Consider the following 142,262-nt stretch of genomic DNA (forward strand, 5'->3'; position numbering starts at 1 on the left):
AGGGTAGGGAACAGGTTGAGAGGGCAAATGCTTTGAAATCAATGGCACTTATTTCCCCCAAGTGCTTTCAAAACAGTGATCTCATCTCAGTCTCACAACCCCTCTGTTACTGATATGAAAACTGAGGTTCAGAAAGTTTACCTCACACAGCAGACCAGAGACAGTGCTGGGTGCTAGAACCCAAGTCTCCTGAGTCCCAGCCCTGAACTCTTGCTATCGGGGGTTCAGGATTCAGGCTGCTCTTCAGGGGCCCTAAGACAAACTCTGGCCTAACTGGCAAGTCCAGGCTCTGTGGAGGATATCCTGAAAGACCTAGGGGCTCCTCCCCTTGTGGCTCACGTAAATCCACAGCGTGGCCTGTTGTTCCCTGATCTTCCCCCCCCCCGGGCCGTAGCGCCCCTTCTACAGGTCCCGGTCTCCTGTCCAGCCCAGCTGGGACCCCACCAGACTGAGGGCTGAGGGCCTGCCTCCGCTTCAGCCCCCTCCACCCTTCAACCGAAACAAAGCAAGTCAGCTAGCGCCCGGGCTTACCCAGAGGGCCGGGAAAGCCTCCGGACCCATTTGCGACAGCCCAGTGGGCTCGACTGCCAAGCAGGTGATGGATTTCCTCTGCCCCGCCCCTCCGTGGTCCCCGTTCTGAGCCATTCACAGTTCACATCTCACCCCTGGCCGGTGGGGTTCAGTTTGGCATTTTTTTCACTTGGGAACACCGTCTGCCGCTGGTGGCAAGGAGGGGGACTCCGGGCCACAGGGAAGTGGGGAATAGGACTGAAGATGGGACTGACCCCAGCAGGGCCACCTTCCTTCCTGCCCCGCCTGGACAAACACTCCCACGGTCCTCAGTTGGCTCCTAGAGCGCTCCCAGAAGAGGATGGATGGAGGGAGGGGTTGGGGGAGGAAGGGAGGGAGGGAGGCTGGCCCCCACCCCCCCACTCTCCCCGCAGGAAGTTACTGAGGAGCCGGCTGGGGTGTTAGACACACTAAGCTGCACCACGCGCAGCAGTGTTTCTTCTTTATTGCCGCCATGGATAATTCGTCTGCCGAGAGACAGATGGGTTTGTTTGTTCCTCTTGAAGCCCGTTAGAGGGTTGGGGAGATCCGGGGTTCTTCCTCTAGGGAGAAGCAATGCCAGCCACAAGTGCTTCCCGTTGGCCCAGCGAAGAGGGTGGGGGGAAAACACGGGAGCAAGGCCCCTGAGAAGAATGGGGGGGGGGTGGCGCTAAGGCCGGGGATCAGGATGCCTGGCTTCCATCCCCAGTTCCCCCATGATTCCCAGTTGGGTGCCCCAGAATTGAAAGGTTGAGCTGTAAAATCCCAAGGGAAATCTTAGGGGTAAAACGGACAAAGGATGGTGATTCTCAGGGGGGCGAACACTAGGGAGAGGTAACCTGTTCTTTCCCTGTCTGGGGTGCCTCCTCTCCTGCAAGCAAACCTGGGCAAAATGGGGATTCAATTCCTGTTCTCCTTCCTACTTAGATTATGACCCTGATTATTTCATATTTACCCCAGTGCTTAGTTCGGTGCTTGGCATATAGTAAGCATTTAATGAACACCACAAGCCTCTAACAAGGGGGCTTGCTTCCCGAGGAATCACCCTGAGTCACGGCGGTGCAGGGTGTGTGTCGGGGGGAGAGTGGGGGTTAGAAAAAGATAGCATCCTCATGTGATTTTATTTTGTAAACAAATAAGTTGTTAAGGTAGGATCTCCCATGTTCATTTGCCTCCTCCTCTCCCTCCCTCCATCCCCCAAGTCTGTCCTTGTTCTGGGACCCGAACAGACAAGGGGACGCCGGGGCAACTTAAGGCTTCTTCTGGTCCCTTTCTTGGCCTCCCCACTGGGAGGCTCAGGGGAACTTGGGGAACACTCCTTGGGGGAGGGAGGTCAGAGAAAGGATGGGGTTGGGGAGAAGCTCCCTCAGGAGGAAATGGGGCGGAACCACCAGCACTGGCAGGAGGCCCAGCCATCTGATCTATGGGAACTGAACCACCTCCAGGCAGAGTCCTTAACCCATCAGTCACTGATTGATTGATCCGTCACGGTCCCACCCCCAAGCCAAAGCCCCAGCCTAGACTCTCTGCCTGGCTTCACTGGACAGTGCCATCTCTCCACTGGGATGCAGGGGGCTCTGGGACCTTACTACCTGGCCCAAACAAGGTCCTGGGTGGAGATGGGGCTCCTTTCCCACCACCCCCTTCACTTCCTCTTCTTGTCTTCTCCCTCCTGGCGGTGGGGCCCAGGATTTAGGAAGAAGTTGGGTCTCTGGAGACAGCGGAAGGCAAGAATTTGGGGGCCCAGGAGGTAGAGGAGGTTCGAGAAGAAGAAGCTGGTCCGGGCGTCTTCTGGGGTGCGGTACGTATAGGAGGTGCGGTGGTGGAGCGATGAACCGATGTGGGAGAACTGGGCCTGAGGTGTGGCATAGGGGAGGGAGAGTCAGGGAACGGGAGGGAGAGGGGAAGGGGGGCAAGGACTATCAGGAGGGGATCAGCCGGGCTAAAATCTCCTAGATGTGTCAAGGGTCACCCCCAACTCCGAACGTGCAGATGATAATAATGGTGGTATTTATTAAGTACTTCCTCTGTGCTAAGCGCTGGGGAAGATACAAGATAATCAGGTCAGACAGTCTCTGCCCCCACAGTCTAAAGGGAGGGAGAAAAAGTATTGAATCCCTATTTGATCGATGAGGAAACTGTGGCACAGGGAAGTGCAGTGACTTGCCCAGGGTCATGCAGCAGGCAAATGGCAGAGCTGGGATTAGAACCCAGGTCCCCTGACTCCCAGGCCCAAGCTCTTCCCACCAGGCCACACTGCTTCTCTAGATTACAGTGAGCCTCGTGTGGGACAGAGGCTGTGTCCAGCCTGATTATCTTGTGTCTCCTCCAGAGCTTAGTAATAATAATAATAATTCTGGTATTTGTTAAGCGCTTACAGTGGACCAGGTACTGTACTAAGCACTGGAGTGAGTACAAGCAAATCGGGTTGGGCACAGTCCTTGTCCCACATGGGGTTCACAGTCTTAATCCCCATTTTACAGATGAGGGAACAAAGAAGTGAAGTGACTTCCCCAAGGTCACACAGCAGGCAAGTGGCGGAGCAGGGATTAGAACCTACGACCTTCTGACTCCCCGACCTGTGCTCTATCCACAATGCCATGCTGCTTCAGTACAGTGCTGGGTACGTAGTAAGCGCTTAACAAGTACCATTATTTTAAAAAAAAAGAAAGAAAAAGGAGGGCAAAGAAACTCCTCTCCCACCCTCCTCCCTGGTTCCCTTCTGCCACTCCCTCACTTCCCCTTTACCTGGCCAATGGCTCCAGCGAACACCAAGGCCCAGTCAGGCAGCCAGCTACAACCCGGTCGGAGGAGGCCGTAGACAGCCAGGCAGAAGAAGGGCAGGGCATAGTACATGTATACCAACATCTGGAGGCAGGCCAACAGGAACCAGTGTGAGGCCCACGGGGATCCAGACCCCGCCCTCCCCCAAGGCAGCCTTCCCTCCCCAGGGTCAAGCTGGGATGACTTTAAGAACCAAAGTTCTCCCACCACCATGCAGGTGTGGGGCCAAGACACCAAGGCACCTGGACTTTGGGATAAGCAACTGGATCTCGCAGATACGGCTCATACTGGTAGATGTAGAAGAAACAGGAGTCTGTTGGACAGTCCAGGGCCACCTAGGAATACAGAGACCATGCAATCAATCAATGATATTTACTGAGTGCTAACTGTGCGCAGAGCACTGGACTAAGCACTTGGGAGAGGGCAATACAACAGAGTCGGTGGACACGTTCCCTGCTCACAAGGAGCTGACAGTCTAGAGAGAGAGACAGACATTAAAATCAGTGACAGATGGGGGAAGCAGTAGAAGGGATCTGGACCTAAGAGCTGTGTGTGGGGGGGGTAACAGAGTGCTTAGGGGGTACAGCCCCAAGTACATCGGTGATGAAGACGGGAGGGCGAAAAGTGGAAGCGGGGGCTTGGTAAGAGAAGGTGGGCATTCTCCCTGGCATATACGTAGCGTGGCACAGTGGATAGAGCCCGGGCCTGGGAGTCAGAAGTTCGTGGGTTCTAATCCTGGCTCTGCCACTTGTCTGCTGCATGACTTTGGGCAAATCACTTCACTTCTCTGAGCCTCAGCTACCTCATCTGTAAAACGGGGATTAAGACTGTGAGCCCCACAGCGGGTATGGACTGTTTCCAACCTGATGATCTTGTATCTACCCCAGGGCTTAGTACATTGCCTGGCACATAGTAAGCACTTAACAAGTTCCACAGTTATTATTATTCTCTGTCCCTGACCTGGCCCAGGGCCCGCCTCGGTGCCCTTTTCCTCTCCGGGTCTTGGTGCCAGGCTGCTCTGAGAAAGGAGCCAAGGTGAAGCAGGAGCCCAAAGGCTGGAGAACAGGAGCAGTGGGAAATGGTAAAGGAGTCATGACTCCTTCACCTGGACAGGAGATGAGCATTCCCACTTTCCCAGACAATAATGGGCTATTAAATGGACTGTGAGGGAGGGGGTGGGGGAGCTCACGGTCAGTCTCACTGAGCCCCGATCCCAGACTGCCTGACCCCTGGCTACTCACCAGGCCCCGGAAGAGGGTGAAGGCCACGGCCAGGAGCAGATACAGAACCAAGGCCAGGTCGAGGGGCCGCTGGTGCAATCCCTTCTTCTGCTCCTCCACAACCTGCACACAGAAGGCAGAGGTGGGTTATGCATTGGGTCCCAGGGCTAGGAGTCTTGAGCTCCAGTCCCAGTTCTGCCCCTGACACCCTGAGAGTCTCTGGAACGATCATGTCCCAACCCTGATCCTCCTCCAGAAGCCATCAGGAGGAATGATGACCCGCAGATCTGCAAATTTAGGGTGGCCGGTCCCTCTGTCCTGCGAAACAGGGCATTAAGTGGGTCGCCCTGGTCACCATGGCCGGGGATGGTAGAGGCGAGGGGAAAGGTAGACCCAGAAGGGCGGGTGGCCTCTTCTTCAGGGGGCTGAGGTGGAGTGGGGTGGTGACAGAGTGGGTCAGACTGTGTCAGGCTCACTCACCCCTCCATGTCACCTGGAACCACAAGCCACACACATGGAGGGCGGGAGAAACGGGCAGGGGCTGGGCGTGTGGGCTGCAGTTCTGTCACTAACCTCCCAAGGCCTGGGCCACTTACCCTCTCTGGGGAACAGCAGGGCAGAGCCCGGGGCTGGCTGAAGATCCTCATTCCAGCCCAGCAAGGGATGAGGATGTAGGGGATGTTGAGCAGGAAGGTGGGGTGGATTTCAGAGCCATACTTGCCTGGTGGGGAGGGGGGAGAGACGGAGAGGGCACCAAGTGGGAGCCTCACAGGGTCAGGCCCCAGGGAGGCTGTGGCCTGGAAGAATCCGACAGCCCAGGAGGCAGACGGGAGATCCCACCGTGCTCCGCTCGTGGGGGAGATTTCTTGCCCAGCCTGGCTTCTGCCGAGCCCTCGGCAACTCTGTCCCGGAAAACAGGTCAAAGAAAGGAAGGCGTACGCCGGGGGAGCGTATCTCCCCCCCGACCCGCCAAAATGTGGGATCGGTTCCCACCGGGGGCAGAGTTGTCGCGGTGGTGGCCTTGGGACTGGGCTGAGTGGCCCAGCTCAAGCTCTCTACCACAGCACCCCGGGGGAACCAGCTGGCATCGCCCCTCTGCCTCCCCAACCCCGAGGGTCTTGTGGGTTGCCCCAGAGCGGGGTACAGAAGCTCCAACGGCTCAGACCAGGAGATGTGAGGGAGAGGGCAACTGGCAAGAAAAGATCCCCTCCCTCCCTCCCGGGGTCTGAAACTGTCGCTGGGGTGACGGTGAAGTCAGGCCGGGACAGCACAGCGGAGCCGGCTGCTGCTCCCGGCCTGAGGGACCCACCGAAGGCTCTTACCTAGTAAGTTTCCCGGTAAAAAGACCAAGATGCTCATGGCCAGGGAGCCCAGCCAATAGAGTCCCAAGTTCCTATAACTCTTCCTGGAGAGGGAGGAGATGGTTGAGAGAGTTCATTTATTGGACTGTAGGGCCCAGGATCCATCCTGCCCCTCCACCAACACCACCGTCACCGGGACAAAAATAATAATATTAACGGAAATAATGATGGTACTTGTTAAGCACTTACTATGTGCCAAGCACTGTTCTAAGTGCTGGAGTAGATACAAGTTAATCAGGTTGGACACAGTCCCTGTCCCTAATTGAGAAGCAGCATGGCTCAGTGGAAAGAGCCCGGGCTGGGGAGTCAGAGGTCATGGGTTCGAATCCCGGGTCAGCCGCTTGTCAGCTGGGTGACTGTGGGCAAGTCACTTCACTTCTCTGTGCCTCAGTTACCTCATCTGGAAAATGGGGATTAAGACCGTGAGCCCCACATGGGACAACCTGATCACCTTGTATGCCCCCAGAGCCAGGAACAGTGCTTTGCACACAGTAAGCGCTTAACAAATACCACCATTATTATTATTATTAATGATCAGTCCATCGGTGGTATTTCTCCCGGCCTAATTGCCAGGAGAAATACCTGGGCTCTTTAACTTGCTCCCCTCACCGCCCGCCCCGACCCCCCTCCCACACACACAGACCTGTGCATGATGGCTCCAGTCATGAGGAGGTAAAGCAGGTAGTGAACTATGCCATCCCAGTAACAGGTGAAGAGGCCATGGGCTGTGCGCAGGAACGGCTCCCCCTGAAAGCAGAGAGGATAAGGGGATGGAATCAGGCCTGGAGGCCATTCATTCAATTGTATTTATTGAGCGCTTACTATGTGCAGAGCACTGTACTAAGCACTTGGAATGTACAATTGGGCAACAGACGGAGACAGTCCCCGCCCAACAACGGGCTCTAGGATGGGGTGGCGGTTTGGGGACGGAGGGGAACGATCTGGTTACCTCCTTCATGTAGAACTCCACGAAGCCGCCGATGTAGCCATCCTCCTCCAGCGAGATGAGCAGGTTGATGGCAGAGGTGAAGGCAAAGACTGTGAACACTAGGTAAGGGAACGTGCAAACGGTTTATTCGTTCATTCATTCAATCGTATTTATTGAGCGCTTACTGTGTGTAAAACCCTGTACTAAGTGCTTGGGTGGGTACAGTATAACAATAAATGGACACGTTCCCTGCCCCAGGGCTGATCAACTCTGAGCCAATCGAATCTCCCCAGACCCAACCTCCAAGCTTTGCCCTGCCATGCATAATAATAATAATGATAATTACGGTATTTGTTAAGTGCTCACTATATGCCTTGCACTGTTTTAAATGCTGGGGTTAGATACACGATAATTGGGTTGGACACACTCTCTATCCCACGTGGGGCTCACAGTCTTAATCCCCATTTTATAGATGAGGGAACTGAGGCACAGAGGAGTTAAGAGATTTGTCCAAAGTCACGCAGCAGACAAATGGCGGAGCCGGGATTAGAACCCATGACCTTCTGACTCCCAGTCCCGTGCTCTATCCACTAGGCGGTGCCACCTCACATGCATGGGGATTCATGTTTGAAAAGTTCCCACCTGACCCAGATCCTCTCTTCCATTCCCTCCCCACCCCATGGCCTGGGCTTCCAGGCCAGCACATCGGCTTCTCCCACCTCCCCTCTGGTATGGTTCTGCCTCCGGAGAGGACTTGGAGAGAACGCGGAAGAGCTGCAATCTATGCCCCCTCCCTGCCTCCACTAAGAAAACTACCCTCTGGCTCTGTTCTTGAGCACGCTGCCCCTCTGCTGGATGCAGAGGCTCCAAAGGTGCCTGTCCATTAAGAGCTTGTTCTGCTCTTACAGGACCAAGCCCATCTCCCCACCCTCCAAGAGGACTTACCTCCAAAAAGAGGGTCTTGGGAGAGCTCTCCTCTGGCCACTTGATAGGCAGCCAAAAACAGGACCAGCAGGACAAGGCTGTTCACTAGGGCGATAATCAAGGGACTGGGGAACACAGAGTACAGGGCTCAGAAGGGGGTTATAGTTAGCCGGGGCTGGTCCAGGATGGGACCCTCACTGGAGGGAGCAGTAAGTCTAGGGTTGCCGGTAGAAGTTATTTCTGGACCATTCCCTGCTGTGATTGGCACTGGCAATAAAGCTCCAGTCTGACTGGATGGTTGACTGTCAGTCAGCACCTTTAGGGGGACAGAAGCAAGACTATACCCATTTGTCAGGTGGAGAAATTGAGAGTAAGGATTTACTGGCGAGAGGAGGCACTTCTGTAATTCATCATGGCATTTATTAAGCGCAGAAGCCCTTACTATGTGCTAAGTGCTGGGGTAGAGCCAAGGTTATGAGATCAGACACAGTCCCTGTCCCACCCAAGGCTCACAGTCGACTTTATCTCCATTTTCCGGAGGAGAAAACTGAGGCAAAGAGGGGTTTAGTGACCTGTCCGACATCATACGTTAGGCCAGTGACAGAGTAGGGGCCCGAACCCCAGTCTCCTGACTCCCAGCCCCGTGGTCTTTCCACTAGGCCAAATCTCCCAGAAAAGGCTCTCGGACTTCTGAGACTGAGACCCTCCCCCCAATTCTGCCTCTGAAATGGGGACCCCAGAGCTGAGACTTCCTGTCTCTAGGGGGCCCAAGTGACCAGAGGTTTAGGTCATTTAACTCTAAAGATCCCCTAATCCCTGGGATCAGGAATCTGATGTTGTTCAGATATGAGAACGATTCCTGATGACTCACTCAGGGGGTGGGGGTGGAGACCCTAATCCCTCTCCAAAGCCATCATCATCATCCTTTCTCCCCCCCCCCCCCCCCCCCCGCCCCACCTCTGGAGGCCCTTTTCAATCAGGGGAAGAGAGAGAGAGATCCACTGAACTAGGGCTACTCAGCCAAAGGGTTAGGCTGCTCAGCAAATTAAGCTAAGGCTATGCATGGGTCCAGAGTCCAAAGAAAGGGGACAGGAAGCGGGGCAGAGCATGACTCCTCCAGCAGTCAATTAATGTCATCAGGCCAGAGCCTTCCATAGCTACTCTACATAGGGAGGGGCTGATTTCTTGGAGATATCTCTAGCCCTGCCTGGCTCTGTGGCCTGGAAAGATGGCTCAGGATCCCAGCAGCTTCCTGAAAATAGAGCTTGGGAGGGTGGGATGGGGCGGGGAGAGAAGATTCCCCAGAAGGAAGGAAGACCCGGCAGCCCCAGCCCCCAGCTCAGTGGGATGGAGGCTGTAGGAGGGCAAACCACCATCACAATTTACACCAGGCTGCTGCGTAGAGGCCAAGGGCTGGTGGAAAAAAGCCCAGCCCCGAGGGCTTGCTCTAGGCCTCCCAAACCAGGGTGAACAGTTCCTGACCTGAAATCAAACAGGATCAAAGAAAAACACTTGGTGAAAGATACTCAATCTACCGACTCTGTTACCCTGTATTTTCCCAAGCGTCTAGTACAGTGCCGTGCACACACTATGCACTCAATAAATACCATTGGCTGATTTTCCTCCCAGCTGAGCCGAGGGGGCAGAAAGCGGAGGGGACTGGGGGAAACCGCTGGGTGTTCTCCCTGTTTCTACCGGCCTTGAGGCTCCTGCCTGGCACCTTGGGCCTGCTCAGACATAATGATTATGGTATTCGTTAAACCCTAGCTATGTGTCAGGCACTATACTAAGCGCTGGGGTGAATACAAGCCAATCGGGTTGGACGTGACCTAAAACCTCCCGGCGTGACCTGGAGGAACCCAGCCCAGAGCCCCTGGGTACTCACTGTGAGGAGGTAGAGACGAGGGTCAGGCCATAAGAGACCGGCAAGGCCAGGAGAGAGAAGATGGTGACTTTCTCTGAGATTGGAGGGATTTCCATGGTGGGAGTGTGGGCGCAGCCCGGACTCTGAAGCAGTCTTTGCAGATGCCTTCTCGTCGGGCGGAAACTTTCCTAGATAGTTGTCTTCTCGCCTGCTCCGGTTTTCCTGGTCTGGAGGGTTCAGTACCTCCTGGAAGCTGATGACCTATTCACATCCCCCAAACCACCCACCTGCCCCCCTGCACCTCTGCCTTCCTCCCTATGTCCCTCCCAGTTCTATGCAAAGGTCGCAGACTTTAGCACCCCCCGCCCAGCAATTTCAACACTCAGCAGGCGAAAGATAACATTGAGAGACTGTTAAAGAGACAGAGGCTCCTTTTCCTAACTCCTCTCTTCCGTCCTGTGCCTCAACCCTTCTTCCACTCTAATCAATTCCTCCAATGGGGTAGATTTTTTTTTTGTTTCCTCAAGCCCTTTCACTTCACTTTTCTCATTTCCCCTATTTCAGTCGACCAGCTGAGAATGGGTGCTGTTGTTGCATCCTTATTAAGGAGGGAGGTGCAGGTAATATTATCCCCATTTTTAAATTTATTATAGCATTTGTTAAGCGCTATGTGCCAGGCTCTGGACTAAGTGCTGGGGTAGATGCTAGCTGGTCAGGTTGGACACAGTCCCTGTCCCACGTGGGGCTCACAGCCTGGGAGTCACAGGACGTGGGTTCTAATCCCAGCTCCACCACTTGTCAGCTGTGTGACCTTGGGCAAGTCACTTCACTTCTTGGTGCCTCAGTTACCTCATCTGTAAAATGGAGATTAAGACTGTGAGCCTCACGTGGGACAATCTGATAACCTGGTATCTATTCCAGAGTTTAGAACAGTGCTTGGCATATAGTAAGTGCTTAACAAATACCATCATTATTATTAATCCCCATTGGCAACAGGGAGGACTAAGTGCAAGATTGGCAATCAAGGAGCAAAGTATGCAGATTTGGCTGTAGTGGGAGAGGCCTTAGGATAAGCACTTGGTACAGTGCTCTGCAGCCAATAAGCATTCAACAGATATCATTGATGATGATAAGGAGAAGAGAGCTGATTAAGCACTTTGCTCTCTCGCTCACCCCACACATCCAATCCTTCACCAACACCTGCCGGTCTCACCTTCACAATATCGCCAAGATCCCCCCCCCTTCCTCTCCATCCAAACTGCTACCTTGCTGGTACAAGCTCTCATAATATCCCGACTGGATTATTGTGTCAGCGTCCTCTCTGATCTCCCTTCCTCCTGTCTCTCCCCGCTCCAGTCTATTCTTCATTCCTCTGCCCGGATCATCTTCCTTCAGAAACGCTCTGGGCACGTCATTTCCCTCCTCAAAAACCTCCAGTGGTCGCCTATCAACCTTCGCAAAAACTCCTCACTCTTGGCTTCAAAGCTCTCCATCAACTTGCCTCCTCGTACCTCAGCTCCCTTCTCTCCTTCTACTGCCCACCCCGTACACTCCACTCCTCTGCCGCTCACCTCCTCATGGTCCCTCGTTCGCGCCTGTCCTGCCGTCGACCCCTGGCCCACATCCTACCACTGTCCTGGAATGCCCTCCCTCTTCACATCCGCCAAACCAACTCTCTTCCCCTCTTCAAAGCCCTACTGAGAGCTCACCTCTTCCAGGAGGCCTTCCCAGACTGAGCCCCTCTTTCCCTCTCTTCCTCCTCCCTTCCCCATTCCCTCTTCTCCTGCCCTCTGCTCGTCCCCCTTCCCCTCCCCACAGCACTGTGCATATTTGTATATATTATTTCTCTATTTATTTTGTTGATGATGTGTATATGATTCTATTTATCTTGATATTTATGCCAGACTACTCATTTTGTTTTGTTCTGTTTCGTTTTGCTGTCTTTCTCCCCCATTTAGACTGTGAGCCCATTGTTGGGCAGGGCTTGTCTCTATCTGTTGCCGAATTGTACATTCCAAGCACTTAGTACAGTGCTCTGCACGTATTAAGTGCTCAATAAATACGATTGAATGGATGAATGAATGAATCAGGAGTTTTGAAGTGCTTAATCAGGGTGAGGCATTTCGGCTTGGGTATCCATCAGAGGTACTTGAGGAGTGGAGAGACTGTACAGAGCCGAGGGGCGGTTAGAGATCGGCTTGGGAGGAACAAAGAGAATGGGCTGGGGGTAACTGGTGAAGAGACCAGATTTAGTACAATGCTCTGCACAAAGTAAGTGCTCAATAAACACGATTGAGTGAATGAATGAATATTTAAAATGGCGGAGGGTGGGACGGAGAGCCTTGAAGTCAATTGTGGGAAGTTTTTGCTTGATGCAGAGGAGTGGGGAGATGTGTGCCCAATGTCACTACAGGAAGGGGACCCATACAGCAGAGGGTGGAATATAGATTGGAAGGAGGAGAAGCTAGAGGCCAGGGAGACCAGTGAGGAGACCAGTGAAATAGTCTATCTAGGATTTGATTAGAGCTTGAACCAAGATGGCAGCTAAGTGGGGAAGGAGGGGCAGATCTGGGATATATTATGTGGGAAGAACCAGCAAGATTGGCCGTAATTTGAATGTGAGAATTGAAAGATGGCAAGGGGTCTAGTATAATACAGAGTTTTCAGGCTTCTGGGACAGGGAGGATGCTGGTGATATTGACAGAGATGGGAAAGTTTGGAGAAGTGTAGTTAGGAGGGGGAAATGAGTAGTTCAGTTTCAGACGCATTGAGGTGTCAGCAGGACTCCCTAGTGGAGTTTTAGAGTGCACCTAGGGTTGTACATTAGAGGAACGATCAGGGGCAAAGAGGCAGATTTGGAAGTCATCTGCATAAAGGTAGTAGTGGAAGCCTTGGGAGTGGATGAACTCCACAGGAAGTGAATGCAAAGTGAGAAGATCAGAAGTGAGCCTTGAGGGACCCCTGCAGTTAGTGGGTGGGAGGCAGAGGAAGAGCCAGAGAAAGAGACCAAGAAGCCAGAGAGGTGAGAGGAGAACCAGGAGAGGACAGTGTCAGTGAAGCCAAGGTTGGATAATGTTTCCAGGAGAAGGGGGTGGTCCACAGTATCAAAGGCAGCTATGAGGTCAAGGAAAGTTTAGAGTAGAACAGTAGTAATACTGACAGTAATAGCATTTACTGAGTTCTTACTTGGTGCAGTGCACTGTCCTAAACGCTGGAGAAGTTCAGAATAAAGAAGTGACACTATGCCTGCCCATAAAGAGCTTATAACCGGTTTAACTGGGGAAATAAACATAAAAATATTTACACTAGAGCAGTCAAAATAAAATAATGTACCTACATAAGTGTTAAGGATGGGTATAAATAGATCCATAAGTGCTAAAACTGGCTGAGGAAATTATCTGACTCAGGGTCCTCAGAGATTTATCGGGGCAGGTCAGTTGGAGGAGGCTGGATCAATCAATCAGTGGTATTTGTTGAGCACTTAGTGGGTGCAGAACGCTAAACGAAGTGCTTGGGAGAATACAGCAGAGACGGTAGATATGAGCGCTGCTGTGGTCTGTTTGATGTGGCGCGGGAGGGTGTTCCATGCCAGGGGAACATCTTGAGTGAGGGGATGGTGATGAGAGAATCAAATGCAAGATTCACTAGAAACTTGGCCTGGAGGGAGTGAAGACAGTGTGTTGGGGAAAAGCAAGTGAAGGGTGTGCCTAGGTGAGGCCTGCTGTAACTCTGCCCGCTCTTCTGCTGTTTCAAACTTTTAACTCCCTCCTCAAACCCCATGTCCCTTCACCCCCACACTCCCGACCCCAATCTCTTGCCCTAATGACCTGGACATATACTTTATTGAGAAAATTGAAACCATCAGACATGATCTCCCTAAAATCTCTCCTGCTCTTCTCCAGTCCCTTCCTCCTCCTACCCCTTCTTTGACTCTCCCATCTTTCTCAGCAGTATCTTAAGAGATCTCCTTCCTCCTCTAAAAATTTACCCCTTCACCAACCCGATCCTTTGCACCTTATCAAAACGCTTGCCCCATCCCTTCTTCCCTCCCTGACTGCCACCTTCAATTGTCACTTTCCAATGGCTTCTTCTTCACTGTTTTTAAACATGCTCATATATTCCCTAGCCTAAAAAAAGCTTCCTTGAAACTCGCAACTCTGTCTAGTTATCACCGCATCTCTCTCTAACCATTCCTCTCCAAATTCCTTGAGCGTGTTTGTCTGCACCTTTTGCCTACACTTCCTATCCCTCAATTCTCCCTTTGACTCCTTTCAATCTGGCTTCCGCCTCCTTCACTCCACCAAAACTACTCCCTCAAAGGTCACCAATGATCTCCTTCTTGCGATACCTGACAGCTTCTATTCCATCCTAATCTTCCTCGACCTCTCAGCTGCCTTCGACACTGTGGACGACCCCCGTTTCCTGGAAACATTATTCAACCTTGGCTTCACCGACACTGTCCTCTCCTGGTTCTCCTCCTATCTCTCTGGTCGCTCATTTTCAGCCTCTTTCACGGGTTCCTCCTCTGCCTCCCACCCCCACCTCTCAGCTGTCTTTGACACTGTCGACCATCTCCTTCTCCTCAACACATTATCCAACCTTGGCTTCATGGATTCCGTCCTCTCCTGGTTCTCCTCTGATCTCTCTGGATGTTCATTCTCGGTCTCCTTCGCGGGCTCCTCCTCCCCCTCCCATCCCCTAACTGTAGGGGTTCCTCAAGGGTCTGTTCTTAGTCCCCTTCTGTTCTCCATCTTCTCTTCCCCTCTTCAAAACCCTACTTAAAACTCACCTCCTCCAAGAGGCCTTCCCAGACTGAGCTCCTCTTCTCCCTCTACTCCCTCTACCACCCCCCTTCACCTCTCCGCAGCTTAACCCTCTTTTCCCCCCATTTCCCTCTGCTCCTCCTCCTCTCCCTTCCCATCCCCTCAGCACTGTACTCATCTGCTCAACTGTATATATTTATTACCCTATTTATTTTGTTAATGAAATGTACATCGCCTTGATTCTATTTAGTTGCCATTGTTTTTACGAGATGTTCTTCCCCTTGACTCTATTTATTGCCATTGTTCTTGTCTGTCCGTCTCCCCCGATTAGACTGTAAGCCCGTCAAACAGCAGGGACTGTCTCTATCTGTTGCCGACTTGTTCATTCCAAGCGCTTAGTACAGTGCTCTGCACATAGTAAGCGCTCAATAAATACTATTGAATGAATGAATACTCACTCCCTTGGTGAACTCATTTGCTCCCATGGCTTCAACTATCATCTCTATGCAGATCACACCCAAATCTACATCTCCTCCTCTGTTCTCTCTCCCTCCCTCCAGGCTTGTATCTCCTCTTGCCTTCAGGACATCTCTACCTGGATGTCCACCTGCCACCTAAAACTCAACATGTACAAGACTGAGCTCCTTATCTTCCCTCCCAAACCCTGTCCTCTCCCTGACTTTCCTGTCACGGTGCACGGCACTACCATCCTTCCCATTTCACAGGCTCGCAACTTTGGTGTCATCCTTGACTCTGCTCTCTCATTCACCCCACACATCCAATCTGTCACCAACACCTGCCGGTCTCACCTTCCGGTCTCATTGCCGAGATCCACCCTTTCCTCTCCATCCAAACTGCTACCTTGCTGGTACAAGCTCTCATAATATCCCGACTGGATTATTGCATCAGCCTCCTCTCAGCTCTCCCCTCCTCCCGTCTCTCCCCGTTTCAGTCTATACTTCACTCCACTGCCCAGATTATCTTTCTACAGAAATGCTCTGGGCATGTCACTCCCCTCCTCAAAAACCTCCAGTGGTTGCCTATCAACCTTGGCATGAAGCAAAAACTCCTCATTATTGGCTTCAAAGCTCTTCATCACCTTGCCCCTTCCTACCTCACCTCCCTTCTCTCCTACTACAGCCCACCCCGTACACTCCGCTTCTCTGCCGCTAACCGCCTCACTGTGCCTTGCTCTCGCCTGTCCCGCCATCGACCCCTGGTCCTATCACCGACCTGGAATGCTCTCCCTCCTTACATCCGCCAAACTAACTCTCTTCCCCTCTTCAAAACCCTATTGAGAGCTCACCTCCTCCAGGAGGCCTTCCCAGACTGAGCCCTCCCTTTCCCTCCTCCCCTCCCCATCGCCCCTATTCCCTCCCTCTGCTCTACGCCCTTCCCCTCCCCACAGCACTTGTGTATATTTGTATATATTATGTATTACTCTATTTAATTAATGATGTGTATACTTCTATGAATCTATTTATCTATTTTGATGGTATTGATGCCCATCTACTTGTTTTGTTTTGCTGTCTGTCTCCCTCTTTTAGACTGTGAGCCCGTTGTTGGGCAGGGATCGTCTCTATCTGTTGCCGAACTGTACATTCCAAGCGCTTAGTACAGTGCTCTGCACACAGTAAGCGCTCAATAAATACAAACGAATGAATGAGTACCTCAGGGCTCAGTTCTGGGTCCCCCCCACTTCTATTCTTCATCTACACCCATTCCCTTGGAGAACACATTCACTTCCATGGTTTCAACTACCACCTCTATGTGGATGCTTCCCAAATCAACATTTCCAGTCCCGATCTCTCGCCTTCTCTTCAGTCTCATATTTCCTCCTGCCTTCAGGACATCTCTATTTGGATGTTCTGTCCTCACCTCATACTTAACATGCCCAAAACAGAACTCTTTATCTTTCCACCTAAACTCTGTCCTCCCCCTAGCTTTCCCATAACAGTACACAGCACCACCAATCAATCAATCCATCGTATTTACTGAGCAATTACTGTGTGTGGAACACTGTACTAAGGGCTTGGGAAGGAAGCAGAGTGGCCTAGTGGATAGAGCACGGGCCTGAGAATCAGGAGGACTCGGGTTCTAATCCCGGCTCTGCCACTTGTCTGCTGTGTGACCTTGGGCAAGTCACTTCACTTCTCTGTGCCTCGGTTACCTCATCTGGAAAATGGGGATTAAGACCGTAAACCCAGTGTGGGACAGAGACTGTGTTCAACCCGATATGCTTGTATCTACCCCAGCACTTAATACAGTGCCTGGCATATTGTAAGTGCTTAACAAATACCACAGTTATTATTATTAGTACAATACAATACATCAGAGTTGGTAGATATATTCTCTGCCCACAACGATCTTACAGTCTCGAGGGGGGGGGCACTTTCATTCTGCTCACCACAGGTCCATAGCTGAGCCCGTGAGTCATTCCTTGAGGAAGTTTCATAGTTCAGCAGGGCAATGGAGCTGCAGAGTGCTCTTTGTTCTGCACCATTTTGTCCTTTCTCTGTACACTCGCTGACCTGGGAGACACTTTCATTTAGAGTTTCTAGAACTGGGAGTGTATGTGTGATCTGAAGAACAGAGCAGAGAGGTCCTAATCTCCCCCTATCAGGCTGAGAATTGATCTTATTTCATGTTAATAAAGGGGTGGCTGCCAGATCATACACTCCTGGTTCTATAAACGGTAAATGAATACTGTCTCCCCAAACAGCACAGATCAAAATGACCATAATCGCCAATCGGGGAGCTGAAAGATCATGCCTGAAGCTGGCAGTCTGAGGGTATGGGGTGGGAGGGAGACGGGCAGTAGCAGCTCTTGAATTAGAAGGGAGAGCGCAAGAGAACAGATGGGTGAGGTTTCCTGAATCAATCAGTGGTATTTACTGACCACTGACTGTTGTGTAGAGCAGTGTACTAAGCGGTTGGGAGAGGACAATACAGTAGTGTTGGCAGACACCCCCGCCCCATCTCAACCACAAGGAGCTAACAGCCCTGTGGGGGAAACAGATGTTAAAATAAACGACAGATAGGGGAAGCCACGGAGTATAAGGAACTAGACATAAGTGCTATTGGAGTGGGGTAACCCCAGCACCTAGCCCAGAGCTTGGCCCAAAGAAGCATTTAATTATTATTATTAGTAGTAACATCAAAGCAGTATCCAAGGACTAGCTGGTGTTGGTGAGTACTCCCTTCTGGAATTTTCTTAAGGCAGAAATCAGAAGTTTCCTGTGGAAGACTGTGTGTGTGTGTGTGTGTGTGTGTGTGTGTGGATGTCACACCTGCCCCAAACAGCTGGATTTGGCTGAAATCCTAGCCCTTCACTGAAACAGAGAGCAGTATAGACTAGTATAACAGAGACATTGCAAAGAGGAGGGATGATGTAGGTTTGGGCTGGACTCAGCATAACAGTAACCAATAATAATTATAATAATACTTGGAATTTGCACAGAGCTATCACATCTGCAAGGCCTAGTGGAAAAGGCACAGGATTGGGAGTCAGGTGACCTGGGTTCTAATTTCGCCTCTGCCACTTGCCTACTGTGTGGGTCAAGTCACTTAACTTCTCTGTGCCTCAGTTGCCTCATCTGTAAAATGGGGATTCATAATCTGAGCCCCATATGGGACATGGGCTGTGTCCGATCTGATTAACTTGTACCTACCCCAGTGCTCAGTACAGTCCCTGTTCATAGTAAGCGCTTAATAAATCCCATTAACCATTAACAACAAGTTGGATAAGTCACTTAGCCTCTCTGTTCCTCAGTTTTGTCATCTATATAAAAAAAGGTTTAAATACCTGCTCTCCTCCCTCTTAGACCACGAGCCCTCATATCTCCTTAATAAGGAACCTAGAGTGGTTACCAATCCTCCTCCATATCAAAAAGAAACTCCTTATTGGCTTTAAAAAGCACTCTGTCAGCTCACCTCTTCTACCTTTACCTCCCTGATTTTCTACAACCCAGTCCGCACCTCTCACACTCCTCCCCCAGCGCTTAATATAGTGCTTGGCACACAGTTAAGTACTTAAATACAATTATCACCATTATAATATTATTTTATCCTCACAACATCCCCTGAAGTAGGGAGAGAGAGCTATCATTAGCCCCATCTGAAAGGTGACAAAACTGAGGCCCAGAAAGGTTAAGTTACTTATTCAAGAGGAGAGCAGGCCAGGGGCAGAGCTGGGACTAGAACTCAGGGTTTCTGACTTCCAAACTTGTGATCTTTCCCCTAAAAGACACCAAGCAAATCCCTGCCCCCAGAGACGCTTCCAAAGTCAAGTCATCCATTACTATCAGCCTGAAAACCAGGTCCAGAGAAATACATCAGGCTCTCCCCTCCCCCCCGCAAAATGGTGCCAGACTGCAAATTTAGCCCTTTCCACACCTTCAAGTGTCATAGCAACTACGTATCCTGTGGCAACGAGCCCAAGGGAGGACAGTATCAGAGCCAGGAGTCATGCTTTACGAAAATCCCTCTGATGTCTGGGCGGGCAGGCCTAATTTCTTCCAGTCTCTGGGCTAATTGGCATTTCAGTTACCATGAAGAACAGGGAGACAAATTGGCACAGTGCCCAAAGCAGGACCCCCAAGCCAACCCAAAGAAATGGCTGCTTCTCCCAAGGCCCCATTTTTCCAAGGGCCCAGCCCGCCGGCCCGCAGCAGGATACGTAAATAACACCGAATGAAGCCCAGGGCCTTGGTGAAGTGGGAGCGGCAAGGAGCATCCCAGTATTCCATGCTGGGGGGACAGGTTGGAGGGTAATAATAATAATAATAATGTTGGTATTTAAGTGTTTACTATGTGCAGAGCACTGTTCTAAGTGCTGGGGTAGATACAGGGTCATCAGGTTGTCCCACGTGAGGCTCACAGTCTTCATCCCCATTTTACAGAGGGAACTGAGGCACAGAGAAGTTAAGTGACTTGCCCACAGTCACACAGTTGACAAGTGGCAGAGCCAGGATTCGAATCGTGACCTCTGACTCCCAAGCCCGTGCTCTTTCCACTGAGCCCGCGTAGTGACACAACAGTGAGGTACATGCTCCGTGTGAGCTCGTTGTGGGCAGGAATGTGTCTGTTTGTGCTCTCCCAGACGCTTAGGTCAGTGCTTTGCACACAGTTGAGCGCGCAATAAGTAGGACTGAATGAACGAATTGTTAGCAGCCCATGTCACCCAGACCTGAGATCCGCATCATGGGGACCCTCTAGTGGCTAGAGTCTGGGGAGAGGCAGCGTGGGCTACTGGCTAGACCACAGGCCACAGGCCGGGGAGTCAGGAGGGCCTCCATTCTAATCCCGGCTCTGCCGCTGGTCTGCCGTGTGATCTTGGACAAGTCACTTTCACTTCTATGGGCCTCGGCTACCTCCTCCGTCAAACGGGGATTAAGACTCAGAGCCCCACGTGGGACAGGGACTGTGTCCAACCGGATGAGCTCCATCTATCCCAGTGCGTAGAACAGTGCCCGGCCCAGAGTAAGTGCTTATGGATGTTAGGGGCCCTAATCACCCCATCTGAGATGGGGACCCCAAATATGGAGGCTCAGGGATGGGGCTGGAATCCCTCAGAGTAGGAGGGGGCGCTTGGAGAAACTGCATGGCTTAGTGGAAAGAGCATGGGCTTGGGAGGTTGTGGGTTCTAATCCCCCCTCCACCGCTTGTCAGCTGTGTGACCCTAGGCAAGTCACTTCACTTCTGTTACCTCATCTGTAAAATGGGGGTAAAGACTGTGAGCCCTCCATGGGACAACCTGATTACCTTGTATCTACCCCAGTGCTTAAAACAGTGCTTGGCACATAGTAAGCGCTTAACAAATACCAACATTATTATTATTATCATTCTAATCCCGGCTCGGCCACTTATCAGCTGTGTGACTTTGGGCCAGTCACTTAACTTCTCCGTGCCTGTTACCTCATCTGTAAAATGGGGATTAAGACCGTGAGTCCCACGCGGGACAACCTGATTACCTTCTATCTTCCCCAGCGCTTAGAACAGTGTGTGGCACATAGTAAGCGCTTAACAAATACCGTCATTATTATTATAACTGGTTCCAGGATCAGTGTGTTCACGAAACCCTGGCCCTATTTCCTCTGAGGAGGCTCTGGCCCACTCCCTGGATCTCTGCCCTTTCTATCTACCCCAGTTGCATTTCACCAAGAAAGGAGGAAGCAGCGTAGCCAAGCGGGAAGAGCACGGCACCGGGTTCCTAGCCTGGCTTGGCCACATACCTGCTGCGTGACTTCAGGCGTATCACTTGACTTTGCTGTCTCTCCTGGGGACTCTTAAATACCTGCTCTCTCTGCTCAGACTGAGAGCTGTGCGGGACAGGGATTGGATCTGATCTGATTGTATTCTACCTACCCCTTTACTTAGTGCATAGCAAGTATTTAAATACAATAATTACTTGCAAGAAGAGGTAAGTAGCTTGGAGAACTGTTATATTCAAGTCCCCTACTGGATACAACACAGGGGCTCTCTGGACAGTGTTTTTGCCTTTCAGGCTGAATAATAATAATTATGGTGCTTGTTAAGCACTTACTGAGTGTCAAGCAAGGACTCTTCTAAGCACTGGGATAGATATGAGATAACCAGTTCCTGTTAATCATATTTATTGAGTGCTTACTTTGTGCAGAGCACTATATTAAGCACTTGGGAGAGTACAATATAACAGACACATTTGCTGCCCAAATGAGCTTACGGTCTCCTATACTGAACTCAGACTCTGGGGAAGAAAGAACAGGTCTTCAATGCCTATCTTACAGATGAGGATACTGAGGCACAGAGAAGTTAAGTGACTCACCCAAAGCCACACAACAGGGAAGTGGCAGAGCGGCGAAATCAAGTTCCCTCTCGATCCAGGGTTCCTTCCACTTGACCAGGCTGGACATTTTCTTGTCTGCAAACCTTAAGAAATGAGAAATCTGAGGCTCACTCCCTCCTGTTGAGATGTCTATGTCACTTTGCCAGGCACACAGTATGACATATGCAAGGAAGCAGAATGGCCTAGTGGACAGAGAACGGGCTTGGGAGTCAGAAGGACCCAGGAGTCAGTAGGACTTGGATTCTAATTCCGACTCTGCCACTTGTCTGCCGTGTGACCTTGAGCACCTCACTTAACTTCTCTGGGCCTCGGTTACCTCATCTATAAAATGGGGGTTAAGACTCTGAGCCCCATGTGGGGTAGGGACTCTACAAATCAATTATCTTGTATCTACGCCAGTGCCCGGCACAAAGTAAGCACTGGGCAGAGTTGCATTTCTTCCTTGGACATGGTGCACCATCAAGAGCGTGTGATATTGCTTTATGGGTATTCACTCTCTTCTCCTCAACATGGATTAAAGAGCCCAGAAGAAGCAAATTGGGGGTGAAGAGGAGACTGGGGAGAGAAGTGGCAGCATAAACTTAAGCAATCTGCCATTTGAAGACTTTAGTTGGAAAAGGGGGCAGTTTGCTCAATAGACTCTAACCTTACCAAACTCTGATGGTTATATTTGTTATGCACTTAGTAAGCATCAAACACTGTTCTAAGAGCTGAAGTAGATACAAGTTAATCAGGTTGGACACAATCCCTGACCCACACGGGACTCGCAGTCTAAGTAGGAGGGAGAACAGGTATTGAATCCCCATTTTGCAAATGAGTGGAGTGACTTGCCCAAGGTCACACAGCAGACAAGTGCTGCCTCTGGCCTGGAATGCCCTCCCTCCTCAAATTCGACAGATTACTCTCCCCCACTTTAAAGCCCTATTGAAGGCACATCTCCAGAAGGCCTTTCCAGACTAAACCCCACTTTTCCTCATCTCCCACTTCCTTCTCTGTCACCCTGACTTGCTCCCTTTGCTCTTCCTCCCCCCAGCCCCACAGCACTTATGTTCATATCTGTAATTGTATTTATTTGTACTGATGTCTGTCTCCCCACCTTAGACTGTAAGCTCGTTGTGAGCAGGGAATGTCACCGTTTCTGCTTGTGTTGTACTTTCCCAAGCGCTTAGTACAGTGCTCTGCACAGTAAGCACTCAATACGATTGGATGAAGTGGCAGAGTAGGAATTAGAACCCAGGTCCTCTGACTCCCAGGTCCGTGTCTCCACTAGGCCACTCCACTTTTCCATGGGAAGTGTGTCAGATGGGAGAGTCAGATTCATGCCTAGAATTTATATAGAGCTCATTTTTTCCAAAGCACATCATCCACATCGATGATTTCACTTGTTCTCCCGAAGAGGGGAAAGGCTTCTTCTCCCCCATCTTAGAGATGTGGGCACTGACACAGAGGTCGACTGACTTGCCCAACCAGCCAGCGGCAGCACCAAGCCTCGAATCCGGGTCTTGTCACCGGGCATGTTACTTTTCCCACAGAATACCTGGCTACCTACTTTGATGATAAACCCAATTCAACACTAAAGCACTCAGATCAGCTCGCCCCATCCTAATTCACCTCACTAAATCTCCTACTACAGCCCAGTCGGCACTCTGTTCCTTTGGCACCAGCCTACTCACTATGCTCCGATCTTGTCTAGCTCACTGCCGACCCCTTCCCTCCCCCTAGCCTGGAACTCCCTTCCCATCCATATGTACCAGACACCCCACTCTCTCTCCCTTCAAAGGACAATCAAGGTCACATCTTCTCCCCGATTAAGCCCTCTTTTCCCTGGCTCCCTCTCCCTTCTGCATTGTCTATGCACTTAGATCTGTGACCTTTGGACGTTTGGTAGTCACTCCAACTCCACATCACTTATGTACGTATCTTTATCGATTTTTCATCATCTGGTCATCTGTCCCTGCCCTTAGACTGTAGGCTTATTATGGGCAGGGAATGTGTTTGCTAATTTCTCTTGTACCGTACTCCCCCAAGTGCTTGAACAGTGCCCTGCACATAGTAAGTGCTCAATAAATACCAGTGATTGACTGAACAAACAACTGTTCTGGCCAGGTTCCTGTTTGTGCCTTTACCACTTCCCAACAGCATACTCTACTGGGGTTTTTTTCCCCTCGAATTTTCTCCAGCCCGCCCCACCCAACGGACAGATAGGAAACCCTGGAAAATCATATTCTTCCCAGCAACTGGGACTCTTAGTTGGCCCAGCAGCATCCACAAGCATCTGCTCCTTCCTCTCCAAAGGGATGAGGGGAATAGAATTCGCTTCTCTCTTCCTGGATGGTGGGGGTGAAAAATCCTTCTGAGGCCAACAAGCAATTTTCCAACACCTTGAGCTGTTTTCTCGAACCTGGACCCCCTATCAGGCTGGCAAAGCTGTTCCATTCTCCCGCGACCTCTTCTCCACTTCCCCTTCCCACATGGAGAGACTGGAGTCAGGTATGGCCCAGGCGGGCCCTCTGTCTTCCATTTCCAGGAGGTGGAACCTTTGTCCCTTAGATAAGCTAAGCCCCGGGAGGCTCGGCTTGGAACGGATCCCGGGGGGTCCCAGGTTCGAACTCCTCTGGCGAGTTCTCCACGGCCAACTCCAGAAATTTCCTCTCAGGCACACGGCTTCCTCTGCTTCCTGGCAGGTGCTGACCTTCCCTAGCTGCGGCGATGAGCCACTCTATCTGCCCCGGGGCCACTCTCTGAGGATAATAATAATAATAATGTTGGTATTTGTTAAGCGCTTACTATGTGCAGAGCACTGTTCTAAGCGCTGGGGTAAACACAGGGGAATCAGGTTGTCCCACGTGGGGCTCACAGTCTTAATCCCCATTTTACAGATGAGGGAACTGAGGCACAGAGAAGTTAAATGACTTGCCCACAGTCACACAGCTGACAAGTGGCAGAGCTGGGATTCGAACTCATGAGCCCTGACTCCAAAGCCCGTGCTCTTTCCACTGCGCCACAAAGAACCAATCCACGTGGGACGGTGGTGGCTCCTGGGAGGGAAGCTTGCAGCACCCAGCAGTTGGAGGCTTTGGAGAGTCTTCTGCTCTGGAGCCCAACCAATGACATAAGGTCCTTAACAAGCGTGGCTTAATGGAAAGAGCGCGGGCTCGGGAGTCAGAGGTCATGGGTTCTAGTCCTGGCTCTGCCATTTGTCAGCTGTGCGACTTTGGGAAAGTCACCTAACTTCTCTGTGCCTCAGTTACCTCATCTGTAAAATGGGGATTAAGACCGAGCCCCACGTGGGACAACCTGATCACCTGGTATCTACCCCAGGGCTTAGAACAGTGCTTGGCGCATAGTTAGCGCTTCACAAACACCATCATCATTACCATTAGTTTGGCACTTCCTGCTCACCAACAAGACATCGTGCAAGGAACTCCGACCACCCTAAAATCCCCCTTAGACTTAGGCCCCTACAAGTCGGCGGCACAGGAGTCAATCCTTTTAAAGCCTCCTTTCTAACCGACGACAGTCAAATTTTGCTGGAGCCTTTTCTTCGGGGCCAGGCCCGAGCTGGGAAGGCAGCCCTCCGTTGTCCTAGCCAAAGTCCAGGCTCCCAGCATGGACTCGGGCGGGGAAAACGTGCTCGGAAGAGTGGCTTTTGCCCCGCATGGTTTCGGGTGCAGGAAGGGCTGTGGGATTGAACAGATCGGCTCCTCGTGGAGCCCGAGTGGCACCAAGATCTTAATAGTTCAGGCAGGTGCCTAGCCCCGTCTCTGCTCCCTGCCAAATTTCCTCCTTTATTGCCCAATGCTTCACGATTATAGTCCAGGCGCTGATTAGCTGCACTGCCTAGTGTTCTCTGGAGCATGGGTGGTAATTGGTGCACCTGTCACCCGTGTGTGCGTTTGTGGAGGGGACACGGTGGGCAGGGAACGTGTCTACTCACTCTGCTATATTGTACTCTCCCATGTGCTTAGGACAGTGCTCTGCACACAGCAAGCACTCAATAAATGCCACTGATTGATGAATGCACGCTACTGGCTCTCATCTCCATCTTTCTCCCCTCCTCTCAGCTCCGCTCCAGTCATGGATGTTTTCGTCTTAATGTAAATGGAAAGCCAAAGTCACTGACCCTCCTCAATTGTTAGAAAAGGCTAATGAAAGTAAATCGCTCACTAAGGGACAAGATTCCGTTGTGGGAGGAGAAGGGGAGGGAAGGAAACAGACAAGGGACTCTTACTAGGTACTCTAGCTATTCTATTGACGACATCTCCCGGGGAGCATCAGTGTCCCGATCAAACCAGAGAAAAGGCAAAGAGGCACATGGGCTTTGAGATTTATAGATTTACAGAGGATTTAAAGCTCAAGGAGGCGTTTGCTTGGCCATTATCAGTATGGCCTAAATGGAAAGAGCCTGGGCCTCAGAGTCGGCCTGGGCTGGGTTTTTTTCCCAGCTCCGCCATCTGCCTGCTATGTAACCTTGGACAAATCACTTCACTTCTTGGTGTCCCGGTTTCCATCTGTAAAATGGGGATCAAACCCTATCCTCCCACATACTCGGACTATTAGTGGGCAGGGAATGCGTGTTATACTGTACTCTTCCAAACGCTTAGCATAGTGATCTGCACACAGTGAGCGCTCAATAAATACAACTCACTATTAGCCCCCTGTGGAATAGGAACCGGGTCTGCTCTGTCTTGTACCTACCGCCAAGTTTAGTAGAGTGCTTGGCACTTAAATACCAGAGTTTAATGTGGCATTTTTTTTTAATGGTACTTGTTAAGCACTTACTATGCACCAGACACTGTCCCAAGCGCTGGGATAGATAAGATAATCAGGTTGGATACAGGCCCTGTGCCACAAGAGGCTCACAGTCTAAGTAGGAGGGCGCAGGATGTAGTCCCCATTTTAGAAATGAGGTAACTGAGGCCCAGAAGTGAAGTGACCTGCCCAAGATCACACAGCAGACAAGCGGCAGAGCCGGGCTTTGACCCCCAGGTCCTCTGACTCCCAAGTCCGTGCTCTTCCCGCTAGGCCCCAGTGTTTCACTGGGGATCTACTCCCAATTGGGAAGCAGAGGAAATGGGAAGAATGGGAGATACTCGTGATTTCTTTCGGTGCTCCTCTTTGTGTTGCAAAGGTGCTTTAGAAAGCAACTTCCACTCCAACCATACCCTCTATCCCTACCACCATCGTAGCCTTCGTCAAAGTGCCGTTGTCATGGAACTGTGCTGTGTGAGTGCCTCGACTTCTTCTGGGTATACGACGCCACTCTAGGTGAAGGACAGTATTGTAATTTTAATACCTTTTATAGTATTTGCATCAACCGAGGGGGGAGACAAAAAAGGAGTTGGGGTGGAGGAGGTGGGGGCGGGGAGGCAGAGGAGGAGGAAGAGAAATAAAGCAATTTTGTTACATTTCACAGTAAAATTAAAATTGTACTGAAAATACTTTTTCTGAAATCACTCAGTAGTAAGGTCGTCTTGGATTGTTCTGCAGGAGAGAAAAAGAGAGGAAAAAAAAGGTGTCAAGTTGATGGGTCTAATCAAATCAGTTACCCGGTGCCACTTTTTATCAATTAATCATAAAAAATGACAAAAAAGACTTCCTTTTTGGGAGGGGGTACTGAAATCTGCTTCTGCCTCCTTGAAAAATCACACTCGAAAACACTGAGAGAGAAGCACAGAAGCACTGTGGGAAAAAGCAGCAGGGTGGGCTTCGGTTTCTCTAAAAACACATTTAAAAATCAAACACGCTGGTTCTCTTTGTGTACGGCATTTCTACTTGGCATGTTCAGGTTCAAACCTAATGGGAGTGTTTTTGTATTAAAATAACAGTGAGGCAAGCTGCCCGTCTATTTTGAGTAATTGGAGCTTGGCTGCTCAATCCAATCTCTAAACAAAAACAGAATCAAAAAGAAAATCTCCCGGCAGGAGGGGATGTACACAGCTCTGGGCTGCCCGTGACGTGGAAGATGAAGCACGTGCTGGAAGAAGGACGGGGGTAGGCTGACTCCCCCCTTCCTGGGTCACCGTACCAAGGGGTTAGGCCGGAACCTGTAGGCCAGCATCATCCTTTTCCGGAACGCCTCGTACTCGTCGTCTTCCTTGCAGAGCTCGGCCGGTCGGTCGATCCCAAATCCGGCCCCGTCCACGGCGGTGGTGCCCCTGGTGGGAACCCCACGGGCAGGATGAGATAGGGCAGACGAGCCCGCGATCCTCCTTAGGAGCCCGGCTCGGGCCCGAACGGCGCCCCAGAACGGGAGGGAGAGAAGGGTTGGTCCGTTCCCTTGCTCTGTCTCGGGGAGTTGGGGCGCCCCCGGGGCCGGCTTCCACTTTGGGGGGCTCCCCATGGCTGCACTGTTCACGAGTCCCGCTCCGCAGCAAATGACAGGTCAGAACCCCGCTGCCAGCACCCACCCGACAGGGGTCTAGGGGTCAGAGGGCCGGACTGGGGAGGGTGGGGGGGTGTGAGGCAGGCAGGGAGACTCCCCGGGAGAGCTCGGCGGCCTGGGAAAGGGAGGGAGAGGGCTCCCCAAAGCAGCTCCGGCAGCACCACCTGGAGGCGACAGCTTTCTCGGCAGGGTTCGGCAGCGGCCCCCGCTGCAGAGACGATGTGCCGCGCAAGCGGAATCCAGAGAAGCCGGGGGCCGGGGGGGAAGGGGCAAGTGGGAATTCGGGTCTGAGATCAACCCCACTGCACTTGGACAAACACGCTGCTTGGCACTGGATCGTTCCCTTCCTCCCCCTCTGTTCGTATTGCAAATGTGAAGGGAGTCACTTCTGCTCCTTACAAAACACGGTTCGGGGACTGGGGAGAGGAGGAAGGGGGTGATGGAAAAAAGCAGCTTAGGCCCAACGGAGAGAGAGAGTGAGAGGGATAAACACCGGGAGGGGCAGGCCAGAGCCGTTTCCTTACTTGTTGACCGGGTTTTTGATGCCTTGCCCGTCCGAACCAAGGCCATCGCCCTCCTTCCAGCCCATCTTCACCAACATCTGGTAGCCAATGTTTTCCACCGTCAGCTTGAATTCTTTGTACTCCGAGTAATCTGGCTCACGGCCTTCCTGTGTGTGGGGGGGGAGGGTGTGTGTGAGAGGGGTCATCAGTTACCTGGGGTCACCACCCTCCTCCTCAGCGATAATATCTACTGAGCCCTTTTTCTGTGTTGCAGAGCACTGAGAGCTTGGGAAGCACACAATAAAGGCAGAAGACACGACCCCTGCCCTCCAGGAGTATACAGTCTAGCTGGATGGGGATCGACAGACACTACAAATAAACGACAGACAGGAGGAATGATAGAGAATTCTGCCATTCCCTTCTGTGTTGCCCTGACTTGCTCCTTTTATTCATCCCCCTGCGCACCATTCATTCATTCAATTGTATTTACTGAGCGCTGTGTGCAGAGCACTATACTAAGCGCTAGGGAAAGTACAATACTACAATGAACAGTGACATTCTCTGCCCACGACGAGCTCGCAGTCTAGAGTGGGGGAAACAGACAGCAATACGAATAAATAAAATTACAGGTATGTACATAAGTGCTCTGGGGCTGGGCCGGGGGACAAGCAAAGGGATAAATAAAATTACAGATATGTACATAAGTGCTTAGGGACCCCACAGCGCTTATATACATATCTCTGATTTATTTATATTAATGTCGGTCTCCCCCTCATTGTGGTCGGGGAATACGTGTTACACTGTACTCTCCCAAGCGCTTAGTACGGTGTTCTGCACACAGTAAATGCTCAATAAATACGACGAACTGACTGACTAGACAGGAACAGAGGTACCACAGCGGCTGGGGTAACACCATTCCCCCAGTTTTGCCTCCTTTCAGAAGACACCACCTGGGAGTGACAGCTGACTTGCTCTCCTTGTTTCCCCTTTGAGCATCCCTAGAGACTTGCGCTCCTGTGACCGCAGCTGCAACACGTTGCAACTCCCTGCAGGGACCATTCCGGGGCCACAAAGGTCTAGGAAAACCCCGCCCAGCGCTGGATGGCCGCTGAGACCTTGGAAAAAGCCTCCTCTCCAGAATCCGGGAGCTAATGAGGGACAGGGGATGGCTGGGTGTTCATCACCTAGGCGGGTGGTGGGACTCAGAAATCTAATTGGCGATAATTCCTCAGTCCTGATTCCACTAGGGTGGGATAAACTCACACTGACTGCCCATCTACTCCCTATAGCGGGTCCTCGGGAAGCAGGATGGCATAGTGGATAGAGCACAGGCCTGGAAGTCAGAAGATCATGAGTTCTAATCCCGGCTCTGCCACCCTGCTGTGTGACCTTAGGCAAGTCATTTCGCTTCTCTGGGCCTCAGTTACTTCATCCGTAAAATGGGGATTGAGACTGTGAGCCCCACATGGGACAGGGACTGTGTCCAACTCGATTTACTTATATCTACCCCAGCGCTTAGTATAGTGTCTGGCAAATAGTAAGCGCTTAAATACCATTATTATTATTACCGAGGATGGGCAGAAACCGAGCTAAAATGCCCCTTGCCTTCTCCTCCAATTTAAGACTCCGACCTGATTATCTTATACCTACCCCTCTCAGAGTCACACCTAGAGTTTCCAGTACTCTACCGGTTTCCAGTACTCTACGGGGGGGGGGGGGGGGGGGGGGGGAGTCAAGCAGAGGCAGATCCATTCCATCCCTAGCTTGGCCAGTGGCTAGCAAGTGGAAGGCAATCTGCTGCAAGTCAAAACTCACCCGTGCTGGGCAGCAGCAGCAGCAGCGTGAGAGTCAAGGGTGGAGACAAGTTTACTGTGCAGAAGGAGGCGGCGGTAGACCGCTTCCAGATTTTTACCAAGGAAATTCTATGGACACACTACCAGAACGACTGCAGATGGAGCTGGGGCGTTCTGGGAGAGATGTGCCCATGGGGTCGCTTTGGATCAGAGATGACTCGGCAGCATGAGACAAGACCCCATCGCTTAGTTCATTTTAAGTACTTAACAAATACCGCCACAACGACTGTTCTTCTCCCAAGTATCAGCCCAGCTGGGGACTCAGGATCAAAAGGTATTTTTGATGCAGCAAGTCTTTGAGAGTCACTCTCCCTCCATCCGCTCCAAACTCCCACCACATTAGTCCAAGCCCTTACCCTATCCCACCTTGATTATTGTACCGGCCTCCTTGCTGACCTCCCCGCAAACTCTCTCTCCCCACTCCACTCCATAGTCATGATCATGAGTATGCTGCTGCTGTCCAGATCGTTTTTCTACTAAAACGTTCAGGCCATATCTCCCCACTCCGGAAAACCTCCAGTGGTTGCCCATCCACCTCTGCATCAAACAGAAACTCCTTATCATCGGCTTTGAAGCTGTCACCTAGCCTCCTCCTACTTCGCCCAGCTACTCTCCTACTACAACCCAGCCTGCACACTTTGCTCCTCTAATGCTAACCTCACTATACCTCGATCTCTTATCTATCTTGCCGCTGACCTCTCGCCCACATCCTGCCTCTGGCCTGAAACGCCCTCTCTCTTCATATCTGACAATTAGCCTCCCCCCTCTTCAAAGCCTTATTGAAGACACATCTCCTCCAGGAGGGCTTCCCCGACTAAACCCCACCTCTCCCCTTCTCCCTTTGGCGTCGCCCTGACTTGCTCCCATTGTTCTTCCCCCATCCCAGCCCCATGGCACTTATGTACCTATCTGTAATTTATTTATTTAATGTCCGTCTCCCCGACCCCAGACTGTAAGCTCATCGCGGGCAGGGAATGTGTCTGTTTATTGTTGTATTATACTCTCCCAGGCGCTTAGTACAGTGCTCTGCACGTGATAAGCGCTCAAATACGACTGAATGAATGAATCGAAAGCTTGTTCATTCATTCATTCAATAGTATTTATTGAGCGCTTACTATGTGCAGAGCACTGTACTAAGCGCTTGGAATGAACAAGTCGGCAACAGATAGAGACAGTCCCTGCCGTTTGACGGGCTTACAGTCTAATCGGGGGAGACGGACAGACAAGAACAATGGCAATAAATAGAGTCGAGGGGAAGAACATCTCGTAAAAACAATGGCAATTAAATAGAATCAAGGCGATGTACATTTCATTAACAAAATAAATAGGGTAATGGTGGGCAGAGAATGTGTCTGTTATATGTTATACTGTACTCTCCCAAGTGCTTAGTAGAGTGCTCTGCACCCAGTAGGCACTCAATAAATAACGACTGTCTGACACTCTTTTAAAAGACCTGAATTTGTTCTTTGAGAGTCCTCTGCCCCAGCACGACTGGGGGCACTGGCTCTTTTCCCAAATGATAATAGGGCCGAGCCCTTCTCTGGCCCAGCTGATGGAACCGGGAGCCATCCAAGCCTGGCTGGGAATGAAGCTCAGGTGAGATGTATAGACGGTCTCGACCGGAGCTCAGCTTCCTGCAGAAGGTTTCACGAGTCAGATCCTCTACTTAGCCCCGTTACCTTTAATGCCTTGAAAGTCTCCATGAACTTTTCCAGCTCATCGGGGGGCAGGAAATCGCCAATGAAGTGCTTCCCTCGGCCCATTTTCGTCAGCTGCTCGGCCCACTCTGTCCAGGGGCACGGAAAGAAGGCGTAAGGACCCAACCGGGAGAAGCCCCCTTGAGGCACCTGCTCAGCCCAGTTCTGAGGCTACCACAGTCCCAATCGTTTCCCTGGGGAAACCCTTTCTCAGCCGGGGTTCCCCAATGTTCTGATCCGGGGTAGCTCCCCCGAAACAGTAAGGGCTGACGACCGCCGCCGCCTGACCCAGACTGACCTCGCGTCTTGTCCATCTCCATGCGCCGGAGTTGATGCTCCCACGTCCCCAGCTCGTTGTCCACCTCCTCGTCGCTGTCGTAGTCGTGCTGGTGTTGCTGGATCGCCTTCTCCCACATGAGCTGCATGTCTTGCATGGCCCGCTTGTGCTTCATTATCATGTCGTACATCTGCTGCATCTGGAAGGCAGAGGGAGGCAGTTGGCTCCACCGGGGGTCCAGGCGAAAAAGGGCCCGAGAGGCAAAAGAGCCAGGTTTGAGCACCGGCTGTGGGACCCTGGGCGAGTCCCTTACCTCACCGGCTCTCGCTTTCCTGGCCTGAAGGATAGGAAGGATGACCCCTGCCCCACCCTACCTCTCCCAAGACCGTCAGAAGAATCGAGACAACTGATGTGAAGGCCTTACAGGAAAAAAAGTCAATGCTAAAAATTCCACAGTAAAGGCAGGGAAATTGGTACAGAGAAGCTGCCATCCCCAGGGGGCCAGCTTCAATTCTTAGCTTCCAACTGAGGTGCTCCCCGGGAACTGCAGTCCGTCAAGGAAATGACTGTGGAAAGGCGAACGGAGATTTGCCTACCCCCTTCCTCCTTCCCTCCCCCAAATTCCTCACCTGGGACTCTCTAAGTCCAACCTGATTCCAAACCTGGTTCTGCCCACCACCAACCCCACGTTGGGAAGGGAGGAGGAAGAAATAACGCGAGTACTTGTTTCCCAGCCTTACCTCCTGCTGCTCTTTCAGCTGTTTCTTTTGAGCATCAGAGAGTTCTGTTACTCCCACCAGGCCGACAGGCTTCCCTTTCTCATAACCGAGCCCTTTGAGATCCTGAACTATACAGCAAACATTGAGACATTCAAAAAGGTGTCAGTTTTATCTTCAAGGCAGCGAAAGCTCATCCCGAGATCAGAGCCGTTTAAATCCGTCATCTCAACCAAAATGTTCTCCCTCTGTTCTCTCCCACCCACCCACTCTGACCGACCCAGATCCCTTGCACCAGAAGCTTACAGCGGGGGGGGGGGGAAGGAGAGGGAAGGGGAAAGGATCCGCGGAGTTGGGGAAAGAGTGAAGGAGGAAAGTGAGAGTCCTCGGAAACCTCCCTCAGCTGAAAGAACATCGTTGGATGTTGTTTTCTTTGGTGACTTAATTTCTACCTCTGGACGTTTAAGACTGCAATAATCACCCCCATCAGGAGTTCAGACCAACGGCCCTCTGCCCCAGCACCATCGCCAAGGCAATGGGATGGCCGGAGGAGCTACGTGACAACTGCCCTCCCGGATCCAAACCCCTAAGGTTAGAATGAGTTATTTAGCCCCTTTACATCCCTAACTTTCTCTCTAGAAACCGCTTACTCATGAATGTATCTCAAACCCGCTTGAGCCTACTGATGTTTTCTGCCTGCACAACCTTCCACAGTAACAAATTCCACATGCTTACTTCCTGCTGGGTGTGAAAATTTTTCCTTTTGTTTGTTTGAACCTACCACCTCTTGAGCATAAAACTTCCATTTGCTCCCTTCAAGGGAGAGCTCACACTCTCTCTCTCAAAGGAGCTGGCATTTAATTTGGCATTTACTGGTAAGCTCTGTTTAGGATGGAAGCACTTTGTTCAATTTGGAGATGCAGTAACTGTGACATCTGTGCTGTATAATAACCACGCCTCATTCCAGGCCACTTGAAAATGAACACAGTCAAAAACGAGAAAGGAAAAACCTATCTGAAAGCGGGTTAAGCGAACGGGTTCACCTTTTCACAAAGATCCTCGGGGATCTGGGCCCTCTTTTCAAAGCTATCGGGCCATTATCTTTAAAGCCAGCCCAGGGTTTTAGAAAGATGCAGCGTTAGGAACCAAACGCTTTACATATGCCGGCACAGGCTCGAGAACGACAGCAAGAGAAAGAAAGCGTCACCAAAGCTGGGGAAGTTAACAAGGCAAGTAGTCCTTACTTTCTGATTAGCAGTAGGAAAAATGCACCAACCTATTTAGGTCCTGCAACTATTTACGTGAAGCCCTGTGGCAGTCACCATCTCACAAGTTGCCCGAATTCCAGAGTCAGGGCTGAAGTTAGGAAGAAGATTAACCTTGGTACCCATTTGGGGGAAAGGCGGCAGGGAGAAAGGGCCTGAAGTTGGAAGGGGGAGGTGCAGGGAGAGACTGGAAGGATGTGGAAGGTTCTAGGTCTGAGGTCTGGCAACAAATAGATTGCCTGCACAACGATGAATCTCCACCTGTCACCTGAGGGCAACAGGGCTGACAGTAACCCAGCTGGGCTGCTAGATGTTTTGATGAGTGGGCAGGAAGGAGCTGAGGGGAGGCGAAGGTGGAGGACAGTGGAGCGTGGGGTAGGCAGTGTGGCGGCTTCCCTCCCCAGTTAATCGACTGAGCAGCGGTATTTATTGAGCATCTACTGCTAGGAGAGTACATTAGTTAGAAGACACAACCCCTGCCCTGGAGGAGCTAATAATCTAGTAGGAGAGAGATGGACACCAAATAACGACAGGTAAGAGGAAAAAGGGAATGGAAATATGGAGATGTAGATGAGTAAGTGTTTAAACAGTACAAAACGGAAGTCGATGTGGAGTTGAGCGCACTAAGTGTGGAGGTGGCTGGCGCAAAAATGCCGAGGTAATAGTTGGGAGCATATGACCTAAAGATGAAGAAAAACTAAATGGGGAAGGTGGGATTTCAGAGGGCTCTGAAGATGGTATAGTGGCATCTAGCTGACTTAAAGGGGGAGGGGGTTCCAGGTGGAAGGAAAGGTGTGAGCAAGGGATCGGAGGGGAGAGTCAATAACGAAGCAGGGGTGAGAAGACTGGCTTGGGAGGTATAGAGTGTACAAACTAGAGTTTAGTGGGAGAAGAGAGAGTCGATAAGTAGGGAGAGAGCTGAGTGAGTTTCTTTAAAGTCAGGAGTTTCTGCTTTATGGTGATAGTGAAGAGAGTGGTCTTAGTGAAGAGGGCAGAAACCAAACTGAAGAGGGTAAGGGAACCAGTGTGGCCTAGTGGAAAGTAGGCACAGGCCTGGGAGTTAGAGGATCTGGGTTCTAATCCCAGCTCTGCCCCTTGCCCGCCGGATGAAGCCGGGCAAGTCACTTCTCTTCGTCTCCGTCTCCTCAACTGTAAAATAGGGTTTCAGTACCTGTTCTTCCTCCTCAGAGTATGAGGCCCAGGTAGGACAGGGACTGTGTTGAGTCTGCATATAATCTATCTACCCCAGCACTTAGAACAGTGCTTCACACATAATAAGTGCTTAAATACAATTAAAAATTAAGAAAACCTGTTTGAACCTGGCCAGGAATGGGAGCAGGGAGACAGAGTGACAGCAGGAGGATGCAGGGAGTCCAGAAAGATCTTTTGTACTATGGGGAAGACAGAAGCATATCTGAAGTAGAGAGGAAGATCCCACCAGACAGCGAGCGGTTAAAGCCGTCAGTCAGGGAAGAGAAAAAAGAGTGCGTGCACATGCTTTTGTCCACAAAGTAGCTGGCAGTCATCAGGGGCAAGAGAGTGGGTTGGTGTGAGTGCTGGGGCCTACAGGAAGGGGCTAAAGGCCTGGAATCGTTGGTAAGGGCACTGGACGTGGGAGTTGATGAAGAAGGAGAACCAATGTTGCTGAAAGGAAGAGGGTGAAGGCATAAGAAGTGAGGGTCAGTGTGAAGTGGCAGAAATGGGCCCGGTCCCAGGATTTCCACCAAGAGCGCTCAGCAGCACAAGTGGAGGAAGAAGATCATCGGGTTAATTCAGGGTTGAGGGTCGCTGGTACTGACTGACAGAAGTCTGAAGGGTTGTTTCGCAGGCCACTATTTGTTCTATGTCTGTTTTAGATATCCTTGTACACACAAATTTTTACCTGCCTTGAAAAAAAATCACTTCCTGACCTGCCCTCTCCTAGAGGAAAACCTGAGTAGGCAAAAATCAACAAAACCTTGGCACGACTGTTACTTGCCCGAGGAGAGCAGGGAGATGGCTATCTGCAAGGCGACAGTGGGTGGGCCCACATCCTTTCAAATAGAAAGGATGGCTTTCTATTTCTTGTCTTCCACCAGATACCAGATGGTGGCTGCCCAAATATCAGGAAGTCAATGAAGTGAGAGCAAAACGGCAAGTCGCACAACGCAGTCAAATATCTGATGCTTCACAAACCCAATGAGAGGTATATGTGAATAGGGCAAAATCTCAGAGAAGCTGGACAGATTTCTAGAGGGTTCATTTGAGGGCTATAACGATTCTAGTAAATAAATGGAACAAAAGGAGAAGACGATGTAACCCAAGATCCTCAGTTCAGATGTGTTTCCCAGCCTTCCACCTATCCAAGAAGGAGACCTGTGAAACCTTGCCCCTTTTAACTTCTGGAGAGGGCACCTTAGACCACAAGATACTCTTATGATACCCTTAATATGGGATTTTTTTCTCCCCATTCCATTCACCTCAGGTGTCAGAATCAGCTCTTTTTCTAATCCCTGTCCCAGCCCTTGGGGAGATGGAGTTCTCTGCATCCCAATCAATCCGCATGCTTCAAAATGGTAAAAGAGAAACCCCACCCCCAATAACCCGGCCCTCAAATAAATGGCATTTGTTTCCCCCCAACAAAAGAGCTAGGGGGAGGGAAGAGAAGTGGTTTTCCTGGGGCTGCCTCCATTTTCAGTGTGAAACCAGGATGATGCCAGTGATGCTCCATTAATTATGAAGTCTTATAATAGCAAGATCCGTCAACTGGGATATCAAGTGCTGTGAAGAGCATCTTAATAGGTTCCTAGTGACTTCGCCATTCTCCTCCAGCGTCTTAACGACTCCTAAACGCAGGCGTTCAAGGCCCCTGCTGTGGCCGAGCGCATCAAGAGCTGGAACCAGCTACTTTAATTCCTGAATATCCACCCTCCAACTGGAACATGAAACAGAGCTGGACTGTTGACTTTTAAGCTTAAATCATTAGAGCAGGGAACAGTCGGAGCTGGCAAAACGTTGTTCCCGATATCCCTTTGTTGAGCGCGGTGGAGTGGAACGAGAACAGTGTCTGGGTTTAGGTCTCTTGCTCTGCGGGGACGATAGAATAACCATGAGGCAGGGCCTCCCCGAAGAGCTTATGGAGGGGTGGAGTACGGCTTCTGAGAGATCCCATTCTAATACTTTTTCAGCCTAAAGGAGGTGGCCGGGGGAGCCACCAAAAAGGGGTGGGGGGTGGGGCCACTGCAAACATGTAAAGCACAATTGACATTGGCAAGGACTGCTGGTGGGGATCGTCCGAGTGAAATCTGACCTTGTCTGGGCCACTGACCGCCGAACATGAAGAAAAGTTAACCTGCTCAAGTGGGTGTTTGGGAAGGGGAGGGGAAGGGGATCAAACTGGCCTAGAAATGGGCTGAAATCAGCTTACTCAGATCATCCGGGGGTTGGGGATTAGGTTATGCTCCACAAACAATGAGGATTCAGGATTATGGGGGCGGCGGGGTAAGGTGTTTCTACCTGAGGAAACATATTCATATAAGGGAGCTTCTGGGTAGCTTGGTTAATGGCAACTCCAGAGCTTTGAAGGAATCTGATGTGGCCCTATGGCAAGTTTTCCCTTATCTTTAAGCCTAGAGAAACCTTGCAAAAAGGGAAAGGGGAAGAATGGGAATCACTGCAGGGATGGAATGAGAAACTGGGCCACCATTTTGAGTCAACAGATGCGCTTTGAGTTCGCCTCCTCAAGTCTCATTTAGACAAAACTGGATGCATTTATTCAGAGTTGGGTTTTCACTGATCCAGATGACTCTCAGCACACCAGTTGGGTTTAGAGTTTAGCACCATTACCTCTGACTTTGCCTGAACCCAGGAAAAAGAACGGTGAGCCCACACTAATTATGTTGGTTTCCAAATCAACCCTATTAACTCAAGATGGAGTAAGGAGGGGGAGGCCAGAAAATGTAATTTGGCAAACTCCTCAGCTGTTGGGTTTGAAATGTCTACTTGGGAGGGTTATTTCAGCCCCATCAATGGTGGGCGGGGGGGGGGGGGGGAGAAACAAAACAAAAGAACACTCAAATCCTCCTTGCCTCCACACTGTGAGCATTAATATAGTTATAATGGGAGCTCAGGATTTAACACAGACTGTTTGCCCTCTACTCTACTTGACACAATGCCCTATGAAAGGAAAGAGGAAATGAAGCTAGCATGCCACCTGGCTAATGAAAAGAAACCACATAATAATAATAATAATTATGGTATTTGTTAAGCGCTTACTACGTGCCCAGCACCATTCTAAGCACTGGAGTAAATAGAAGGTAATCGGGTTGTCCCACGTGTGGCTCACAGTCTCAATTTCCATTTTACAGATGAGGTCACTGAGGCAGAGAGAAGTTAAGTCACTTGCCCAAGGTCATAAAGCAGACAGGTAGCGGAGCCGGGATTAGAACCCACGACCTCTGACTCCCAAGCCCGTGCTCTCGCCACAGGGCCGTGCTGCTTCTGCTTTTTAGATCATGGCTGACCAAGAGAAAAGTGGGAGTCAAAGTCGCCTGGAAGGTTGCTTTGGTGTGGGGCCTCCTCAAAGGGCTGGATCCAGGGTGGTGAAGTTCAAAACGGTTTGGGCTTTTAGATCCCATCCTCCCAATTGTGGCTTTGCCAGTTGCTAGACCTGCTTAGGCTAATGCCTCTAGACTGTGAGCTCCTTGTGAGCAGGGAACATGTCTACCAAATGTGTTGTAGTGTACTCTCCCAAGCCATTAGTTTGGTGCTCTGCACATGGTAAGTGATCAATAAACACCATTGATGATAATGATGATCTCCATTTTACAGCTGAAGTCACTGAGGCCCAGAGAAGTTAAGTGACTCACCCAAGGTGACAGACAAGTGACAGTGCTAGGATTAGAATCCAGGTCCTCTCAACTCCCAGGCCCGCTTTCCACTAGGCCACTCTGCTTCTCTATGGGGCCTCACATTCTTGTGAAGCTTGTGGGGGGCGGGGGAAGGGGGTGGGGGAGGAAATCTGTTTAACTTGTTTTCTATTTATTGTCCAATTCATCCTTGATCCTCTTTGCCAGTCCCTTGATCAACCTAGTGATGAGATTTTGCCCGCAGAAGCAGTTTATAACATCGGATTTTATGAATGTTGCCATGGCTCAGCTCTGATTTCTTTTGGCAGAAAATCTTAAGGCTTTTTCCCCTCCTCCTGGTTCCTGAGCCCCCTGCCAGCCCAAGCCAATTTCATGCTGGCAAAGGTGCTGAGTGGATAAACCCTTAATTTATCCTCACAACAGGTAGAGATTGAGCAGCCGCAGCATAAACTTCCTTGTTCACTGCCCCATCATCAATCTAGGTACTTCGTCGAGCAATTCAGAGCCCTGCGATGGATCTAGGCTAATATACAGTATCATCCTTGGTGGGCTGAGCAAGTATCATTCCCAACCCTGAAACTTGCATAGTAGATCAGATGCCCAAGCATCCGCATTTGCAGTGATCTCACACAGGGAGCTCAACCTCTTATTTTGAGGACGGGAAAGAAGGGAGAAAGAGAAGGGGGGATGGAGAAGGGATGAGAAAAAGGGCAGGGGAGGGGGAGGCAAAGGGGACAGAAGGTGCGCTTCCCTTTTCTTCACTGTATACCCCTTTGGTCCTCACTGGACACCAAGCAGCTCCCCTGGCCTCTGCCCCGAGGGAGCACAAGGAGCCACCTCCAGCTTTCCTCAATCCCCCGATCTGCCTAGGGGATCCCCGATGGACAGGAGGGAGTCAGAGCTCCAGGGCCACCACCATCACGGGAGCACGGGCCCCTCGAGCACCCGCCACGCTGGGGCCAGGATCTGGCGGAGCCGACAGGCTCCGGGGCTGCGGCCACAAATCTCGCTTTGCCCGCACCAGCGCCCTCGCAGCCCCGCCGGTTCTTGGTGGCCCAAGAGCTCTGTCCACCAGTGACACCACCCCCAAGACTGCCCAGGTTGGGACAAGGGAGAAAGATGGCGCCTTCCCTTGGCGGGGGTGAAAGAAGACACTCAACTCCCAGAGGCCCAAGAGGACCAGAAGCGAATGCTGCCGCCTCACCGAATTCTTCCTCCTGCCAGGTCCACCGCTGGGCCCTTTCTGGCTCCGGGGGATGGGCTCGCTATGGCAGCCCATCCTGCCCCAAAAGCCACTGAGCTTCATCCCACTCAGTGCCCGCCCCCATCCCCCACCCCGGGCTGCAGAGTCGGCGCCTGTGACCTCACACCCCACCGACTCTCTTTGTGATGGGTTCCTATCGAAGCAACGATCACAGCTGTACTGTAGGAAGAGAGCGGGAGCTCCGATGGGGACAGGTGCTCCTTTCTGCCCGCCGCACCTCCCGGAGCAGAGCATCATTAAAAAGGTGGATCCCGGCTGGGGCCCGGTTAGGTTGGCTAGAGAGCCTGAGAAATGATAAGATCCAATTCCCGGAGTCAAGGAGATAAGGTGGTTTTATCTCCTCCTGCACACAAGGAGAGTTAGCTGCTTGGCTGATCCCAGATAAAGGGCTGCTGACAAGGGAAGATTGCAAGAGACAAACTAGCTGTGGGCTCCTGCTTTCAGACCTGGCTGACCTCGAATGTGCTGAGGCTAACAAGCTGGGAAGAGAAAAGTCCAATTAACCTAGCAGGGGGAGATGGGGGAGGAGGAAGAAACAGGTAACAGCTACCTGACAGAGGGGAGGGGGAGGTGTCCATGTTCTGCTGGGTCAGCTCAGGTGGAGGCAGCTCAACCTTGTCCTCTTCGGGGCCCCACCTGCTCTTCCGCTTCTTCTTGGTAGCGGCGGAGGCGGCGGCCGGTTTTCCGTGGGCCTGGGAGGCCGGCGAGGCCGAGGACGACGAAGGGGAAGGAAACAGAGTGGAAGGCGGTACCTTGGGTGGGCTCTTCCGCTTCAGGCTGGGGTCGGGCCCCGGGGCCACCCCTACAGCGCTGACCTTGGCTTTTCGGAACTCCTCCAGTTTCTGGCGGTAGTACTTGTAGCCTTTGCTGTTAGGTTCGTACAAAAATCTAAAAAAAAGTTGAACAGATGGATTTCTAAGCCAAACCGAAAGACCACCCGCACCTAGGGTTCTAACCAGCTTACCGCTCAGGGGCGCTAGTTAAAATGTACCAGAGGGGAATATCTTGGCCAGTATCTAAGCTTCAACTGCCCATCGGATGCCTTGCTCACCATCGTTTCGGTCGGGTGGAACCTCCGAGATCCCTCCCTCCCTCCCCCCCCCGCCCACCCCGGCCAATTCCAATTCACGATAGAAGCTCAGCTTCTGGGTCATTAGCTGACTGCAGTTCTGGCAGGTTGAAGACCAACTCTGCTCAGAACAGCCATCTCGGAGCCTAATGATCATAAGCACGTAGTCATAATACATCTCCCCACCAACAGCAGGTCCGGGCCTCATGCTGACTGAAAGGGTATTTTCAAGGACTCCTTGAAAACCAAAGCTTTCCTTGGCGGCTCCGGGCTCTGAACCGCCCCAGGGCTTAGGAATCCAGCGGAAGAAACTGGGAGGGGAATCAGGCATCTGACCCAAGGATCTTCAGCACCAAAATACCACGGCCTTCTCATCAAAATGCCTTGATAAGAAAAAGTCTGCCCTACCCACGTCTCTCCTACACATTCAGGCTGGGCTTACCTCGTGGGTCACCCCTGAACTGAGCAGCGTATTTTTTTCTAGGAAACTCTGGACCTCGTGTTTACCACAAGTGTCCGATCCCAGCAGGACCAGATGGGATTTATCCCCGGGGCTCAGAGAGAATGAATTCACACACCACCACTACTTTTCTTGGCTATGTCATTCAAACCAATGCTTAGAAATGGGCTACTACCATACTGAAGAGAAAAACAAGCTAATTATATGCTGGGGAGCCTGGACAAGGGTAGAATTCTCTCAAGATCCACAGTGGCCACCTAGTAGGAAGATCAAACTCTCCATTCTGATATAAATTTATGAAGACCGGGTTCTGTCGGACAAGTTGATAGAGAATCCATCCAAAGGTGCTGCTGCGGGGGATGGGGCTCTCCTGATCCTCAGAAAGATTTCGGGACAAAAAGAGCTAATTGAAAGTGTGGGACCTGAGCCAGGTGGGCATCCCCAATGAAGGAGTGGCAGGAAAGAGTGTTTGGAGTTGTAATTATCCCAAACCAGGCATAATGGGTAGGGGATGGGGAGGAACACATATCAAGGGCTTAAAGACAAGTCAGACTGGTGACGGTTTGGTTATGGGATAAATGGCTAAGAGCCGGCTTGTTATGATCATTGAAACTCTCCCCCCGGCAGGTTTAGAAAGGCCAGGAATGCCCCCTCTGGATAAGTCAATTTCCTGTGGGTTAAAAAAATCATATTCATAAAGTAACAATTCACATGACAGTATATATCCACGGCCCCCAACTGGTGCAATCTCAACCCAAACCCTATCCTCATCACCTCTGAAACTCTTCTATCTTATCACAACCTCTTCACCCACACACCTCCCTTCCCACAAATCTATCTTGTTCCCCACAGAAACCTGCGATCTTTTGACCCCCTCCAATTTTCCAGTTATGGTGCCCCATCTGGTCTCCATACTCACACTGCCTTCTCGTGATGCACAAATCGACACTCTCAACACTGCCCTTTCACTGAACACAACTCCCTCGCTCCCCTGACTCTCTGTCAATCTTGTACCACTAACCCGCAGCCCTGGATCACCTCGACAGCACGCTTCCTCCACTTGTGTGTGAGCTGCGGAGTGCTGCTGGTGGAAATCCAGACACCAGGCTGACCTCATCCATCTCAAATTCATACTCATCGCTTTTACTCTGCCCTCTCTTTCTCCCGGCAACATTACTTCTCCATCCTATTGAATCCCGTGCCCATTACCCACATCAGCTGTTTCCCTCCTCAAATCATTTGTTCCACGCCCACTTCTCTCATCTCTTGCCCCCAAAGACCTTGCCACATACTTTAAAAATTGATAAAATTGAAGCCACCAGGGCTGATCTCCCTAAAATCTCCCCTGCTCCTCAACTCTCCCAACTTTCCCAACAGTATCTCAAGAGATCTCCCGCCCACTCTCAAAAATCTACCCTCTCCAACGGCCCCTCAGACCCCATTCCAACGCTTGCCCCGATGTTCTTCTCCCACTCCCTTCTGCATCGCCCCTGCACTTGGATTTGGCCCCTACATTCACTCCTCCCTCAGCTACACGGAACTTATGAGAGCCTTAGACTGTGAGCCCCATGTTCATTCATTCAATAGTATTTATTGAGCGCTTACTATGTGCAGAGCACTGTACTAAGCGCTTGGGATGAACAAGTCGGCAACAGATAGAGACAGTCCCTGCTGTTTGACGGGCTTACAGTCTAATCGGTAAGAGGGAGAGGGACCAGTGCTTAACACATAGTAAGCACTTAAACACCATACTGTGCTGAGAAGCAGCACGGCCTAGTGGTAAGAGCACGGGCTTGGGAGTCAGAAGATCTGAGTTCTAATCTTGACTCCACCATGTTTTTGTTGTGTGACGTTGGGCAAGTCATTTAACTTCTCTGTGTCTTAGTTACTTCATCTGTAAAATGGGCATTAAAGCTGCGAGCCCCATGCAGGATAGACTGTGTCCAACCTGCTTAGCTTGTATCTAACCCAGTGCTTAATACCGTGCCTGGTACAAAGTAAGCAGCTAAAGACCATAAAAAAAAATTATTATTACAGCTCTGTAATTTATATTAATGTCTGACTCCCCCTTGAGACTGTAAGCTCCTGTGGGCAGGCAACATGTCTACCAACTTTGTTGTACTGTACTCTCCCAATCACTTAGTACAGTGCTCTGCACACGATGAGTGCTCAATACGATCGACTGATTCTTCCCTCTTTGACTACCATCTTCAACCTTTCACTTCCCAATGGCTTCTTCCTTTTTAAGCATGCTCATGCATCCCCTAGTCTAACTGACCCCACCCCCCCCCCAAAAAACAACCTTCCCTTGACTCCACGACTCCCTCCAGTTATCACCCCATCTCCCTCCTACCATTCCTCTCCAAACTCCTTGAGAGAGAGTTGTCTATGCCTGATGACTCTTCTCCCTCTCCTCTAATTTTCTCCTTCCCTCCAATCTGGTTTCCGCCACCTTCACTCCACCGAAACTGCCCTAAGGTCACTAATGAGAAGCAGCGTGGCTCAGTGGAAAGAGCCTGCGCTTGGGAGGCCGAGGCTGTGGGTTCTAATCCCAGCTCTGCCGCTTGCCAGCTGTGTGACTTTGGGCAAATCACTTAACTTCTCTGTGCCTCAGTTACTTCATCTGTAAATTGAGGATTAAAGCTGTCAGCCCCACGTGGGACAAGCTGATCACCCTGTATCCTCCCAGCGCTTAGAACGGTGCTTTGCACATAATAAGCCCTTAACAAATACCACCATTTTATTTTATGACCTTCTTCTTGCAAAATCCATAAACTCTACTCCATCCTAATCCTCCTTGACCGCTAAACTTCTTTCAACACTGTGAACCACCCCCTTCTCCTGGCTCTTCTCCTATCCCTCTGACCGCTCCTTCTCAGGGTCTTTCACAGGCTCCTCTTTTGCCTCCCACCCTCTACCTGGCTCTACCTCACTCAGGCTCAATACTGGGTCCCTTTTCTATTCTCCATCTACACACACTTTCTTGGAGAACTCGTTCACTTCTACAGCTTCAACTACCCTTTCTATGCAGAAGGTTCTCCAGTCTACCTTTCCACCCCTGATTTCTCACCTCCTCTGCAGCCTCACATTTCCTCTTGCCTTCACCGCACTTCTACTTGGATGTCCCACCGACACCTAAACCTAACATTTCTAAACCTCACACTCCCACCTCCCCGTCTTTCCCATCACTGTGGACACACCATTAAGCTCCCTGTTTTACAAGCTCTTAACCTTGGCATTATCCTCATTTCATCTCTCAATCGATCCACCTATTCAACCTGTCACCAAATCCTGACGGCCTTAGATTGAGAGTCCCATGTAGGACCTGATTATGCTGTATCTACACCAGTGCTTAGTAGAGTGCTTTGCATATAGTAAGCGCTTTAACAAAGTATCACAATTATTATGACCACCTTCATGGAACCAGTAAAATCCACTCTTTCCCCTCCAAACTGCTACTCCGCAATCCAGGCACTTATTTCTCTCCTTGACTACTGATTGCATCCTCCTCACTGACTACCCTTACTCCTTTCCCTCCCCTCTGCAGTCCATGCTTCACTCTGCTGCCCAGATCATTTTTCTACAAAACCAGTCAATCCACATCTCCCCGTTCCTCAAGAACCTCCAGTGATTGCCCATCCACCTCCACATCAAACTCCTTATTGTCAGCTTTAAAGCACTCAATTGGCTCTCCCGCTCTTAGCTCGCTTTGCTGATTTCCTACTACAACCCAGCTCGTACCCTGCACTCCTCTAAACGCCACCCTACTCTGTTACCTCGACCTCGTCCGTCTCGCCACCAACCCCTTACTCGGAGTTCCCTCCCACTTCGGAACACAGCACCATTCTCCCCACCTGTGAAGCCTTGGTAAGATCACATCTCCTCCAAGAGGCCTTCCCCTGCTAAGCCCTCATTTCCCCACTCTCTCTCCCTTCTACATTACCTATGCACTTAGATCTGTACCCCTTAAACACTTGATATTCACCCACCCTCAGCCCCACAGCACTTATGTACATATCTGGGATTTAATTTAACATCTGGCTCCCTCTATAGGGACCGTAAATTCCCGGTGGGAAGGAACGTGTCCATCAACTCTTGTACCGAACTCTCCCAAGTGCTTTGTACAGTGCTCCTTATGCAGTAAGTTCTCGATCAATACCACTGATTCATTGATTGTTTGAATGGAAGCCTCCTGGGTATGTCCCCCCTACCCCGAAACCTGGGGCTTATGACGCAGGAATGCGTATGCTTGAGGGTGCTCAACATCATCCAAGGCATTTATTGAGCACTCAACTGTGTGTAGAGCACTACTAAGAGCTTGGAAGAGACAACACGACAGGAGTTGGTAGACCCGTCCCCTGCCCACAAGGAGCTCACACATGGGCAGTGCAATGCGACCCCAGGATGCTGTTCGTTCCAGGGCATACCAGACACCTGTGTGGTCTACGAGCCCCCCCGCTTCCTCGTTTCCCGATGCCCACAGACTGTTCCGACACATTCACGTCTTCAGAGTGCCCCGGAGCAAGGAGAGATCCGGCTGCCCTGCTCGGGGTGGTACATCTCCCTAGACCTGGGCCTCACCTCCCCTTACCACGAACTTCAGGCACCTCCTCTCACCTGAAAGCTTGGTTTTCCCGGTTGTTCTGCAAGGCGATTGTTTCTACCTCTGGCCCCCCGTCTGCTATAAATCTGGCCAGCTTCTCGGCAAAGTTCTTGGTCTCTTCATCCTCTGGGGGTGAAACTTTAAGCAGGCTGTCAGTACTGTACTGGGCTCAACTCACCACACCCAACAGTCAAAAGCCTAATACGTTCTAAGAACCCCAAGGGTGAAATAAGGGCAAGAGGAAGGGTTTATTTTAGGGATGATGCAAAAAAAAACAGGCAAAAGGTAATAGATTACTTCATTTGGAATCAGCGACTAGTGCCCTCTCTCCCCTCCCCCTCTAGACTGGAAGCTGCTGGTGGTCTGGGGTCACGTCTACCAATTCTATTGCTCTGTACACTCCCCAGTGCTGGGTACAGTGCTCTGCCCAAAGTAAGCCCTCAAAAAGATACCGTCAACTGACTGCTAACTAGCATGACTACTCTCAGTGACCCCGCCCTCCCACCCTGGGATTTGGGCTCCACGGATTGGTTGGGACTTGATCCCCTGGGGGGCCTTTCCCCTCCCAGAGCGGGGTTTGTGCTCTGCCTAAAGGACAGGAATGAGTTTGAGGGACTCTTTCTAGGTCCAGATGGGCTCCGTCATCAGGGTAAGAAGCCGCCACAGGATGGTGGAGCCTGTCTAGGCTAAGCCCACCAGGTCTGTAGGGAGAGGCGGCCGTTGTGCTGGCTTCTCGGGGTCTTTTTGGATGGAGGGGAGGGGGGCGGGAGAGCCCAGAGCTTACCCGTCCCTGGGAGAGATGGGGAAGCCCTAACCGCCCGGGGCTGACAAGAGGATGGAAAACAGGGAATGAGGAATAACCTACTCCTTGGGGAAAAGAAGCATTTTGCTTAAAAAGAGAACTCTCCCCATCCAAATGCCTTTGGCTTCTTATCACCCTCCAGCACTCTGTCACTCAGCTGGCATGTTACTCGTTTATAACGGAGCCAACAACTGCAGTTTTTTCACCTCTTGAAACTTTCTACTCCTTAGTACAAATGTTTTGATTTGGCAACTTCTTCATTCGAAAGAAGAGATGGGATTTCTGCGAGTCTCAGGTTCATGAAAAATGACACAAACCATACCATGCTTTGGTATTCACAACTGACTTCTTGATCTTGACAAAAAACAAAGTTCCTGCTTATTTCACTATCACACTTTGTCAGTGTGTCGGGAACTAGCTCACCGTAGTGGCTGACTAGCATTCAATATTCGTTTTACAGAATTGATTTCTGACAGTTCATGTCAGGGTTTTTGCACTTACCTTTCTGAGAAGACAGAGTCTGTGAATTCTGATTTGTCTTTTTCATCTCTGCAACTTTTTTTCGGTAGTAAAGGAATTCTCTGCTGTTCTTATCATGTAAAAACCTGGATGGGGGAAAGCAAGGTACAAAACAAGTTACTAGGATGACAGAATTCTAAAGCTTTTGATAGGCACATTTAAAAAACAAGCCGGTGGTGAATCGAAGGGCAACATTTTAATGTATCACAGATTTTCTGAGCTGAAGCCATTTCAGCAGTGAACACAGTCTGACAGGTCCCAATGAAAGTTTAATAATCTTCCAAAATATATCTGGAGAATGTGTTCTAGGGCCAAACAAAGCACCTGAGGGCCACATGTTGCTTTCAATAATAATAATAAAAAAAGCAAGCCACAACTCCACAAAGACATCAAAAAAACTCCATAATGCACTTACGAAAAAGCAGGATTATCCTTGTAGTTCTCCATAGCAACTTTTTCTAATTCAGGGCCTCCCTCTGCCACAAACCTGGCCAATTTCTCTACCACTTTCCGGGTCTCTGCATCCTCTGGGGGTGAAACTTTAAGCAGGATGTCAGTACTGGGGTTCAATTCACACACCCAACAGTTAACAGGCATAGTACTTGTAAGAACCATAACAACAGACAAGAATGGGATGGGGGAGGAAGGAGGGGGAAAAAGGTTGAAATGGGGGAGTTAATCCCAATGAAAAACAAAATCAACAACAGCAACAAGCCAACCCACAATACAAAAAAAAAAATCCAAACAACATTTCTCCACAGACGCGATGGAAAAAAAAGCCAATCAGACTGAAACCAAAAACTGTAACTGGCTGCAAATATGGAAGCAGAGAATTCTCGGTGGAGTAAATTCTGCTTTTCGCCCCTTCTCGGAGATAAGCAGGACCGTAAATACTTTTTATAGGGATCACGAGGGAAAATTGATAGAAGCCAGATAATCCTCACTTTTCACCAAGATTAAATGACATTGCCTGCCGAGAACCCGACACGGAAATGAAGGAAAAGGACCGCGATTCCAACCCCCTGTGCCTGCACTGTTATCAGGTGCACTTTGTACCGAAATGACCCGTCCCATTCCCGCCTCCTGCTCCTCAAAGCATTCCATGGATTTGGTGTGCTTAATCTTACTACAAAAGTGGAATGACCCACCGGTTCCTCTTCTCCCGCCAGAGGAAGAGGAACAAAAGACGCTGAACAAACCGTACTGGATATAGGCAGGGGTGGCAAGAGCAGGTCAAATCTTTCCCACCATCTCTCCCTTTCAACGCTCCGGCCAGATCTGAATTTCCTAAGCCTTGGACAGAGCCCCGCATTCTAATAAGACCACCAAGGAGGGGACCAAACAGTATTAATCTAGGGTGAGATTCACTGGGAACTCCTGTCACTCTGAGACAGGAGAAAGCTAAGGTCTTCCAAAGAAGGAACGTACAACAGTCCTACCATAAATCCCCTCAAAATGGCCCCCGGGAAAATCCAGACACGCCTGGCTTCCTACCGCTACAGCTAAGTGCACCAGCCCACGGAAAAACAAGTAACTTACTTTTTATTTCCAACCATTGTTCATAATCCTCCTCCTCCTCATCATCTGGGGACTGGAACACGCTCAGGCGGTTAGCAACGGGTGTTTGCTTAGCATGGGAGTAGTTCTTCACTTGATTAACAGAGCTGCTCACTCCCAGGCTGGGACGTTTTCCAATCAAGATGGGTCTCTTCCCAGCACTTGAGGCGGAGATGTTCGAGGAGCCACTGGCAGAGCTTGGGGAAGCATCTTGGAAGGACAGAGAGAACAACAGAATCACAGCAGTAATTTTTGAGAGGTGGCAGCTACCCAGTGTCAGAGGGCTGGAAGAGTCATCTGGTCTGCGCCCCTACCTCCTGACAGGACCGCTCGCAACTCAATCGGGACAAATAGAAAGCTACTCAAGCGGTAAAGAAGGTGCTGTGAGGAAGAATCCGTAACTTCCCTCAGAAACCCATCGCAGGGTTTTAAAGTGTCGAAAAGGCGTTTATGTCTCTCCGAGACTCCAGCCTGCTGCAGATTTAAGCCCGTCACCAATCGCTTTGTCCTTAAGGGAGATGGGGGAAGAGCCAATCACCGTCCGCTATGGAATCAAAAAAAGCAACAGTTTTGGAGGTGCAAAGCTGTGCCTGTAATTAAAAGGATAGTCCCTGGGAGGTAGAGCGATATGGGTGGCCCTTGCTGTACCCAATAGATGCATTTTGTGAAATGGCTGAGCTAAACAAAGTCGCTGACAGTTCTAAACCTTGGTCAGTGCTAATAATAATGATATTTGCTGAGCTCTCACTATGTGTCAAGCCCTGTACTAAACGCTGGGGTAAATATAGATAATCAGGTTGGATACGGTCCAACAGTCCACACAGGATTCACAATCTAAGTAACAGGGAGAAAGATTTAATCTCCATTTTACAGAAGAGGAAACCGAGGCCCAGAGAAGTTACATGACTTGCCCAAGGTCCCACAGTTGACAGGTAGCGGAGCTGGGATTAGAACCAAGGTCCTCTGACTCCCAGGCTCCTTCTGCTAGGCCATGCTGCTTCTCTAACAGGTTCCTCAAAAAATTAACGTTAAGTGAAAGAGCACTACAAAGTATAGTTTCCCATGAGAAACAATTACGCAGACACGTTCTTTAAATGATGATCCGAAAAAGTGACCAAAACCATATATGTTTTCAAAAAGAAAAATAGCATTTATTGAGGATCCACAGAGTGCAACATACTGCATTAAGAGCTTGGCAAAGTTCAGAAGCACAATACAAATTTCCTGCCCACAGGGAGCTTACACTCAAACAGGAGAGAGAGACATTAGGATATTTAGAAAATATTGGGCTCAGGATACTGGAGCAGAGCACCGGAGGCCTTTACCCGACCTATTATTAGTATTATTACTCCAACCCATATACCTCCCAACTGCATCTTCTGAAAGATGAGCACTTGCCTGGCCTTAACACTCAGGAGTCCTCCGGGGTGTGTTTTGAATAATTTATATCGAGTGAAGGAAATTTTGTGACCAAAACCTGGCAATGATGATGTCTGTTTCTTGGCACTCGACTATCGATCTGTTTATGTCTCCTGTGGTTTCAATCGAACCTCATGTCACTTAGAGTCACACAAGATTATGAATTTAAACAATTAAATGTTAATCTATGCAGGCATTAAAAAAAAATCTAATTTAACTGCTAGACAAACTTTTAGGCTGTTTGCTCCTGGCGCAACACCTGTCTCTGCTCAGAGCTGCCCGATTGCTACATTCCAGGCTCTCTCTCCCTGTTACTTCCCAGCGGAGCGCTTTATTTATGCCCCCAGCAGAGGGATACTATGTTGCATTATTTGAGTTGTGTTGTAAAGTGTCTATTGAAAGGTTTAACTACCATCAAGGGAAACAAAAGGCGGTCTGTACTCTGCTACAGCAAAGCCACCGTAAGGAACACCGGCAATAAAATTCCCTCGTGCTAGTCCAGAAAAGTTGCTACAAGAGCCTTACAACAAGGGATTGCTGTAAACTCAACTTGGCTTTATAGAGTGAGCAGCTGGTCCTAATCACGGCTCTGCCAACTGTCTGCTGTGTGACCTTGGGCTAGTCATTTCACTTTTCTGTGCCTCAGTTACCTCACTTGTAAAATGAGGATTGAGACTGTAAGCCCCATGTGGGACAGGAACTATGTCCAACCTGATTTGCTTGCATCCACCCCAGTGCTTAGAACAGTGCCTGGTACATAGTAAGCGCTTAACAAATACCATAATTATTATTATTTCTGTTGCAGAACAGGGAAGCCAATTAAGGGTGGAGTTTTGAGGGGCCACGGTGACCCGTGGACAAAGGCTGCCTCTCCCCGCCCTCCCCGTCCCCGGACAAGCGAGAAAAAAGCCTGAGCCGCGGCCCTGGAGGCTGAGAAGGATGTAAAAAGACCTGGCCAGCACCTGAGCGAGATAAAGTGCCAAGAGCCCCGCAGCTGGGCCCCGTAGCCCAGTGGACGTCAAAGCGGTCCCCAGCTAGCCCCCAGACTGGTCTTGTGGCCTGGTGGGTGTGAGAGGAACCCTGTGGGCCAGGGATGAGATGGTGTCTCCAGGTAACCTTCAGAGCCTCTGCTGAATTCCGGAGCCTGTCTGAGGGGAAAGGAGCCTCCAGTCCGGCCTCGTTGCCCGGTACGGGTGAGAAGAATTTTTCCCGTTCTCCTTCTTCCTTAGACTGTGAGCCCCAAGTGGCACAGGGACTGTGCCCGATCTCATGATCTTATATCCACCCCAGAGCTTGGCACATATTAAGTGCTTATCGAAGACTACTATACTACTATTACTATTGAAGCACCTGCCAGGTTGAGGGTGAGACAGACCCCGATCTTGTTCCCGAGGCCCCGCTCAAAATCAAGCTCTGGGAACGGACCAGTGAGGAGAAGCGTCTCTGGCTCGGCTCCAGGGCCCAGCAGGGGCAAGGGAAACCAGGCCGGGCTCTAAGGCCCAATTAGGGAGCCCTGGCTGGCCAGCAGCAGTCAAAAAATAAAGCCACCATATTGGCTCCAAGGAGCAGGCCGGGCTAGCTGCAGCTGCCTGCCCCTGGCCCAAAAGCTGTGGAGACAAAGTGAATGCTTTTGTCCCCACAGCACCAATTCCATACAAGCAATGGCAGCTCGCTCCATGGAGCCGCACCCCTGTTGAAGACGACGGCCATTCGCGAGGAAATGGAGATCAACAACTAAGGATATAAAGTTAAGCCTCCAGCCCTTAAATGCCTTCGCCTCTCTCTGGACGAGGAACTGTGAAGAGATGTTTGCAAGTTCACGCATAAGCAGCATGGCCTAGTGGAAAGAGCACGGGCCCGAGAGTCAGAAGAGGTGGGTTCTAATCCCGGCTCTGCCGTGTGACCTGGGGCAAGTCACTTCACTTCTCTGGGCCTCAGTTATCTCATCTGTAGAATGGGGATTAAGATGGGGAGCCCCATGTGGGACAGGGACTGTGTCCAACCTGATTACTTTGTATCTATCCCAGTGCTTAGAATAGTGTTTGGCCCATAGTAAGCGCTTAAAAAAATACCGCAATTATTATTATTCTGGCGTCCTTCACTTTCCACTAACCATGCGGTTGAAAATAAATCCAGATGGACATGAAAGGGATTAGGTTCGTTTCAGATCCGCAAAAATCCGCACATGTGAATCAGTGTAAGAAGAACTAGTGTAAAACAAGGAGCTACAGAAAATGTAATCTTTGCCTCTTTCTCTCCAGCCTCGTTCCACGCAGCCAATATCTAAGATGTTAAAGCAGAAGCAGGATGGATTGGATTCAAGTGCTCCGTGCAGTGTTCTGCTCACGGTAAGCACTCAAATACAAAAATGAATGAATTTGAGTTTCTTTTCTACCTTGTAGTGTTTAGTTGCTGGTTGGCTTCGAGTAGCTAGACCGTAAGCTCCTTGTGGGCAGGGAACATGCCTACCAACTCTGTTACACCATACGCTCCCAAGTGCTTAGTACAGTGCTCAGAACATTGATTGAAGTACCTCTGAAATCACAGAATCACATGCCTGACTACTTGTTTTGCTGCCTGTCTCCCCCTTTTAGACTGTGAGCCCGTTGTTGGGCAGGAAATGCCTCTATCTGCTGCCGAATTGTACGTTCCAAGTGCTTAGTACAGTGCTCTGCATATAGTAAGCGCTCAATAAATGACTGAATGAATGAATGAAACTTACCAGAGCTGGACCGCTCCTTCTGTAGCTTCAGAAACTGCTGGAGGAAACTGCCATCATTGGCAAACTTGTTAGAAACAGACGCTGCGTTCTGTGCACTTTCAACTCTAAACCCAAAACAAAACGAACAAATGTCACATGTCAAACACACCCCAAAAAAAGACAGACACGATGAAATAGACATTAGCAGGGATAGGGCTTCAAAAATGCTAAAGGAGCAGCAGAGGCTGAAAGGTGAGAATATATAATTGCTATTTCTAGTGTTCCTAAAGCTCTAAGACTCCACTGTTATATCGTACTCTCCCAAGTGTTTAGCACAGTGCTCAGCACATAGTAAGCGCTCAATAAATACCACTACCTTACTCCTCTCAGCCCTACTGGTCCAGTGGAGAGAGGACAGACCTGGGAATCAAAATTTCTGGGTTTTAGGCCAGGTTCTCCAGCTAGGCGAATGACTGCTGGAGCTATGTCATCATTGGTGAAGGTTTCTGTCCGATGAAACACCGTAGGCATTGTGATGAGAAGCAGTGTAGCCTAGTGGCTTGGGAGTCAGAAGGTCCTGGATTCCGATCCTGGCTCTGCCACTTGCCTGCTGTGTGACCTTGGGCAAGTCACTTCTCTGGGCCTCAGTTAACTCATCTGTAAAATGGGGATCAGGACTGGAAGCCCCATGTGGGACAGGGGCCACGTGCATCCTGATTTGCTTGTATCCATCCCAGCGCTTAGTACGGTGCTTAATACCACAATTATTATTGTTATTATTATAAGTGAATGGGCCCACAGGAATCTCAAAAAAATAAGTAATTGTGGAGGAGTAGGATCAGGGGTGGGAGGGAACGGAAAGACCAAAGACTGCAGCGGCTCCCAAGGCAAACGCCTGCTAGGTTATGGCGTTAGGGCAAAGAATCAGCACGATGCTGTGGTCACTTTGACGGTCTATGGGTCTACGTCCCTTGCCAATGTGCTGCACACTTGCCCTCTTACTGGCCTGTTGGACTGCATGCCCCAAAGGGCACGTGATCAGCAAGGGCTGAGACGCTGTGAAGAGCCCTGAGCAAACCACTAGCACTACAATCAATTCCTCTGCATGGGCTCTTGGTCCTGAAGCTCATCCATCATTTTAGATGGCTGAGAATATCATTATGTTACAGGCAGGGAACACGTCTGCTAATTCTGTTGTACTAAATTCTCCCAAATGCTTAGTACAGTGTTCTGCACGTAGTAAGTGCTCAATAAATACCACTGATTGATGGATTACTCCACAAAGAGCCCCAAAATCTTCCTAACTCCACTGACCTGCCACTAGGCCCGTTGACAGCAGTCACTGCTAATCTGTAAATTTGGAATGTGGAAATCCTTTTTGTTTTTTTTTAAATAATAATGGCATTTGTTAAGCACCTACTATGTGCCAAGCACTGTTCTAAGCAAGCCCTGGGGTAGATACAAGGTTTTCAGGTTGTCCCATGTGGGCTCACAGACTTATTCCCCATTTTACAGATGAGGGAACTGAGGCACAGAGAGGTGGAGTGACTTGCCCAGAGTCACACTGATAAGGGGCGGAGCCAGGATTAGAACCCACGACCCCTGACTCCCAAGCTCGGGCTCTTTCCACGAAGCCACACTGCTCCTGAACAAAAACTCTAGTTTCGTAAAGGCAATGACAATAAATACGGTTGGATGAATGAACAACAGAGAAAAATTGTTCCGATCAGCATTAACGTAGAAACTGAACTGCCAAAACCAGGAATGTAATCAAATACAGCTCAACTGTTGTCGCACAGTGCTGGTATAGTTTAAACAGTATCACATGGCTGGGTCAGCACAACAACTCTCCCACAGAGCACCCCACCACCCCCACTCCCGGGCCCACTGGATTGCAAAAATGAAGGCTTTCTGAATGGTTAAGCTATTAACTTTACTTGCACCTGATGGAGAAAGGGCAGGGAAGGAATATTAGGATTCAATTTGGGGCTTGACGGCACATTACGGCATTTCAAGTCCAGAGCATCTGTGGCTCGACCCCAAGGATCACTCCAAAAAAGAGAGGCAAAAAAAACCCAACAACAACAACTTACCAGGAGTGAGGGTCAGGGGCTTTGGCATTTTCTATTTTCTAAGCTCAAGGAATTGAATAGGAATTCACAGTATTCCCCCTCCAAGAAAGCTGTCCCTTAACTATTATCAGCCTCGCCGAAGTGTGGTCCCCCTTTGTCTCTCTCTTTCCCTGGTTCTGTGCTTCTTCCTGCTCTCTGCACCTACAGCTCTGGGGTAGGAGATCTGGACTAGTAATAAGTAATAGAGAGGAAAATCAAGACATGGTTTCTTCTTTAAGGTAAAAGTATAATTGTCTTGACAACTACCTAAAATTAACTGCAGCACCTATATAGGAATATATAAATTATACAATTTAATGTAAATACACTGCTTACTTTATTTCATTCGCTTGGATCTTGTCTTTGAGAAAAGCTTATTTTCATTATCTCTAAAAAGTTCTCAAACCACAAAAGCAGAGACAAATGTCTTCCTAGAACATATGCCTCTCTGGACAAGTTTGAAATCAAGGGTAACAGCCCAGTGACCTCTGATCAGGTCGATCAGAAAAATAAAATAAATATGGGATGAAGAAATCACAACGAGCAGAATACACGATTCTGAATGGGTACAGGCAGTTCTGCTACATGTTAGAGAAGGGACATGACCTAGTGGATAGAGCATGGGCCTGGGACTCAGAAGGAACTGGGTTCTAATCCTCGCTCTGCCACTTGTCTGCTGGGTGACCTTGGGCAAGTCACTTCATTTCTCTGTGCCTCGGTGACCTCATTTGTAAAATGGGGATTAAGACTGTGAGCCCCATGTGGGACAGGGACTGTGTTCAACCTGATTAGCTTGTATGTACTCCAGTGCTTAGAACAGAGGTAGACACATAGTAAGCGCTTAACAAATACTGTTATTAAATGCTTTGATTACAAGATTGGATAATACAATTCAGTGGAAGAATTAGTCTCTAGACTGTAAGTTCGTAATGGGCAGGGAACGAGTATGCAAATTCTGTTATACTGTACTCTCCTGAGCGCTTAATTCAGTTAGTACATAGTAAGCGCTCAATAAATATCATTGATTGATTAAGGAATGTTCTTCCCACAACCTGAGTCTATTCTAGGTATAATGCAGATCCACAAATCGGCTCAAGTAGATCTGGCATACCCTCTCAGGATTGCTCCTGGAGTTTCCAGTACTCTACCAGTCTTGCCTACTGGAGGAAGAGTCAAGCAGAGGCATACCCATTCCATTCCTTTCCATTCAGAGAAGCAGCGTGGTTTAGTGGAAAAGAGCACGGACTTGGCAGTCAGAGGTCGTGGGTTCTAATCCCCGCTCTGCCACTTATCAGCTGTGTGACTTTAGGCAAGTCACTTAACTTCTCTGTGCCTCAGCGACCTCATCTGTAAAATGGGGATTGAGACTGTGAGCCCCACGTAGGACAAGCTGATTAGCTTGTATCTACCCCTGCGCTTGCTTAGAACAGTGCTTGGCACATAGCAAGTGCTTAACAAATATCATCATCATCATTATTATTATTATTGTTATTCCTAGCTTGGGCAATGGCTAGCAAGTGGAAGGCAATCTGCTACAAGTCAAAACTCACCCGTAATGGGCAGCAGCAGCAGCATGGGACAGAGTCGAGGGCAGAGACTCAAGTTTACTTGAAGAGGCAGTGGTAAACCACTTCCGAATTTTTACCAAGAAAACTCTATGGATCCACTACTAGAACAACTGCAGGTGAAGGTGGGGCGTTCTGGGAGAGATGTGTCCCTGGTGTCACTATGGGTTGGAAACGACTCGACAGCATAAGACAAGATCTGGCAAGGAAGAAACCGTTGTGCGCACGCAGCATGAACCGGTGCAAAGAGCACAGGTCTGGGAGACAGAGGACCTGGATTCTAATCCGGGATCTTCTACTCGTCTGCTGTGAGGCCCCGCGGAAGTCACTTCACTTCTCTGGGCCTCAACTTCCTCAATATTCCTTATGGAATTATTTCCATAATTTTCCTTTTGGAAAATAGGGGATTCCATACCTGTTCTCCCTCCAACTCGGACTGTGAACGCCATTTGGGACAGGGACTGTGTCCAACCTGATTATCTTGAACCTACCCCAGCACTCAGTATAGTGTTTGGCACACAGTAAGCACTCAATACCACAGTTACTATAATAATTATTACTTGACATTACATGACATAATGCAGCTAGATTTTCCAAACTCTGCCTCGTGTCTTTCTGGTTTTCAAAACTTTACAGTATTTAACACCATAAAATAACTCAGTTACCTCATCTGTAAAATGAGAATAAATCCTGTGAGAGCTGCATGGGACACATACTGCATCCATCCTGATTAACTTAGTATGGTGCTTGGCACACACACAAAAAAAAAATGTAAAAAAATAGAAAGGGCATAAAAGGAGTCAGATACTGGTGGATATAATATTGGAATTTATAAAGAAAAATGTTAAACATTGTGGTATCTCTGAACCATCTACCCCCCCCCCCCAATAATTATGGTATTTAAGTGCTTAACTATGTGCCAGGCACTGTACTGAGCGCTGGGGTGGATACGAGCAGATCAGGTCAGACACAGTCCCTCTCCCACGTGGGGCTCACAGTCTCAATCCCCAAGCGCTTAATACAGAGTACACAGTAAACGCTTAATAAATACAACCGAATGAATGAATCCCCATTTTACAGATGAGGTAACTGAAGCCCAGAAAAGTGAAATGACTTGCCCAAGGTCACACAGCAGACAAGTGGCGGAGCCGGGAGCGCTTACTGTGTGCCAAACAGTATGCGCTGGGGTGGATACGAGGTAATCAGGTTGTCCCCTTTTGGGACTCACAGTCTTAATCCCCATTTTACAGATGAGGTAACTGAGGCCCAGAGCAGTGAAGTGGCTTGCCCAAAGTCACAGAGAAGACAAGTGGCAGAGCCGGGATTAGAACCCACGTCCTCCAACTCCCAAGCCCGGGCTCTTGCCACTTAAGCCACGCTGCTCCTCCGAATCCATTAATTACCTTTGAATCAAGTTACTCTAATGTAATTCTCTTTACTTAAGGTTACTCAAAGCCAGAAGTGCCATATTAATCATCAGTGTTTAGTGATATTAATCAGTGTTTTAATCATCATCATCATCATAATAATAATGTTGGTATTTGTTAAGCGCTTACTATGTGCCGAGCACTGTTCTAAGCGCTGGGGTAGACACAGGGGAATCAGGTTGTCCCACGTGGGGCTCACAGTCTGCATCCCCATTTTACAGATGAGGTAACTGAGGCACCGAGAAGTTAAGTGACTTGCCCAAAGTCACACAGCTGACAAGTGACCGAGCCGGGATTCGAACCCATGACCTCTGACTCCAAAGCCCGTGCTCTTTCCACTGAGCCACGCTGCTTCTCTATCATCATCGTATTTGTTAAGCGCTTACTATGCGCCAGGGACTGTGCTTAAGCACCGAGGTGGACACAGTCCCTGGCCCACGTGGGGCTCCCAGTTTGAATCCCCATTTTCCAGACGAGGTAACTGAGGCCCAGAAAAGTGAAATGACTTGCTCAAGGGTCACACAGCAGACAGTACACTGCAGAGCCGAGTTAGAACCCACGACCTTCTGACTCTCAGACCCGCGTTCTAACCACTGCGCCACGCTGCTTCTCTCGATCGTCCCACTCGCAATTGTCTTTAAAGGGCTTAACCGCTCATTTTAAATGTTCTAACTTGTCACCGGAATGACCAAAACTGAGCGATACCTACTCCTTGGACCGTGTAGGCTGCGAATTTCCCACGTGATTCAGCTTGGCTTGCTGCTCCATTTTGGCTTCAATTTCTCTCTTCTTCTGAGCAATCAACTCCTCTTGATGAATGATATTCATATTCATCTTCCCGGATTTGGGCGGTGCAACCCCAAACCACCTATTCGCTTTTCCTGGTGAAATATATATATATATATATATATATAAAAGTGCGATCACATTAAAACCCAAATCACTTCCATCCGACTTTGTCTCCCCAGCAAGGTCCCCAGCATTTTTTTTAAAAGGTATCTGTGAAACATTTACTGGGTGTAAAGCACTGCTTTACAGTACTGGGGTAGATGCAGGGTAATCAGGTTGAACACGAAATAATCAGGTCGGGGCGCACGGCCCAAGTCGGATGTTAAAGAAGTGGGTCTCGATTCCAGTGTGCCTCAAAGTGAAGCTGGAATAATATTTTGCATCTTCAGTGGCGAAGGGCCAAGGCATTCTCAATAAAAACGCCTTTCACCGAGTCTTTCAAAATGTTGCTAAATCCCCAACAATTAAGACTTTCGAAGGGGGCGATTTCGGGGCGAGGATCTTCATATTTTGGTTCTTCAACCATTAAGTTTGACCACCAAAGTCCATTAATAGGTCCAGCCCAGCAGAGCACCCTGCCCCCGAGTCCGGTGCAAACGGGCCTCTCCTGGTCACTTTAGGAAGGAAGGTGAAGTCCGAAGTTGGGAGCTGATTGGAAATTTTGAGGAGGAAAAGCCGCAAGCCAGGCGGGAGGTGTGGAGAGTGTGGAAGAGGAGCAGCTAAACGTCTGAGTTACCGGGGGGCGGGAGGGGGAGAAGTGAGGGGAGCAACGTCACCTATCATCCCCACGCCGACCTGACTAACCTGAAGAGGGAGGAGAGGATTAAGTCCCTGCAGAGGCCCCAGAACCACAGGCAAAAAAAGGCGGGAGACGGAAGAAGCCGCCGTCCACCTTCCCGCCCTCACCCTGCGCGTCAGGGGGGTTGGGCACAGGGATCTGAGGGGGCCGAAAATCCGAGACAGGAAGGGGATGAGAGAAGAAGTGGCCTGTTACCTGCAACATCTCTGGTGTCCATCTTGAGGTTTCCCCAGTTCCACAATGCCCGATCTCCTCTCAGGAGGGGGCTATCTCGCGCAAGGGAAACTGGATATTGTAGTCCTCGGTTCCGAGCCACCGCCACAGGCCTTGAGGAAAAGCCGGGAAAGGAATGCTTTTCCACTGAATGGTGGCCTCCGGTCGGAACTGAGGAGGTCCACCAGTTGAAGTACCCGGGAACGATCGCTCTTTAGCAAGGGGACCCGCTGAACTTCGCATCTGGTACTACAAATCCCACAAGGCGCCGCCCGGGATAGGGAAGGCGGAGAATAGAGACGGGAGGAAGGTAGGAAATAAAGCGGTGAGTTCTCGCGAGTGCTCGCTGTCTCTCCGGCTCCCTTCCTCCTCCCGCGCCGCTCCCTGAGGTGGTTGTTAGTTGGGGAGTCCAAGATGGCGGCAGCTCCGGCTCCCGGGACTGTGGCGCAAACGGCACCGAGCGAAGGCTCGGAGTCTTGGTATCTGGCCCTGCTGGGTTTAGCCGAGCACTTTCGCACGTCCAGTCCGCCGAAGATCCGGCTTTGCGTCCACTGCCTGCAGGCCGTGTTTCCCTTCAAGCCGCCTCAGCGGATCGAGGCCCGGACCCACCTGCAGCTCGGCTCGGTGCTCTACCACCACACGAAGAACAGCGAGCAGGCCCGGAGCCACCTGGAGAAGGCGGTGAGGGGAAAGGGCCGGACTCCCGGGCCGGTGGGGAGGATTTGGGGGCTAGGGCCCCGCAGACCCGGAAGGCTTCGGCCCGTCGAGAAATCAGCCCAGGCCTAGTTATTCACGCAATCAGTAGTATTTTAACGAGGGCTTACTACGCGTAGAGAGCTTGTACCGAGGGAATTACGGGACACTTCCCTCCCCTTGACGAGCTTGTGGAGATGAGGCCGGGGAAAGCCCCGAAGGGCGAACAGGGTCGGCCGGGTAGGGGAGGAAGGGGGAGCTGGGTTTCTATCAGGAAAAGCAAGATGGTGGTCTCCACCTCGCCCCAGTAGGGATCCGAAGGGAAACCCCTAGTTACCTGTCGCTTGGTACCCAGAGGGGAAACTAATAATAATAATAGTGTTGGTATTTAAGCGCTTACTATGTGCAAAGCACTGTTCTAAGCGCTGGGGATACAAGGTGATCAGGTTGGCCCTCCTGGGGCTCCCAGTCTTCATCCCCATTTTACAGATGAGGTAACTGAGGCCTAGAGAAGTGAAGTGACTTGTCCAAAGTCACCCAGCTGACAAGTGGCGGATCCGGGATTAGAACCCATGACCTCTGGCTCGCAAGCCCGGGCTCTTTCCACTGAGCCACGCTGCTCCAAGTTTTATCTCCCCCACTCAGGGATTCTCGCTCCTGGCTAACCCGAGAGGCGGGGCCCTTTTCAAAATGCCTTCCAGCGACTCCCCAAATTGACTCAGGTTCAACCCTGAATTCCTGGCTTTTTGCTTTTTCCTGTCAGTGATTTCTCACCACCCCCCAACCGTCAAATGACAGCCCTCCAACACTTCATTTGAGTAATCACACTGCTCAAAAGCAAGAAACCGTATCGTATTTGTTGAGTGCTTATTCTGTGCAGAGCACTCTACTAAATGCTTGGGAGAGTGCAGTCGAGTTAGTAGATTCGTTATACGTTTTAATGAACTTTCCAACTGTGAAGTTCCTCCTCCTTACATTGTTTGTACGATGTCTGAATATAAAATTTAGTGTAGAGGGACTTATTAATTCCTACTTACTACTGGACACAATTTCCTTCTTGGTACTGTCCGAAAGTTCCATATTTGTCTTCTTCACGACATAGAAGCATCCTTTTCTTATTTGGGGGGTTGATTTAAAAGAGCAGTTTTTTCGTGCTGTCCAAGAGCTTTTAAAACGTGTTCTTCACTAATTGTAATAAGTGGAACTGCCTTCGCTATAAATTAGCCCTTCCTGGATTTTTTTTTTTAATGTGTGTTGGGGGGGTACTGCTGGAAAACTCCGTAAGCATTGGCTCTGTGAAGTCATATCATTCTACTCTTGAATGAGCCCTCAAGGCCATCCAGTCCAGCCCTCTGCCTCTGGGACAGATCCTCCACCACTCAATCGCTTGTAGGCATTGAGCCCTTACTGCCTGCAGAGCGCTGAACTCAGCGCTTGGGAGAGTGCAGTCTTACAGTTGGTTGACCGTTGGGCCAGTTGGTTGAAGCAGCTTGGCATAGAGCTAGGGCCCGGGAGTCAGAAGGTTCTAATCCCAGCTCCACCATTTGTCGGGCAAGGCACTTCACTTCCCTGTGCCTCAGTTACCTCACCTGTAAAATGGGGATTGAGACTGTGAGCCCCGTGTGGGACAGGGATTGTGGCCAACCCGATTCTGTTGCCGATTTGTACATTCCAAGCGCTTAGTACAGTGCTCTGCACATAATAAGTGCTCAGTAGATACTATTGAATGAATGATTCGCTTGTATGCACCCCAACACTTAGTGCCTGGCACACAGTAAGAGCTTAACAAATACCATAATCGTTACTGGTATTATTAGATATGCCTAGGGGAAACAGATGACTATCCTTTTTTATTCATTCAGTAGTATTGAGCGTTTACTATGTGCAGAGCACTGTACTAAGAGCTTGGAATGTACAGTTCAGGAACAGATAGAGACAATCCCTGCCCAATGATGGGCTCACAGTCTGTCTCTTCAGGGGTGGAGATCACAGCCTCCCTTAGCAACCTCTTTCATTGACCTAGTTGACTGTCATAGTTGACTGTCAATTGCCAGTGCTGGTTGGAGATGGAAATGCTGTGGATTTACTTGAAGGATTCTTCTTCCTGTCTGCCTCATTCCTTTCCTGTGCCTCCTTTTCTGCTACAATAGTGGGTCAGGAATACCGAGTAATTTTGGTGTAATCCAATAAATGCTAGCCATCCTCACTTCAATGGAATAATAGCCATTTCCATCTTTCCTTCAGCCCTCTCTCAAAAATGTTCATAATTTCATTCCTAGCATTTGCTGAAGAGGGTCTCTGGACAAAAATCATGCCCAAGTTTGGTTTCATTTTTTGTTTTTAGACTCATATTTTGAACTCTTCATGTAAACTATCATCCCACCTCATCAAACCCCGAAATCTTGTTTGTTCTGGCGGCAATCTGTAAAACCCTCTTCTTGGTTAATACATGTTCTAAACTTGGCAAGCCCTTTCTCTAGGTGAGTAGCCTCCCTAGTCAAGGATTTGTCTACATTCAAACCACAGTGATGTTGTTAGCTCATTTTAATTTTTTTGCCATTAGGTTGATGGTTGCAGAGAACATCAGGCAGTTATTACTTAATCCCCCTTTCTGATAAAATTCAGTGGGCTTCCTTTCATGTTCTTTTCTGGTTGTGAAGATTTTCCACAGAAGTCTCTGTATTTAGCCCCATCAGCTTTTATGCATTCATAAAGCATTATTCACACCTTTTTGATCCCAAGTGTGCTCCCTCCAATACTGTAATTCTTCAGATTCCTGTCAAAACAGCTCTAGTTTAAAAAAGTTGTTTACCAGTTTCTAGTTCTGAGGAGCGGCGAGTGGCACGTGAAAGTTGTTCGTTCTTTCAGATTTATTACTCTTTTTGTCAGTACACCAAAAATAAATCTCACCAAATCATAAGTCTTTGTGTCACTGTTAGTCTCTTTCTGCAAAAATAGACCATTTAACCCATTTGGCCATTTTCATCACAATTCTTCCATCCCCCTGCTGTTAGTGGAATAATTTTTCTCTCTGAAATATACTGGTGTTATAATTGAAAATCTTTGTGTAAAGGTTCTCAGCTCTTCATGACCTCTGACTCCCAAGCCCGTGCTCTTTCCACTGAGCCATGCTGCTTCTTCAGTTGATGCTACTTTCAACACCCCTAATTGTTGTTTTCCCTGTCTTTCGCTTACTTTCCAAGGTGTTCTGTCCTCTTTAATCAGATTGTTTATATAGGTGTTTTTCAGTCATCTGCTTATATTACTGTGTCCATCTGCTACTTAACCACATTGGCCTGTTTTAAGTTACCAGAAAGGAATTTCAATTAGTCAGTCCAACTGTTTCATCAAGCCTCATAACTTTCGTGGAAAAAAAAACCCCAACACATTTGTCATAAGGAATGGTATTCCCATTAATGTTGTTAAGGACGTTTCTCATTCTCCCAGGCAGCTCTCTTGAAATCAAAACCGTTGGCGATGCTCCCTCCAGTATCTAAGCTCGTGTGCATTTGAATATTGCAGATTCTCTATTTGAATGCTTATGGACCCCCAACGCCTGCCTACCTAGTGATTGGCTTGCATCCACCAAAGACCAATCCTGGGAGGTTATAGCCAATAAATAACTTTCTTGAGAAGTCTCCCACCTCTGGGTTGTGGTTTTTTTTCAGCCTTTCTTTGTTTTGACAGTGACTTGGTTTTGTTATCCAAATTTTTGGCTTTTGTGTTAGATGTTTCATGATTTTTTAGGTGTGTCCTTCAGTATTCACAAATCACTAGGCTACCCTTTGAGGGTAAATTATCTGCTGATTCAGACAGCGGATCACTCTTTTCTGTCCCGTATTTTGTCTTATGCCATCACTTCTCTGCTCTGACCGGTTCTCTTGAGTCGAGGAACATTTGAGTTTTAATTTCACATTTGTCCTTTAGATAAACGAGCAACCCAGTTGAGCTCGGGAAGCAGCGTGGCTCAGTGGAAAGAGCACGGGCTTTGGAGTCAGAGGTCATGGGTTCGAATCCCCACTCGGCCACTTGTCAGCTGTGTGACTGTGGGCAAGTCACTTAACTTCTCTGTGCCTCAGTTACCTCATCTGTAAAATGGGGATTAAGACTGTGAGCCCCACGTGGGACAATCTGATTCCCCTGTGTCTACCCCAGCGCTTAGAACAGTGCTCGGCACCTAGTAAGCGCTTAACAAATACCAATCTATTCTGTAGTTCTGTCATTACTTAGGCCCCTTACCCTGGAATGTAAAACTATTACAGTACTTTTCCCAGCTCACAACCTCACTAATTTTTCTCCTTTGGCACTGACCAGAGGGTGCATTGGCTTGCTCTGATGCTCTTAGACCAGTTCTTTGCTCTTTGAATATTAGCCTGTACAGATCACAGTGTTGCACTAGTTCTTGTTTTAAGCAATTCATTGTTTTTCTTCCATCGTTTAGCTTTGTCATCTTCTAAAATGATTCTAATTGCCAAAATCTCCAACCACCTGATGATCAAATAGTCTTCCTTCAGAAGTTACTTTAACAGCTAGTGCCTTGCCAGAAAGCAATTAAATTTTTCTCTTGCTCTTCCTTATGACCTGGTTTGTGTCTGATTCTTATCATTTAGTTGTCTTCCATAACTGCAGTGGTTATCTCCAACTGACTGACTTTAATTCTCTGTAATCCTTGACAGTTTCCCTATAAAAGCGAGCTAATGTCTGATGTTCTAAGAGTTTGGATGCTTCTGTAGAAATGACCTTTCACAGTGACCCTCCCCCCTTCCCTCATAGAAGAGCAGCATGGTATAGTAGAGCATGGGCCTGTGCGTCAGAAGGTCATGAGTTCTAATCCTGACTTTGCCACTTATCTGCAGTGTGACATTGGGCAAGTCGCTTCACTTCTCTGGGCCTCAGTTACCTCATCTGGAAAGTGGGGATTGAGATTGAGCCCCATGTGGGACAGGGACTGTGTCCAACCCAATTTGCTTGTACTCGCCCCAGCGCTTAGTACAGTGTCTGGCACATAGTAAGCGCTTAACAAATACCACAATTATTATTATAGAATATTGCTATTCTTTCTCTGATTTTTTTGTTGTTGTTATTATCCAGTTCCACCCTATGAGTCACCTTTGACACCTTATAGTTGTAGCAATTTATTACGTGCTTACTGTGCTCAGCACATTGTACAAATGCTGGGAAAGTATACATAGGTGGGAATTAGATGTATCTCTGGTCCTCGGGGGGAGGGGGGGGGGGGGCTCCCAAAAAGGGAAAGTGGAAATTGGCGACAGACACATAGGAGAAATAAAACACCAAGCCAACATAAAAACCTGGACAAGTACCAGAAGCTGTCTCCACCCCATTCCTTTTTTTAAAAAAAAAAACTTTTCTTCAGTGACTTCTCGCAGACACTGTCCATTAGGTTTCTTTCTGAAGCAGGCAGAATTTTTGGTCCCCCCTAACTAAATCCATTAGCCTAAACAATTTACATTATTGATTTTCCCAATGTCCGGAATCTGTGTCTTTTTGATTCGGAACCTGTGTAGTCTTAATAAATCAGCTTATCGTGTTGTGCTTCCTTTCATTGCTTATGAAAGATTAATTGAATTCTTCTCTCCAAACAGTCATTCATTTGAATTTAAAGGTTTGTGTTTTTAATCCACAGGTAGAAAAATGGCTAGAGGTTTTCTTTCCTTCCACCTTTCCCCCTCAAACTTTCCCCAGTAGCTCCTCTTCTTCCCTTTCCCCTGTTTATTTTTTTCAGTTGGTGAGAAAGGGTTGGGAGAGACTTGATATGGGCCATATGTGCCGATGAACAGTGCCAGCAAGTGCCCTGCAGTGCAATCCCAATCGAGTCTGATTCCTTTCTTAACCATTATGAGGGAGAGCGGAAGGGGCTGTGGAAGCAATATGGAGGAGGAGGAAAATGTTGCATTGTTCCGAAGCAATCTCCTCTGGCTAGTGAAAGGTATTGGTGGGTTTAGGAAGAAATTAGGTCTAGCTCTCGTCTGCCGGGTTGATGGCACAGGTAGTTGGAGGAAAGAGGAATAAAAATGGAGTTTTTATGTAAGAGGAAATTAAAGTCAGCCTAGGCATAATAGCTGTTAGCTTCCATCTGTCCTTTGTAATTGAAAAGTAGACCATGGTGGAGAGTTGCTACTTTGCTCCAAACTCCCTGGGTAACTGAATGATTGGCTTTGTTCCACTGAAATCTGATAGAGATGCCTCTTTGTGGAACAAAATGAGACTCTTGTATTGTGAAATGTAGGGAGAGGATCCCTTTGCTACAAAATTGAAAGGAAATCTTTTAAGACCAAATGCAGGATTTTCACCTTTTTTTTCCCGTCTCCTCACCTTTTCTGTCTGTGCCAGAGGTACATTTGCTTAGTAGAGTGCCAGAAAAATGGGGCCCTTTGCATTACAAATCCCATAAGGTGTCTGTCACATTTGGCTTTGAAATGTAGCAGTTGTTGGGAAAGATTTATTATAATCTGCTAAATCTTTTGGCTACCTGGATTGCAGTCCGTTAAGTTAAATTAATTGATAGTCATAAATCTAGGGGAAGGGAAGAATGTTTTTTTAGGTCTATGATAATTTCTCAGACTATCCTTTCCAAAGATTTTGATCCTTTCTTTTATGTGGACCTAGTCATAGGGGTCTTGTCTTTAGCCTTCATATTTGGGATTAGATGATTTAATTGCACCCTGTGTGGTGTCCCCATGAAGACACCTTGGTAACTTTGACTCCTTTATTTTTTTTTCCCCCAGTGGGTATTTCAGGGCCTTTTTTTTAATTGAATTTTAGCTACCAATTTAAGTTAAATGGAATGGATTTGTATTTTGCCCCCATGCCTGTAAACTGTGGAGCCATTGTGCATATTTCAAATGAATGTCCCAAGCTCGTGTCTTTCTTTTCCTGACTACTGCAGAAGCCAGTAATGGGAAGGTTTGGGGAGGGGAGGCATGGGGTGGCAGGGATATGGGGACAGATTGGAGTTTGGCGCCATATCTGTTAAATTTAGAGGAAAGCAGCAGTGAGGGCAAAAATGGAGAGGAGTGATATGGTTTGTAGCAGCAGCTTCTCAACCCACCTCTGCTGCTGTTTTCCTGGTGACTGGGAGAAACTCTAAACTCTAGACTGATTTTCTGCCTTTCCATAAGGAGAAAATTCTCAGTCTCTCTCACTTCCCAGTTGACAGGGAGGTTGCAGTTCATTCATCCTATCTGGAGAAAACATGTGCCCTTCGCAGAGAGCAGTTCTCCTTCCCACGTTTAGTCATCGGTTTGACAGCACCAGGTGGCTAAGACACCCGTGTATTCCATAGGTGGGATGGTGATCAGAAGCCGCTTGGTTGTTTGAGAATTAATCTTTCTTTTTTTTTTCTTCCCTTACAGTGGTTGATCTCACAGCAAGTATCCTTTTGTCAGTTTTTAATTTGTTTCAGTAGAACTGTGATCCAATTCAAAGAAAATTAATTAGTCACCAACTCTCAATGGACAAAGACTAGGTATTCAGCCCACCAAGTGATTGCAATATAGGGTGTGCAATTTTTTTTTGCGTTTAAAATGTCAGCCTTAGCATGCTGGCCTTTGTTCTGAGGAGTGGTGTAATACAGCTGTTGGAAAGTCTCAATATTTTCTTAACTAGATGTCACTAGATTCCACAGTTTGAAGATGTTAAATTTGAAGCGGCAAGTCTTCTGTCAGAACTGTATTGCCAGGAGGTAAGACTGTGTTAGTCTCACCTAAAAATGAGTCTCTTCACAGGTGATAAAAATGAAAGGAAAGGCTTAAAAATGTGTTTTTTTCTTTAAATTGTTTTAGTGTCATAAGAACATAAGCAACATTATCACTAGGGTAGACTAAAGGTTCATCCAGCCCAATATTAATAGTAATTGTGATATTTGTTAAATGCTTACTTTGTGCCAAGTGCGATAATAAGCACTGGGGTAGACACAAGATAATCAGGTTGGACACAGACCCTGGTCCACATGGGGTTCACAGTCTGAGGAGGGAGAACAGACAAAGAGCCCCGATTTTACAGATGAGGAAGCTCAGGCCCAGAGAAATGAAGTAACTTGCCCAAATGGCAGGGCCAAACCTGACCCCCCAGGCCCAAGGTCTTCCCGAACAGAGTCACTTGGAGGGGACATTCATCTTAGCAGATGGAGATGTCATCTGGCATCGCTAACTTCTTCATTCTTAACTTTCCTTCAGTATCAATCCGTGGTATTTACTGAACACGTAATGTCTGCTAAACACTTGGAAGACTTCAGTAGACTTTAAAGACATGCCCCTGGCCCTCAAGAGGATTACAGTCTAGTGGGGGAGGCGGGCACAAAATTTAGAGATAGGAAGAAGAAACAAATGGAAAGATGAATAAGTGGGTATGTGTTTAAATAGTAAAGATAGATGCGTAAGTGCAGAGGCTGCATAAAAGTACTGAGAATAGCTGGGTGGATATGAGTGGGGTGAAGAAAAAATTAATCAGGGAAAGCTTCATGTAGGAAATGGAATTTCAGAAGGGCTTTGAAGGGAGGTGGGGTGGCCCCTCTGGCTTATTTGATTGCAGGGGAGGGAGTTTCAGGCAGGAGACAGGCTGTGAGCGAGGTATAGAGGCAGGAGAGATGAGAATGAGCCACCTTGGTTATCCCGAGAGGAACAGACAGTGGTAAGGAGTGTAATGAGAAGAGTGGATAAATAAAATTAAGAGAGCTGATGGAGTGTCGCAGCATGGCGTAGTGGCTAGAGTAAGGGCCTGGGAGTCAGAAGGTCATGGGTTCTAATCCTGGCTCCGCCACTTGTCTGCTGTGTGACCTTGGGCAAATCACTTCACTTCTCTGGGCCTCAGTAACCTCATCTGTAAAATGAAGATTGAAACTGTGAGCCTCATGTGGGACAGGGACGGAGTCCAACCTGATTTGATTGTATTCATCCCAGAGTTCAGAACAGTTTTTGGCACAAAGTAAGCTCTTAACAAATGCCATAATTATTATTATCATTATTATTATTATTATTAAAGCTAGTAGTCAGGAGTTTGAGCAGGGAGGAATGGACAACCATTAAAGGTTTTTGAAGACTGAGGCAACTTATGTAGAATGATGTTCGATTCATTCAGTCGTATTTATTGAGCGCTTACTGTTTGTACAATGAGCTGGACTACAGAGGGACGCAACATGGCCTAGTGAAATGGGAGTCAGAGGACCTGGATTCTAATTCCAGTTCTGTCATGTGTCTGCTGTGTGATCTTGGGCAAGTCACATAACTTCTATGTGCCTCACTTTCCTCATCTGCAAAATAGGGAGTCAGTCCTACTCCTTCCTATTTAGATTGTGAGCCCCATATGGGTCGGGGATTGTGTCCAACCTGATTATCTTATCTATCTGTTGCCGAATTGTACCTTCCAAGCTCTTAGTACAGACCACACAGTAAGCGCTCAATACGATTGAATGAATCTACGCCAGTGCTTGGTACAAAAGAAATGATTAACAAGAACCTTAAAAAAAAAAAGGCATTTGCTGGAGGCAAGGAGGCTGGTATGGTAGTATTTTTTTAAAGGTATTTGTTAAGCACTTACTCTGTGCCAGACACTGTACTAAGCACTGGGGGTAGATACAAGATAATTTTTTCGTGGCATCTGTTAAATGTTTACTATGTGTCAGACACTGTTCTAAGAGCTGGGGTAGGTACAACTTAATTACGTTAGACACAGTTCCTGTCCCACATGGGGCATTACAGTCTAAGGTAATTATTAGTAATTATGTTATTAGAAACCCCTTATCCCTGAATGTTCAAATAATTGCTATTAGGTAGAATAAATATCTCTGAAAGTGCTTAGTTTAGTGCTCTGCACCCAGTAAGCACTCAGTAAATATTGATAAGCATTCAGCAGATACTCCAGTGGGGGCCAGCCGCATTCATAGAGAGGAAAAGAAATCCTAAAAAACTTCAGTCCAGATTACATTTTTAGTATGGACACTGTAATTCCATTAACTTTTTTTTAGATCATGTTGTTCAGGAAATGATCTTATTGGTTTGGGGAAATGACTTTGGTCAGAATAACAATTGTAGTATTTGTCAAGCACTTACTATGTGCCCAGCACTGTACCAAGTGCTGTAGTAGACACAACATAATCAGGTTAAATACAGGCTGTGATACATTGTGTATTAGATGGAGAGAGTCATTTAATTTGATGGTGGTGTTGGCTTTCTATGTGCTAGTTTCAGTTTTGTTTAATGCGAAATTCTTAAGGAGCAGGCAAAACTGCGCAATACAAAAACTAGCCCTCCTCCCCTCTTCCCCCCTAGAAAAATCAGTTTTTAACACGGTAAATTGGCACCCAAAAGTCCCTTGATAAGCATGACTAGTAATGGCCTTCTGGTTCTGGAGATGCTGTGTAAGGAATCTTATTTGAATGTTGACTTTTTTTCAAACTGAAATATTTCCTTTCAGAATTCAGTGGATGCAGCAAAACCACTCTTGCGGAAAGCAATTCAGATTTCACAGCAGACGCCCTACTGGCACTGTAGACTACTTTTTCAGCTTGCAGTAAGTATCATCTGTATGTAGAAATGAAAAACGCCTAGGACGTGTAATTACATTTTTATTCCCCTTTTAACTAAAAATAGTGGGGGAGGGCTTAGGTTTGGTTTTAAGTTTGGACTCTCCTCTACTATTGCAGAGTCCTCAGGATTCTGGAAATGGGGTAGATTTGAGTATAAATGAGTTAATAGACGGAGCCACTCGAGAAGCAAATCCTCCTCCTCAGAAGCAGCAGTATTTGAGAGCCTGTTATGGATGGGTAGAGCATGGTGCTACAAAAGCATTCAGAAATGTCACTTTTTTATGGTATTTGTCAAGCTCTCACTATGTGCGAGGCACTGTACTAAGCGCTGGAGGCACTGTACTAAGCGCTGGGGTAGATGCAAGCTAATTAAGTTGGGCACAGTCCCTGTCCCACCTGGGGCTCACAGTCTTAATCCCCATTTTACAGATGAGGTGACTGAAGCACAGAGAAGTGAAGTGACTTGCCTAAGGTCACAGCAGACAAGTGGCCAAGTCAGGATGCGAACCCAGGTCCTTCTGACTCCAAGGCCCGTGCTATATCCACTAGGCCATGCTGAGGGTCTCCTTCTCGGAAACCCCACTAGTTAAGCCTTAGAAGGCTCTCGAGAGCCGAAAGGGTGGATCCTTGAGGGTGGATCCTTGATGGAAGAAGCTTCTCTAGATGAAGATTCTTCCCAAGTGAGCTTGACAAACTGCCTTGTCCTTGAAGGGCGTCTTAACATTCACCTCCTTCTTTGTCTCTCCGGCGGCCTGCATAAATTTAAGCAAAAGGACAGCTTCCCTCCTTGAAGAATGAGTAATTTCTTTGCTAAAGGTTTGTCGGATTTCTAAAGATTTAGTCTGAGATTCTGAGCTTTGTTCATTTGGCCATTGGAAAATGAGCATTCAGGCCCCAAAGAGTCACATGCTTGAGTGCTGTTGAAGCTGAACCAGGCATCCTGCAAAGTTTTAATCTCTTCTGCTCAGAAGGCACAGGGTGATTTCTGCTTGCGGTGCAGGAGAATATTACAGCTTTCTACGGGCCACAGGGTTGGAATCCTGCACTACTTATGCTTTCCCTGTTAATGGTATATATGGCAAAATTCCTTCGCCGGGCTTGTGAGCGAACCTCGGCAGTGCTGATGCGGCATCAGACCAATGGTCCATCCAGTCCAGTAGCATGGCTCCCCTTGGAACTGGATGGAGCCCCAACATGGCGGCTCTACTCCTCGCCCTCTTCCGGCGAGATGCGGCCCCCTGTCTAGGAACTCTTAGGGATGAGCTACCCCGTTTCCCGCTCCTGTGGGGGCGACCTGCCCTCCCGCAGGCCGGCTAAACCTGAGCCACCATCAGCGAGGGGTGCATCGGGAAGGAGGTGGGACTCCGGCCTGACTTTGATGAACTGAGCTGCGGTGGTGACAGAGGAGGGGCTGCTGCTCTTTTGTTTCTCCCCGTGACTGGGCCCAGACAGTTCACCTCACCCCCTGCCTGAGCAACTCGGGAATCCCAGGGGAGACCATGCCCGGGGAGAAGGCCCAGATACACGGCCAAAAGACCGCCCAGCCGCACTCGTGCTGCTCAATGGGGCACGTGTAACCACAGCAGCTTCTATGGGCCCCCAGCAGACAGACGGCCCCTCCTCAAGGAAATTTGGAGCGGGGGCATGAGAATTGACTGCTTTTTAGCTGGGGATGCCCAGAAAAGACCGAAAAGCAGCAGTGGAGGAAGAGCAGAGACAGCCCTGAGTACCTTTTTTTCTTTCTCCTCCCTCACTCCCCTTTCCCTCCTTTTCCTTCTGCCACCTCTTCTTTTCGTCCCCTCTCTTTTCCTTTCCATCCCCAAATTCTCCTGTTGTCAAAATGAAAAGGGACTTCCCATAGGGGTAACAGGATGCTTGGAGGAACCGTGCTATGATGGTCACCCCGCCCCTGTGTACCCTTGTGGTTAGGATCCTAACCTTCCGTTGAGTATGCTGTGATTAATCGCTTTTCCTTTTATATATTCATTCAGTCAATAGTATTTATTGAGCGCTTACTGTGTGCAGAGCACTGCATTAAACGCTTGGGAGAGTCCAATACAATAATAAACACATTCCGTGCCCACAATGACTGTATCTAACCTCCCCCGCCACTTTGAATCTATTGATAATTTCAACCTACACCATTTCTTGTGGAATGAATTCCATGTGGTAACCCCTTGCTGTATGAAAAGTGTTTCCTTTAATTCCATCTTGGTTCCTTTTCCTGACTCTTTCCCCTTTGGCCCAATTTGGAACTGCCCTGGGAGATTTATCAGCAGTGACTTAACCGTGAGGTTTCCGGTTGTCTCTGCTGTCCTAATAATGTTGGTGTTTGTTAAGTGCTTACTATGTGCCGAGCACTGTTCTAAGCGCTGGGGTAGACATAGGGGAATCAGATTGTCCCACGTGGGGCTCACAGTCTTAATCCCCATTTTACAGATGAGGGAACTGAGGCACACAGAAGTTAAGTGACTTGCCCATAGTCACACAGTCGACAAGTGGCAGAGCTGGGATTCGAACTCATGAGCCCTGACTCCAAAGCCCGTGCTCTTTCCACTGAGCCACACTGCTTCTCCAGCGTGTTCCTAGTGTTCCTTTGCATTCCTTTATTTGATTTCCCTAAGCCCCAGCTTTCCTTGTCTGTTTTGGCATAACTGGCATCTTGCCTGACTACTTGTTTTGTTGTCTGTCTCCCCCTTTTAGACTGCGAGTCCGTCGTTGGGCAGGGATTGTCTCTGTTGCCGAATTGCACATTCCAAGCGCTTAGTACAGGGCTCTGCATATAGTAAGCGCTCAATAAATACGACTGAATGAATGACTGAATATGACTGGGATCGGCCCTAACCTCTAACCATTAAAATCAGATTTTACATCTGACTTCAAAATCAGGCCATTCATTCATGCGATTGAATGAATGAATGAGTTAATCTTCTGATTTGAAGCATAATTGTGTGACCCTCTGAAAAAGAGAAACTCTTAAGTAGAGCAGTTATCCAGGGGGGTGGCCGACCGAGAGGCCCGGTGGGTTTTTGTGCTCATTACGCTTGCAGCCTGTTAAACTGCTTGCAACGTGTTTGATGCATCATTAAGCTTCGATGGTGTACACTGTAGTAGAAATAGAATTTTTGTACCAAAAGCAGTTCAAGTTTATGAAGATAAGCTCAAAACCAACACTGCAATACTTTAATTGAAAGCAGTGGGGCACAATTTAACAGGATGGGTAAAGGTACTGTACTACAATGTTTTACTAAAGAATTGTATGTGTCTCCTCTCTCCTTTTTAGCAACTTCACACACTTGAAAAAGATTTGGTGTCTGCATGTGACCTTCTGGGAGTTGGGGCAGAATATGCCAGGGTAGTAGGATCAGAATACACCAGGTATCCACATCTCAGATCTCTTTTCTGTTGGCCATAAGTGCCTCTCTTGCCCTTCCAAAAGGGTCATTCAATAGTGGGTGATGATTGGTTAATTAATAATTGGGGAATTTGTAAAGCACTTAACTGTTTTCCATGTAGTGGTCTAAGTGCTGAGATAGATATGTTTGGGTTTTTTTGGCAGGGATTGCGGGGAGGTTAATGGCATTTGTTAAACATGTACTTTGTGGCAGGCACTGAACTTATCTTGGGGTAGATACAAGATAATCAGGTTGGACACAGTCCCAGGCTCAAAATCTTAATCCCCATTTTACATATGGGGTAACTGAGGCACAGAGAAGTCAAGTGATTTGCCCGAGGTCATATAGCAGAGAAGTGGCAGAGCCAGGATTAGAACCCAGGTCCTCTGACTCCCAGACCCATGCTCTTTCCACTACCCCACGCTGCTTCTCAATTAGTTAATCGGGTCGGACACGGCCCCTGTTGCACGTGGAGTTCACGGCCTAAAGGAAAGGGAGGTCCGATATTTTTTTTAATCCCCATTTTACAGATGTGGAAGCCGTGACCCACAGAAGGTAAGTGACTCATCCCAAGTCACATAGCAAGCAAGTGGTGGAACCGGGATTAGAACCCAAATCTCCTGACTCCCGGGCCCAAGCTTGTTCTTCTGCTGAGCTCAAGGTTGACCTCAATCCAGTACAGCCAACCAGTCAGAATTCTTTGCAAATTTTCTGAGCAATGAATTTGCCCCATACAGTACTGCTTACTCTGTTAAGACTATTTCTGAAGAATTCCATTTGCACTTTGACCTAACAAGTAAGTGCAGAATTTATCAGTGTCCCCTCCCCCAAAGGCAGAGATAGTAAAAATAAGACCAGCATTCTGTATAGTTTTCCCACTGTAAATTGTTACTAGGCAAATGGATGTTTACAAGGCCGTGTATATTTCCTCTTTTTTCCCCATTCGGTTGGGTATGGGGCATCAGGACAGTTTGGACCTATTGGCATATCTTCTTAAACTGCTATCTGAGTTTTGTCCTATGACTTAAAGTCCTTTTGAGAGATTCACCCTGGGATCAAAACTTGAAAGCCTCATTTTTCCAAATCAAATTTACCCTCTAAATATCCCCCTTCCTCCCAGGGCACATCTCCTGCCTTTAGATGAATTTTTTGTATCGCAAAGCCAGTACAGTGTAAACAGCTGTGGATGCAAATGTTCGCTAGACTCTAGTCTTATAAAAGGATTTTTCCTGGTAAATGTTATTTGAGGCCAAATACTGTAAGCCTGTTTTAATTTTCTTGGCAGTAGACTTACTTTCAAGACAAGCCTCTCTGCTAGATAAGCATGGCTGTGAGAACTGAGTTCTCATAAAATGCAGGGAACTGTGTCATTGGGTTTTTTTTTTAATGGGATTATGGGCTTTATGGGATTAGGACCCAGGTCCTTCTGACTCCCAGCCATGTGCTTTATCCACTAGACTGTGCTGCTGCTTTAAGAACACCATGCTAAGGAAAATGTGCTTTGAAGTACTCATGCCTTGACTGAACCACAATCATTTGCACAAACCATTTCTTCTGACGGTGCATCGCATTCTCTCCAGATGTGTGTGGGTTTTTTTAATGATATTTAAGTGCTTAATATGTGCCAGGCACTGTGCTAAGTGTGAGGGTAGATCCATAGTAAGTGCTCAATAAATACTATTGAATGAATCCAAGATACAGTATCTGTAATTTATTTTAATGTCTCTCTCCCCTCCTAGACTATAAACTAGTGGGCAGGGGGTATTTGTACCAATTCTTTTGTATTCTCCCAAGTGCTTAGTACAGTGCTTTACACATAGTAAGTGCTCAATAAATGCGATTGATTTATAGATATGATTAGCCTGCATTCTCTGGTGCCTTTTTTTTCTTTTAAAAGCTATCCATCTGCTCAGGGTTTGGGTACATTTGAATCCCTACTGTAAGCCTTCAGACTTAGTGTTCACCCAGATCCTGATTCCCTTTTCTGAATCTGACATTGTTGTCTTGTTCTCAGGGCACTGTTCCTGCTAAGTAAAGGAATGGTAAGTAGTTTGATATTTCTATTTTTAGATATTTGATTCTATTTTGAATTTGATATTTGATAGTTTGATATTGAGTTTGATATTCTCTCCGCCCCTCCCCCCCGCCCCCACCAGGTGCAATAAATAGCCACCTGACAATTTAGAGAATATAACTTTGAGATTGTCATGGCTTGTAGGTTATCATTAAAACTTATGTCATTCCTCCACCCTGCATGCCCTTATTCAAACTGAAAAATGGAGGCAAATATAACAGAAATATTTGGCTGCCTAAAATGCTTAGGGTTCGGTGACCACATGTATTTCAGGCAGAGGAAGCATAACAGACACTTGTGACTCACAGTTTTTAGAAAGCTCAGATTCATTTCAAGCCGAACAGAACTTAAATTTAATACCCAAATGGCTGCATATTGTTAATAATAGCATTTGTTAAGCACTTACTATGTGCCAAGCACTGTTCTAAGCACTGGGGAGGTACCAGGTAATCAGTTTGTCCCACATGGGGCTCACAGACTTAATCCCCATTTTCCAGATGAGGTAACTGAGTCACAGAGAAGTGAAGTGACTTGCCCAGAGTCACACAGCTGATAAGTGGCGGTGTCGGGATTAGAAGCCATGACCTCTGACTCCCAAGCTTGTGCTCTTTCCACTGAGCCATCAAATGAAGAGGGTGGCATTTTCCGGCACACTGGGAACGGCATGATTTTGAAGCTAGATGTAAAATCTGATTTTAATGGTTATAGGTTAGGGCAGATCCCCCAGTCATTCATTGTCGTATTTATTGAGTGCTTACTGTGTGCAGAGCACTGTACTAGACGCTTGGAATGTACAGTTCGGCAACAGAGACAATCCCTGCCCAGTGACAGGCTCACAGTCAAAAAAAGGGGGAGACAGCAAAACAAAACAAGACTACTTGGCCAGTTATGTCTTGTAGTAGTAAATCAGTCTCTCACTTTCTCTCTCTCCAGCTTCTCCTGATGGAACGAAAATTGCAAGAAGTGCATCCCCTTCTGACCCTCTGCGGTCAGATAGTAGAAAATTGGCAAGGAAACCCCATCCAGAAGGAGTCCCTTCGTGTTTTCTTCTTAGTCCTCCAAGTGACACACTACCTGGACGCCGGGCAGGTGAGTGGCATTTTTAACCCCAGAGGGGATTCGTCTTTGAAACTCACAAGTAGCAGTTTTTCCGTTGAAAATCCGGAGGCAGGGCCTGCCACCAGTAACGACACCCAAGATGGAGCTTTGATAGTAGGCACGTCGGGCACATCTTCTGATATTTAATCACATTATAAGTGCTACTGCGTGAAAATTGCAGACTGCCACTTCAGCCCGACTGGAGCTGGAGGCTTTGAGCTGAAAGCTTTTCGGTCATTTAAAGGTGAGGAAACAATGTTCCGTGAAGGTAGGAGCAACTAGCCTGATTTAGGAACACCACAGCAGTTGAGTGCCACTTACCCGGCTGTGTTTCAGTTGGTCCATGGACAGTAAGTCTGAAAGATTGCTGGGTCTCCGCGGCCGGCTCGTTGAACAGCGTGATGTGCTTCTAGGTTGTCGACGGATTCTGACAGCTTGGAGGAGACTTGAAAATGAGAAGCTAACTTTCCATTTGTTCTCTCGGCCCCCTGCCTCCCTGTGCGTTTGTCTCTGGGATCTTGGGGAAACTGTGGCGTAGTGGATGGACGGGCCTGGGAGTCAGAAGGTCACAGGTTCTAATCCCGGTTCCGCCGCTTGTGTGCTGTGTGGCCTTGGGCAAGTCACTTCTCTTCTGTGCCTCAGTTACCTCATCTGTAAAATGGGGATGAAGACTGAGTCCCATGTGGGACGGAGACTGTGTCCAACCAGATTTGCAGTGCTTAGAGTGCCTGGCACATAGTAAGTGCTTAGCAAATACCATTATAATAATAATAATAGTCATTATTATTATTATTAAAGAGCAGGGTTTAGGAGTGCTGACTCTCAGCCCGGGGTAAGGGTCAGACTTCACCTACCTACCAGCTACATGGAGACTTGTCAGAAGCCCAAGGGCTCAACTTCATTTCATTGTCATATTTACTGAGCGCTTACTGTGTGCAAAGCACTGTACTAAGCACCTGGGGAGAGTACACCATAACAGTAAACACTCATTTCATGCTGCCCATTGCAAGCTTAAATGGGGCAGGTTGCAGCTGCCTTTATTTTTCCATGCAGTGTCGTGACTCCCCGACGACTTCAGGTTCCAGCCTGCAGTGTTGCACCTGGTTTGCCCTGCTGCCTTCATTTGCGGAGGACTGCTAGCTCCATTGATCAGTCTGTTTCCGAGGTCTTTATTGAGCACTGATTGTGTGCAGAGCACTGTACTAAGTGCTTGGTAGAGTACAGTATGTTAGAATTGGTAGGCATGATTCCCCCCCGCCCCCCCGCTTTTTCTGTATGGTATTAAGTGCTTACTATGTCCCAGGCACCGTACTGAGTGCTGGGGTAGATACAAGCTAGTCAGGTTGGACACAGTCCTTGTCCCACATCGGGCTCACTGTCTTAATCCCCATTTTTTATAGATGAGGTAACTGAGGCGCCGAGAAGTTAAATGACTTCCCCAAGATCACAGAGTAGACAAGTGGCAGAGCCGGAATTAGAACCCAGGTCCTCCCGACTCCCAGGCCCATGCTCTTAATTCACTAGGCCACACTCCAGCTTCCAATCCAGTGGGCCTAGTGACCTGTATAGTAGTGTGCTTTGCTAGCAGCCTAGGAAAATTCAGGATGGACTGAGGCCACATTTAATCCATGGGCCATGTTTGCCCGGTCTCCGGGTTGACGTCAGGAGCCAAGCCATAGGATGCCTTTGGAAAAGAGCCCCTCACTGCGTTTGTCTCGGCATTGCAATGTTTCTGACGAGTTAACTTCTCCTAGGTGAAGAGTGTGAAGCCGTGTTTAAAGCAGCTCCAGCAGTGCATTCAGACTATTTCCACTCTACATGATGATGAGATTCTACCCAGCAACTCTGCTGATCTCTTCCACTGGCTGCCCAAGGAGCATATGTGTGTCCTGGTCTACCTGGTGAGTGGTTCTTTGTACCTTGAGCCCCGCGGAAGAGTTTCCGTTATGATCTGGCTGGTTGCTGGACGAAAGGAGGTCATGGCTTATCCCTGGATCTCGACGCCCTGGCCTACGTGCCTCCTTCATTTCCTTAAAAGTTAATAAGTTCCCAAGGTGGCTCGAGTCACCGCTGTACCTTGTAGCTAAGCGTGGTTTAGTGGATTGAGCACGGACCTGGATGTCAGAGCTGGGTTCTGTAACCTTGGGCAAGTCACTTTGCTTCTCTAGGCCTCAGTGACCTCATCTGTAAAATGGGGATTAAGAGTGTGAGCCCCTTGTGGGACAGGGACTGTGTCCAACCTGATTACCTTGTGTCTACCCCAGCGCTTAGAACAATGCTTGGCATATAGAAAGCGCTTAACAAATACCATAATTATTATTATCAGTTCTGTTCATGTGGTTTATCAGGCATGAAGCAGCAGGGTGTACCTTTCATTATCCTTATAGAGCGGGCCTGAGAAACACCAGGAGGGAGACGCTTTAAGCGTGGCTCAGTGGAAAGAGCACGGGCTTTGGAGTCAGGGCTCATGAGTTCGAATCCCAGCTCTGCCACTTGTCAGCTGTGTGACTGTGGGCAAGTCACTTAACTTCTCTGTGCCTCAGTGACCTCATCTGTAAAATGGGGATTAACTGTGAGCCTCACGTGGGACAACCTGATTACCCTGTATCTACCCCAGCGCTTAGAACAGTGCTCTGCACATAGTAAGCGCTTAACAAATTCCAACATCATTATTATTATTAAAAGATTATGGGGAAGGAAACGGAATCCAGTGGCTGGAAACAGAGGGTTGGAGCGTGTCTCCGGGGGATATATTGGCATGGATTTTTAGCCGTGTAATCTGCTGCTCTTGCTATTTTTATATTTCACTACTTAAAGATAAAGAGTTTCCTTTGTGTTTTGTATCACCCCTGGGGAGGCTCCCTTGATGTACATCTGTGCCGCCACCTCATTTCTCCAGTTCTGCAGAGAATTTGGATAGTAAAAGAGGCTCCTGAGTGTCGTATGATTCAGTGAATCAGGTGGATTAAGTTTCTCCTTGGAAGATCCAGCTCCTAAAAACAGTCTTTCAGCTATTACTCGGTTGGATTTTTAACAGTTCCTTTCTCCCATTCTTGCCAGGTCACAGTAATGCATTCTATGCAAGCAGGCTATTTGGAGAAGGCCCAGAAGTACACAGATAAAGCACTCATGCAACTCGAAAAGCTAAAAAGTAAGAAAGATGGATTTGAACCCAGACCGCGTGTCTGCAGAAAACCGTTTTTGCCTTCTGGGATGTCAATGCGGAAATTTCGGAACGAAATCTGTGAGGCAATAGCCCCCTCTAGTGGCATACTATTTCTTCGGGTATTTCCATTTGTTGGCTTTTTCTAGACTCATATTTGCATTGCTCTCCTTTCTCACATTTTCAGTGTTAGACTGCAGTCCTATTTTATCATCGTTCCAAGTCATTTTGTTGGAGCATATCATCATGTGTCGGCTTGTCACGGGACACAAAGCTACAGCACTCCAGGAGGTGGGTTAAAAAGAGCTTCACCGTGCTCATTTCCTACCTTGGTCGCTTCCCTGCTAATTTGGTTTAAGTATTCCTGAGGCCCAAGCACTTGACCCCACAAAAATGAAAATCAAATCCAATAGCCCGGACATCCGTCGTTTTGATTCCCTTAGGTCCTCTGCTTCTGCAGACCATAAAAAGGCAGTGATCTGGAAGTGGCCCGGGATGGTGCTTTTTGCTTACTTGAGGGGGAAATTTCAAATATGTCTTGCCTGTCATGGAATAACGTCGGCGGTACATTGTGTGTTCAGGTAGAAGCAAAAGGTCATTGGTTTATAATATTATTTACGTTAAACTCCATCTTCTAGCTGAAGTACATGTTTTGGGAAATAGTCTTAGTAGTTAAAGGAGGTGTCAGGCCGGCCTGAATTCTCTTTCTTTCTGTGGAATTACCACAAGTTCCGTGGGTTGCAAAAGACTGTCGAGCCTTAACTGAAAGAAATCAATGGGAACCAGAAAAATCCTTTACGGTTTGGCCCCTCTGGAAATAAATCTCATCAAAATTGGCTTTTGTGACCTGAGCCATTTTTTTTTTCAACACCAACCTAATTCTGGTTTTTAAAATCTTTTGAAAGGGATAATGAACTTGGATTTCTTTCCCCCCACCCTACATAACAGATCTCACAAGTCTGTCAGCTCTGCCAGCAGTCGCCCAGGCTGTTTTCAAATCATGCTGCCCAGTTGCACACCTTATTGGTGAGTATATGGTATTAATAACTTGGGTTTAAAGTATAATAGAACAATTCTGAAAATATCAAGTTTCAGCTGCTTAACGGTTTTAGGATTAACTCCCTGCTCCTCTAGCTCCTTAAACTGAATGATTTGCATGGGAAATGTAGAACTCCTTTGTTTTCATTGTCGCTTTACAGTACACCCAGTTCTTTCAGAACGTGTTTCCTCTATGCGATTTAGCTAGAACAGATGGCATAATTAGGGAATGTTCTTCAGACAATGCGCCTCTGTCCGGATATGGTGAAGCGGCCGAAGCAACAGTTGTGCGCGTGGCGTGCGCTAGCTTAAAGCGTGAGTTCTCTTGAATTCACGGTACATCGGGAATAGAACTTGTAGGAGAATGGGGTAGATAAGACTTAATTCTTAGGAAATCCACAGAAATAGCATTCTAAAATGGAACAGATGGTCTTTCCCGCTAACTTCAATTTGTAATTTGATTCTGTGAAGATGACTTTTTTAAGGGGGGGCGGAGGTTGGGGAGTCTGTTCATATAGGAGGCGAGTTCAGACAGAAGTAGAATTTAGAAAGGTCACACACATTGGCCTGATAAGATTCGATCTGGATCGAAGTTGACAGAATCTGCCTGGTTTGGGGGGGCTGAATGATTACTAGGTAGCAGTGTGGTTTTGTGGGTGGTGTGAGTGGGTGGGGCTTAAGTGCTTTTGAAACAAGGTTTAGGTAATTATTCTTAGTCATTAAAGGTAGGACGTGGGTCAGGGGCAACTGTCTTCAGCACTTGGCCAGGCCGTTGCAAGGGGTATTATGGGCCGCCGACTGGTGCCCTCTGTTCTTGTGCCTTCCTCCCCCTCCTCCCCCCCCATTCAATCAATCAGTAAATGGTATTTTTTGAGCCTTTACTTATGAAGAGCACTGTACTACGTCATCAGGAGAGTCCCATAGAGTTGGTCGACACGATCCTTCCCCTTCAAATGCTTACAATCTAATGGGGAGACAGACATTAAAATAAATTACAGGTAAAGGAGACAAACGAATATAAAGATATGTAAGTAAATTCCATCTAGGCTGGGGGGTGGGGACCTAAATGTTTAGGGGAGTGGGCCTAAGTCCATGGGAGAGGCAATAGGATGGGGAGGGATGAGAGCTTAGTCAGAGAAGGCTTCCTGGAGGAGATATAATTTCAGTAGGACTTTGAAGATGGAGAGAATGCTATTACTTTTATACTCATTCCTAAAAGAATTAGGCCAGGCCATGAGCCCCCTGTGTGTCACCTCTTTTTTTTTCTTCCTTTTTTGTGCTCCTCAAGCACTTAATAGCAACTGGGAGCTCACTGAATACTGTTGTGACTACTTTGCATTTTCAGTTAGAATCACCTCGGCAGCAAAGTAGTGTAAGTTAGGCTCTAGGGCAAGCTTCTGCACTGGGCTATTTCCTCCCTCCCTCTCTTCAGTCAATCAGTAGGATTTATCAAGTGCCTCCAGTTAGAAGGCAAGGATTCGTCCCTCGAGGGACAGGGTCTGTGTTGTAGAAGAAGACTGCACATACTCTGCCTCGAGTTCCTAGGAGTGTGTCAGATTTAAGTGTATTACAACTAGCACTTCTTCTAACACTAGTAGGGAGTGGTGTTTGACGGGCAGAGTTTCCCCTGCTAGTCAAGGCCAGCTCAACTTCAACTTCAAGGCAACACAGAGTTTCTTGATATACAGTTGGTTCAAGCATCCTAGCTTCACACATGATCGAGGAGTGCAAATTATTGTCCGTACCGTTAATGCAAAGAGCAGTAAATTCTACGTGGGGTAATTAGGCTCTGCCTGGTTCTCTCTGTTATAAGGATCTGGTGGGCAAACACTATCGGTAAGCAGGTTAGGATTCTGACCTGGCTCCTTCCTGTCGGAAGAGCTTAACAAACCAACCTTCTTGATAGATAGCTAGATAGGACAGAAGAAAGGAGAGAAGAGGATACATGATGTGCCCGCTTCCAGGAAATGGCGGCATGGCCAGACAAAACGGAGTCATTCATTCAATCGTATTTACGGAGCGCTTACTGTGTGCAGAGCTTGGAAAGTACAGTACAGCAAATAGACAATCCCTGCCCACAATGGGCTCATGGTCTAGACGGGAGGAAGGCAGACATCAGTGCAAGTAAACAGGCATCAATTTAAATAAATAGAATTATAGATCTGTACATATATATATATATATAAGTGTTGTGGGGCGGGAAGAGGAAGGAAGAGCAAAGGGAGGGTGCCAGGGTGACGCGGAAGGGAGGGGGAGCTGAGGAAAAGTGGAGCTTAGTCTGGGAAGGCCTCCTGGAGGAGGTACGCCTTCAATAAGGCTTTGAAGAGGGGGAGAGTGGTTGTCTGGAGGATTTGAGGAGGGAGGGGCTTCCAGGCCAGAGGCAGGATGAGGGCCAGGGTAGGCGGCAAGACAGGTGAGATTGAGGTACAATGAGGAGGTTAGCACCAGAGGAGTGGAGTGTGCAGGCTGGGATGTAGAAGGAGAGAAGAGAGGTGAGGTAGGAGGGGGCAAGGTGATGGAGAGCTTCAGAGCCAATAGTGAGGAGTTTTTATTTGATATGGAGAAGGGTAGACACCACTGAAGATTTTTGAGGAGGGGGGTGACGTGCCCTGAACGTTTCTGTAGAAAGATAATCAGGGCAACAGAGTAAAGTATGGATTAAAGTGGCGAGAGGTAGGAGATTGGGCAGTCAGAAAGGAGGCTGATGCAGTAATCTTGGCGGGATAGGGTGAGTGATTGTACTACGTGGTAGCGGTTTGGATGGAGAGGAAAGGGCGGATCTTGGTGATGTTTTGAAGGTGAGACTGACAGGATTTGGTGATGGATTGGATATGTGGGGCGAATGAGAGCGGAGTCAAGGATGGTTACGGGCTTGTGAGACGGGAAGGATGATTGTGCCATCTACAGTGACGGGAAAGTTCGGGAGAGGACAGGGTCCAGTCCTAGAAGCCCATCTCATTCCATCTCTTGGTATTCTACCACTCCTAGGGACTGTAGTCCCCGAAATTACTCTTGTTCACTTAGATAAGGTGATTAGGAGGCAATCAAACAGGCCTAGAAACAAAACAGCCCAGAGGGAATGCAAGACCTAGACCAGTGTGTCTAATTTTCATCTGTGTACTGTTTCCCAGTGCTCAGTATCGTGCTCTGCACACAGGAAGTGCTTAATAAATACTATTTTAAAAAAGAGCTGACAACCTAGGAGGAGAACAGACAAAATAACTTGCAGATAGAAAGAGCTTTCTCCCTCACCCTCCTTCCTGTGGACTGCAGTTGGTGACAGGAAGGGCGGAGCCCTTAGTTGGAACTCATGTTCTCCCAGAGAGCGCATGAACATTGGGAGTACTGTAAATTTCTCCAATTTGGACATGCCTCGAGTCACATTGGTCAGATTCTTTGTGGTAGCTGCGCCCTCCCTCTCCCCCAGATAATGTATCCACCCTTCATTTCCCCTTCTTCCTCCTAGCTTCTGGGAGACCTACTCCTGCCTTGAAATCCATGAAATGATTTGCATTAAACTGGGTCTCTTCTCCCCCTCTCTTTTAGGGTCTCTACTGCATATCTGTTAATTGCATGGACAATGCGGAGGCACAGTTCACTACCGCGCTGCGGGTAAGATTCAGTCTCGTATTTCCCATTCGGTCTGAGAAATCAACCGCTTCATGGAACTTGGAGGCATCTGAAGTGTTTTAGTCAGTGGGACAAAGATCTTCTCTAGCATCACTTCCTCGGAGTAGGGGTGGTTTCTTGGGCTGACCCTTGCGACACTAGTTTTGGACACTTGGCTTTATTTGTAAAGGAATGATTTTGATTTGTTGACGCATTTTTGTTGCACACTTCACTCCTCATTGGAACAACTTTTAGTCTTGTGCTTATTGATGTATAGTTTTTGTTCCGTCTTGAGTCTAAATAGCCTCACACTCTTCTCCCCTTCCCCTCACAAATAAATGGGGGTGAGGCCAAGTGCCTGAAGTTTGCTTTTTAATAGGAAAAAGCTTTATCTTCAGTTGCCTGTAAATTCATATTCGGTATTCCACGCTTTGGAAAATTAATGTTGGAGGTAATAACACTAATAATTGTGGTATTTGTTAGGTGCTGTGTGCCAAGCACTGTTTTAAACACTGGGATAGATATAAGATGGGTAAGGCACAGTCCTGGTCCCATATAGGGCTCATGGTCTAAAGAGGGACAACAGGTACTAATCTCCATTGTACAGATGAGGAAACTGAGGTACAGAGAGGTTAAGCGATTCACCCAAAGTCACACAGCAGGCAAGTGGTGAAGCTGGGATTAGAACCCAGGTCCTCTGACTCCCAGACCCATGCTCTTTCCACTAGGCCACGTTAGTTCTCTGGATGAATAGTAGAGGTTAAATAAAAAGCAGTGGCGATCGCTATGAACGTGGAGTTTTTGAACGGTCATTCATACAGCAGTCCCTTATAATGGTACTTGCTAAAGCACTTACTGTTTGTCATGCATGCACTGTTCCAAGCGCTGGGGTAGATGCAAGATAATCAGGTCAGACACAATCCCTGTCTGCCCTGGGCTCACATTCTAAGTGGGAGGGGTAGGATTTAATCCCCATTTTATAGATGAGGAAACTGAGGCTCAGAGGAGTGACGTGACTTGCCAAGGTCACACAGTGAACAAGTGGCGGAGCCGGGGTTAGAACTCAGGTCCTTTGACTCCCAGGTCGGGGCTCTTCCCACTAGGCCACGCTGCTTCCCTAAATCCTTTGACCTTAGTATCTCAGAGAGCATTATGTAAAAAGAAACGCGATCTGAACAGACCGGCTGCCGGTACTGCTGTCTGTCTCTTGGATTTTGCTATTGCTTAGTTGTGATCTCCTCTTGTAGCTCACCACTCATCAGGAATTGTGGGCGTTTATCGTGACCAACCTGGCCAGTGTATACATCAGAGAAGGCAACAGGCATCAAGAGGTTCGTGACATGGTTCCGTTTTCCCGACCCTTTTCTCCTCCCTCACTACCGGCGCCTTGGAAGACGGTCTTCCCTGTGAAAAGAAAATGTTCTGATGAATTTCCAAGTGTGTCCTCTGCTACCACGGCATCCTGAGGGGTGGAGGGAACGCGGTCGGCTGGTGTCGGGTTGCGATTTTGGAGGATTTCCTAAGGATTCTCTGCCCCCAAAGCGTAAACTGCACAATTTGGTGGCGGCTCTTGTTAATGAGTTCTAATCGTATTAGTCACAGAAGAGTGGCACAATTAAACTCTGTCCTGGAGGTGCTAACCCAAGGATGGGATACAAGATGTGGAAAAGACATTCAGTAGATGACAGACTGCTTTGGCGTTGCAGTGCTACAAATGAACAGTTAGCCCGAAGGTTGCAGAGTGATCAACTTATCAGTCTGCACTAAGGAAACCCAGCAAGCAGCGTGCTTTTTTCTTTTTTTTTTTTTTTTGGTAAATTATTTGGTGGTATGAAGCTAAAAATTCACTGAATTCTGCTCTGTTGTTGGCAGTCTCCTGTTAAATTATGCCCTAACAGACAGGGAAATAGAAAACTATCTACAAGTTAGTGTGTCTTTTTAGGAGATTAATAGTGTAGAGTTTGCTGCCAATATGGCATCACATTCCAGGGCAAGCTGAAGCAGCAGCTGTGCTGCCCAGCCACAATTACCCAAGTGTAAGTCCTGCCCCAGACTCTCTTTCTGGAGCTTCTGGACCAGTTTCATCCATGCCCCCAACAAATCACCATCAACACTGAAGTCTTAGATACCAGTGCTTCGTACGATGCCTGGCACGTAGTAAGCGCTTAACAAATGCCGTACTTGTTCTTATCAGCTCCGTGGCTTCTAAGCTCTGCCAGGAGTTCACTGGGCCCTGTGTGAGAGGATGGATGTCTCAGAGATCGGAGAGATGTTCTGTTCTGGGCCTCAGATTTCACATTTTCTCTTTTTTAGTATCGTTATCGTTGTTAATATTAACTAAAATGGTATCAAAGCGCTTACGACGTGCCAGGTACTGTACTGAGTGCTGGAGTAGATACAGACTAGTCAGGTAGGATGCAGTCCATGTCCCACATAGGACTCACAGTCTTAACCCCATTTTCCAGATAATAATAATAATTATGGTATTTGTTAAGCGCTTACCACGTTCCAAGCACTGTCCCAAGCACTGGGGTAGATACAGGGTAATCAGGTTGTCCCACGTGGGGCTCGCGGTCTTAATCCCCGTTTTACAGACGAGGTAACTGAGGCCCAGAGAAGTTAAGCGGCTTACCCAAGGTCACACAGCAGACAAGGGGAGGAACCGGGATTAGAACCCACGTCCTCTGACTCCCAAGCCCCTGCTCTTTCCACTAAACCGCGCTTGCCCAAGGTCACACGGGGGCGGGGCAGAAAGGCGATTAGAACCCAGGTCTTCTGACTCCCAAGCGCAGGCTCTTTCCACTGAGCCACGCTGCTTCTAAGGAAAACAATTCAAGCTCACATCTTGCTGGTGGTAGAATGTACCTTGTCTGACATCAATCAATGAATGGTGTTTATCGAGCAACCTACTGAGGGCTTGGAAGAGTAAAAATCAACAGAGTCGTGGTAGATACGTTCCCTGGCCACAAAGAGCATAGAGTCTTAACCACTGGTGCCTGGGGAACGTTCACCCCAGAGAACAAGGGGCACTAACTTTATTTTCAAGGGCATGGGATGCCCAAGATGATGTCACCTCCCTCCCTTCCCCACCGTAGATGCAATCTCACCCTCGGCAGCATTATCTTGGAACCAGAGAACAACTCTATAAAAGGATGGATGACAGAGGATTTCTAAATAACGGCTAATTGATTCTTCATTTCTTTTCTGGGAAGCTTTTTACTGGGTTAGATAGTTAGGTGCCTGCAGAATTATCTGTTTCCATTTCAGAGACCAAAATGCCCCAGTAAGGGAAATGACTGATGTTTAAAAAGCACAGGATTGATTCTGTTTCTGCTTTTCACCCTTAGCTGTACAGCTTATTGGAAAGGATAAATCCAGACCACAACTTTCCTGTAAGGTAATAACTCTGGATGGTAATTGAATGCTATTTTAAGGGTATTAAAGATTTCTGACTCTCACCGGGCAAGGTGTTGTTATTGCATAAAAGCCAAACTGCCCCTGGCAACACATGGAATTGATGTCATATACTAGGAAGGTGTAAAATGGGCTTTTATTGTAAATAAGGCAGAAAAATTTTTCAACGATTACTGTAAACAAACACTGTTTTTAGAAGCTGATTACAAAAGCCGAGAAGAGGCCATTTATGGAATATGTCTTGGGTAATTTTTGATCCCTGATTTCTCTCCGTCCTTTCCCGTGATAATGCTCAGATTTCAATGGGACCGCTTAGTTGTAGAAGCACATAAGCATTGAATTAATGTTAGTATTTACTTTCAAATACGCTGTGAAAAAACCAACACACAACCATTTATCATTCTCCTTTTTATACTGTGCTTTATAAAAGGCTTTCAGCTCAGTTTGTTGCTTTTGTCTACAGCTCTCACTGTCTCAGGGCAGCTGCTTTCTACATCCGAGGGCTCTTCTCTTTCTTCCAGGGAAGATACAATGAAGCAAAGTGAGTATCAAATAAGAGTTTCATTCCCTGTTGAAAAGATTCTGTCCCCAAAGTGCTCTTCTGCAAGAAAATGTAGAGCAGAGAGGTGGAATTAGAGGAATTCAGCCCCCTTCAGCACTGTACCAGATAATGATTCTCCGCAAGAGTTGAGACTTGGTTTTAATTAAATCGAAAGAAAAGGTGTCCCACTTTCTTCCCAGGCTTTAGTTTACCCTGCCAGTAGCTTAAAATGGCTTCCAGGTATATGTGTAAAGAAAAGATGCAGTAGCATTTTATGATTATTTTTGCAGTCAGGCAAGCCATCCAGTAAAATTGATATGCAGAATTCAGGAACCAAACACCAATGGACACATGGTAATAATAGTAACAATAATAATAATGGTATTTAAGTGCTTACTATGAGCCAGGCTCTGTACTGAGCGCTGGGGTAGATATAAGTCTTTTAGGGTCTCACGGTCTAAGGAGGTCATGGGTTCTAATCCCGGCTCCACCACTTGTCTGCTGTATGACCTTGGGCGAGTCGCTTCACTTCTCTATGCCTCAGTTCCCTCATCTGTAAAATGGAGATTTAGACTGTGAGCCCCATGTGGGACAGGGACTGTGTCCAACCCGATTAGCTTGTATTCACCCCAGTGCTTAATACGGTGCCTTGCACATAGTAAGCTCTTAACAAAAGCCATCATTATTAGGAGGGAGAACAGGCTTTGAATCCCCATTGTAAAGATGGAACTGAGGCCCAGAGAAGTGAGGTGGCTTGCCCAAGGTCATGCAGCAGGTAAGTGGCAGAGTCAGGATTAGAACCCAAGTTCTCTGACTCTCGGGCCCATGTGCTTTCCACCAGGCCACATTACAGCCAATTCCCAAGTGCGGAAAGCACTGTTGGAATTTCATTCTGACCGTGTAAGGAGCCACATTTCTCCTGTTCATTAGCTACTTTCACTTACAGCATAATAAAGTGAAAGGACTCTAGGTGTTTAAACTCAGTGGTGAATACATAAAACTATATGCTATCTTCTCACAGTAATGGTGGATCTCCCTTTTTTTTTTTTTAAATGTGGAGGCGTTTTTTGCGTGAGACACTGAAGATGTCAAATGCAGAAGATTTGAACAGATTAACCGCCTGCTCTCTCGTCCTCCTGGGTCACATATTCTACGTTCTAGGAAACCACAGGGTGAGCCGCTGTTCACGTTGTTCGTACATTCATTCATCAGTATTTGTCAAGTGCCTGTTGTGGGCAGAGCCCTGTACTAGGCATTTGGGAGCCTCCAGTAAGAGTCGGAGACCTGGCTCTGGCCGTTGAGGTGTTTACAGCATACCTCTCGTGTATTCGAGTTCTTGAATATAGAGTCAGATTGAATAGAATCGGGATGACCATTAATAAGATGTTAGCCCATTTTCCCAAGTAAATGCTTGAAAGAGGTGCCCGGATAACATTTCCTGATAGTTACTATTTGAAAAATTTTGTCTCCTGGAAAACATAGCCTCACTGTGGGCTGCAGATTTTTTCCTCTTGGTTGTTTTCCTAACTAAATCCAGTTGGTCGCTGATGTGTGTTTGTTGTTGTTTGTTTATTTTGCTTTTGGTCCCAGTGGGATTTGCACTTGACATGTTGATAGAGATCCATCGTAAAGAAGCAGCGTGGTCTAGTGGATAGAGCACGGATCTGGGAGAGAGAAGGGCCTGGGCTCTAATCCCGGCTCCGCCTCCTGTCTGCTCTGTGACCTTGGACAAGTCACTTCATTTCTCTGCCCCTCAGCTCATCTGTAGAAAGGTGACTCAGACTGTGAGCCCTCTGGGAGACAGGGGCTGTGTCCAACCTGATTAACTTGTATCTACCCCAGCGTTTAGTATGGTGCCTGGCACCTAGTAAGTGCTTAAGATTGTTCATTTCCATTTTTGTTTGATGTATCCAGTGACTTTCAAAACTGAGTAGCAATAGTATTTATTAAGCGTTTCCTGGATGCAAAGCACTGAACTGAGAGATGAGAAAGAACGCACAGATGTGAATTAGACACAGTCCACACCCCTCGGGAGGCTCCCAATCACAGTATAAAAGGGAAATGGCAACAGATGCAGAGGGGAAAAGAATAGAACAATTAAGAACATTATTATTAATAATAATGGTATTTGTTAAGCGCTTACTATGTGCCAAGCACTGTTCTAAATGCTGGGGTAGATAGAAGACAATCAGGTCATTCCATGACTCATGGTCTTAATCCCCATTTTACAGATGAGGTAACTGAGGCAAAGTGAAGTGACTTGCCCGGAATCACACAGCTGATAAGTGGCGGAGTCGGAATTAGAACCCACGACCTCTGACTCCCAAGCCCGGGCTCTTTCCACTAAGCCACAGTGCTTCACATTAGGCTGAGGACGGGGCAAAATACAAAACTAAAAGCTCTGAAGTACTGCGGTTAGAAGAGCAGGGTTTGGGGCTTCTTGCGGCTCCCAGTAAGAAGTCACAGCTGCTGCCAGGAGCGTTTTGGCGGAGCAGGAAGGACAGCCGTGCAATTCATGAGTTGCCCCTGGCAGATGACCATGATGATTGTGCTAATTGTTAAACATTTACTATGTGCCAAACACTGTAATAATAATAATAATAATGTTGGTATTTGTTAAGCGCTTACTATGTGCAGAGCACTGTTCTAAGCGCTGGGGTAGACATAGAGGAATCAGGTTGTCCCACATGGGGCTCTCAGTCTTCATCCCCATTTTACAGATGAGGTAACTGAGGCCCAGAGAAGTTAAGTGACTTGCCCACAGTCACACAGCTGACAAGTGGCAGAGCTGGGATTTGAACTCATGACCTCTGACTCCAAAGCCCGTGCTTTTTCCACTGAGCCACGCTGCTTCTTACTACGCACTGTACCACGCACTGGGATAGATACAAGCTAATCAGGTTGGACGCGGTCCCTGTCCCACGTGGGGCTCACAGTCTAAGTTGGAGGGAGAACGGGTCTTGAATCCCCATTTTACAAATGAGAAAACTGAGGCCCAAAGCTGTTAGGTGACTTGCCCCAGGTCATACAACAGGCAAGTGGTAGAGCTCGGATTAGGACCCAGACCCCCTGATTCCCAAGCCCATGCTCTTTCCGCTAATAATGGTCGTATTTGTAAAGTGCTGTATACCAGGTACTGTACTAGGCTATGGGGTGGATATAAGCAAATCGGTTTGGACACAGTCCCTGTCCCACATGGGGCTCACAATCTTCATCTCCATTTTAGAGATGAGGGAAATGAGGCACAGAGAAATTAAGTCGCTTGCCCAAGGTCAAACAGCAGAGAAGTGGTGGAGCCAGAATTAGAACCCAGGTCCCTGTGACTCCCAGGCCCCTGCTCTATCCACCAGCCTATGCTGCTTCCCCTATTTCATAGCAGTCTACCTCTATTTACCCCAGATGGATTCCACGGCCTTTTGCAAGTCCTATAAGGGCCTCAGAAATAAATAGGGGATGCCTGGCCATGGGAGCATTCAATCTGAAATGGTTTCCATTATTGGGGGGAGGGCGGGGGGGGGGGGGGGGGGGCGGGGGGCAAAAAAATGTACTAAACCTATTTTTCTTTAAAAGCAAGATCTTGAAATATCTTTCACGGGAGTCTCTTTGAATAAGCCCTCTCCTTGGTTAGTAAGTGGCCTTCCAGCAACTCGTAGCTTTACACCAATCCCTCCAATATCACTTTCCTTTGTTCGCTACTTCCACTTCCTGATCCACTTCTGGAAAATGTCAGCAGGGCCCAGGAGGTGGATCTTCAGTAGAAATTCCAAACTCAGTAACGGCAGTGAAGTCTGAGCAGCCGGGAGGCAGCAGTTCCCCCACACAGACTTCGTTCTGTCCCGGCCCCGGTGCAGCTGCACAACTTAACCCAGATGTAAAAAAAAAAATTTTTTTAATGCCGCAAATGAGCTCTTGTTGGCACAACTCGTGTTGAATAAGAGCTCCAAAGCGCATCAGTTGTGCAGTGATAGCCTGATTGGCAGGACAACTGTCTATTGAATGTGGCTTGGTAGACCTCTCTTTCTGTCCACTGGGGCTGCCAGTTTTAGTGATTGAGCAGAGCCAGTGTGTTCAGAGGACGAGCGCTGTTTGCAGGTGCAAGATCAGAGTGCCAGGCTCCGAGCTATGTTTATCTCCCATTTGCGTCTGGGTCTTTGGATGGTTTCCTTGCGTCTGTTCTGAAAAGCTCTGCCCCAATTAGACTCTAAATCCAGTTTTGTGTGTGAATGTGTGGTTTGTTTTTTTTTTATGATGTTTGTTAAGCAGCTACTATGTGCCAGGCCATGTACTAAGCACTGGGGTAGATACAAGCTAATCAGGTTGGACACAGACTGTGTCCAGCATGGAGCTCACCGTCTTAACCCCCATTTTACACAGATGTGGTAACCGAGGCACAGAGACGTTAATGGACTTGCCCAGGGTCACACGGCAGACACGTGGCGGAGCCGGGATTAGAACCCACGTCCTCTGACTTCTGGGTGCATGCTCTAACCATTAGGCCATGCTGCTTCTCAGTTCAGTCTAGGATGCACACTTGACCTTTTGGACTGAGGTTCCACAGTATAGAGACCACCATGCAAGAGCCATTGGCCTATTTGAAACTTCTTGTCTTTACAACTTTTCCCCTCTGTCAGAGGGCCATGGGAAATTCCCATCTCCCCAGGCATGTTTTCTCATGTCCCAGTGTCCTCTTCCAGTAATCCAGCCATTCGAAAGGTAAACGACAGTCATCAGAAATAGCTCCTGGCACTTAGACGGGCTCTGTCGTTTTTGCCTTCTCTGATGAAATCTCCTCTGGGTAATGTGTCTATTGCCATCTAATAACTTCGGATTTTATGGGGAGTTTAACTTTCCCTTCTATTGCCACCTTCTGGAAAGAGGAAATCTTTGAAATTCTTTTTACGTTCCTTCAATCAATCATTTATTGAACACTTAGGATGTGCAGAGCACTGTACTAAGCAAATGGGAGAGTACAGGACAACAGAATTGGGGGGACATGTTTCCTGCCCACAGGGAGCTCGAAGTCCAGAGAAGCAGCATGGCGTAGTGGACAGAACAGAGGCCTGGGAGTCAGAAGGTCATGGGTTCTAATCCTGGCTCTGCCACTTTTCTGCTGTGTGACCTCTGGCAAGTCACTTCACCTCTCTGAACCTCAATTACCTCATCTGTCTAATGGGGATTGAGACTGTGAGCCCCACGTGGGATGGGGCCTGTCCAACTAGATTTGCTTGTATCCACCCCAGCGCTTAGTACAGTGCCTGGCACATAGTAAGTGCTCAACAAATATCATGATTATTATTACTAGAGGGGGAGAAGGAAGTTAGGGTAAATCAAGGCTGTGTGCATAAGTGCCGTGGGGCTGAGGGTGGCGTGAATATCAGGTACAAGTGCAAGGTCAATGCAGAAGGGAGAGGGAGGAGGGGAAATGAGGGCTTAGTCAGGGAAGGCCTCTTGGAGGAGATGTGATTTTAGGAGGGCTTTGACAGTGGGGAGAGTGATGGCCAGAGGAAGGACGTAGGTGAGGGGTCGGCGGCTTGATAGACGAGATCGAGACATGGTGAGTAGGTTGCCATTTAGAGGAGCAAAGTGAGCACGCCGAGTTGCGGTAGGGAATCATCATGGTAAGATAGGAGGGGGCAAGGTGATTGAGTGCTTTAAAGCCAACGGGCAGGAGTGTCTGTGGATTCTAAAAATGAAAGTAAACTCTAGAAATTAGAAGTTTGGTAGCCATCCAAACCCAGTCCAAATTGGTCTGGGTTTGGCTCTATGTCCCAGTAGGCCTAGGATCTGCAGGTCATAAGAATGGGCCGGCCCCTGCCTTATTCCTTTCCTCAATTCCTCTCATAGGGCCTCGGGGGGCTAAGGAGCCAAAAGCCGTATCCCACTCGTCACCTAGAAGTGAGAGCTGATCTCTTTCAGGTCGGATCAGTTTGGGACTCCGACTTCTACTGCGGCCGATGCTCTGAAGACTTATATTTGAAACTTTGTTTCGATCCAGGGGATGTGGAGCTCTGTAGAGTGGCTGCCCTCATTTTCCCCTACCCACCCTCCCCTCTGCCTCACATACGCTTAAGCGCTTTGACACCCTCCCCAGCGCCATGGCACTTCTGTTTTCCCCTATCTATAATTTATGTTCATGTCCCCCTGTAGACTGTAAGCTCCTTGTAGACAGAGATGGTGTCTATCAACTCCTTTGTAGGGTCCTTCCCCAAATGCTTAAAGCTGTGATACCACTGATTAGTTCTGTATTTAATTTTTTTCTTTTTTTTCAAAAGATAACTGTTTGTAGAAGTAAGAGGTTATTTTGTCTTCTGCCTTCAGAATTTGGCATCAGGTATTTTTTATTTGCATTTGTTTTCAGAAATGAGCTAGCCATAATAATTATTATGGTACTCGTTAAGCGTTTACTGTGTGCCAAGCACTGTTCTAAGCACTGGGGTAGATAGAAGTTAATCAGGTTTGGACCCAGTCCCTGTCCCACAAGGAACTCTCACTCTTAATCCCCATTTTACAGATGAGGTCACAAGGCCCAGAGAAGTAAAGTGACGTGCCCAAGGTCACACAGCAGACATGTTGCAGAGCTGGGATTAGACCCCAGGTCTTTCTGACTTCCAGACCCGTGCTCTATTCCATTCATTCATTCATTCAATAGTATTTATTGAGCGCTTACTATGTGCAGAGCACTGTACTAAGCACCTAGAATGGACAATTTGGCAACAGACAGAGACAGTCCCTCCCCAATAACGGGCTCACTCTCCACTGAGCCACGGTGCTTCTCTGACTCGTGTTTTTCCTCCAACTTATAAGTGCCCCAGTCCTTTTTTTGGGGTAGTATGCCTGGATGACATCTGCCCGTTGCGGGCGGGGATTGTCTTGATTTGTTGCTGAATTGTACTTTCCAGGCGTTTAGTACAATGCTCTGCACACAGTAAGCACTCAGTAAATTCGACTGAATGAATGAATCTACCTACCATAAATAAGTGACCTAAAGTCTAACTGCATCGAGAGAGAGGGAAGCAGTCTGCCTTGGAACAGCCATCTCGCTTTGAGTCGACTGCTTAATGTTTCGGTTAGTGCCCTCTCGCTGCGCTTTATGCTTTTATAGCACCGGTGTGTATTATCGGTTGGATTTCAAATGCGGCAGCAGATTCAGGACTCTTTCTTCCCCTGCCCAAAGGCAGGCTGCAATTGTCCAGAAGTGCCCCTGCCAGTCGTGTCTCACCGTGTAGAATGAAAAACCGCTCTCTGGAGCGTGTGCCTGACCTACAAGATCAGCGCCGAGTACGGGCGCCTGTTCGTCCTGGTCACAAGGAGTAATGTTTGATCTTTTGACTGTCACTGGCCAGGAGAGTAACAACATGGTGGTGCCAGCCATGCAGCTCGCCAGCAAGATCCCGGACATGTCCGTGCAGTTGTGGTCTTCAGCGCTGCTGAGAGGTGAGTCCGCCCCGTGACCGTTTAAGTCAGGCGACGGCCGGGGGCCGGACCCCGTTGGATGTGGGCGTTTGCTCCCCCGGCTCAGGAAAGGAAGGCGTCGGAATAATGATGATGATGGTATTTAAGTGCTTACTACGTGACAAGCAGTGTTCTAAGCAAGGGGGGGAAAACAAGGTAATCAGGTTGTCCCACCTGGGGCCCACGGTCTTAATCCCCATTTTACAGAACTGAGGCACAGAGAAGTGAAGTGAAGGTCACACAACTGACAGGTGGCGGAGCCGGGATTAGAAGCCATGACTTCTGACTCCCAAACCCGGGCTCTTTCCACTGAGCCACGTACTCAGAGGAAGCAGTGGGGCTCGGGCCTGGTGAGATCTGGACCTTCTTGTTTTCCTTGCTAGCGCTGCCCTTTATCAGAGGAACAGCGTGGTCTAATGGAAAGAGCATGGGCCTGGGAGTCAGAGGGTGTGAGTTCTAATCCCGGCTCCACCAGTTGTCTACTCTGTGACCTTGGGCAAGTCACTTCCTCTTCTCGGGGCCTTGGTTTACCTCGTCTGGAAAACGATGATTGAGACTGTGAGCCCCAGGAGGGACGAGGGACTACTGTGTCCAACCTGATTACCTTCTATCTGTCCCAGTGCTTAGAACAGTGCTGGGCACGTAGTAAGGGCTTAACAGATACCACCGTCGTCATCTTTGTCTTCCTCCAAAGCACTTGGACGTGGCAACGGCGCGTTGTACTTGTTCTGAGGCTCTGGATTATAAAAAAAAAAAACCAACAAACCATTAAATAGGTGATGAGGGGTCGGGGGAGGTGTTGCCATGCCTGTCATTTCCCCGACGGGTCCATTTAGGGCCTGAGAGGGGTGCTAGGTTTGGAGAAGAAATGTGTCTTCGAGTACGGGCCTGGGAGTCAGAAGGACCTGGGTTCTAATCTCGGGTCCACCTATGTCGTGTGACCTCGGACAGGTCACTTCACTTCTCTCTGCTCCAGTTACCTCATCCGTAAAATGGGAATTACGACTGTGAGCCCCATGGGGGACCCGGACTGTTCCCAACCTGATTAGCTTGTATCTACCCCGGTGCTTAGAATGGTGCCTGGCACATAGCAGACGCTTTGCCTCAGATTAACTCAACCCACTGACCAATTTTTGTTTTCCACCTCATTTCCAATTCTGGGACTGAACTTCAGGAACTAGAGCAGGGAGAGGGGAAAGTCAACCCCTCAAGAAATGTAGTTTTGTCCCAGTCAAAGCCCCATCCTGTGGGGAACTGACCATGTACGGTTTCTTAGCGGACAACCTGCACGTGTTTCGGTTGCTGCCAACTGTTCATTCTGGAATGCATTCTGGCCCAAATCTTAACCCTGCGCTTTGGTTTGGTTTGCGGCCTGTAAGTGTTTACACAGGGATCAGTACCTTGTTTTCCCTCCACAGTCGATTCCCGGCAGGGCCATCTTGCCGCCTGGGGGGTTTTGGCATTTGGCCCCCTCGCTGGGGCACGTGAGAGAAACCCAGGCGTCCTCACCAACAGCCAGCCACCTTTTTCAGAGCCTTGAAGAGCGAGGGCCGGGCCGTCTGCTCTGCCGGCTCTGGAACGTTTTCCTCTTTGTCCCCATAAAACTAAAGTGGCCTTGGGAAAGGACCGGAAATCGTGCCAGTTGCCCCCAGGGCCCGAGAACAGCCAAGTGAGTTAAGAAGAACCTTGGCCTTTCAGGATACTTTCCACTCCCCTGAGGTATTCTCCCCGTGAGAAACATCATTTTCAGAGTGGTGCTGTTCCTTTGGGGTGTTTGGTGGCCTGTCTGGGGGCCTTGGAAGAATTTACTCTGTAAATGCGGAGTTGACTTTATTTTTGATTTTAAACTTTAAAGACCCTTTGATAATCCAGGAAACCAACAGAATGGAAAATCAGGGTCTGGGCTGTTCACATTTCACATAGGAAGAGTCTGAAACCAGAACTGGGCTGGAGTGGCCACACCGCCAGCTCATTTCAGTTGTATCGCTGCTCAGTAGACTTTACCCCAACGGTGCTGTTCTGTTTCAAACCCTGGAACTTGGTGGAAGTGCTCGCAGAGCTAGTTCAGCCCAAAAGAGCTAGTAGGATTAAGGGCTTACTCTGTGCCAAGTGCTAAGGTCGATTCAGGATAATCAGATGGGGCACAGATCGTGTCCTCCATGGAGCTCCCAGTCCCAGGAGAGGAGGTAGCCCCATTTGGCAGGTGTGGAAACTGAGGCAGAATAAGTTAGGTCACACCACAAGCGCTTAGTACAGTGCTCTGCACACAGTGAGCACTCAATAAATGTGACTGAATAAATGAACAACAGGCAAGCGGCAGGTCCGGGACTATTCTTCTTAATAATAATAATATTATTATTGTTGAGCGCTTACTATGTTCTAAGCGCTGGGGTAGATACCAGGTAATCCGATTGTCCCACGTGGGGCTCCCAGGCTTAATCTCCAATTTACAGATGAGGTACCTGAGGCCCAGAGAAGTGAAGTGACTTGCCCAAAGTCACACAGCTGATAAGGGGTGGAGTCGGGATTAGAATCCACGACCTCTGACTCCCAAGCCCGGGCTCTTGCCACTAAACCACGAACCCAGAGACTAGAACCTGGGTCTCCTGGCTCCCAGTCCTGTGCTCTTTCCACCAGGCCAGGTTGCCTTGCTGGTCTGCTACGCTGCTTGTCAGCCACACGTGAACCCTCAGAACAATTGGGAGGTTTTCATTTTCTGCCAGGCCACCTTGACCTCCACTGACAGACCCTGTTGTTGTCGTGTCCACGTCCCTCTCTCTTCCAGACCTGAACAAAGCCTGTGGGAACGCCATCGATGCTCACGAAGCTGCCCAGATGCATCAGAACTTCTCCCAGCAGCTTCTCCAAGATCACATCGAAGCATGTAGCCTTCCAGAGCACAACCTCATTACGGTACGCTGGGCTCCATCCTTTTACTTTTTTTTCCCATGGAAGCTGAGTAGGCTTCAGCTTGGGGGTCCCATGTCACGCTTTCGTCATGATCGAGGGGTAGAACCTTGGGTTCAGAGGCCTCGTCCATGGCGTGGCGGATAGAGCGCAGGCCCAGGAGCCGGAAGATCACGGGTTCTAATCCCAGCTCCGCCACTTGTGTGCCGAATGGCCTTGGGCAAGTCGCTTCACTTCTTCTCTGTCCCTCAGCTACCTTATCTATAAAATGGGGATTGAGACTGTGAGCCCCGTGTGGAACAGGGACTGTAGCCAAACCAATTTGCTTGTATCCACCCCAGCACTTAATACAGTGCCTGGCACATGATAAGCACTTAACAGATACCACGGTTATTATCATTTTTATTATTTTCTTCTCCCAGAAGGACCTTCCTGTAGTTCTCCTTTCTCTCCCTGGGTAGTATCAATCAGTCAATGGCATTTGAGTGTGTACTGCGTGCAGAGCACTGAACTGAGCCCTTGGAAAAGTACAGTACAATCAGTGTGCCCACAAGGAGCCTACAGTCTATGGGGAGGGGGGCGGAGACGCACCGACAGTAAAATAAAACCTCTTTTTGTCTTGTTGCTTTTCAGTGGACGGATGGTCCACCTCCTGTGCAGTTTCAGGCCCAGAATGGCCCTACCACCAGCCTAGCCAGTCTCCTGTGAAGAGGAATGTCAGCGAAAGAATGGGGAAAGGAGAACTGTGTGTGGTGGGCTTTGATGAGGACGGCACATTTGCTAGATCGATAAACTACCAGGATATTTTAAACTGTTTTTTTATATGAGGACTTTCTCTGCGCCTGTCTCTCTGCCTGCCTCACTCTCTCTTTCTCTCTCCACGCCCCCCCCCCCTGTGTTTATGTTCTCTAATTATAAACATATATAATCTTAGCAAGCAGCTTTTATATCCTCAGGCTGTCGTTCTCCCTCAGTGCCCTATTTGTGGGGAGAAGTGGAGGAGGTTAGTGAGAAAGCAGTTGATTTAAACCTGCTCCACTACCTAGCTAGAAGTGGAGGGTGCCAAAGAGGAGCAGGTTTCTTCTGTGTGTGTGTGTTGTTGTTTTTCTGGTACCATTGCATGTCTCCTGGAGAATGGATGGATTTATTCCCAGGTTTGAAGACCTGAGGACTCTGCTCTAGGTCTGAATCGTTCCACTTGCATCTTAGCAAATCTGTGCCTGGGCCCCAGGCCCTGCGGACGTTTGGGCCTTGGCCAGTGCCGTCACGAAGGATTCAAGGGACAGTAGTGGCGAGCGTCGGTCAGTCCCGGGAATGAGAGGACAGATGGCTGCGCTCTCAGGCTCTCGGTAAGCCCAAGGTCCAGGAGTTGCTGTGGGGGACAAAGGTGGGGAAGCCCCCAGCTTCCCGGCTCCCCCGATGGTCCCACGAGAACCAGAGCTCTGCCCTTCTAGTGGGCTAAGGGCAATAGCGGGGCTCGGTTGGTGTGGGTCGAGAGACTCAACAGCCCAAGAAGAAGTTTCACTTTGCAGAAGATAGCTTAGCGTCCACAAACTGAATTCTGGATTATTTCTGTGCAGATGAGTATGCGGTAGAATATGCCTCTACCGGCCCTATCAAAGATTCCGAGCAGTGGCTGGAAACAGCCCGGCATGTGCTTACCGGGGTCTGCCTGTTGGGACTGGTGTGAGGCGCCTTCACTCTTTGGCTTCCAGGATGGCGGCTGGGCCGTTAGATCGCACTGATGTAAAAATTCAGGTTAACCCGGAGCCCCCAGACTTTGGGGTCTGGGCTAGCTCCCCAAGTTGCCATAGTTGCACGAAGACCGTTAGGTTTTCATGCCGGGGGGAGCTGGTAACGGAGACGTACCGTCCCAAAGGCAGCAGGAGGGCAGGAACATATTCCATCTGTGGTACCTCAGCCTGGCCCTAGGCCTTCTGAAAACCTGCCCTCCCCAACCACACAGTGAACTGCCCTTGGTCAGGACTGGATTTGAATTTGTCATAGTCAATCAGTCAATCCGGTTGACTGACTTAATAGGATCAAGAACATCTGTTTAAACCCCGTTTTAGAGTTTGGGAAACTGAGGCACAAAAGTTAAGGGACTCGCCCAAGATGACACCACAAGCAATTGGCAGAGCCGGGATTAGAACCCAGGTCCTTCCGACACTCTCAAATGAATGTAAATATATTTTATATTTATAAACGTGTGTATTTGAGAGCATCAGAAGACGTCAGGAGAATGTAAGCCTCGGAGTCTGTTTTACCTTTCTCTTGTGGTAACTAGGACCTAAGAGTTGGGTAAAATGCTGGCCGTTGACCAGAAGGAATGGTGTGGGCTGGAACAAGCAAGGTTTTTTCCTTCGGGAGAACTTTCCCTGCAATCTCTGTTTCAGCTGCTCCCATAGGAATTTATTTCACTCCGTTGGATTTTTGGAGGATTTGGCCCCGGGGGCTGTTCTGGCTCCTGCCCCTGGGCCCATCCTTTCTGTCCATTTATATTAATGATGATGTTATTTGATAAGCACTTACTATGTGTAACTGTTGTAAACATTTACTGTTGTAAATGCTGGGAGGAGGGCGAGTTCAAGATGATCGTAATCCCCATTTTTTAGGCGAGGTAACTGAGGCACAGAGAAGCTGTGACTTGCCCAAAGTCACACAGCTGGCAAGCGGCAGAGTTGGGAGTAGAACCTATTTATTGCCATTGTTCTTGTCTGCCCCTCTCCCCCGATTAGACTGCAAGCCCGTCAAACGGCAGGGACTATCTCTATCTGTTGCCGACTTGTTCACTCCAAGCGCTTAGTACAGTGCTCTGCACATAGTAAGCACTCAGTAAATACTATTGAATGAATGAGTGAATGAACCTCTGACTCCCCAGCCCGTGCTCTTTCCGCTGAGCCGCGCTGCTCCTCTGTTAAGTCCTCACCCTGCCAAACCTCCCGGGCACCCCCCTCCCTCCAACTCTGAAATGACACCTGTGGGAGAGGAACACCACATTGACCCCGAGACTTGGTCTGGACATCCAAAGCCTTGCCAGCCAAGCTGACTCAAACGTTTCCCCAGCTTGTTTCCCCTCCTAGAGTCATTCACTGGAAGACAAGTCCTTTTTCGATCCCGAAGTATTAATTCCCCTCCCTTCCCATCTCTCTCTCTCTCCTCTTCCTTGCCTGGAAATGTTTGTACTCAGACCCGGAAGAGTTGAACTACCCTCTCTGAAACCCAAAGTATATCTACTTTGCATTGTACAGGAGTTTTGATCGCATGTGTATTTTTCTTTACTTCTAATATATTTTCTATGTCGTGTTGATTGAAATAAGGACCTCATACCTTCTTCCTAATGTTAAAGTACTTTTAGAGCCTGTCTTATCTATGTGTATGTAAAGGTAAGGATAAAGATCTTAAGTTAACAGTTCGATTCAGTACTCACGTTTAATATGCCACATCACTTTATTTAAGCAACATCTTGTGTGTATATGTGGTCTTCCTATTTCCTCATAGTTTCATCTTTAAATTTTATGTAAACTCTTTCACAAATTTCTTGAGGCCTAATGTTTTGGCCAGCTAGACCTTGTACATTTTTGTCTTCATCTTGACCATTTTAAGCATGTAGCAGAATCTCCATGGAAGAATTTAAAACACTGTCATGTAGTGCTAAAAAAAAAAACTCAAAACCAAAAAAAAAAAACTTGTACAGAACATGTGCCATGTGAACGCACTCTTTGCCCTCTCGAATTTCATTCCCAGTTGGATAGACTCCTGTGTACTTCTGCATTTAGCGAGTTGCTGATCTAGGAAGAGGAGTGACTATTCTACCAGCATAAAAAAATTCTCAAAATTGAATGGTATTTTAAAGTGTATTTTTAAATTGTTTTTCACCAAGAAAAAAAACAAAAAAAAAACTTGCATTTTTTTCTTTTCCATTTTAACAGTAGTAGAGCTTTGATGTACAGTACCAGGAGCCAGCAGAGGTTAGAGTTATAGATCTTGGAATTCAACCAAGGTCTTGTTTGGTTGGGTTTGGGTTTTTTTTCCTATAGTATTTGTTAGGGACTGTACTCAGCGCTTTATAATGCCCTTTATCCAGAAACAGGATAGGCAGCCGTGTTCTCTCTCCCTCTCGTCTCCACTAGTGGTGAAAATAAACCAAGTTTTGTTGCAATGTATTTTAATCTGCTCAAGAGTAAGATCTAGTAGTATTTTATCCTCCCAAGTGCTCAGAGCAATGCTCTGCACAGAAGATGTGCTCAGTAAATACCGTCGACTGACTTGATCTTCAGGTTTGCTGATCACTCTCCCACCAGTTGGCCGAGTCTTCATCGGCATTCAGAAAGCCGGGAGGAATGTTATTAATGCTTTAGGGGTAGTAAGCGTATCTTCAGCATTTGTTAGTTCAGATCATACCCTTAGCGATAAATCAAAACTTTTATCTGTTACGGTGGATGCCTCTGTACGCTTGTATAATTCCTAAGGTAAGAGTTTTAAATGGTCAGTGTATTCAGTAAAATGCATTTTTATAGGTTTGTGGTATCCCGTAGTTCAGACAGTGCTTGTAACTTCGGTGCTTTTAGTCTGAAAAACTACTTGTGAATAGAATAGTGTTGTTACGTAATAAGGCATAACTTTAAACATCGGCTTGTCATCTGCATGTGGTTTCCCTCCTGTTAAGTGGAATTTTAAAATAAAGTTCATTTGATTCTGGTGTCGTAGAAGTAACTGGAAAAAATTCCCGGGTTTTTAGGGCTCTGGAGTCCAGGGGACAAGCAGTTTAAACGGGAGCCCGTTGAAGAAGTCAGTTCTAGCATCATCTGCAACTCGTACAGTAGTTCCCGAACTTTCTGACCTTGAGCATCCAAGTAGACATTGGTGCACCAATTTGTTTGTCCCTCCTGCCACTGTTTAATTAGGTTTGTGGGATCTCCCTTGTGCTTCCTCATTCAAGTTACTTCCCCCCCCAGTGTTTTCATCCCATCGAGCAATGAGTGATATTTTGTGAGTACGGTCTCAACTCGTTGCTGTCAACTCCTCCGACCTCATTTTCCGATCTCGAGGCCCTCGCCTCCTCACCAAACCAGGTTATAAATTCATTCGTTCGTTCGGTCGTATTTGAGCGCTTACTGTGTGCAGAGCACTGTACTAAACGTTTGGAAAGTACAGTTCGGCAACAGATAGAGACAATCCCTACCCAACAAGGGGCTCACAGTCTAGAAATGGGGAGAAAGACAACAAAACAAGGAGACAGGCATCAATATCAATAAATAGAATTACAGATATATACATTAATAAAATAGAATAATAAATGTGTACCTATATACGCAAGTGCTGTGGGGCGGAGGGAGTAGGGCAATGGGGAGGGGAGGAGGAGCAGAGGAAAGGTGGGGCTCAGTCTAGGAAGGCCTCCTGGAGGAAGTGAACTCTCAGTAGGGCTTTGAAGGGGGGAAGGGAGCTAGTTTGGCGGATGTGAGGAGGGAGGGCATTCCAGGCCAGAGGTAGGACGTGAGCCAGGGGTCGACGGCAGGACAGGTGACAACGAGGCCCAGTGAGGTGAGCAGCAGAGGAGCGGAGTGTGTGGGTTGGGCTGCAGAATGAGAGAAGGGAGGTGAGGTAAGTAGGGGGCAAGGAGATGGACAGCTTTGAAGCCAATAGTGAGGAGTTTTTGCTTGATACGAAGGTTGATAAGCAAACACTGGAGATTTTTGAGGAGGGGGGTGACGTGCCCAGAATATTTCTGTAGAAAGATAATCCGGGCAGCAGAGTGAAGTGGGGAGAGACAAGAAGTTGGGAGATCAGAAAGGAGGCTGATGCAGTCAGTCATCCAGTCGGGATATGATGAGTGATTGTACTAACAGGGTAGCGGTTTGGATGGAGAGGCAAGGGCGGATCTCGGCGATGTTGGGAAGGTGAGAACGGCAGGATTTGCTGACGGATTGGATGTGCGGGGTGAAAGAGAGAGCGGAGTCAAGGATGATACCAAGGTTGTGGGCTTGTGAGACAGGAAGGATGACGGGCGTCCCTCCACCTTCCTGCTGCTCTAGGAGTTCCTGTTGCCTACTCTTGGGGAGAAGGATTGCCTAACTCAGTGCACCCCCGCTGCAGTGGGCCCTGCAATAAACAGCGTGTTTCCCATGTAGACTAGGGCCTATCCAGAGAGCTTCTTCCTAAAGCATCTGTGGCACTAACGCTAAGAGGTGGTCACGTCCTAGCAGCACAACTCCCAGGTTCTCTTCTACTTCCATGACCTGGGAGAAGCCATCTGGCTCCGAGCGACCATCCATCGGCCGCTGGGCGGGGACAACCTAGTCGCTTTGTTCGAAGATTTTTGTCCTCTCCCTTTCTGCCATTACTCTCCCCATGTTGGTTTCTGGGAGGAAGGCCTCCGCCAAAGCTGCACGGAACCACTTTGCAAACCGATGTGAATTACTTTAAATTAATCATCCTGAGTTTGGGTCTGAGTCATTTCAACTGATGGGGTGGGTCCCCCTCCCCCATTGAGCTGATTCTTGGCTTTCTTCATTTTCTAGGAACTAAAAAAGGGGAACTAGAATTAATTAGCTCACTGCTCTCAGGACTGTGGGAGCACTCACTTTCTGAGAAATCCCAGATCAGGATGTTCTTTTTTTTTTAAATGGTATTTATTAAGCCCTCGTACCCCAGTGCTTAGAACAATGCTTGGCACATAGTAAGTGCTTAACAAATACTATTTAAAAAAAGAAACAAACCAGGTCCTTCTGACTCCCAGATCCGTGCTCTAACTACTAGGCCACGCTTCTCCCAGTTTTCACTTGCATTGGAGGACGTACTCCCCCTTTGACCCCAAAGCCAGTTGAATTAGTGAGACCCAACGGGTGCGGAAGTAAACTGCTCTTAGTCGATTACAGCTGGTGCCCCTGTGATATTGGGCTCCTCTTCTCCCACTCCCTTCCGCGTTCCAATTTCCCTGCAATCTCTGTTCTCTGCCGCTTGTCAGTTGTGTGACTGTGGGCAAGTCACTTAACTTCTCTGTGCCTCAGTTACCTCATCTGTAAAATGGGGATGAAGACTGTGAGCCTTACGTGGGACAAGCTGATTACCCTGTATCTACCCCAGCACTTAGAACAGTGCTCTGCACATAGTAAGTGCTTAACAAATACCAACATCATCATCATCTTCTGCTCACATATGCCCTTCCCAAGATTGGAATTGAGGACCCCTGCCCTTGGGATTTACTTCAGTCTCGATAATACGGAAAGACAGCTGTGCGGGGCCTATCTTTGCTCTACGAATTCTTTGCGGGGGCCCCTTCCTTCCCTCTCCGCCCACTTTTCTCCTTCCAAGTGCACAAGTTTGCAGGGGACGGAGGGGGGTCGTTTTCCTTCACTTGCATCTTGTGGAGGAGTGGGAACCAGAGAAGAGTGGAGGGTACCTCAGAGGCTTTATGGAGGAGGTGGGTGTGCTTGCCCGATGCCTGTCTACTTGTGTCTGTCTCCCCCTAGACCGTAAGCCCATTGTTGGGTAGGGATTGTCTCTATCTGTTGCCGAATTGTACTTTAACAATAATAATAATAATAATAATGTTTGTATTAAGCGCTTACTAGGTGCCGAGCACTGTTCTAAGTGCTGGGGGAGATACAGGGTAATCAGGTTGTCCCACGTGGGGCTCACACACTTTTAATCCCTATTTTACAGATGAGGGAACTGAGGCACAGAGAGGTTAAGTGACTTGCTCACAGTCACACAGCTGACAAGTGGCAGAGCAGGGAGTCGAACTCATGACCTCTGACTCCGAAGCCCAGGCTCTTTCCACTGAACCACGCTACTTTCCAAGCGGTTAATACAGTGCTCTGCACACAGTAAGCACTCAATAAATACGATTGAATGAAATGAACGAATGATACAGGCCGGTAAAATCCCTGGCCCCACCTGCAAAGAGTTATTATTTAATTCGGACTCAGGAAAGGCAGGGTCAAAGTTCCAACCAGGAGCCAACAGTCACCATCCGTTGGGGGAAACAGGAGCAGAACAGTAGCATGGCCTAGTGGGTAGAGTTGGGGCCTGGGAGTCAGAAGGACCTGGGTTCTGCTCCTGTCTCTGCCACTGTCTGCTGTGTGACCTTGGGCATGTTACATCACTTCTCTGTGCCTCAGTTACCTCAAAATAGGGATGATGACTGTGAGCCCCACGCGGAACAGGTACTGTGTCCAACCTGAATAGCTTGTATCTACCCCAGTGCTTAGCGCATCATCAGCACTTAACAAATGCCATTTTAAAAAAAACAAAGACATTGGAGGAGTCCTTGGTATTTGGGAAGCGATTTGGAATGGAGGTGTTGGTGTGACCAGCACTGTCCTGAAGGGAAAGGATGTGCAGAGTCAACCCAGAAAGAAACACAATTCACTGTCATCTCCCACGGCCGGGTACCACCTCCAACTTCTTTAACCATTTTGATCCCTTTCTCACATTCCTTCTCTCTTTCTCCACGCCCACATTGTTGGTCGGGAACTTCGATCTCCACATAGATGTTCCCGATGAACTTTCTGCTGACCACCTTCTATTCCTCCTTCAACTCCGTTGACCTGCTGCACCCCACCTCACCCACTCACCTACTTGGATCTCATCATCTCTAACCACTGCACGATCTCCACCTCAAGCACTTAGTACAGTGCTCTGCACACAGTAAGCTCTCAATAAATACGATTGAATGAATGAACTCTGAAATCCCTCTATCCCTCCTCACTTGCCTCATCTCCCACACACCTCCTGCCCGTAAATCTGTACCATTCCCTCACAGACACCTCTGATCTTTTGATCCCATCCACTTTTCTCAGATCATCATAGCCTCCATACCGAAACTACCCTCCCTTGATGACCAAATAGACGTTCTCAACATCACTCTCTCTACTAAACTCAACTCAGTCGCTCCCCTATCCCTTCGTCAATCTTGTACCACTAACCCACAATCCTGGATCGCCCGCACAGCCTGCCTCCTTCGCTCTTGTTTCGAGCCACAGAGCGCTGCTGGCGGAAAGCTAAATATCTGGCCGATTTGGTCCACTTCAAGTTTGTCCTCGCATGCTTTAACTCTGCCCTCTCTGCCTGACAAAACTATTTCTCCACCCTTATTGACACCCATGCCCATCGCCAGTTGTTCCAGACACTTGACTCCCTCCTCAAGCTCCCTCTCTCCCCCTCCTCCCCCATCCCTTGCCCCCAATGACCTGGCCACCTACTTTATTAAGAAAATTGCCACTATCAGGCGTGAGCTCCCTAAAATCTCCCCTGCCTCTCCCCAGTCCCTCCCCCTTCCAGCCCCCACTTCAACTCTCCCATTCTTCCCAGAAGTACCTCTAGAGAAGATCTCCTGCCTCCTCCCAAAAGCCACTCCCTCCACCTGCGCATCTGACCCCATTCCTTCACACTTTATCAAAACTCTCACCCCCCTCTCTTCTTTGCTCGCCAATGGCTTCTTCCTCACTGCTTTTAAACATACCCATGTCTCCCCTATCCGAAAAAAACCCTCCCTTGATCCCACTGCCCCCTCTGGTTATTGTCCCATCTCCCTCCTGCCATTCCTCTCCAAACTCCTTGAGTGAGTCATCTACACCAGCTGCCTCAATTTCCTTTCCTCCAATTCTCTCCTTGACCCCCTCCAATTTGGTTTCCGTCCCCTTCACTCCACAGAAACCACCCTCTCAAAGGTCACCAATGACCTCCTCCTTGTCAAATCCAATGACCTCTACCCCATCCTAATCTTCCTCGACCGCTCAATTGCCTTCAACACTGTGGACCACCCCCTTCTCCTGGAAACTTTATCCAACCTTGGTTTCATTGTCTCTGTCCTCCCCTGGTTCTCCTCTTATCTCTCTGGCCGTTCAGTCTCAGTCCCCTTCACGGGCTCTTCCTCTCCCTAACTGTGGGGGTCCCTCAAGATTCAGTTCTGGGTCCCCTTCTATTCTCCATCTACACCCACTCCCTTGGAGAACTCATTCATTCCCATGGCTTCAACTACCACCTCTGTGCCGTTGATACCCAAATCTACATCTCCAGCCCTGATCTCACTCCCTCTCTGCAGGCTCGCATTTCCTCTTGCCTTCAAGACCTCTCTACTTGAATGTCCTCCCGTCACCTCAAGCTTAAAATGTCCAAAACTGAACTCCTTATCTTCCCACCCAAACCCTGCCCTCCCCCTCACTTGCCCATCACTGTAGATGGCACCACCATCCTTCCTGTCAGACAAGCCCATAATCTCGGCGTTAGCCTTGACTCCTCTCTCTCATTCAGCCCACATATTCAATCCATCACTAAATCCTGCCGGTCCCACCTTCGCAACATTGCTAAAATCCATCCTTTCCTCTCCATCATTCATTCATTCAATTGCATTAATTGAGTGCTTACTGTGTGCAGAGCACTGTGCCAAGCGCTTGGAGAATACAATTCGGCAACAGAGACAATCCCTACCCAACAACGGGCTCACAGTCTAGAAGGGGGAGACAGACAACCAAACAAAACAACTAGACAGGCGTCAATACCATCAAGATGGATAAAGAGAATCATAGATATATCCACATCATTAATAAAATAGAGTAATAAATATGTACAAATATGCACAAGTGCTGTGGGGAGGGGAAGGGGGTAAAGCAGAGGGAGGGAGTGGGGGGGAGGGGAGGGGGAGCAGAGGAAAAGGGAAGGCTCAATCCGGGAAGGCCTCCTGGAGGAGGTGAGCCCTCAGTAGGGCTTTGCAAACTGCTACTCCGTTAATACAATCATTCATTCATTCAATAGTATTTATTGAGCGCGTACTATGTGCAGAGCACTGTACTAAGTGCTTGGAATGTACAATTCAGCAACAGATAGAGACAATCCCTGCCCGATGACGGGTTTACGATCACTCATCCTATCCTGCCTGGATTACTTCATCAGCCTCCTTACTGACCTCCCGGCCTCCTGTCTCTCTCCACTCCAGTCCCTACTTCACTCTGCTACCCAGATCATTTTTCTACAAAAGCATTCAGGACATGTCACCTCGCTCCTCAAAAACTCCAGTGGTTGCCCATCCACTTCCTCATCAAACAAAAACTCCTCACCTTTGGCCTAAAAGCACTCCACCACCTTGCTCCCTCCTATCTCACCTCTCTACTCTCTTTCTGCAACCCAGCCCACACACTTCACTCCTCTAGTGCTAACCTTCTCACTGTGCCTCGGTCTCGCCTGTCTCGCCAACGACCCCTGGCCCACATCCTGCCTCTGGCTTGGAACGCCCTCCCTCCTCAAATCCGACAGACAATTACTCTCCCCTTTCAAAGCCTTATTGAAGGCACATCTCCTCCAAGAGGTCTTCCCAGACTAGGCCTCCCCCACTTTCCTCTTCTCCCACTCCCTTCTGCGTTGCCCTGACTTGCTCCCTTTGTCCTTCCCCGCTCCCAGCCCCACAGCACTTCTGTACGTATTTGAAATTGATTTATTTGTACTGACGTTTGTCTTCCCCCTCTAGACTGTAAGCTCCTTGTGGGCAGGGAGTTGTTTATTGTTGTACTGTACTTTCCCAAGCGCTTATCTTGGACTGATAGAAGTCTGACAAGAACAGGAACCCGAGCTTTACAAATAAAAACAACGGCCTTCTTGCGAAGGCAAATGGAGTCATCTGCTTATGCGGATTCTTCAAATGTTGGGCAGCTCAATGCGATTTATATCCTATTGGGTGTGTACTATATTGCCTGCCTTGTATGCAGTAAAAAATGCAAATCCAGCTCTAGGTTTAGTCCCTTTTGGCTTTTAAACCATCATCAGTGGGACAAAATAGTTTGACAGTCTTTTCATTCATTCAGTCGTACTTATTGAGCACTTACTGTATGCAGAGCACTGTACTAAGGACTTGGGAGAGTACAGTATAACAATAAACAGACACGTTCCCTGCCCACAACGAGCTTACAGTCTACAGGGATGTCGAGTTCTTGGACATAAAACTGTGGCCCACCCCCTTCTGGAAACATTTTTGAACCTTGGCTTCGCTGACATCGTCCTCTCCTGATTCTCCTTCTATCTCTCTGACGGCTCATTCATTGCCTCCCACCCTCTAACTTTGGGAGTCTCTCAAAGCTCAATTCTGGATCCCCTTCTATTCTCCCACTACACCCACTCCTTTGGAGGACTCATTCGCTCCCATAGCTTCAGCTACCATCCCTACACAGCTGATTCCCAAATCAACCAGTCCAGCCCTGACCTCTCTTCTTCTCTGCGGTCTTGTATTTCCTCTTGCCTTCAGGACATCTGTACTTGGATGTCCTGCCAACACCTCAAACTCAACATGTCCAAAACTGAACATCTCATCTTCCTCTCCCTGACTTTCCCATCACTGTAGACAGCACTACCATCTTCCCTGGCTCACAAGCCCATAACCTTGGCATTAGTGTTGAATTATCTGTCATTCAACCTACATATTCAATCTGTCACCAAATCCTGTGGGTTCTACCTTCACATCATCACCAAAATCCATCCTTTCCTCTCCATTTTCCAAATGGCTTCTATGCTGATTCAAGCATTTATCCTATCCCGCCTTGCATGAGGTAGTGGATAGAGCAGGGGTTTGGGAGTCAGAAGGTCATGGGTTCTAATCCCAGCTCTGCCACTTGTCTGCTGTGTGACTTTAGGCAAGTCACTTCACTTCTCTGGGCCTCAGTTATCTCATCTGTAAAATTGGAATTGAGACTCTGAGCCCCACATGGGACAGGGACTATGTCCAACTGGATTTGCTTGTATCCACTCCAGTGCTTAGAACGGTGCCTGGCAAATAGTAAGTGCTCAGCAAATACCATCATTATTAGTATTATTACTGCACAGCCTCCTCGCTGACCTCCCTGCCTCCTGTCTCTCCCCTCTCCAGAACCTCCAGGGGTTGCCCATCCACCTCCACCTCAAACAGAAACCCCTTACCATCGGCTTTAAGGCACTCGATCACCTTGCCCTCTCCTATCTTACCTCACTGAATTCCTACTACAACCTAGGGTCCTCAAATGCCAACCTACTCACTGTAACTTGATCTTGTCTATCTCGCCGTCGACCCCTCGCCCCCATCCTGCCTCTGGCCCGAAACTCCGTCCCCCATCATAGCTGACAGACAGCTGTTCTCTCCACCTTCAAAGCCTTCCGAAAAATCACATCTTCAAGAGGTCTTCACCGACTAAACCCTCATTTCCCTAGTCTTCCTTTCTGCATCGCCCTTGCGTTTCTGTCGCTTGAGTCCTCATTTCAGCGACCCTACCTTGCCGTTTGAAGTTAAGTATGGCTTGAATGATCTAAATAGCAAACTCACTGAATGATCCCATTGAGTTCACCAGCCTCGCTAAACAAACTGGCTTATTAGCCACTTGGTAGAAAGAGACTCAAATAGAATTACAGAGCATAAATTCCTCTTCTAGATTGTAAGTCCGTCGTTCGGTCGGGATGGTCTCTACTGGTTGCCGAATTGTACTTTCCAAGCAGTTAGTACAGTGCTTTGCACACATTAAGCGCTCAATAAATACAATTGAATGAATGAATGAATCTTGTCAATTAACACTTGATATTCAGCGTGGCTTAGTAGAAAGAGCCCGGGCTTGGGAGTCAGAGGGCGTGGGTTCTAATTCTGGCTCCGCCACTTGTCTGCTGGATGACTTTGGGCAAGTCACGTCACTTCTCTGTACCTCAGTTCCCTCATCTGTAAAATGGGGATTAAAAGTGTGACCCCCATGTGGGACAACCTCATTACCCTGTATCTACCTCAGTGCTTAGAACAGTGCTTGGCACATAGTAAGCACTTAACAAATACCATAATAATAATCATTTGCCCCACCCTCAGCCTCACAGCACTTATATCTATAACTTAAAGTCTGTCCCCCGCCGCTAGACTGTAAGCTCCTTGTGGGCAGGGAAACTGTCTACCAACTTTGTTGTACTGTACTCTCTCAAGTGCCCTAGAAGTACAGTGCTCTGGAAGGTACGTGCCACCCCCGAGGTTCCAGAGCGGGCAAGGGCCGGGGGATGCAGGAGAGAGTGAGGGACCTGGAGTTGTGGAGGGGGGTAGATGCTTCAGGACCAGGAGGGAGGAGGCAGGGGGCTGAGGGGCATCGAGCTGAGGACTTCAGGACAGGAAGGAAGGAGGAGGGAGGAGGTTGAGGGCCGCGGGTTCATTCAATAGTATTTATTGAGTGCTTACTATGTGCAGAGCATTCATTCATTCAAGAGTATTTATTGAGCGCTTACTATGTGCAGAGCACTGTACTAAGCACTTGGAATGGACAATTTGGCAATAGATAGAGACAATCCCTGCCCAGTGATGGGCTCACAGTCTAAACCGGGGAGACAGACGGCAGAGCAGAACAGAACAAAACAAAAACAAGACATCATCAAGATAAATAGAATCAAGGGGATATACACCTCATTAACAAAATAAATAGGGTAATAAATAATATATACAAATGAGCACAGTGCTGAGGGAAGGGGGAAGAGCAGAAGGTGGGGGGAGGGGAGGGGGAGGAGAGGGAAAGGGGGCTCAGTCTGGGAAGGCCTCCTGGAGGAGGTGAGCTCTCAGTAGGGCTTTGAAGAGGGGAAGAGAGTTAGTTTGGCAGACGTGAGGAGGGAGGGCATTCTGGGACAGCGGTAGGACGTGGGCCGGGGGTCAACGGCAGGACAGGCGCGAAGGGGGGACAGTGAGGAGGTGAGCAGCAGAGGAGCGGAGCGTACAGGGTGGGCAGTAGAAAGAGAGAAGGGAGGAGAGTTAGGAGGGGACAAGGTGATGGAGAGCTCTGAAGCCAAGAGTAAGGAGTTTTTCTTTTGTGCCAAGGATGATAGGCAACCACTGGAGGTTTTTGAGGAGGGGAGTGACATGCCCAGAGCGTTTCTTTAGGAAGATGATCTCGGCAGCGGAATGAAGAATAGACTGGAGTGGGGAGAGACAGGAGGAAAGGAGAATAGAGAGTTGGAGCCGTGGGGTTGAAGCAGGGGGAGCCGGGGGAGCTTCAGGACAGAGACGGAGAAGGCTGGGGGTTATTGGGAGGGGCCCAAGGCTAGGGGCGGGGGCTTCAGGACGGGTGGGGAGGAGGCTGAAGAGGGTGGGTATGGGCAGGGGTTTTAGGAGCACATGGGAGGAGATTGAGGAACATGGAAGCATGGGGAGGAGCCGGCTGCTTGGAGGGAGGGAGGAAGTTGAGGGACATGGGCCCACGGAGAGGAGTGAGTGGCCTGGGGAGAGGGAAGGAGGAGGTTGAGGAACATGTGGGCATGGGTAGGTGCCAGGTGCTTGGGGAGAGAGGGGGTGGATGGGAGCTGTGAGGGCTGTTCTAGACTGTAAGCTCATCCTCTAATAACAAATAATAATAATGATGGTATTTGTTAAGCGCTTACTATGTGCCAAACACTGTTCGAAGCGCTGGGGTAGATACAAGGTTATCGGGTTGTCCCACATGGGGCTCACAGCCTTAATCAAATACCATTGGAAAAACCCCTCTGATTTACAGGGGCTGATAAAAATCACTGGGTGGGTAGCACGGCTCTGTGGAAAGAGCCCGGGCTTGGGAGTCAAAAGTAATGGGTTCTAAAGTCGGCTCCGCCATTTGTCAGCTGTGTGACTTTGGGCAAGTCACTTCACTTCTCTGTGCCTCAGTTCCCTCATCTGGAAAATGGGGATTAAGACCAGGAGCCCCATGTGGGACAACCTGATTACCTTGTATCTCCCCCAGTGCTTAGAACAGTGCTTGGCCCATAGTAAGCGCTTAACAAATACCAACATTATTATTAACCCCCCTTTTCCAGATGAGGTAACTGAGGCACCGAGAAGTCGCGTGGCTCAGTGGAAAGAGCCCGGGCTTGCGAGTCAGAGGGCATGGGTTCGAATCCCGGCTCTGCCACTCATCAGCTGTGTGACTGTGGGCAAGTCACAACTTCTCCATGCCTCAGTTACCGCACCTGGAAAATGGGGATTAAGCCTGTGAGCCTCACGTGGGACAACCTGATTACCCTGTATCTACCCCAGCGCTTAGAACAGTGCTCTGCACATAGTAAGCGCTTAACAAATACCAACATTATTATCATTATTATTAGCTTCTAACCACCCCGGCACCCGGCACACAGTAAGGACTTAACGAATTGTCTCTATTTGTTGCCGAATTGTACTTTCCAAGCGCTTAGTACAGTGCTCTGCACACAGTAAGCGCTCAATAAATACGATTGAATGAATACCGCGATCACTTATTTATTATTTAGAGGCCCGAGTGGACGGGTGGAAAAGGGACACTAATTTTGCCGTCTTTATTCAGAGCAAAACGTAAATCTGAGGCGCTTCCCAACGACTGAGTCAGAGCTAACGGGCTTGCCGCTAGGTGGTGCTGTGGGCCCTAAATCGACACCAAAAGGCGCTCAGCCTAAAGCGCATTCATTCATTCATTCATTCATTCACTCACTCGTATTGATCGAGCGCTTACTATGCGCAGAGCACTCTACTAAGCGCTTGGAATGGACAGTTTGGCGACAGATAGAGACCATCCCTGCCCAATGACGGGCTCACAGTCTCGGCAGTGCCCACTCCCCCTCTCCCTTCCCCTCCCCTCAGCACTGTGCTCATTTGTATATATTTTTATTACCCGATTTATTTTGTTAATGAGGTGTCCATCCCCTTGATTCTATTTATCGTGTTTATGTTGTTTTGTTTTTGTCCGTCTGTCCGCTCCCGATTAGACTGTAAGCCCGTCGTTGAAGAGGGATTGTCTCTATCTGTTCCCGAATTGTATATTCCAAGCGCTTAGTACAGTGCTCTGCACATAGTGAGCGCTCAATAAATACTATTGAATGAATGAATGAATCTGCTGGGTTGTCACCTTAATTTCTTTCTCGGCATCAATAATGACAGGACAGTTGCTTCGACACTTACCCCAAAGTCTGTTATGATGACATTATAGTTCATTCATTAAATAATATCAATCGAGCATTTACTATGTGCAGAGCACTGTACTTAAGCGCTTGGAATGGACAGTTCGGCAACAGATAGAGACCATCCCTGCCCTACGACGGGCTCACAGTCTAATGGGGGGAGACGGACGGCAGAGCAAAACAGAACGAAACAAAACCAAGGCCAACATAATCACGATAGAATCAAGGGGATGTACACCTCATTAACAAAATTAATATGGTAATAAATAATATATATACAAATGAGCACAGTGCTGAGCGGAGGGGAAGGGGGAGGGGGAGGAGCAGAGGGTGGAGGGGGAGCAGAGGGAAAAGGTGGGGGGCTAAATCTGGGAAGGCCTCTTGGAAGAGGTGAGCTCTCAGTAGTTCTGTGTCTGGCGATCTGCAACCCCACTCAGTTATCGAGGGAAATAATAGTGATGGTATTCGTTAAGCGCTTACTATGTGCCAAACCCTGCTCTAAGAGCTGGGTGTTATACCAGGTTTTCAGGTTGCCCCATGTGGGGCTCACACTTTTAAATCCCCGTTTTACAGATGAGGTCGCGGAGGCACAGAGAATAATAATAACGTTGGTATTTGTTCAGCTCTTACTATGTGCCAAGCACTGTTCTAAGCACTGGGGGAGATACAAAGTCAGCAGGTTGTGCCATATGGGGCTCACACTCTTTAATCCCCATTTTACAGATGAGGGAACTGAGGCACAGAGAAGTTAAGTGACTTGCCCAAGGTCACACAGCAGGCAAGTGGCGGAGCCGGGATGAGAACCCACGTCCTCTGACTCCGGAGCCCGTGCCCTTTCCACTAAGTCACGCTGCTTCTCTAATGTTGTTCGTGGGGGACTGGGGCTAGAGATGGAGACCTAAGAACATCTGCTGGCATAAGAATACCGATCCTGTGGACCTCGTGTTCCTCTGATCGTTTCTTCCATTTGGTAAACTGGATTTTAATCAGCTCCTGTTGACTTAGCCCAGGGGAGGGGCTAAGCTGCTCTCACACCAGGAAATGGCAACCCAGCCCACAGCTGCGGTTTGTTTGCCACCAGCTAGTTGCCCCTGTCCTGGACTCTCGCCTGCTGGAGACCCTCCTTCGTCCCATTGTGCTTCTGAGCAGGTTCTCAGGACCAAGGCTCGTCGGTCATTCCTGATGGGAGACTCCGTCATCGGTGGTGGGCCTGGGGTTAAGCCCCAAGCTGGAGCGGTAACCACCAGCTTGCTTGCTCTGACCTCTTCCCCAGGTTCCTCCTCTGTCTGGTTGGACAGCGTAAGAATGCCGCTGATGCCTGGCTCAAAGACTAATTCTGAACCGACGTGTCGATTCTGGGGCCCCTTAAGCTAAAACACTGAGCTCAGAACCACAAACGAAAAATTATTTCAGGGTGGGAGACATCTGTAATGGTGCCAGGCATGCCCCCTTTAAATCTACGCCTTCGATTTCCCTTGCCTTTCAGGTACCTTTCCTAGGCACACTCTAGGCTACTTGATGTATCCTGGTCTGTTTATCTTCATTTCACAGGTGCCGAAAGACATCTTCCCCATGAAAATAATGTGAGAAATAGCTAACCAAAATGATGAAAATGTTGTCCAAATAAAAATCCTCAGTCCTGCGTGGCAGAAATGACTATGCGTATCAATCAATCCCCGCTCAAGAGCCTCCAGTGGTTGCCCATCCACCTCCACATCAAACTCCTTACGATGGATCGATCGGTGGTATTTACTAAGCGCCTACTGTGTGCAGACCACCGTACTAAGCACGTGGGAGAGTCCATTATAACGAAGTAGGTAGATACGGTCCCTGCCCACAACGAGCTTACAATCTAGAGATTGTATAGCTCTAGATCCTTTAGGCTGTGAGCTCTTTGTGGGGCAGGGAACGTGACTACCAACTCTGTCGTACTCTCCCATGCGCTTAGTACAGTGCTCTGCGCATAGCAAGTGCTCAGTGAATACCACTGATTGCTTGATCTAATTAAATACTCTTTGCGGTGAACTCCCAGGAGGATTTACAGCACCACAGAGTTCTAGCGGACCTCTACAAAGACCCAACTCACTTTAAACAGCGTGGCTCAGTATATAGAGCACGGGCTTAGGAGTCAGAGGTCATGGGTTCAAATCCCAGATCCGCCACCTGCCAGGTGTGTGACTTTGGGCAAGTCACTTGACTTCTTAGGGCCTCGGTTACCTCATCTGTAAAATGGGGATGAAGACTGTGAGCCTCACGTGGGACAACGTGATTACCCTGTATCTCCCCCAGTGCTTAGAATGGTGCTTGGCACATAGTAAGCGCTTAACAAATACCAACATTATTATTTAAACAGCACCAAACCAACCCATCTTTCATACTGCTCCAACTCCCACTGTATTAGAAGTCAGGTCCTAGCTCCAGCTTCCACAACAACTTGCTGTTTGACACTGGTCAAGTGACAACCTCTCTGTTCCTCATTTCCTCACGGGTAAAACGAGAACACATCTTCCTCTGTAACTCACAGGCACGATATAATGATAAATGAGGTGAAGTATATGAAAAGTTTTGAACCTTTCAGAAGATCGATCCTTCATCAAACTCGTGCCATCAGCACATTCAGTACTTGATTGGCTTATGGAATACTCTTTGAATTTCTTCCCCCTCAAAGTTTTGTTTACAAGCAACACAAACTGGAAAAACCTCTCAAACTCGTGTATAAAGGGCCAGGACCTGAATCCAGCTGGCAAATAAATCAAGCGTGGTGGTTTGCCATCAGGTTGTTAGGATGGAATCATCTGATAAACATTCGAAATATGAAAGTCAAATACTAGGGTCCCATTATAAACTGCGGTGTCCAAAAACCAGCATGAACCGAAGGATTGTTCACTAAATCATGTTCGCATTGTCTTGGAATGAAACTAGAATTTGGAAGATCACCACTTTTCCATCCACGATGTATTTCCCCCCTTCTAGAGTGTGAGCCTGTTGTGGGCAGGGATTGTCTCTCTTTGCTGCTGAATTGTACTTTCCAAGCGCTCAGTACAGAGCTCTGCACACACTAAGCACTCAACAAATACGACTGAATGAATGAATTGAATTGAATGAATGACCAAACCCACACACCGTTGTTTACTGATCAGATCTCATTAACTTCTCCCTATCCCCCAAGGGACCACGAGATGCTTTGTTTGCGGTACTTTTAAGTCACCTCCCAAAGTTAAATTATTTCATATTGGAGGTAGCGAGGCAGATAGAAAAAAAGACCCTTCTGCTGCTGGGTCCTCCAACACAAAGGGGCAGTAATTTAAACCACCTATGCAAATTTTACACCGGGCTACTACCGTTTTATTTCTTGTTTGGGGGGTAACTTCTCAGAAGAACAAGGCCTGGGCATTTTTGAAAGGAAGAAAAACTTCTGCTAGCTTTCAAGAGACTAATCATCAGAGCGAGGAAACACCCAAGCATGCAGCAGTTTTTGAAAGAAGAAGGCTTGGCCTTGGTCTGGGTCAAAGCCAGGAAGGTAGGGGGAGCTGTGGGAAAACAGCTCGCATCCCCTGCTCCTAGACACTGATGGTTGGGGGACTAACAGGAGACTGACCCGAAGGGATCAAAATGGATGCCGGTGGAAGAGTTGGTAAGAGTGGATCACAACAGTGCGAGTGGAAACTTCATTAACACGAATGACCAGAAGGTGCAGAGTGTAGTGTAGCCGAGGTCACGTGGATCCCATGGATCTTGAGTTTCGCCAAAGAACGAGGGATCCAAAATGTAAGCACCATCAGACCTCCCTTGAGCTCCGGCTGATGACGGAAGGGAGCCCTATAAAGCCAACACGGTTTACCTCAGAAGGGACCCGCTCTGTGGACCCAATTCGAGCAGGTTTTCTGAGTTAATAATTTTCCCACTGAGGACCTCAAAGTGCTTGGCCAACCTAAATGAGTACTTTAAAACACTCCAGGGAGGTGAGAAAGCCTTATGTGTGGAGATGTCATCATCGTCAGATGCCAATTTGAGGAATCCTGTTCTGGACCCTTAGACCGTCCCTGCCACTCTAGCAGGACACAGGTCACTGCTTGGCTTCCCGCTCTTAAGGAATAAGCAGTGCCATCTTGGGAGGCTCAGAGGGCCACCACGGTTCAGCCCAAGAATGGCTGTGTCTTTGAATCCGCTGAAACAGTTTCTTAAAGAAGCCAAGGTCGCAAAGCTCAGCAATGGTGGAGTTGGAGAGGGACCCCAAGAATCCCAGCGTGCAGGGTCCCCCTTTGGGCCTCCACCTTCTCCCTCATGCTCCCCACCTTTGGAGAGGCCCCACCCCCACTGTTGTCAGGGACTGCTTGCTGGCTCGGTTCCTATTTCCCTATTTGGATATGAATGTGACTTAGCCAGTTTGCCCAGATGTGCTCCCAGTCCTGGGAAGGGGCACGCCTCGGTATGGGGCGATGTCATTTCTACAAACATGGAAAGAGAAGAATGTGGCCTGTGTGGGGTTTGTGCAGTTTCTCCTTTCCCCATGCTGGAAATTAAATTCCCAGAGCCCATTTTTACCACGCTGTTTTATTATACTCTCCCAAGAGCTGCTCTGCACACAGTAAGCACTCAATAAATACGATCGAATGAATGACTGATGGTTTTCCTCAAACAGGTTCCCGAGAAGAGCACAAGCTGGGCTTACTACCCAGCTGAAGATGTGAGCTCTGGACTAACCCAGCATTCACCTGGCTGGATGGGGGATTTACTACGGGTCTCTTGGGAGAAGCTTTGTACACCTGATTCAGGTGTTTGGGGTTCTCCCAATAACTTGGGCCATTCTCCATGGAACCTGTGTAGACTCACAGAGCTGGAAGAGGTCTCATGGGATCATGTAGTCACGTAGTCCAGCCCCCTGCCTCTGGGCAACAGCTTTCCAAATAAAGGAGAATTCCCCTTCACTTCTGAAGAAAAGAAGGTAGGTCCTTGATCATCATAACATGGCATTTCCAGGGGACTCTCTGGAAATTGCACATAAGGGATCTGGCAAGTCTATTGCTTATTTTCTGCCAAAAGAATCAGCCCTTCCCCCCGCCCCATGTTCCTGAATTTTGAGGTTTATTTGGCACAGTAGCATTCAGTCTGATTCAGCATTCAGTAAGAGAAAAGTCACTGCCAGTCAGGGTTCCCAGGTCTTTAATATGGCCAATTCACAAGGGCACATAGAGACAAATCCCATCTCCTTTATGGGCTACATAACACCTCAAATAATTTGCACAAAAATCATTTGTAGTGAATCTTAGGGCTGATTTTTTAGGACACCCAGATCCTTTAAAGCTCCTATTTTTGTGGCTTCTCTCGCCTCTTTGTCAAGCTTGTCAAATGGAATTACATTTTATCAAACTCACAATTCACTTTCTGTTTTGTTTTTTTGAAAGTTCACCAATTTATCTCTTTTACTTCCAAACCCCGTCATGCTATGGATAGGAAAAACAACACGCTGGGTTAACCTTTTATTTTTGTTAAACCTTCTGCAGAAGCACCTATGTTTTAAGGCACACCAAGAAGTCAGGGGCCCCCTGGGAGCCTCACTGACGCCACTCCAGGGAACTGCAAATTACTGTTTATTGTACCTTCCCAAGTGCTTCATACAGCCCTCTGCACACAGTAAGCACTGAATAAAAACAAGTGAATGAATAAATGGATGAGTGCCACTTTGAAATGAACCAGCACAGGCTCAGGAGTCAGAGGACGTGGGTTCTAATGCCCGGTGGGCCGCTTGTCCACGGCGTGACCTTGGGCAAGTCACCTTACTTCTCTGTGCATCAGTTACCTCAACTACAAAATGGGGATTAAGACTGAGCCCCACGTGGGACAACCTGATGACCTTGTATCTACCCCAGCTCTCAGAACAGCGCTTGGCACATAGTAAGCGCCTAACAATTACCATCCTACTTTTATTACCACCTCAGTACGTTTGACCTCTACTCCTTTCATTCTTGTAAACTCCACGGCAGGTGTGGCCCAGGTTGGGCACAGCATTGTACTTTCCCAAGCGCTTAGTACAGCGCTCTGCACAGAGTAAGCGCTTAACAATCACCATCGTTATTTTTATTACTACCTCAGTGCGTTTGACTTCTACTTTTCCATTCTTGTAAACTCCACCGCAGGTGTGGGGAGGCCGACCTAGGTTGGGCACGGCCATGTACTTTGGTAAGCGCTTAATGAGTACGACTGAATCAATGAATGAACGGCAGTGAATTGAGTGATTTCCCCCCCGCCACACACACTCTTCGGGGTCGGAGAGAGGCCTGGTCAAGAAAGTCGGGCGGGCGACCTGGCTTCCAATCCCCGCCCGGGCCTCCCTCTGTCCCCGCACTGACCGACCGGTTCCTCCACCCCGGCGGAAGGGGAGGAAGGGGAGGGGGAGGAGGAGGAGGAGGAGGAGGAGAGAGGGGCGGCGGCCAATGGATGCCTCCCTGAGAGGGAGGCCAGAGGTGAGGGGTCACCCCGCCCAAGGTCGGTCGGCCGGCATCCCGAAGTCCCAGTCAGGCCGGGCCAGGCCCCGCCGAGGTGCATTGTGGGTGGGGCGCCCCTGCCGAGCACTGAAGGCAACCCCCTGTCGGCCCTCGGGGGCCGAAGGGCCCCGGCCACCATGACTGCCACTGCCCGCCCCTCGGAGGCGTCTTGAAACCGAAACCCTGCCCTCGCAGAGCCCCGAGCGGGCCTCCTGCCCGCCTCCCCGCGTCGATTGGCCGACCCGCCCGTCACTCCCGCTCCGGCTTCACGGGGTCTCGCCCCTCGGGTCTCAATGGCCGCCGGGGCCGGGAGTCGCCGCGGTCGGCTCGCCTCGCGTTGGTCGCCCACCCTGTCGATCAAGGGCACGTCCGCCGCCCGCGGGGCGTAGCCGCCGCCCGGCCGGCGCCCGTCTCTCTCTCCTATTGGCTTCTGAGCGCGCCACTCTAAAGGACACGGCTCAACCCGGAAGAGTGGGAGGCGAAATCTGCCTAGCAACCGGGGAAGCCGGGCTGGGAAGCGGGTAATTTCAGTCTGAGGAAGAAACCCCGAGTCTCCCGGAGACGTCAGCCCCCTCCCCCCGCGAGAGTCTCCTGCCACTAGTATCACCCCCCCCGACACGGACCAGTCGGGCACCAACGCCCCCTCCCCCCGCCCCCCCATTTTCACCTCTTACCCCCACTGTCCGGAGTGCGCGCCCCCGCCACAGGGGGGCGGCGGAGCGCGCAGCGGAGGCCCCCGAAAGCGCGCCCTCGCCCCATCCATGCGCGCGCACACACACTCACACTCACCCGCACTCACACGCACTCACTCAGTCGCCGCCACCTGAAGGAGCCGCCTCCGCCCGGTCCCGCTGGGACCGTCCCGCCCGCCCGCCAGCCTCGGGTCTCCGCCCAGAGGCCGCCGCCGTCGCCGCTCCGGTCGCCTGAGTCTCAGGGAAGAGAAGGGGCAACTTTAGGGGCCGGTAAGTGTCTCCCCCTGAGGGGAGGTGGGGACTGTGGGGGAGAGGAGTTTCGCCCCCCACCCCACCTTCACTTTGGGTTGCCCGACCCCCCCCTCCCCCGGCCCCCCCGGGGCCTCCCCTTCCTTGAAAACTCCCGAAGCTGGGGGTGGTGGGCGAGGGAGGGGAGAGGCCGTTGGCGCAGCCCCACTGGGCGAGCTGCCCGCCCCGGGTCCAGGGACGTGCCCAGTCCGCCGGCGAGGGGCCCTTGGGGGCTTCCGGACCGAGGGGGGGTGGGGGTCCCCATGGTGGCGAGAGGGAGCAGGGACGATCCTGGCGAGGGGGGCCGGGGCCTCCCCGTTGGCCGCAGGGCGGGGGCGAGTGTAGGCCGCTGTGAGGATCCTTGTCACCGAAACCCCGAAGGCGGCAGCCCCCTGGGATGGGAAGAATGAAGGGGCGAAGTCCCCTCACCACCCCCCCCCCCCCCCCCGTCCCCCCCGTCCCTTTCATTTCAGCCAGGGAACATCCCTCCTCTCTCGCCTTCGAAAAGCTTCTGAACTTTTTTCGCATTCGAGTCCCTGGAACTTGGTGTTGGGAGGCTTTGGGGGAAGGGGGAGGAAGGGAGTGGTGGGCGGTGTGGTTGGCCCTCCTGTTTGTGTCTCCTTTTAATCGGATCCCATCAGAAGACTAAGGCGTGAGCAACTTTTCCTCCTCCCACCAATTCACCCCTCGGAAAGCTTCTTGGACAGGGATGGATCTCTTCTCCCCTACCCCCACTCCCCCGCAAAAAAAAAATCACGTTTAAGCCCCCTATTTTTAAAACAAGTGCCCCCCTGCCCGTTCGGGAATAACCGCGGTGTGGCCCGGGCCCAGAGCGAGCCACACTATTGTCTCTCCATTACCGTGTTAAGTCACATAGAGTGACCCCTTCTGTCCCCCACCCAGCCTTGTCTCTTTCCCTTTCTCTTTTTTAAAAACGATCACTGGGCCTATTTTGCTTTCCCTAGCCCAAACCAATTCACTCCAGTGCAATACAGTATTCTCTTGGGGGGTCGGGGGGCGGGGCGGAGAATCTCAGGGTTTGTGTGCTTCACATTTTTGGGAAATGCAGGGCAAGGAGCAGGAATTGAACTGGCCCAGGTTGGGGGAGGTGGGAGGCAGAAGCCCAGCGGCGACCTGACTTCTCAGCAGAGTCGTTTTTTTGGCAAGTAAAACTTCTGACTTTAATGGACCATGAAGGAGATTTTTTTTTACATGCGTTTTTACCAGTGTGTATGTACTTTCCCACCTTGGATCGCATATTCACCCCAAACAGCTAATTCGATCGGCTTGGCTAAATGCAAAGCCCTACCGGCCCAAGTGGATGAATAACGAATCAGAGTGGTGGTCTACAGGACAGGAATGAACTCATTTTGAAACTCGAGTAGCTGTTGTAACCACTTTGTGTCCACGCACAAAACTGCCCGACTCAAAAACCTTTGGGGAAAAATACTTTTCCTAAATGAGTTCCAACTCACATGACCTGAATTTCTGCTCCAGTTGGGATTACATGAGTGCTGAACTCCCAACTGGGTAGAACAGTAGCTCACTTTACAGTTCGATTCAAGGCCAGGCCCCCAGGTTCAACGTAAGTCTGGTGTAATTTGGGTTCTTTGTGAAAGCTCTTCCTCAGACTATAATTTGAGTTCTAAATCTGTCAGGGTGCTGTGTGGACACAAGTTTGAACTGGAGCTATTTTATCCCGTGTAGAAAGATGCAGGCTGAGAGTTTACTGAGGATCTTGCTCTAGTCAAGTTTGGGCAGGATGCCGCTTGCTAGTTGCTTACTACTTTACTGCCTCTTTCTGGCCAACCTCAGACTGGCAACTGCCTTGAAGGAAGCAGCTTGTCTGGCACAACAGCCATGTAAGAGGTGGGGACTATGGAGGGGAGGCTTGGCATTTGCCGTGGTCAGGGTTGATGGGAGCGTAGTGAGGTCAGACCAGATCCCCAAAATGAAGGTGAAACCGACTGCGCCAGTTATGACCCTTCTAATGGAAGCTCTGCTCAAGAGTTCAGGGTTTAGGCTCAGCCTTCCTTCGGCCACAAGGGGTTTGAAATGTTGCCAAGTCCAAGTGTGCCCTAGGGGGGAGAAACTCCTTGTATGACTCTTGCAACACCCCCCCCCCCCAATCCTGGAGCAGAGAATTCCTGTGTTCTGGTGCCAGCTGTGACACTGGCTTGCTGTGTGGCCTGTAGCAGATCCCTTATCTGTGACTTAGTTTCCCCAGCTGTAAAACGGGGATATCACTACGCATAGCAAATACTCTGAGATGTAATGTGCTTCGAGACCCAGAGGGGAGAGAGGTGTTGAAGTAGTATGGAGCCATAGGAATAGCTTCAGTCAGACCTTTGTTAAAAGTAAAAGAGACAGGGTGGTGATGGCAGGGCTTCTGAGATGGGCCTGGGCAACAGAAGAAAATACCTTGTGCTTCAGAACAGATTACAAAATATAGTGCGACTGCCTGAATAGCTCATCAGGAGTATCCGTCTTTAACAGCTGTCTACTCTTATGTCCGTGTTAAATCACTGGAAGGGAAACTTCGGGGAAATGGGTCAGATTTGGGGACCAAAGACTGGAAAAGTGATGCACAAAGGCACTTTAATGCAACACGGTAATAGTAGTTGGAGAGGGCCAGTTTGTGGCTTAATGCCCACATGGGAGATCAGAATTCATCTTGAGCTCCCTGGACTGGGAGAACAGTGGAGAGAGCTGACTCAGCTCCTTGGGGGGAGGGGAGGACATTTTGGTATTTCTTTAGCCTATCTGATCATTAGTGCAATGTCTTAAGTCCGGAAGGAGCTAGGTCCAGCCTTCCTTAACTGTGGAAGGGGAGGGAGTGGGGGTGGGGGAGGGGGGAAGAGGGGTACCGTACAACTCTTGGGGTGAAATTTTTTTAAGGTGAGATGATAGGTGGAAAGAATTATGGTTCATGAAATCTAAGGCCCTGATTGTGTTTTTTTTTTTTCCTGGGGGGAGGTTGGGGGGGGGCGGCGGGAGGCACGGAGATAGAACTTGGGTGGACATTTTTGTCATGGAAGCCTCTTTTTGGGGGGTTAAAATGGGAAAAGGGATCTGCCTCCTACAGAAAGGGCATCAGCCTTCTCTCCCCTTCATGCCTCCACGATCATCTCTGAACAGTATCAAAATGTGGTAGCCTTTCTTCCTGCAGCCTTTGCATATCCCTTTCTTAATGATGTTTCAGTGTTACCGGTAGAAACCCTGGTTAATATACTGTGTACGAATTATTTTCTTACTCTTTTTACCTACTGTATATTTGGCAGTTTGTAGGCACTTGCTTCTCCCATTAGATTGCACCCTCCTGGAGGGCAGAAACAATGTTTACTTCTATTGTGTGTTCCCAAAAGCCTAGTACAGTGCTTTGCATACAGTAAATAAATACTACTGATGATGGTTTGGGGGTAAATTTAGAAGGAAAGGATAGCTGAAAGTCTCTTCATCTCCCCCCCCCCCAAAAAAACCCCAACAAACCCAAAACCCAAAACAAAGCTTCTTAAACCAGAAAAGAGATTATTCGAATCATTTGAGACAGAGCTTAGTTCAGACTGGAAATCTAATGTTCATATACAGAACAAAATTGGGCATGGGCCTGAGAGAGCCAAACAAAATTGGGTTTGGCTCTTTGGACTTTTATCCCAGGTAGCCTCTGTTGGAATAGCTAGTGCTCAGATAATTGATTTTATTTTTTTTCCATCGTATGTACATTTCTTTTGGTAGTTTGGGGTTTGTTTTTTTTTATATACACTTGGTGAAAGAAATGTTCATTGAAGGAAAAACCTGTCAATTCTGCCTGGACAAAATTACCATTGGTCTAGAAATGAGCAAAGTTTGTTTTTTTAAACAGGCAAACAGTTTTGAAAGTTGCAATTCTGTGAAATTGTCTCATTACTAGTATATATCCCAGACTTCGCTCTGGTGGATTATGGCACCAGTACAAAGTTGAGCAAATCATTCTTTTATCTAACAGGAAGTTTTTGAAACTTTTTTATTGAAGAATTCTCACAGCAATAAAAAGCTATGGAAAGTTAGAAGCTGTATTGATCTGTAGATCAAGGTACGTTTATTAGGTGGTAATGATACTTGGTTACCCATTGGTGGGCAGCTCTAAAAAGCCTGTGAATCTAAATTCACTCTCCAGTTCCAAACCATAGACCCATGAACTGTTGATTTATATAACTGAAATAGCTGGGGAAGTGAGAGATTTCCTTCCTGTTGGATACAAGGCTTGGGGATGCTAAATCCCTAGAGATCGAGAGGATAAGAAATTAGCTTGCCTTTTTTGGAATTGTGAAATAAACTACTGTACCTGGTATGCTTAGAGCACTCAAATTATGAAATCTAATGCTTTCAATTTCCCTTTTTGCATTGGACCAATTTTGTATTTTGCTTTCTCTATAGCCGGAGTGCTTTTCTTCATTTTTCTAAGAAAAATTTAGAGGACCAGGTCACTACTTGGTAGGGAGAGTTGAATTCTTCTCTTCCCCGCCCCCTCCCCACCCCCACCCCCATCCCTCTCTCCGACACCCTTTATACTAGCAAATGAGTAAGGCTTGGAAGGGTCTTCCCTATATTTAAGCCTGAAACCTCCAACATCTATATATAGATATATATAGATATATATATATATCTATATATATCTATATATATATCTATATAGCTATCGACCAGACTTGTCAGCGAGGTGTTAGTAGTCCTGTCAGCAAAAGATTCTAGATCAGAGATTTAGACATGCAGAGAGTCATTTTCCCTTCAGGCAGTACAGGAGATGCAATATCTAGTAGCTCTTCTGGCTTATTTAACTCACTGAATGGTGTTTGCAAATCTCCTTTCTGGTCTACTTTTGAATATGCTACTTGAAGCCTGTTGAGTTGGAAGAGCTTCCCAGATTAGTGAAAACAGAATCCAACATGGTTTCTTGGTATTTTCTGAAATATGGCTGGCTCGAACAGATTGAATAAAATACCACCTCTGTTATGCAACCATCTTTGGTCATGGGGAATATTTGGAACAGGATCGCATTGTCTCTCCTGAACAGAATCATAGAGTAGTCTTGGGATCTTTTCTGCAGTCTCTTGCCTGACAAACTTGCCTAAGGACTGCTAACGACTTCAGACCTATCAAGGAGGTTAAACCATCTGGTAAGGTCACATAGAGGTTTTGAGGTTGTTTTGTCGCACTCCTGTATTTGGCATGCTGCGCATATGTTAACCCTTCCACGCTATGGCCTGGAGCCACTCTGCGATTCCCGGAACACATGGTTGAGAGCTATCCAGAAGGACTCCGGCCAGGATTTTACCCAATGGGGGCTTGGGAGATGCTTGGGGCGATCAGATGTCTTGTCGTCTTGTGGTGAAGATGGAAGTGAGGGAACAACCTTTGCAGAGACCTAAGCTGCCCCCTCCCCCCAGCCCCTGCACGGAAATTTCAGCTGGTGTGCCCTGGTGACTTTGGAAGCAAGAGCAAAGTCCATATCATTGCAAGTTGTCAGGTTCACTCCATCTGGGGGGGGCCCTCATCTGAGATGGTGAAAGTTGGATGGAGGAGACTGTTGATCTCTGCAGACTTTCCACCGAAGGAGACGCTGTCATGATATTTCACTGGGGCCTTGGAAGAGTACAGAGGTTCATACAGATCTGTGGTAATAATGATGATTGTGGTATTTGCAAAGTGCGTACTGTGTGTCGGCATAGATAAGAGATAATCTGGTGGGACCCAGCCCCTGTCCTAAGGGGATTCAGAGTCTATGCAGGAGGGGGAGCAGCTGTTGAATTCCCATTTTACAGATGAGAAAACCCAGAGCAGTTCAGTGGCTTACCCCGGGTCCCTCAGCAGGCAAGTGGCAGAACCGGGATTAGAACCCAGGACCTTTGACTCCCAGGCCTGGGTTCTTTCCACTAGCCCCAGCTGCTGGTCTTCTGTGGTCATTACAATGTTTCTGTGGTTTCATCTTTTTAAAATTAGACTAACAGAAAGCAAAGGAGAAGACCAAGTTTTGTCACTACATAAGGCCATGGTACACCCACACCTGGGATACCATGTGCAGGTCTGGCCTACATCTTAGGAATGACATCATCATCAGTGGATTTACTGCACGCTTCTTATGTGCAGAACACTATACCAAGCTCTTGGGAGAATACAGGACCACAGAGTTGGCAGACACATTTCCTACCCCCAGTGACCTGGAGAACCTACAGAGGAAGGCAACCAAGGAGATCAGGGAAACTGAAAAATCTCCTTAGGAAGATGGACTTTGAGGCACCCTAACCATCTATCTGTTTTCACTATGCCTTGTTCTCAACTCTCCCGACTCTGTCCCCTTGCTCATTTCCTGTCTCCTGCCTGGAACTCCCTCCCCCTTCAAATCCACCGGACCACAGCTCTTCCCATCATCAGAGCCTTCCTGAAGACCCATCTCCTAGGGACCATTCTGCGATTGAGCTCCACAGCCCCAAGTCACGTGTTGTACCTTCCCAAGCACTTAATACAGTGTTCCGCACACAGTGAGCGCTCAATAAATACGATGGAATGAATGGATGAATCTTCCTTTAGCTCTCACCTCCCCTTAGCGTGAGATGTATTTTTGACTTAGAGCTAGTTGCCTGTATGAAGTTAGCCACTTCACTTCTCCGGGCCTCAGTTACGTCATCTGGAAAATGGGGATGAAGACCGTGAGCCCCACGTGGGACAACCTGATTACCTTGTATGTACCCCAGCGCTTAGAACAGTGCTTGGCACATAGTAAGCGCTCAACAAATACCATTATTATTGTGAAGCAGTGTGGCTTAGTGGAAAGAACACAGGCTTGGGAGTCAGAGGACATGGGTTCTAGTCCTGGCTCTGCCACTTGTCTGCTGTGTGACCTTGGGCAAATCACTTCTCTTTGCCTCAGTTACCTCATCTATAAAATGGGGATTAAGACTGAGCCAACATGGGACAACCTGCTTACGTTGTATCTATCCCAGTGCTTAGAACTGTGCTTGGCACATAGTAAACCCTTAAATGCCATCATCATTATTATTATTATTATATATATCCTTCAGTACTTTTGCTTTCAACAACTGTAGCTTCATCTCTTTCTCTGTGAGTGCCTTGTGTCAGTCTGTGCCCTTATTAGATTGTAAGCTCCTTGAAGGCACAGATCTGGTCTCACCCTTTAGTACCCTCTCAATACCCACTGAAGGTGCTCAATAAATACTATTGATTGGTTGAGAAGGCTAAGGTTGGATGGAACATTGAGAGCCTAAGCAAATCTCCTGCTGGATCAGAGGAGTGGTCTGCCTAGCCCCACATTCTGTGTCAGACAGAGGCGATAAGATCCATTAAGCAGCTATAATCATAATAATTGTGCTATTTAAGTGCCTATTATGTGCCAGTCATTATACTAAGCGCTGGGGCAGGTACAAGCTAATCAGGTTGGACACAGCCCCTGTCCCACATGGGGCTCACAGTCTTCACCCCCATTTTACGGATGAGGTAATGGAGGCCCAGAGAAGTGGAGTGATTTGCCCAAGGTCAAAAGGCAGACAAGCGGCAGAGTTGGGATTGGAACCCACGTCCCCTGGCTCCCAGCTGCGTGCTCTTGCCGCTAGGCCATGATGCTGTCCTTGTCATCCGTACTCATGACTAGGATTGGACCATCTAGCATCCCTAAAACTATGTCTATTTGTTTTTGTTTCCTATTCCCTTCCTGATGATGCGCAGCGTTTAGTTGACTTTCTTGGCTGCTGTCACGCATTAACCACTGATTTAAATGAATAGTCAACAGTGGCTCCAAGATCTCTTTCCTGCGTCATGACTGATGACTCTGAGCCCATCCTCATGTAGGGGGAATTGGGGGGCTTTTCCCCCCTAGATTTATTATCAGTCAATGCTATTGATTGAGCTTTACTGTGTGCAGAGCACTGTACTTAGTCCTTGGGAGAGGAGGACACTAAAGATTAGGTAGACAAGATTCCTGCCCACGAAAAGCTTACAGACTAGCGGGGGAGGCAGAAGCAGCGTGGTCTACTGGATAGAGCACAGGCCTGGGAGTCCGAAAGATCTGGGTTCTAATCCCGGGCTCTGCCACTTGTCTTCTGTGTGACGTTGGGCAAGTCACTTCACTTCTCTGGGCCTCAGTTACCTCATCTGTAAAATGGGGATTAAGACTGTGAAGGAACCCATGTGGAACATGGACTGTGTCCAACCTGACTAGCTTGTATTGTACTCTCCCAAGCGCTTAGTGCAGTGCTCTGCACACAGTAAGCGCTCAGTAAATATGATTGAATGAATTAATATTTCCTCAGCGCTTAGACCAGTGCCCGGCACATAGTAAGCGCTTAACAACTACCGTTAAAAAAAGCAAAGCAAAACAGTAAACCTTGTTCCCATTGAAGTTCATTTTCCGCTAATGGCTCACTCCAATTTGAGGTCTTCCTATAGTTTTATTCCCTTCTGCATGGGAGTTTACCACCCAAAAGAGCTTAATGCCGTCTACAAACTTGGAGATTTCACTCTCCAACCCTTTTTCCGGATCATTTATGAAGATGGTAAAACCAATTCTAGCCCTGAGCTCAGGGGGAACCCACTATCTACACTTCTCTGTCCATTAATCTCTAGCCTTCATTTTTTTTTTCCTATGTATTTTGCTAAAATCTTATCTGGCTAGTTACCTTCACCTTAAAGTCTTGAGAACGTAAGTAACACCATTATTAAGTTAGAACAAGGTCCCATCTGCTTTGATTGACCATTTGTTGCCTCTCTCCTGGCCAGTTTTCTCTCAGTGACAAGAACATTCCCAATTTGTAGATAAGCTTTTGGTGGGGAATTTAAGCCTTTTGAAAGCCTAAATGAATTCCATCCTCTTATAGAAACCATGGACTCTTCCCCCCAGTGGGTTGTGTTTTTCTAAATGCTGACCAATTTTTCATTTAAATTTAGATTCTCCTAATTTGTCAGGTAAAGATGTGAGACTCAGAGCCCGGGCCTGGAAGTCAGAGGGACCTGGGTTCTAGTCCTGGCTCTGCCACTTGTCTGCTGTGTGACCTTGGGCAAGTCACTTTGCTTCTCTGTGTCTCAGTTGCCTCATCTGTAAAATGGGGATTAAGACTGTGAGCCCCATGTAGGACAGGGACCGTGTCCAATCTTTCATTCATTCATTCAATAGTATTTATTGAGCGCTTACTATGTGCAGAGCACTGTACTAAGCGCTTGGGATGAACAAGTCGGCAACAGATAGAGACAGTCCCTGCCGTTTGACGGGCTTACAGTCTAATCGGGGGAGACGGACAGACGAGAACAATGGCACTAAACAGCGTCAAGGGGAAGAACATCTCGTAAAAACAATGGCAACTAAATAGAATCGAGGCGATGTACAATTCATTAACAAAATAAATAGGGTAACGAAAATATATACAGTTGAGCGGACGAGTACAGTGCTGTGGGGATGGGAAGGGAGAGGTGGAGGAGCAGAGGGAAAGGGGAAAATGAGGCTTTAGCTGCGGAGAGGTAAAGGGGGGATGGCAGAGGGAGTAGAGGGGGAAGAGGAGCTCAGTCTGGGAACGCCTCTTGGAGGAGGTGATTTTTAAGTAGGGTTTTGAAGAGGGAAAGAGAATCAGTTTGGCGGAGGTGAGGAGGGAGGGCGTTCCAGGACCGCGGGAGGACGTGACCCAGGGGTCGACGGCGGGATAGGCGAGACTGAGGGACGGTGAGGAGGTGGGCGGCGGAGGAGCGGAGCGTGCGGGGTGGGCGGTAGAAAGAGAGAAGGGAGGAGAGGTAGGAAGGGGCAAGGTGATGGAGAGCCTCGAAGCCTAGAGTGAGGAGTTTTTGTTTGGAGCGGAGGTCAATAGGCAACCACTGGAGTTGTTTAAGAAGGGGAGTGACATGCCCAGATCGTTTCTGCAGGAAGATGAGCCGGGCAGCGGAGTGAAGAATAGACCGGAGCGGGGCGAGAGAGGAGGAAGGGAGGTCAGAGAGAAGGCTGACACAGTAGTCTAGCCGGGATATAACGAGAGCCTGTAACAGTAAGGTAGCCGTTTGGGTGGAGAGGAAAGGGCGGATCTTGGCGATATTGTAGAGGTGAAACCGGCAGGTCTTGGTAATGGATAGGATGTGTGGGGTGCACGAGAGGGACGAGTCAAGGATGACACCGAGATTGCGGGCCCGAGAGACGGGAAGGATGGTCGTGCCATCCACGGTGATAGAGAAGTCTGGGAGCGGACCGGGTTTGGGAGGGAAGATGAGGAGCTCAGTCTTGCTCATGTTGAGTTTTAGGTGGCGGGCCGACATCCAGGTGGAGACGTCCCGGAGGCAGGAGGAGACGCGAGCCTGAAGGGAGGGGGAGAGGACAGGGGCGGAGATGTAGATCTGCGTGTCATCTGCGTAGAGATGGTAGTCAAAGCTGTGAGAGCGAATGAGTTCACTGAGGGAGTGAGTGTAAATGGAGAACAGAAGAGGGCCGAGAACTGACCCTTGAGGAACTCCAACAGTTAAAGGATGGGAGGGGGAGGAGGCTCCAGCGAAGGAGACCAAGAATGACCGGCCAGAGAGGTAAGAGGAGAACCAGGAGAGGACGGAGTCCGTGAAGCCAAGGTGAGATAAGGTATGGAGGAGGAGGGGATGGTCGACAGTGTCAAAGGCAGCAGAGAGGTCAAGGAGGATCAGAATGGAGTAGGAGCCATTGGATTTGGCAAGAAGGAGGTCATGGGTGACCTTAGAGAGAGCAGTCTTGGTAGAGTGGAGGGGACGGAAGCCAGATCGGAGGGGGTCTAGGAGAGAATGGGAGTTAAGGAATTCTAGGCATCGATTGTAGACGACTCGTTCTAGGATTTTGGAAAGGAAGGGTAGTAGGGAGATAGGACGATAACTGGAGGGGGAAGTGGGGTCAAGAGCGGGTTTTTTTAGGATGGGGGAGACGTGGGCATGTTTGAAGGCAGAGGGGAAGGAGCCCTTGGAGTTTGAGTGGTTAAAAATAGAAGTTAAGGAAGGTAGGAGGGCAGGGGCGATGGTTTTAAGAAGGTGAGAGGGAATGGGGTCCGAGGCACAGGTGGAGGGGGTGGCACTTGCGAGGAGGGAGGAGATCTCCTCTGAGGATACTGCAGGGAAGGATGGGAAAGTAGGGGAGGGGGTTGGTGGGGGGGAGGGGAGAGGCGGAGGGGTGACTTTGGGGAGCTCAGACCTGATCGTGTTGATTTTCGTGAGGAAATAGGTGGCCGGATCATTGGGGGTGAGAGATGGGGGAGGGGGAGGAACAGGGGGCCTAAGGAGAGAGTTAAAGGTCCGGAACAATCGGCGGGGGTGACGGGCATGGGTGTCGATGAGGGAGGAGAAGAAGCTTTGCCTGGCGGAGGAGAGGGCAGAGTTAAGGCAGGAAAGGATAAATTTGAAGTGTGTGAGGTCGGCTTGGTGCTTGGACTTTCGCCAGCAGCGCTCAGCAGCTCGAGCATAGGAGCGTAGGAGGCGGACGGAGGAGGTGATCCAGGGCTGTGGGTTAGTGGAGCGAGAGCGGCGGAGGGAAAGGGGGGCGAGAGAGTCGAGATGAGTAGAGAGGGTGGAGTCGAGAGCGGAGACCTGATCGTCGAGAGTGGGAAGAGAGGACAGGGCGGCGAGGTGAGGAGAGATGCTATTGGAAAGACGGATGGGATCGAGAGAGCGGAGGTCTCTGTGGGGCAGTAGCGAAGATTTGCAGGGGGAGGGAGTGTGAGAGATGAGGCAGGTGAGAAGGTTATGGTCAGAGAGAGGGATTTCAGAGTTGGTGAGGGAGGAGATAGTGCAGCGGTAGGAGATGATGAGATCGAGGGTGTGACCGAGTCGGTGAGTGGGCGCGGTATGGTGGAGGAGGAGGTCGGCAGAGTCGAGGAGGGATAGCAGGCGGGCGGCAGAGGAGTCGTCGGGTACATCCGTATCGATGTTGAGGTCTCCAAGGATCAGAGTGGGCAGAGAGAAGGAGAGAAGGAAGGTGAGAAAGGTGTCAAGGTGGTTGAAGAAGTCGGAGGTGGGACCGGGAGGGCGGTAGCTGACGGCGACAAGTAACTGGAGTGGGTGGTAGAGGCGAATGATATGGGCTTCGAAGGAGGGGAAGGAGAGGGAGGGGGGAGGAGGGATAGTGCGGAAGCGGCAACGGGGCGAGAGGAGGAAGCCGACGCCTCCTCCCTTACCGGTGAGTCTGGGGGAGTGGGAGAAGGAGAGGATTAGCTTGTATCTACCCTAGTGCTTAGAACAATGCTTGAAACATAGTAAGCGCTTAATAAATACCATTATTATTATTATTAACTCTCAGGATCACAATTGGACTCTTCCTGTAGATGGGAGTTCCCCTGGTGATCCACTGGTCTTTTGGAATAGAGGCCATTTGTAATGCTATTTTTCAGAACACTTGTCTGCTGTGTGACCTTGGGCAAGTCATTTCGTTTCTGTGCTAGGGTCACCTCATCTGTAAAATGGGGATTAAGACTGTCAGCCCCATGCAGGACAGGGACCGTGTCCAACCTGACAACCTTGTATCTACTCCAGTGCTTAGTACAGTGCCTTACACAGAGTAAGCGCTTAGCAAATTACCGCTAAAAAACAGACAAAAAGCAAACACTTGGTGGATGCTACGGTCCAAGGGATTGGTTTATATGTAGTTGATCAGAATGGTCTAAAGCATCCCTTCCGGACCCCACAGTTTGATCCAGTTGCTCTGCCCCGAGCATTCCACAATGTGCATAGGAATCTCTTAGACTGAACTAAAGAATTCATTGAGCCTCTCAGCTACCTCCTTTTCATCCCTGAGTGCACTTCTTACCCCTTGATCATCAAGTGGTTCCCTTGATTCCCTAACTGGCCTTTTCCTCTGGAGAGATTGGAGGGCCTTTTATTATTAAAAGCACCCTTGCAAGGTGCTCTTCAAACTCCTTTGTCCCTAATTTCGGGTTTGCACCTGTCTTGCCTCTCTATGGGCTTTCCTTTTCTCCCCACTTGAATGAGCTTTCCATTTTAAAAAGTGATGGCTTTTTCACCTGGGTGACCTCCTTGATTCCACTGTCAGCCATTCAGGGGTTCTTTTCCATCCCTTGCTTATTGATGTGTTGCTGCCATCACAGGAGATAGGCCATTGTTCTGACTTAATGGTACTGCTTACGTTCTCCTGACTAAGTTGAATCAGTCAGTCAGTGGCATTTATTGAGGGCTTTCTTTGTGCAGAGCACTGTACTAAGCACTTGGGAGGCTGCAGTACAATAGAGCCAGTAGACTTGATCCCTATCCTGAAGGAGCTTGCAATCTAGTCAGGGAGAAAGACATTAAAATGCATTATAGATAGGGGAAGGAGCAAAGTATAAGGATATAGACGTTAGTGCTGTGGGGTTGGGGTGAATATCAAAGTGCTTGAGGAGTACAGATCCAAGTGCGGAGGCAAAACAGAAGGGAGCGGGGATAGGGGAAATGAGGGTTAGTCAGGGAAGGTGCCCTGGAGGAGATATACTAATAATAACTGCGGTATTTGTTGAGCACTTCCTCTGTGTCAGGCCTTGTACTAAGCTCTGGGGTAGATACAAGATCATCAGGTCCCACTTGGGGCTTACATTGTAAGTAGAAGGGAGAACAGGTATTGCATCCCCATTATACAGTTGAGGGACCTCAGGCACAGACTTGCCCGAGGTCACACAGGAGGCTGGTGACAGAAGCGATATTAGAACTCAGGTCCTCTGACTCCCAGGTCCCGGGCTCTTTCCGCTTTGAAGATGGGGCAAGTGGTGGTCTGTTGGATATGAAGGGGGAGGGAGTTACAGGTGAGAAGGAGGTCGTGGGCAAGGGGTCGGTGGCAAAACGGACGAGATCAAGGTACAGTGAGTAGGTTGGCGTTAGAGGAGCAAAGTGTCTGTGTTGGGATGTAGTAGTTGATCAGCGAGGTAAGGTAGGAGGGAGAGAACTGGTTGAGTGCCTTAAAGCCGATGGTGACGAGTTTTGTTTGATGCCGACAGTTGAAGGTAACTAATCAGATATGAACTTAGCAAAATACATCAAGAATGAAATTTTAAATCACATTCTTTTCCCTGAGAATCACTGACCAAGGACATTCACAGCTAAGTAGAAGTCAAGTTTAAAAATAATAATAATTATGGCATTTATGCACTTTGTGCCGGGCACTGTACTGAGCGCTGGGGTGGATATAAGCAAATTGGATTTGACACAGTCCCTGTCCCACGTGGGGCTCACGGTCTCAATTCCCATTTTACAGATGAGGTAACTGAGGCCCAGAGAAGTGAATCGACACAGCAGACAAGCGGCAGAGCTGGGATTAGAACCCATGACCTTCTGACTTCCAGGCTCGTGCTCTAGCCACTACGCCATGCTGCTTCTCAGTGCCTATCTTCTCCAACAGCTTCTTTATGCTGGGGACTATTTATGCTCTGGACCTGCACCAGAAAGCCATGCCAGGGATAATGGGCTCCTTTGCAGAACCAACATAGCACAGTGGACTGACGTTAAGATGGAAGAAAAGCTAGAGTCACATGCCAGTCAGCACTAGGAAAAACCAAAATTACAGTCCAATACACTGTAAGCTCACTGTGGGCAAGAAATGGGTCTACCAACTCTGTGGGACTGTACTTTCCCAAGTTCTTAGTCCAGTGCTCTGCACACAGTAAGCGCTCAGATACCATTCGTGACAGTGATGGTGATATTCATTAAGTGCTTACTGTGTGCAGAATACTGGACTAAGCGCTTGGGAAAGTACAGTGCAATGGAGTTGAGAAGCAGCGTGGCCTGGTGGATAGAGTACAGGCCTGGGAATCAGAAGGTTGTGGGTTCTAATCCCGGCTTAACCTTGGGCAAGTCCCTTCTCTCTGCTTCAATTCCTTCATCTGTGAAATGGGGATTAAGATTGTGAGCCCCATGTAAGACAGGGACTGTGTCCAATCTGATTATCTTGTATCTACCCCAGTGCTTAGTATAGTCCCTGGCACATCATAAGCACTTAAGAAATACCATTAAAAAAAAAATCCTTGCCTACAAAGAGCTCACAGTCAATTGTATTTATTGAGTGCTTACTGGGTGCAGAGCACTGTACTAAGCGCTTGGAAGAGTACCATATAACACCGTAACAGACACATTCCCTGGCCACAGTGAGTTTACAGCCTAGAGGGGGGAGACAGATATTAACATCAATTACAGAAAGGGGAAATGGCAGACTGCAGGACACGCACTGAGGACAGAGTGACTGTCGAGTGCTTATGGGGCACATGGATGACGCAGAGGGGAGGGTGGGTAACGAGGGCTTGGAGGAGATGTGATTTTAGGAGGGCTTTGAAGATGGGGAGTGTGGTAGGGGTTGGGATGTGTTGGGGAAGGGAGTTCCAGGCCAGAGGGAAGATATGGGCAAGGGGTCAGTGTGAGGTAATGAGATTGAGATACAGTGAATAGATTGGTGTTAGAGCAAAGTGTGCCAGTTGGGTTGTAGTAGGAGATGAGTGAGGTGTGGTAGGAGGGAGTGAGCTGATTGAGTGCCTTAAGTGATGATGATGATGGCATTTGTTAAGCGCTTACTATGTGCAAAGCACTGTTCTAAGCTCGGGGGTGGATACAAGGTGATCAGGTTGTCCCACATAGGGCTCACAGTTTTAATCCCCATTTTACAGATGAGGTAACTGAGGCATCGAGAAGTGAAATGACTTGCCCACAGTCACACAGCTGAGAAGTGGCAGAGCCGGGTTTAGAACCCATGACCTCTGACTCCCAAGCCCGGGCTCTTTCCACTGAGCCACGCTGCTGGGGATGGAGTTTCTGTTTGATACGGAGGTGGATGGGCAACCATTAGAGGTCTTTCAGGAGTCGGGATACATGGACTGACTGACTTTTTTTTTTTTAGAAAAATGATCCAAGCAGCAGAGCGAAGTAAGGACTGGAAAGGGGGGAGAAAGGCAGGAAAGTCAGCGAGGAGGCTGATGCAGTAGTCAAGGTGGGATTAGGTTAAGTGTTTGGATCGGTGTGGTAGCTGTTTAGATGGAGAGGAAAGGGTAGATTATAGAGATGATGTGAAAGTAGAATCCACAGGGTCTGTTGACATTAAATATGTGAGGTGAATGAGAAATGAGTCAAGGGTAATGCCAAGGTATGGGCTTGTGATACAGGGAGGCTGATGGTGGTGTTGATGGTATAGGAAAGGCAAGGGAGGACAGGATTTTTAGTTCTGTGTTTTGGACATGTTAAGTTTGAGGTGGAGAGGTGTCCCGAAGGCATGAGAAAAAGCAAAACTGCAGAGAAGGAGAGAGGTCAGGACTGGAGAGGTCGCTTGGGGAATCATCTGCATAGAGATGGTAACTGAAGCTAGACTGTAAGCTCCCTGTGGGCAGGGAATGTGTCTGTTTATTGTTGTATTGTACCCTCCCAAGCGCTTAGTACAGTGCTCTGCCCACAGTATGCGCTCAATAAATGTGATTGAGTGAACGACTGGCGACCTAGAGAGGACCGTTTCCGTGGAGCTAAAGGGGCTACGTAACTACTGTGGTGGTTTCTTCAGTGTCCCCAAGTCTCTGCTTCTTTCACATTAATCGGGAAATCTTTGTCCAAAGAGGTCCCGGCAAAGAAGGGACGCCTGTTGCTGCACAGTTCTCTGGGCCGGACAAGTGTGATGGATTACCGTTGGCAAGGTCCTGGAACTGAAGCAGGTAAGATGGGCAAAGTAAATTTGAGTAATGCAGCACAGCAGGAGAATGCAGGAAAATAGCAGCCGACGCACCAACTTGCCACAGCAGTGATCAAAGACATTAATTAACCCGGAGTTGGAGAGGCAGAACTGGGAAGAGCATGTTATGAAAAGTTCACTTGTAAGCAACCTGGAAAGGAGTATTCCTCTTTCCCGGTTGGCAGGCCTGATTGGGTCTATGAAAATGGTGTTATGTGAAATGTGAAAGAGTGCTAAACAAAGTGTAGTTTCCGATAGGAAGTAATGTAAGTGCATCGCTGCATTCCCAGGATTCCCCAAATTGACCAATACCATGAGAATATACTTTCAAACAGCGATAAGAAACCAAAATAGTTAATGCTGTGTATTAGTGGCCATCGTCAAAGAGCGCTGTAAATATGTACCACGATAAAAGATGAAGAATTTAAACAATTACGTGGTAATCTGTGTCACCATAGAAAAAGCACAGTTGTCTTTACCAGAGATGTGCTTGCACTGAATTGATGCTCATCTGGAGACGTTGCAGCGCATCTAATTTAACCATTTGCTCCTTGTAGCGCTTGACTCTGCTCATGCCTGGCTCTCCGGTACTTCTCTGCTGCATGTCTGGCTCTCTGTTATTTCTCAGCAGAGTCTCTGATGTGGCCTTCCTTTTTTCCCCAGCAGAGCGCTTTTCTATTGCATTATTCGAGGTTGGCTTTGAGATCGTGATATGCCATAATGTATCGATTTGCAGAGTAACTAACTTCAAGGTAAAACACAGACTGTATCTTCATCGCTCAGAGCACTGTGGTTAAGTGTGAGGAACAGTGTTATTAAAATTAAATATTGCAACTGTGGAAAAGCACTAAAAGAACGTCTTAGCAGGGAATTGCCGTACTGGTCTCACATCGGTCTTTTCGCAGTTGCACACTTGGATGATAGTGCCATTGGATGCGAAGGGTGAAATGGGTCAAAGCGGAAAGAACGCAGGACTGCAAGTCAGGAGACCTGGATGAGAAGCAGCGTAGCTTAGTGGAAAGAGCCCAGGTTTGGGAGTCAGAGGTCATGGGTTCTAATTCTGGCTCCGCCACTTATCAGCTGTGTGACTTTGGGCAAGTCACTCCACTTTTCTGTGTCTCAGTTACCTCATCTGTAAAATGGGGATTAAGACTGAGAGCCCCACGTGGAACAGCATGATTACCTTGTATCTACCCCAGCGCTTAGAAGAGTGCTTGGCATTTAGTAAGCGTTTAAATACTATCATTATTATCATTCTTTTAAGCCCACCTT

The 142,262-nt window shown here is 48.6% G+C and overlaps 3 protein-coding genes across 3 annotated transcripts; 1 reads left to right on the forward strand and 2 right to left on the reverse strand.

Moving 5' to 3' along the window:
- Window positions 1-1,651: 1,651 nt before the first annotated feature.
- On the reverse strand, window positions 1,652-9,954 carry TM6SF2 (transmembrane 6 superfamily member 2). The gene is made up of 10 exons (XM_029050025.2): window positions 9,652-9,954; window positions 7,788-7,891; window positions 6,864-6,961; window positions 6,558-6,661; window positions 5,876-5,958; window positions 5,150-5,274; window positions 4,575-4,676; window positions 3,576-3,668; window positions 3,298-3,417; window positions 1,652-2,404 (listed from the first exon to the last, which is right to left on the reverse strand). The coding sequence occupies exons 1-10, from the start codon at window positions 9,744-9,746 to the stop codon at window positions 2,195-2,197; spliced, it is 1,134 nt and encodes a 377-aa protein (XP_028905858.1). The 5' UTR covers window positions 9,747-9,954; the 3' UTR covers window positions 1,652-2,194.
- A 16,722-nt stretch (window positions 9,955-26,676) lies between these two features.
- SUGP1 (SURP and G-patch domain containing 1) lies at window positions 26,677-60,251 on the reverse strand. The gene is made up of 14 exons (XM_029050456.2): window positions 60,043-60,251; window positions 58,969-59,140; window positions 53,178-53,281; window positions 49,019-49,246; window positions 47,895-48,018; window positions 47,462-47,565; window positions 46,173-46,296; window positions 40,577-40,914; window positions 32,675-32,781; window positions 31,956-32,133; window positions 31,640-31,746; window positions 28,129-28,274; window positions 27,248-27,377; window positions 26,677-26,703 (listed from the first exon to the last, which is right to left on the reverse strand). The coding sequence occupies exons 1-14, from the start codon at window positions 60,062-60,064 to the stop codon at window positions 26,677-26,679; spliced, it is 1,911 nt and encodes a 636-aa protein (XP_028906289.1). The 5' UTR covers window positions 60,065-60,251.
- Window positions 60,252-60,274: 23 nt separating this feature from the next.
- On the forward strand, window positions 60,275-101,454 carry MAU2 (MAU2 sister chromatid cohesion factor). Its single transcript, XM_001513463.5, has 19 exons — window positions 60,275-60,741; window positions 68,130-68,147; window positions 68,393-68,458; window positions 71,188-71,283; window positions 74,583-74,677; window positions 76,709-76,736; window positions 77,702-77,857; window positions 79,621-79,767; window positions 80,927-81,017; window positions 81,217-81,320; window positions 81,978-82,055; window positions 85,614-85,679; window positions 86,924-87,007; window positions 89,024-89,073; window positions 89,554-89,631; window positions 90,692-90,803; window positions 96,975-97,065; window positions 99,869-99,996; window positions 100,624-101,454. The coding sequence occupies exons 1-19, from the start codon at window positions 60,475-60,477 to the stop codon at window positions 100,696-100,698; spliced, it is 1,830 nt and encodes a 609-aa protein (XP_001513513.1). The 5' UTR covers window positions 60,275-60,474; the 3' UTR covers window positions 100,699-101,454.
- Window positions 101,455-142,262: the final 40,808 nt, after the last annotated feature.

The sequence above is a fragment of the Ornithorhynchus anatinus genome, chromosome X1 (assembly GCF_004115215.2).
Source record: "Ornithorhynchus anatinus isolate Pmale09 chromosome X1, mOrnAna1.pri.v4, whole genome shotgun sequence".
Lineage (NCBI taxonomy): Eukaryota > Metazoa > Chordata > Mammalia > Monotremata > Ornithorhynchidae > Ornithorhynchus > Ornithorhynchus anatinus.

What these genes read in the sequence shown, in the direction of transcription:
- TM6SF2 (XM_029050025.2), bottom strand. Translation starts at nt 9,746, where the DNA reads ATGGAAATCCCTCCAATCTCAGAGAAAGTCACCATCTTCTCTCTCCTG. An exon ending in TTTACCGGGAAACTTACTAG is followed by an intron (nt 5,275 to 5,875) that starts GTAAGAGCCTTC and finishes CCTCCCCACCAG; the next exon opens with GCAAGTATGGCTCTGAAATC. An exon ending in TTGCTTATCCCAAAGTCCAG is followed by an intron (nt 3,418 to 3,575) that starts GTGCCTTGGTGT and finishes GCCTGCCTCCAG; the next exon opens with ATGTTGGTATACATGTACTA.
- SUGP1 (XM_029050456.2), bottom strand. Translation starts at nt 60,064, where the DNA reads ATGGACACCAGAGATGTTGCAG. An exon ending in CGGGAAAACCAAGCTTTCAG is followed by an intron (nt 40,915 to 46,172) that starts GTGAGAGGAGGT and finishes ACTTTTTTTTAG; the next exon opens with ATTTTTGTACGAACCTAACA. An exon ending in GGAGATGGACAAGACGCGAG is followed by an intron (nt 31,747 to 31,955) that starts GTCAGTCTGGGT and finishes GCCCCTGGACAG; the next exon opens with AGTGGGCCGAGCAGCTGACG.
- MAU2 (XM_001513463.5), top strand. Translation starts at nt 60,475, where the DNA reads ATGGCGGCAGCTCCGGCTCCCGGGACTGTGGCGCAAACGGCACCGAGC. An exon ending in AAGGCAACAGGCATCAAGAG is followed by an intron (nt 87,008 to 89,023) that starts GTTCGTGACATG and finishes TTTCACCCTTAG; the next exon opens with CTGTACAGCTTATTGGAAAG. An exon ending in CAGAGCACAACCTCATTACG is followed by an intron (nt 99,997 to 100,623) that starts GTACGCTGGGCT and finishes GTTGCTTTTCAG; the next exon opens with TGGACGGATGGTCCACCTCC.